The sequence below is a fragment of the Haemaphysalis longicornis genome, unplaced genomic scaffold, assembly GCF_048455015.1.
Source record: "Haemaphysalis longicornis isolate Haplotype H1 unplaced genomic scaffold, Haemaphysalis longicornis Haplotype H1 scaffold_7, whole genome shotgun sequence".
Classification (NCBI taxonomy): domain Eukaryota; kingdom Metazoa; phylum Arthropoda; class Arachnida; order Ixodida; family Ixodidae; genus Haemaphysalis; species Haemaphysalis longicornis.
This window is the reverse complement of record NW_027526422.1, coordinates 157899197-158043375: the sequence shown is the minus strand read 5'-3', so window position 1 is coordinate 158043375 and position 144179 is coordinate 157899197. Positions and strand designations below refer to the sequence as shown.

The window sequence follows — 144179 nt, the reverse complement described above, 5'->3', positions numbered from 1 at the left end:
TCCTAGGTATTTCAACTCCCAAATGTCTGGTTCAATCACAGACCCACAAGCTCGCGCATATTGGCACCGACTTCGCGCGAAGCCGTTCTGGTTTCTTGCCCGGGCGACCGCGAGTAAGAGGCCGCATGACCACGTTAAAAAATTAGGTGTTCCCTAGAAAAAGAAAGCAAAATAAATGAAAGCGGAAACAACCTGCACCAGCAAAGTAAGAGGCCGCACGACTACGAGGGAGAGGTGGCGATTGCGCTGCCGGTACGAGAAGACCCTTTTTCCCAAGTACGAGGCCCGCCTGGGTGCTTGATTCTCACTGCTCGCCGATGACCGATTCCACGGCCCGCACCTCCAAAGCCGTCTCTGCTGTTTCATCAGAATCGCCCTGGCGGGGATGGCTCAGGAAGTTCCGTAAAGTCACTCAGAGATGAAGGAGGACGGTTCACGCAGGGTTGATTAACTGCTGTTTTTAATATGGATTGACACGTGGCGCGAACCGATACAGATGAACGCGCTAATCAGCGCCGATGTCCATGCTTGGGTGCGTCGGGTCCGCAACCCGGTCATAAGAAATCCCTTTTTGTCCTGAAAAAAGGGTGTTGACTCACTTCATCACCCTAGGGTTTTGGTAGGGTGTTGAAAGGGTATGAAAACGGTGTTCAGATGTTGATTGATTAAGACCATGCATTCATGTATTATTGCACAGAGAAGTATAAGGCATCCCTTTATATGCTCTTCCCCACCTCGTAAGTAATGTTCGAAAGCAAAAAAAAATTGGTCATCCGCAATGATCGCTCGTTTTCATACACGGTGAGCTTCATTGCCGAAGCTTAGCTTTGGTTCGTGGAACATCAATTTGAACTCTCGAGATTAAAAAGGCTGTATATACGCACTAAACATATTGAGTGCCCTCTTGCCTAGAAAATGTAAAGTATAAGTATAACAAGGGTGTTGGAAAGGCGTCACGCCGTTTTATTAGGGTTCAACACCCTAATTTGTAGCATTACACTATTTTTGTGTGGAGAAAAGGACGTTGACCGACTGCAACACCCTTGGTTTTCTGTAGAGTGTTGAAAGGGTGTGAAATAGGTGTTCATTTGCGAAAAACAACACCTGAGCTGAGGGTCGATCTAGCGTGTAATTGTATTCGTAAGTTTTGCTAGGTTTCGCGAGGTTTGTTGGGTTTTTCGATGTTTTTGCTAGGTCAGGCTAAGTGATGAGGGGTGAGGCCAAATTTAGCGGGATCTTAGAAGGCTGCTCCAGTGTGTCCCCGCACTGACAGCGGATATAAGGGGAAACAAGCTAGGTCGACCCCAAGTTCTGCTGTTTCTCCAGCGTTGCACCACTAGTGCAAGCTGCACCATTTTTTTGCTATTTAGTATCCCGAAAGGACTAAACCTTTAAAATGATATATGGTCTTCTCGATTCGGCTACACTTTCTGCACTAGTTCACAAAAGTGCCGTGAAAGTGCAGCGCCAGTTCTTTCGCACGCTACACCTTGCACGAGACGAGAACTCGCACAGGGGCTAGTGCAGAAGTGTAGAAGAACTGGTGCAGCACGGCGTCAAATCAAGGGCCGAAGTGCAGGTGGCGCAAGCTGCACTGGTAAATCGAGTGCGCGAGTGCTGCACCGCCTGAACTGGTGCAGAAAGTGTAGCCAAATCGAGGAGACCAATAGTAAGTGGTGCGGATACGCATACGCCCCTTGTGCTGGCACCCGAACAGGCTCGAAAGCCGAATCACATTATTCACACTGACAGCGTTTTTTTTCGTTGTATTTTTTTGCTAACGCGACCGAACCGAGCTCAAACTTAAGCAGCTACGCTGGTAATAAATTAGGCCTATTCATTAGGCTTTAAATTCATTTAAGCTTCAATAAATTAAGCCAATGGTGGGGTATAAAACATCTTTGCGTTTGCACAAAATGTTCTGTCCGCCCGTGTAAACGGGAATAAAATGCTTCAAAAGTTGGAGGTTCTTTATACATGTATCCTTAGTTGGCAGTCTTACACACTTTTTTCTTTGTTTCCAACACCGTAATTTGTACGTTTACACCATTTTAGCAAACAAAGGGTGTTGAAATAATGAACACCCTTCTCGGTGGGGGTTGAAATCGAGTGGCATAAGTGTTTGGTATTTAATAAGATTCCATGACTTATCGAAGAAACTAACTTACCTCACGATTACAACTTAGCGCAAATTCGCATGCTCACTTGTATACTGCCGCGAACCATGCATTGGGGTTTATTTATGTTTTGCTTTTACCGCCAGGCTTCGCCGGTCTGTGCTATCTGTGTTATCTGTGTGCAAAGGCAAGCGCGTGTTGCATTCTTTCTTTCTGTGCCGCATGTGTTATCTCTTCTGATAGGGAGATCATTCCGAACTAACGTGAACAGCCTACTATAATCTGCTTTATTCTGGATGTAAATCGACGGTTCGAGAAACACTCGCGCCGAAAGATAAAAGCCTGCACAGCAGACGCCGCGGCTTTAATTCGAATCGTCCACGCTCGCCTTCGCACGTCACTTTGTTGACTGCTGCTTCGCCGCCTGTATTGTATGAGTTGTTAGGGGAGCACAAGTTCGCTCCAATAAACTTCTTTTACTTGAAGACAACTGCGTCGTCTTTGGCCACGTGACAATATGCTCACCATACAATGCATAATTGCAAAACTAGCGCTGAAATATCTGATTTTTGTGGCAATCCTCCATACTATACCGGAGAACGTTCCTCTGCTGGCTATAAAAACAAGAGCAAATGTATTTCTACGTATGTACTCGCTCTTCCCATGCATCCCGTTGGTTTTCTTGCGCAATTAATTAGTGGCCCAAGTGTTACTTGTTGGGGTAGGATGTGTCTGTATTTCATGCTGTGCGCTCAGCCGATCCACATTTGCACGCGTAGCTGCGTTGGGCATGCCATTACTTTAGGGTGTTCGCAAGACCACTTTCCGTTTTCATTTTTGCAACCTTTTTTAGCCAAAACGCCTTTTAAAGGTGTCCGCCATAGGACACGATTTTTAGCAGCAAAGCTGTTTGCAAATCGTATTTTTTGTGCCCGCAGTTAAAAATGCTAAGAATTTACCGATCGCGGGCACATGAGCGTGAACATGTGACCACGGGCTTCTCGCCGATCCCACGGCAGTTAACAAAAGCAAGAAAATTCCTAGCGCTCATGTTTATGGGCCTCGTGGCTACCGCCCAGCATAGAGTTTCTCAATATTACCTAGAGCGGAAAGTGTCGCTGCGATCGCACGCCGACATGGGAAGTGTGGGTAAAGTGAGAATCGGATTGGCAGCTAGTGGCTAGTACAAAAGGCTATGGATTAGGCTTCTCGGCTCGGAAGTGCTTGTTAGTTCTGTTTTCGGTATGCCTTACCGTTTTCGGGATGCCACTTTCTGGCATTCAATGGCTATCACAGATATATATGTCTAAGTAACAGCATGATTAGCACTTAACGCATGTGCTCGCATTAGCGGCGAGTTTCTTAAGATAAAGGGGTGACCACATGCAGTGACGGCGACAAGCGACGCCGAAAACGTAACTCAAAAGGTGCAACAGCAGAGTGCATTGGGTGACAGCGACAAGCGAAAAAATATTATACACTGCTGCCAATGTACTCTGTCGTCGTCGCTCGTCGCTACAGTTCACTGTATCACTGCTGCCGCTCGCTTGTGGGCTGCTTCTGGCCAGCAAAAAGCGAGCGAGGGTCCCAGCGGCCTGTTATATGCCGCATCATACCGCTTGCTGCCGCCACCCACACTACAGCCACAAAATAAGCTACGCTAGCTCACACTATCCGTTTTCTGCACACATTCAGTTACGATTTTCGCATTGCTCGTCGCCGCCGCTGCGTTTACTTACTCCTTGAAGCATGCACTGCCTTGGCAGGTGCAATGGGGCAACATACATAGCAACTCGACAAGCCAGTATTTATTTGCCATTTGGAGCATTCATGCTATTTCATAATGCTTTGCGCGCGTAATTGAAGACTTACTTGCGGTAACACGCATCACTTCTGCGTTAATTTATACCTGCTTAGACAAAACAAATAAATACAACGGGATTATATCATTCTCGCATCGGTAATGCTGCATCGCTTGCCAAGGCGCGTAGCATACGATAATGAGACTAATGAGAGGGAGCAAGAACACAGCTTTAGACAATATAAATAATTTTTTTCAGCTAAATATTACAAAAAAAAATCAAAGAAAACCTCACCCAGTTTGAAGAATGTAATAACTTAAAAATATATCCGAGACGGCCCGCTGTATCTGACAGCGTGAGCCAAAGGCAGGACTTCTACTTTTTTCTTTTCTTTGTAACCCTCTAATTTGTTTTGCAGCATAAGACCTCGAACACATTGCCTTACACAAAACAAAATTTGTTGACAGCGGCACTTTCGGCAGCAATTGTTTTAAGCAAAAAATTAGTGTGCATCAAGCTAGCATTGCTGTTTTGTTCGCTTGCTTGCTGAACTCCGCTGTAAACCACTGGCGCTCCTGCAGCGGTGATGTATTACGGCCGACAAATGCAACATCCCCCTTGCGAGGGGCACGATCAAATGCAGAGCATTTCCGGGGGCCCACGACGTTAAGTAGTTTGCGTTACGTTAATGTTGTTGCACTTGTGGCAACTGCTGACGAGAGAGCGCGGCGATGAGTGCGTTCCAGCCTCGCCGACACCCGCCTTTATCACGCCACGATCACGCCACGCGCGCGCGATGCTGACGTCACGATCACGCCACAGATATTGTTGATCCAGCGACGCGCGCGCCCCCACCTGTTGGGCGCGAACCGACCGCGGAGAGGGAGCGCGATGTGAGCGGAGAGTAGGCGAGGAGGAGCGGGGGAGAAGGCGCACCTGCGAGGCGTGTTTCCGTCTCCAAAACGCCGTAACACCAAAACTTCCGTTGACGTCACACAAAAATAAAAAACAAAAAACAAATACGCAGAAGCCGTCTATGCATTAAGTAGTAATAAGGATAATCATAAAAAGTAAAAATATTGCTGCGCGTGTAAGCATTTGCATCGAAACGTTTCACGCATTAACGAAAGTGGGGCGGATGCGCCACGAGCGCCTACTAGTTGTAGAAAGCACCCGTAAAATAAAAAAAAGAAAAAGAAACAATGGCGTTTTTTGATGTGTGCGATTTGTCCACGAAGTTTGTGTAGGAACTGTTACGAATGTAGTGCATCATAAGGCCGATAAGGCTCTAAAGTCGTCTGCGCCGTGTGTGTCTTGCCAAGTCGTCATTTGTACGTGAGGAAGTCGTGGTGGGCTGTTTTTACTCGGAGCGTCGTCACCTAACTCCTGCCGAGAACGTCCTGGCTTCATTTGTTGCTGGTGTGTTGTGTGTCTGTAGCAGTTATCAAAAAAAAATAATAATAATAAACAGCGGGCGAGCGCGATCATCGTACAGGAGGCGATGGCGCGCTGCTTGTGTTTACATTCTCGAGTGACAATGGTTGTGATCGCATTGTTTTTCAGCAGTATGCCAAGCTTTTCACATGGACCATTTCAGTGCGGTTGCTTGCCCCGAGGCCCGTCGCCGAAGCTGTAATTAGCGATGTTTTTTTTGAGGGTATTTACTAATTAACAGTGAGCGGTAGCGGTAAGGTAAAAATGCACACAGACTGCCTTCACTGGGAGTTGTGAGCCGGGAACGCTGTTTGGCGTTCCGCCTGGACGGAACGATATAAGCAAGGGCTTTCTCGAAATCGAAGTTCACGAATAAAAACACAGCCTCCGAAAAAGTTGTAGTTCTGGGTATTGTATTTCTGAAATGCAAGGGCGGAAAGTACATTGCACGATTTCTTTCTCAGCCCGCTAACAAACGGTGATATAATCGCAGGAATAATTTTGGAATAATACTGTAGCATCTGAGTTGGGACCATTTTTGCAGAAGGCGTGCTCACATTTCTCGAAATTTCTATTTCCCCAGAACGCGTATGTGTCAAAATTGGAAGGTTAGCAGCAAAAGTAGATAAAGAGAGCGTTAAAATTAAACTGCACCTTTTGACTGTCATTCGCGAACGGTTTTGTTTATTGTCTGTACCATCTAACAGTGGTTCAGAGACCAGAGTCACGTCACTTTGTTGGTACAGTGTAGGGTATGGGGCATCTCATAGCACCATTCCCTAGTAGGCTGCATTGCAGGTGCTTAAAATATAAATTTTAGCCTACATCTGAGAATGTAATTCCCAAAACCTGTGTCACCGAAATCATGCAGGTGCAATTGACAAAACTTTTTTCACTTATTCTCTACAGCTCCATGCCACTATCTACCACCAGCTCAGATCCAATTTCTAAAATTTCAGTAACTGGCGACAGTGCCAGTGTTTCAGTAAACTACTTATGTACTTTATTGCCGCTTTCCAGTTTTCGCTACAATTTGCGTAGACTTTTTGTCCCATTAATTGCAATTTTTGAGGTGAAGATGTGAGCTAGCAGTCCCTTTTTCTTATATGATTTGATCAATCGTGTGGGGACACAAACCAAAAAAAAAAATTGCACTTTCCAGCCACCTCATTGCATAGAGGTGATTTCCTGTACAAGCTGGGTCAACTTTTCAAGTGTAGTCACACGCCAGGAGCATCTTCTAGTGGTAACAAGGGCCGAGCACCAGGCTTGTACCTATTTTCTCAATAGGTGCCCGGCACCACCAAGGCACACGAATGCACATGGCGACTTCCACAGCTACGCTGCACTTTCTACTCAGTAACCGCCTGTGGTAGGACATGCCGCCAGACTCCTCCTCCCTTCGGCAATGCGGTGTTGTAGAAGGCTGGGGCCCCACCAGATTGACAAAGGTCGGAAGCCCCTCGCACGGGTAAAGGCAGCTTTCCAGGCGTGAGTTATCCTTTCAAAGGTCCGCACTTGACCAGGGACACCTGTACCCATTAAAGAAACCAGTGGGTGCCCGGCGGTGTGCAGATTCGAACCCAGTACTTCCCCCATATGAGGCGAGTGCAGTACCTCTGAGCCATCGCTGATGAGGCATAGCCACATTACGTTTCTGCAGTGCATTGCAGAAAAGTTGTGTCCACGTAATCCAGGAACACATTGACCGCCAGACTCATAGGGTTTTCTGCAGAGGGTTTTCTGACACCAGTGCTTAAGGCGGTTGCAGACTGCCTCCGTATCAAGTTTAAAAGGCAAAACGAAAGTGCAGAGGCCCGATGAAAACAAGGTGAAAGTGATGCCGTATCTTCATAAGCCGTCGCACAACATAAAGAAAATTATTTCATGGCGCAGTGTTCGAGCAGTGTTTTCCGCACCATGAAAGCTGTCCAGGCTGTGCACGCACATTGAAAACGCCAATACTGGGAGAGCTGGCAAAGGTCATGGTGGAGGTGTGGGTCCTATACAAAAATTACACTTGTGTTCATGAGAAGCACCAACTTCACAGTCTCTGGCATGTTCTCTCACCGCGGCTTCATGGCTGTAAACAAGAGGTGCGCTTGAGAAGCAGCGGCGTTACAGCCCGAGGGCCTCACATGAATCCATTCCAGTGTACTACATAAGTCTGCAATTCTTGCCGTAGCCTTCTAGTCAGAAGCAACAGCCCACCTCTGCAAAAGAGCAACATTAGCACCTTGAAGGACTGACATCAAACCATTGCAACCTGCTGGGCAACTGGTTCCTATTCTTACTGCAGCTGTACAGCCAGAATATTCTTGAAATGCAGCAACATGAAGCACTTAGGTCCTGAAATATTCTGATATGCCGCATCATTTTCTATTCTTACCGCAGCTGCATAATCGGATGCAACTGTGCATGCTTGAAAATCAGTGACACAGCACTCTGAAGCCCCTCCAACTCGTCATAGTTGCTAGAACAATAATAACTTCCAAGTGTATGGAAGAGGTGTTGAATCTAAACAAACTTTATATTTATGGGAAGTCTCTGAAAAAATTGTCCCACTTGGTAGAATAATGGCTCTATCGTTGTAAGGGGACGCTGGACACCTGACTGTTTGCCAATACACTTTGTAAACTCCTTTGGAAAAATTTATACTCTACTGTTAAACTGCACAAGCACCAAAATGTAATCATGAAACTCCAGCCATCACTATGAAGCACAATTTCAAAAGCACATTTTTATTGCTCACGAAGGTCATTCTACAAACTCTGAAGAAAAATAAAGGAAAGATAAATTGCTGGGTTCATTCCTCAGAAATGCACTGCACAATTCCAAAATAACTTTAATAGCTGACAACACTTCAGACAGAATCCAACACTGCCAACAAAATAACGGCAATTTGAGATCAGTACACCCTTAGTCGGCCCCTTTGATGCCACCTTCATTAGCAACGGGAACAACGAACCAGCAGCGTAGCAGGCATAATAAAACACTGCGTGTATGTGGATTTTTAAAATCAATTTATCAAAAACACGTCAAGTAATGCCGCGGGGCCACATTCAGATTTCTGCAAGGCGGGGTCCAAATCCAGCAATGTCGTTGGTTCCTTTTTCATAACTTGTAAAGAATACTACTGTAGTGTCCTATGTAGTGGCGCTGTCATCCCGTACTCCGGAAACACAGCCGCGTGTGGAAATTGCGGCGCACAAAACTGACAACTGTCTACCTCCGTAGCCAGCGGTTGAACCTGTTTCACGTGTGGCCACCTCGAGGTCACTTTCAACAGTACTGTCGAAGTTTGCGTCGCGGGCGTGGAAGACGCCCGGCCTGAGTCGCCGAAATTGTTCCTGAGGAAGATGCCGAGAGTCATGAACATTCTTACTGTTCACACTGATAATTAAGCGTACGGGTGTCTACTTTTATGTCGGGGTTCAACCTGTTTCTCTGGCATCACCCCGGCGCATCATAAAATTTTTAGTGGACACTGGCTCAGCTGTATCGATAATGAAAGAACAAAGCTTTCAAAACCTATTCAGAGACCAAGTTGAGCTGAAGAAATCGCAACCAACATTACTGGATTTTTCACGTCAAAAAATTCCTGTGCGTGGACAGTTCCCTGCCCTCACTGTGCACAAATCGGAAACAGCTGTAGTGACCTTCCACATTACCAAAGGTGGAACATCACTTCTGGGTATTAATGCCGTACAAGCTTTTGGTCTCCAGATTGTGGGCACAGAATTACACTGCCTTACTATGGCCAAACATTGACACAAACCAATTAAAACGTTGACAAAAGGCCCCAAAATGCATCCACAGCACTCAAACAAGTTGTCACCGTCCACCACAAAACCACGCGAGTCTGAAGAAATAGTCTCTGGTGACGTCTGTACATCAAGATGAACTGAGACAAGCGACAGTGGAGGATAACACTCTCCGAGAAGTTTCCCGTTACGTGCAGACATCGTGGCCGCCCCGCAAGAATCGGGCATACTATGAAGTACAAAAGGAGTTGACAGCAGTTGATGGCATGCTCTTCCGTACTAAGCGCATCGTAGTTCCTGTCAAACTCACAGCGACTTTTGTCCAGCTGGTTCACAAATCCCACCCTCGTATCGTGAAAACCAAACAATGACTATGAGAGAAGTATGATGGCCAGGGTTAGGCAAACATGATGAAACAGCTATCCGCAGTTCCATTTGTCAGCACGCGGAAAAAAGTGCCAAGATCTCACCCACACCACTTCAGCCAATTCCTCTTCCTGACAAACCTTGAGACAAGATAGCTATTGACGTTGTTGCTCCTTTTCAGCGTGCACCTGGAGACTACCGATTTGCCATTTCAGTAGTTGATTATTTTTCAAAATGGCCAGAAGTGGCTTTTTGCACTGACGTTACCACTCACACGGTGACGAAGTTGCTTCTAGCACTCTTCGTACGTGAGGGTTAACCTACTGAAATAGTGTCTGTTCACGGTCGACTTCACATCAAGGGAATTTGAGTCCTTCCTTGAAGACCGTGGAATCAACCACATCTTTTCTGCCATGTACAACCCACAGGCAAGTGATCTCGTTGAGATTTAATCGTGTACTGAAGTCATACATTCAACTGGCTCTGCTGGAGCAGCGTCCAGTGAAGGAAACTGTGACTGAGTACTTGGGAGTATACAGAGCCACCCCTCGCAGCACCACCGGTCTCTCCCCGGCCGTTCTTCTACATGGCCAACACATGAGAACTTCTTTGGACGTCATTGGTCAGCTAACAGCTAACTTCAGCACAAATCCTTCACGGGAGATGAGTCCGCTCGGAAAAAGAGTCGCAGAGTGTGAACGAAAAAGTAAGGCATACGCTGAACAACAGCGAGCTGCAAGAGTCCCCAAGTTCCAAGTTGGCACCTACATACGAGTGAAGAAACCAGTTCCTGGACCAGTTCCTGGCTCCAAGTTATGGACCACTATTAAAGATCCTCAAAAAAATTGGCCGCTGGTCCTTCTATCTGGAAGACGGTAGAACTTGGAACGCTTCACAGCTATCAGCGGTACCAAAAGAGGCATCACCAGGGCAAGAAACTAAGGACCACTCTTGCACGTACAACATGCCCCCGTTGACGGACTACCAAAGTAGAGCTGCACCATTGAAGACTTGGATCACTGCACCTGGGGGTCCGCCACAAACACAATCTGCGAGTTCATCCGCAGATCAACTTGAGTCTTCACGCGCTGTACCACCACATGTTCCACCGAGCCCACCACAGCCGCAAGGTTCGCAGCCACAAAGTCTGGCTCCAGGCTCTGGCATTGAGGAGTGCAGTGTACCGGTAGAGGGAAACGGACTCAATGCCAGGGCCACCACCTGACCGGCCCAGGAGAAATCGCAGACCTCCAGTGCACTTCCAAGATTACGTGCAGTGATTCGACAGCTGTCAGGGCTCATACAGACAGTTACTGTATTGGTGATTTCTGCACACAAACGGTGACCGTATTGGTGATTTGTTCAGACAGGACTGTCTAGTCTAATGATTGTTTGTTCCCCGGGAGGGAAAGATGTAGTGGCCCGCAGAAGCACCAGGTGCCGCCATATTATCCGTCGATGCCAACATGTGGTACCACCTCTGTAATATGCGTACGCGCGCGCGCGCGCGCACGCACGCACGCACACACACACACACACACACACACACACACACACACACACACACACACACACACACACACACACACACACACACACACACACACACACACACACACACACACACACACACACACACACACACACACACACGATGTGCAGTGCAGTGTATCTGTACAGCCGACATAACTACTTATGCTTACGAACAACCATAGTCCATAGCAGTCATGAAACACTCTATATAACGCCAGCGCATTTGATTACCTGAACAATATTCGCGCTAATTCATACTGCTTTGTTTGTAAGATACGCAGTCTCAGACGATTGTGTACAGGATAAAAACGCATCGTTGCTCCGATTGTACTACCACCCAGAGCAACCTGCGAAACCACTCCGTAAAGGATACCTTCCGTTGTCAGTAGAGTGAACTAGAATGTGAGTTGTAACACCAGCCACGTAGGCCTCACGTTTAACGTCGGGTGAGCCCATGTTCACAGCCAGAAAAAGAACCCTTGTAGCTTGTCACCACTGCTGTCGTAGAACAGAGCCACTCAGATTCCATCAGGGAGATTTTACACAGACACACAACACACCAGCAACAAATGAAGCCAGGACGTTCTCGGCAGGAGATAGGTGACGACGCTCCGAGTAAAAACAGCCCACCACGACTTCCTCACGTACAAATGACGACATGGCAAGACACACACGGCGCAGACGACTTTAGAGCCTTATGATGCACTACATTCGTAACAGTTCCTACACAAACTTCGTGGGCAAATTGCACACATTAGAAAACGCCATTGCTTCTTTTTTTTTTTTTTACGGGTGCATTCTACCACTAGTAGGCGCTCGTGGCGCATCCGCCCCACTTTCGTTAATGCGTGAAACGTTTCGATGCAAATGCTTACACGCGCAGTAATATTTTTACTTTTTATGATTATCCTTATTACTACTTAATGCATAGACGGCTTCTGCGTATTTGTTTTTTTGTTTTTTATTTTTGTGTGACGTCACCGGAAGTTTTGGCGTTACGGCGTTTTGGAGACGGAAACACGCACCTGCGAGCGATGCGGACTACTACGGACGCCTAGAACGGGTGACATCGTGAGTTAAAGAAATGCTCTGCATTTAAAACTCAATTGGCGTAGCAATGAAGTCATTGCCGGCCATGCCATGCCGAACTTCCGGCCGAACTACACACTATGGCGGCACTCATGGAGGCGTAGAGCGCTTCAGCCGAATCACGTTGACGCTAGCGCCAGATTCACTCTAGGTAAGCTAGTGAGAAACTCTATGCCGCCCAGTGCCCTAGTGGCACGTTCATTAAGCCAAGCATACCCACTTAGGGGTATTGGCGAAGATTGGCCAATAAAATTCCCGCGGTCGCTGTAATCGTGGCGGCACTTGCTCTGAACGAGACAGACACGTCATGGCGTACGCCCATTCAAGGTGAAATCCAATGATCATCACTTCCAAAAAAACGAAGGACGCTCACTCTTATAGCAACAATGATGAAGTAAAAGTAATTGTGGCACCGAAGACGAATCAAATAGGTTGCAATCACGGACTTAAACCGTCGTGGTGGTCGTGTCGGTTGCGTACAGCTTCGCTACCTGTGAGTCTTACGCGTTAGTGCGAGCTTCCGTGAATTTTTGTTTTACAACGGACTTCACTTCTCGGTTTCCGCTATGCCTTGGCTCTGAATTTTTTGTTTCCCGTAACCAGGTGCCCACAGCTGGGACCTGCTGTGAGATTCGAGGCAGCGGAGCCATTATGGAGAAGCTCAAGTTCAAGAGGGCATCGATGACGGCGCAGAACACAAGGATCATCAACGAGACATGTGCCGCCATGACCGATCCTTGCGAAACGGCCGACCAGCTAGCGTTGCTTTACAGTAAGCCCAAAGTGAATACCGACAAGCTAAATAAAATCAACGAAGACCTCGAACATTACATTGAGGTTTCTGGGGTATTTGAGGCCGAATATGGGAACGTGATCGAGTACAAGACAATCCGACACGCGTCCTCGGTGAGCTAAAGAGGGAGAGCAACTGCTTTTCCCAGACAGTTTCACCCACGCAGGGACCCGTCACGAACGACTTTGGAGAGAACCGGGCCAAGCCTAGCTAATCTGGCCGTCACTCCTTTATACGGTGACCTGTGCCGATGGAAAGAAGTTTAGGATCGGTTTGGTTAAATGATCACGGCCTTTCACCTTGGGAGAAATTCAACTACCTACGTCCATTTTTGAAAGTAGATGCTGCTTCGGCATTCGGAGCGCTACCAACGTGCTGAGGCTGGCTACCACGATGCTGTTGAAATGCCGAAAAAGCGTTTCGGTGACCGGACATGCCTCGAGCAAGAGTACTTCGTCAGGCTGCGGGCGATCAGCCCGATCAGGTCCTCATATCACCGAGTGGCGACGGGGAGGCTTAACATACAGCTTGCGCACAGAGCTCGCTTCTCGCGGCTGGAGGCCCGCCCCGCGCGCAGTCCAACGTCGAACTCCCAATCTGGGTGGGCCGCAAATTAATTCTCTTCCTCTTTTTGTTCGGAGCCCATGAGAGAGACGACCGACCCGTTCAGCAGCAAGAATGAAACTCCCTTTATTCCAGAAGCGTCGGAGCACGCGCTCCACGTCAGGCGCTCTTGCGCGCTCGCTCACACGTGTCAAAGTGGCCAGCGGCCCCTACATCTCCCCTCTTAGACTATAACAAAGGGGTACACTCGAAACGCTATAAGTTCAGTCTTTGTGGGGTCGGACCACTCGGCCAGATCTCGTGCGATAGCTGCCTGGAGACCGCGCCAAATCAGGAACAGAAACTGTCCCAGAAATTGGCGAAGTTGGGGATCTTCCCGTACTCTCTTCCTCTTCGTGTCCCGTCCACTCTTCTCCCTCGTGTGACGTGGAGTCCTGCGTCGCGCTGGGCTGGAACCGTACCAAGTGGCGGCGGTTCCTTTGCACGACACCCCTTGGTGTTTCGACCACGAATGAGCGAGGCCTTTGAGCTGGGCTGAGGAGTGTCGCTGGGCAATTTAGATCCTTCACCCGTACACGGTCACCTGCTGTTAAAGGTGGCAACGGACTAGCGCGGTGTCGAGAGTTGAACGCCTTGGCTTGTCGGGCTTTACAGGCAGCATCCCTATCCTTGAACTCCCGATGACTTGGGGTATGTGGACTCAGGCGTTCTGGAAGACTAGGAAGTCGCGTCTGAAGATTGCGTCCCATCAGAAGCTGGGCTGGGGAAACTCCGGATGGACCCGGTGTATCACGATAGGATAGGAGTGCCAGGTACGGGTCATCGCTTTTTTCCAGAAGGTACTTTACCGACCGTACCATGCGTTCCGCCTCGCCATTGCTTTGCGGGTACCGCGGGCTGCTGGTTTCATGGCGAAAACCGTACGTTTGAGCAAACTTGGCAAACTCGTTTGATGAAAATTGGGGTCCATTGTCTGTCCGAACGACATCAGGGATCCCGTTCCGCGCGAAGCAACTCTTGACCGCGTTTATCACTGCTACGCTAGTCGTGGAAGTGAGGACACTACTTCGGGAAACCGCGAGTAGTAATCTACGACGACAAGGTGTTCACGGCTTTTGCATTGGAATAGGTCGATCGCAAGATGTTGCCACGGACGATCCGGTGTCGCTGTAGGCATAAGTGGTTCGGGGTTCACCACTCTGTTGGTTGCGCAATGTTCGCAGCTTGTAACCATGTGTTCAATGTGCATGTTGCACCCAGGCCACCAGACACTTTCTCTTGCTCGTTCCTTGCACCGGCGAAGTCCTTGATGTCCATCATGAAGGAGGGCCAGCAAATTGGCTCGCAACGCCCGAGGGATAACTAGGCGGCGGTCTAAAAGTATAATTCCATTGAAAGTGCTCAATCTTGCCCTTTCCTTCCAAAATGGCACGAGGTGAACTGGAACCTTGCTCTTGTCTGGCCAGCCATTTTCTATGAAACCACTGACTGCGAGGCATTCCTCGTCGTGTAGCTGGGCTTGTCGAATCTCTTCAAGGCGGCTTGCTACTGGTGTTGAGAGGCCTTTGTAGACATCCCCAATAAAGAGTTCCACAGCATTTACTAATTTGGGGGGAGCGGTATTGCAGGGAGCTCTGCACAGCGTGTCTGCAGTTGCCAGCAACTTTCCCGGCACGTACTTTACTTGATATTGATAGCGCATCAACTTTATGCGCATGCGCTGAATCCTTGGTGGTAGCTGATCGAGGTCTTTATGTCCGAGAAGAGCTACAAGGGGTTGATGGTCAGACTCCACCGTGAAGAAGAGACCACGCAGGTACTGGTCGAACCGCGTTATAGAAGTGACCGCGCAGCGCGTTCCTTTTGGGCGTCCTCGTGCAAGCGAGCCTGATATAGCGCCTCTTCTGCTGTCAGCTTCGTGCTGCGGCAAAGCTGGTCTGAAAGCTGTTCGTCTAGCAGGCCAACAACAAATCTGTCTCGAACCACGCGGCTTTCCACCTCTGAGTTTCTGTAGCTGCACCGCTTGACCAGGTTCTGAAGCTCCGCGTAGAAAGCATCTAATGACTCACCAGGCTGCTGCGTTCGGCGGTGGAAGCGTCTACTCTCGTAGATCTCGTTGACGGGATGAACGAAATGACGAGTCAATGTCTGCGTGACTGTGGCGAAGGGTTGCGACTCCGGTGCCGATAGTCCCAGCGAAGTAAGCAAGGTCCGCGTCTGCGGTCCCATGACCATGACCAACTTTACGTATAGTTGGTCGTGCCCATGACGTAGAGTAACGTTCGAACCTTTCGTTCGTCACCCGCAGTGTCGAGGCCAGACGCGAAGACATAATCTTCGAATGTGGCGATTCACGTAGGCCATTCTGCCGGATTTGTGAACACAAATGGGGCCGGCGCTTGTAGTCCGGAGGCGCCGACACGGACGATGGGAACATCTGGGTCGCTAGGCATGGCTGAACACTTCTGACACCATGTTCGGAGCCCACGAGAGAGACGACCGACCCGTTCAGCAGCAAGAATGGAACTCCCTTTATTCCAGAAGCGTCGGAGCACGCGCTCCACGTCAGGCGCTCTCGCGCGCTCGCTCACACGTGTCAGAGTGGCCAGCGGCCTCTACAATTTTAACAGCTGAGCTTTTGTACCAGCCGTCATATCTCCGTTGAAGGAAAAAAATACTAAAAGATGCGGAGCGCTCGTGAGCGCTGGACTCGCGGCGACCGGCGAACGTTCCCGGCACGCGCAGTGGTTTTAGCAACAACAAACAGGCATAATCCATGAGGAGAGAGAAAATGCCCATCGCTCATGAGCGTATATCGCGGTGACCGCCGAGTCCCCGGCCTGTGGAGTGGCTTAAGCAAAAGAAATGACTCCAGCGCTGTCATCGAGTGCTACCGCGCATGCAATGCTTGGCATGAGGAACACGACGATATCTATGCATACTACGTTGACCACAACAAGCACAGTGAAAGGCACTGGCGGAACATGTAAACAAACAATTTCAAACGTAGAAATGCCTGGTGATGTGTCTTTCAGCATTCACTTATAAAGAAATGTTGCAGCTTCCCGATGGTTCATGTCTTGTGCGTCTTTGTGCAAGCTTCGCCAGTTTAGCTGGGCAAGTCTACCATGCTGAGGAAAATTTTGCATCCACGAGACGTCGCGAAGAAGACGACGGCCGCATCGATGCATAGGATGACGATTGCTGGAACGTAAACTATGAAAACAAACGTTGATACTGCAACTTAATTACGTGGCGAGCAATTGTCACCTACAACACCTTCGCCATTCGTCTTGCGCGTGAGTCATTAGTCGTGGTATATGTAGCGTGAGCGTGCTTAAAATAATTTTTAAATGACGAAACTTCTTCAGCCATTTGTTCACTAATGCAGCTGTACTTCACCACGTAGTGCGGTGGTTGCACCTGTCGCTTGCTCTTGTAACAGCATTGTTTAATGCAAAAACTTTTTTTAGACTCTGGGGAGACGCTTTTAGACTTATCCAGCGTAACGGATAACGCATCGGCAGCTACTTTCTTTTTTGAAAGCGTAGGAGGTGTCCTCCTAAATGTATTGATGATGCGGGCGTTGATATATATACATATCTTTCGCAGTTCTCGCCGTAAAGAGTCATTTGAAATCTGTTTTATCGAATAAAGACATACTTAATATGCACAGAAGCGATGTTGATGCAAGTGCAGAGTCAATATGTTGTTTTATTTACTATAACCAATTTAACGTAAGCACATGGCAAATTAAAAAAAAAGCGATGAAGCCATTGCTGTCAATGTCGTCTCAATCCTTCGATAGCAAATATTCACCACAAATTACACGTTTCATTACGGTTCGGGTTCATCGGCGAGCCAAGTGGGCAGTTGAATACGCTGGCAAACTCTGGCAGGTTACTCATCGGTACGTTGACCCTGGAAGAAAAAATCCACACAATAAATATGGCTCAGAAATGATGCTTGGAAGCTTCAATATGAAACCTTTAAAGCTTCCACAAGTTTGAACTTGGTAATCTCATATTAGGGCAACGAGGTAAAGAGTACCGCCTCTAAAGGAGAGATGCCGTCGGAGAAAGCAGGGAACCCGTTTTCTATTTTTCACGGCGAGGTAACTGGCGGCAGAAACGTTTTGTGCCACGCCTTTGTAGTGTGTGAAAACTGATAATAATAGCTATAAATAGAAACCTAGAATGAGCTGAGAACTTCAGTGGGACTGTTGACCATTGCACATTTTCTGTTCGTTGCCCCCCCCCCGTTTTGGTATCGTACACAAGCTAGTTCGGGAGCTTTTTGGCGGCTATTTTAGGGTCCCTGCTTGTTGTGACGCAGGAGGCATTACTGTAGCACTAGCGAATAAATTTCACGCGTGCGTGTGCATCTTTAGGTACCCTGCGTCTGGAAAGTCGGATTCTCTGCCCAAATGTGGCGTTCAATACCACCACGACACTCCGGGCCTTCTTTTTCACGTATGTGATGGCTCAGATGGAACTCCGCCTGTCTTAAATGGGTCGGGTCGGCGCACCGTTTCCTTAGAGGAAACAAGAAGTATGAGATGTTGCTATTCATACTCAATCTTTAGAGTCACGGGCCCCCGCCTCCTTGAAAGCGTACACGAGATCATGGAGGAGCAAAATGGAATGTCACTGTTTATCGTGAGCAGCGAAACCATCCCCTTGTCGCAGTTAAGTGCGAGCGCTGTAGACTGAGCTGCAGGATTTGATAAACAGTGCCAACCGATGGTTCCGAATTAATGTTCCTGAGGGCCAGTGGAGCAAACACCTATGTGTCCTTTTTGCTCTCTATGTGTCGGTTGTGAAGCTGGAATACGAGCTTTAACGATTAAGGCCCCACCTGAAGTGTTTAGAGCTGGTAGGGGTTCAGAGCCCATGAAAGACGACTTCTGTCACTTATCAAAGGCTGTAAAAGGCATTCGGCACTTCGTTTATTAAAGGCAAATAGCAGTATGACTAACTTCCACCAAGATTCACTATTTATTGCGCTAAGTTACAACTCAACGTCACATTATTCAAAGTCTGAACTTCTTTCTGATGAAGTGATCATACGCATTTTACTTCTACTTAGTGCTTCTTTACCGGAATGGGGCGATGTTTCAAATACTTGTTCTTGGTCCCCTCTTTCCGCTGAATAGGATACGCCACGACTGTTTGATTTTACAAGCCAACACATGTGTGGTTGCTACTTCTACAGCTTAATAGCAAGCGAAATAAACGACAATAATCGCGGGTAGTTTTTAATCCAAGGCGTAGCACATTTTCTAGTGATTCACTAAGTTGTACGTTGCGCAAAGCTCCAAAACACTACGAAATTTTTCGGGCGCTCAATTTTAGGAGCGATGCTGTTTAAATTGGTTGTTGGGCCGGCGAACAGGCGCAAGAAAATGTTGCCGAGCGATGACGTAGTCGCGCGTGCCGGAACCGCAGCTTTACTGTTGCTTTGCTTCGCCGCGCTCTGGCGGGACTCGTGCCGCCACCTGTCGGAGGGGAGATTCAACTGGTAAAAGCAGGATTTTGTAAACGCGTCACGGGGTAGCCCGCTCTATCGCTTGTTGTGGTGATTAACGAAGTTTTCACGGCGCCAAGAGAACAATAAATTTCAAAACGAATGAATCCGAAAGCCCGAAAAACGATAACGTTAATTAGCTTCCTAATTAGCGTCTAACATGCCAGACCTCACAAGCCGATCGGTGGCCACTAAACGAGTTCAAACATTGTGAGCAAAAGGTGGTCCCGCTGTGCTCGCAGCTACTCTTGGATACATAGATAGAAACTGGGGGGACTAATCAGCCGCCTCAGTCCAGGCAGCCGCTAAAGGCCCTGATGATGTGGGCCGCCAGTTCCTGTTGCTTTTGGAAACTCGGTGCAACAGCCAGCCTCGCGACGGGTCAGCCAAGAGTGGAGGGGAACGAACTTGCGACATATGCTTAGAATGACTGCTAAGGTGGCAGTGGAGAGGAGGGAACATGCGACGTATGCTTAGAAGGTTTGCTAAGGTTGGGAGTGGAGGGGGAGGACAAGGATTTTTGTCGCAGACGTCGACATTGGCCCGGAGGAGAGCTTCGTGGGCAAGCTGATGAGCGCGTTCGTTCTCTGCAATGCCTGCGTAACCAGAGATCCTGTGCACATGAAAAGCCGCTTTAACATTGTTGAGGAGGAACAACGCTAAGGGGAAGGCGAGACCCTGCGCCAGGTGGTAATATGCTGACTTGGAATCGGCGTAAATATTGGTCGTGCGGACGGGGGATGCGTTGTAGCAGCGGCTTCTTTGGCTTCTTCGTATTTGATTTTTTCTGGGGAGGTGCAGCGTCCAGTGATGAAGCTGTGAGTACCCCTGGAAGTGATGAATGCGACCGCACCGAGGTTATATTCAAATGCCGCATCTGTGAATACGTAGCGGTTGCCGGCATCACGGTTTATTTTCTTGGTGTAGTATGTGGCACGAATAAGACGGCGTTTGGGACTGCGTTCCTTGTCCATGTGGCGGGGAATGGGTGCTACGGTCATAATGTGTGTAAGATATGACGACCTGTAGCAGTTTCGGAGAGGCGTTGACGTTGGTGGTTGCGATGAATGACAATTATATCAGAAACCGTGAGGAGAGCACCAAGTTGCGCAAGTCGGGTGGTGCTAGTGGTCATCGGAAGACCCAGAGATATCTGTGCGGCTTGGCGGGTAAGAGCGTCAAGCTTTCCTTCCAATGTGCACGGAGGGTGACGGGAGTAGATAAGGACATCGCGGAGTTGAATGAGGTCCTGTTGTTTGACTCCTGTAGAGCGTGTAGTGACACGGCGCGTTATGTTAAGGATGGGTTCGGCCTGACGAAGACTGTGTTGTGCGGCCGAACCTCCTCCTCCACCAGATTGCATGTGAAGGCCGAGAACTTTCAAAGTTTTTTTGTGGATGAATGGCGTTGTCGTGATGGTGATGGAAAACTTGAGGTGGGTTCCAATGACGGGAGTGCACAAGGAGCAATGAAGTTTCCTCAGCCGAGCATGCTAGACCGATAGTGCGAGCTGCTTGATCAACAGCCCTGAGGACGGCTTGAAGAGTATCTTGAATGAATCCGGGACTGCCGGGATTAATTCAAACAGTGATACTGTCGGTATTCAGAGAGTATTGAATTGGAGCTTCATTGCACTGGTAGTGGGCACGCGTACATTGTACATACTTTAAGCACCGAGTGATCATTGCTCTTGGGGGGCTTAAGACGATACCACGCAGAAAACGTGACGGAGCGTCGAAGCATAAGCAGGAATAAAAAACCTAGCCGACCAAAGACGGGGCCACCACGTTCGGTGTTTTCCCAGCCCTTGCGCGCCCAGTGCGAAGCTTCTGCAATTTCTTAGCTCTCCTATTGCATTACATCTGGTCTGCTCATGGTATATCCATGACAATGAAGAGCGAGCGACATTGGCGAAGGCCGAAATCCAGGGTTCTTTAAACTTCGAGGAGAATCAGAGTTCTGAATATGGAACGCGGCTGATGCGCTCCAGCTGACGAAGAACAATTCAGAGTGACGTTGAGCTCTTTAAACGTCCCCTTTAGAAGAAAGCTACAGAGTCGAGCCAGAAAAACAATAACAGTGGATATACTGCCAAGCAGGATTATATGGCAGTTATCTCTGGTAAGTGGAAACTCTCAAAAAGCGTCGCACGGTAGTTTAGCTAAAGGAGCGGCTTGAAAGAAAATCTGGATCTGCAGGTCTTCTTCCGAATTAGCGCACAACGAAACCGTCAAATGGGAAGTAGCCCAGTGAAGCATGATCCACCAGGGCGGCACAGAGGCAGGATGCTCCGGGGCCGCCTTTGTGCGCCTACCCGACCGTCTGCGAGATTAGGAACATACATTTATATGCGAAGCATCTCATGCTCAGGGCTGTGTCCGTCCCTCCCTCGTTGCCGTTGTCCGCCGTCCGCACTCCATTGCGCATGCGTGTCTCTTCAGCCCCGTCAGCGTTTGGGCAGACGTCAGCGCAGTCCACTATAAAAAGAAATAGGCGGCGCCCGGTTTCTATCCCACGACCCTCTGGCCGCAACGGGAGGTACGTGACGCTCTCACCACTGCGCTACAAACCGAGACGGGAGTATGTGCTACGAACGCACCTTATGTTCTTAAGTCATTCAAACTACGTCAAGAAGCTACTGATACAACGAAGGCACGCGAAGCTGAACGTCAACGGAAACGACGAACTGAAAACTAATGGGAACTTCAGTCGACCCCATGGCTGCTTCGCATACAACTCAGGGTTCCCCTACAAGAAGATGGTGTAATTTGCTTCTCAATAATATTATTCATTTTTCCATCTTCCCGTGACTTAGTACTTTAAAAGGAACAATTACTAACAGAAAACGTTCGACAAAATGGCATTCGATGAACCGCCCACCTTCTGAATAAAACAAATCTTCTTGGCGTGTACCAGCGAAATAAGTTGTTCTTACCAGACCGGTTTCATTAACACATCACTTAAAGGGGAATCGCGCGCGAGTTATTTTTGATTATTTTATGCTGGTGAACGCTTCATTGAGCAAAACAATTGAAATTGTCCTCAGTTGAGAAAGCCGCGCGCTTCCGCACTCCGGATGGCCGAATTGACCTGGCGCCGCTGTTGCGGGTGCAAGCTGGTCAGTGCGCATTCCCACCGCTCAGAGGATGGGATCGGGATGTAGTGGTCATAACCGCATGAAATGGGCTGCTATGAGGGAGAGAGAGAGAGAGAGAGAAAAACTTTATTGTACAAGGCAGTTAAGAGGGCGGGGTGGCCGGTGGCATGAGCCTGGCGGCGACAGCGGTGGCTCGGTTCACCAGGGAGATTTGGATCCCCGGATCCGAGCTACCCAGCGCCCCCTCCCACTGCTCGTCACACGCTATGGAGGGGAAGGGATCATTAGGACATGCCCACATGGAGTGCGACACGGTGGCCGGAGCACCGCACGAAGGGCAGTTGGGGGAGGGAAATAGTGAGGGGTGAATATGGTGCAGCACTGCACGACATGGAAGAGTGTCGGTCTGCAAGAGCCGCCACGTGCGTTCCTGGGAGTTATTAAGACTGACATGAGCGGGCGGAAACGCGCGGCGGGAGAGACGGTAGTGTAAGACCAAGTCGTGATAGCTGAGGAGGCTATCTCGAGCCGATCTGGCACCGTGGGAGGGGACAAGGCTGGGGCCCGCTCGGATAGTGAGTTCTCGAGCAGTAGCGTGGGCCGCCTCGTTACCCCCCACACCGGTGTGGGCTGGGGTCCAGATCAGTTCTATGGGGGTGGTGGGTGGATTTTTGGAGAGAATTTGGAGGGCCTGCGGGGTTATTAGACCCCGGCCGAAATTTTGGACGGCCGTCTTCGAATCAGAGATTACGATTGCGGGGGCTGGCCGTTGAGTTAAGGCTAGTGCAATTGCCGTCTCTTCCGCCGTCGCGGGACAGGTGGTACGGACGGAGAGGGAGGTGATAGGGGGGGCATTTGGTCGGTCGACTACTGCCACTGCGTATGCGGCGTGGTGTCGATAGTCCGCCGCGTCGACATAAAGTATGCCTGGATTTATTGGGAAGCGCCGGCACAGCTGTCGTGCTCTATGCTCCCTGCGACCCTTGTGATGAATGGGGTGCATATTGCGCGGTATGGGGCGGACTATGAGACACGCGTGCGTATCACGCGGAATGGGGAGTCTCTTATCAGTAATTAGAGGGGCGTGCAGCTTCAGACGATCTAGTATGTGCCTTCCGGTGGAGGTGGCCGAAAGCCTCCGCAATTGCCTTGTGTGATACCCGGTCAAATGCCTTCGTGAGGTCTAGGGCAAGTACAGCGGCCGTGTCCATTTTTGACGGAGGGGTAATTACTTCCCGGGATAGTTGAAGAAGAATATCCTGCGTGGACAATCCTGATCTAAAGCCAATCATGGAGTGAGGAAGAAAATTAGTAGTGTTGAGATAATTCGTAAGGCGAACATGGATAATGTGCTCTAGAACTTTTCCAATGCATGAAGTGAGGGAGATGGGCCGAAGATGTTCAATATTGAGCGGCTTCCCCGGTTTAGGTATCAGTGCAATTTTTGCGTGCTTCCAGGACTGGGGTAGAACGCCGAGTTTCCAAAAATGGTTATAGTATTTTGTAAGGGTTGAAATAGATTGGTCGTCTAGATTGCGGAGCATCTTATTTGTGATGCCGTCTGGTCCTGGGGCCGACCCTGGGCGAATGTGGAGGAGGGCGGCTCGTACCTCCGCTTCCGTTATTTCCGCATCTAGTTCAGCATTAGCTTCCCCTGAATAGGACGGAAGAGCCTGTCTATCGCCTGTCGGGATGTAAAGAGAGCGTACCTTATTGAGGAGTTGCTGATTTGTGCCCGGGAAATTATGAACTATGGCGGATAGTCGATTAAACTGAGTTGTCTTGGACCGTTCGGGATCTAGAAGATGTCTGAGAAGTGACCATGTGCGTTTCATACTTAAGTTTCCCTTCATCTGATCACAGATCTGGGCCCATTGATCTCGCGCTAATTCGGCAGCGTGGTTTTGTATGGACTCGGTTAACTCAGCTAGCTTCAGGCGGAGTTTGCGGTTGTGCTTGTTGTTGCGCCAGCGGCGTTGTATGCTTTTGAATGCTTCCCACATGTGCTGTAGCCGGGAATCTACTACATCCGAAGGAATTTCTGGGTCTAAGCGAGTGCTTACAAGTCGGGCATCGGAGATGATTCTGTCTACCCAGTCCTGGAAGTTGTCGGTGCTAACTTCTTGCGAGGTGTTATCAGCACGGACGTTGCGGAATTCATCCCAATTAGTGAAATAGGTTTGTCTGGTTCGCGGCGGAATGGTAACGTCAAGGAAGATATCCGTTTGAATAATTAAGTGATCGCTGCCCAGTGATGAATCAGTGCAGGTCCAATGGCAGCGCTTGATTTTGTGAGTGAGAGTGAGGTCTGGGGAGGAGAGAGATGGCAGGAGTAGCAGAGGTAGAGGTTTGTAAGGGAGATGTACAAGGAATTGGGCTGTTGAAATAGGTGCCAATCTGTACTTAGCGCCACGTGCGGGCCTCGGCAGTATATATAGTGGGCAAATGGCGGTGAGAGGGTAGTAGAATGGAGGGTGGCGGTAGTGAGAAATATTGTAACGGTATCTGAGTGGTAGAGGGTGGAGGAGTGGTGAGAATGCCAAGTCGTGTCTGCTCGAATGGGAGGCCCAGAGGTTGAGTTCGCGGGAAAGGGCATGTGTGGACTCATTCACTGAGATGCAGTCCTGCCTAGATGCCCAGACTGTATGGATTGGGGGTGGGGAATCATGATGAATTAGAAGATCGTAAGAATCAAGTTAGAGATCTTCCGAGGAGGTATAGTTGCGAGACTGCTGCAGGTCTGGTGGAATGGTGACGTCATCAGTACTGGTAGGGGTTGTAGTCGCCGATACTTTGGCGGATGCTCCTGCTGCTGCTGCGATTGAGGAATTAGGTGAAGCGGCCGAAGTTAAATGGTCCCGCATAGTCCTTGACAGCGTCGGTGGTGCGAGTCAACGAGCTGCAATGAGGCCTGTTTGTGTATCCGCAGTCACGTTGGCCAGAGTAACGTCGGTTGGGGGAGGTGGCCAGAGCTTCGCAGCGGCTTTTGTTATAGTCGGGGTGCATGTGGTGCAGCATTGGGGCTACTATGATGAAGGTGAGTGAGGGTGGCGGAAGGAGCCGGTGCAGGGGTTGCATGAGAAAGTGCGCGGAGGAACGTTCCGGGAGTTAGTGCCAAAATCAGGCTTGAGAGTTTGTTGACATGCTAAAATTAAAGTTTTCAAAGGATGCTGTGTGCATGAAACTGGAGAAGGTTTGGGTGGGGTTGATTTTTACCGATGCCGATTTTGTAAGCCCGACGGAGGGCCGCTACGATTTTGGAGTGCTCTTGGAGCTTAAGCTCACGAGGACCATGCTGGGGGGTGCGAATGCACTTGATGAGATGAAAAGGTTGCGCGACTTTGGCATATACTTGCTGTAAAAAGGCAGAGCTCGAGCTTCCACCCTGAAGGGGTACGCGCAGTATTCGGGGTCAAGACTCAAGGTACAAGTATGACATTAATGGTGCCTGTCGAATCCGGCGTGAGTAGGGGGGACGCGTCGCCTCGAGTGCGGGATCGGAGATTGAAAGGTGTCGACTTCTGGAGTGCACACATGAGCCCTGGTGATGAAGTATGAAACTACGGCACCGCAACCATTTATTCCTTAGTCCTTCTATAGGTTTCAAAGTACGTTATAATGTAAAGAACTCGGCCACCTTCGCAATTCAGATGCGAGGACTGACGAAACAGCGGAACTCTTGATATTCACCAGATTGAATTTTGGTTTTATTAGGTTAGCCCCTTTGTTAAGAATGAATGAATGAATGAATGAATGAATGAATGAATGAGTACAATCTCCATTCAACAATAGGTGCTGCTGTAAGGGCACACGTCCGGTGGAGGGGATGCTCAGTCCGGGATCCCCGGGCTGTGGCTGGCTGCGCGGGCCCAGTCCACCAGGTCAAGCCGGATCGCCAAGTTCTAGCTCGCAAACCGCGCTTACCACTGTTAAATGGGGGGATTGGATATGAGTTGTAGACCTGGCGTCTTCTTCCACTCCCATACCTAACGGTATGTGGTAGCGAGTACTGGGAAGCAATTGCCAGAGGCTTGATATTCTGTGGGATATATGACAAGGAGGAGGGCGCGGTGTGCGTAGGGGTTGGTTAGGAGTGTTCTGAAGGTGGCAACTTTATATCTTCTTTTCGGGTGGGGATGGGGAACTATTAGACGTTGGTGTCGATAGGGCCCCAAAATGATTCGCCGTTTTGGAAATGCATCGTCGCTGATAATAGTTGAGAAGCGAAGCTTCCTCCATGCAAATTGAGGTAAATGGAAGTCCACAATGCACCTTCCTAAAGTAAAAAAATCCAAACTGACAAAGCACGAATCCAAAGTTACTTAACCAAAATGCAAAGCCAACGCCTGCGCTACGAACTCAAGAGAAATGGTGTGAATCTCGAATGCGATGATACCTTAGTAGGATATACGCTATTTTCATACCATGAGGGGCCCAGATTCAGTTCAGACTACGGGAAGCTTTCTTTTCCTTTTAACTGTAGTTTTATGTAACGATCCGCGCGGGCAGAGGTCAAGCTTAAATAGCCCCGCTGTTAATGAGTCCCGCCTTTCTGCAGTTTATGTTTTTCGTGCTCTTCTTTTTGTTTCCATTCTTGCGGATGTCGAAGCTCTTTAGTGCAAGGAAAAAGCCAAATCATTTCGAAAGATTTAAATAGCAAGCATACTGATTGAGTAGATCACGTAAGATGCTAGCCATTTTGCACAAGATACATATACAAAGAAAACAAAAAATAATAATGAGTATCAGCAAACAATTTGAAGTTTACATATTTGTCGTCAGTAACCGTGACCAATGAATTAAAAGAATGAAGGCTATAAAGGAAGTTTTTTCATGCTGGTGATCGTAATGCGCTTCTAGAAGCCTAGAGAGAATAATGCATAAGACTACATGTGATTTCCCAGATAAAACCAATTTCGCATTGTACTGCAGCATTGTTTTATCTGATAAATAGTACCGTTTAGGTGTTCTAACAGCACCACGAAAGTTTAATGGGTTCTATCTACGTGTGTTACTAAAAAATGCCATGCAGATTTGCACTTCTTACCTGTACTTTAGCGGGCTGTGGGGGTCATACTGGATGTAATTCCTGAGCGTAGCTGGGCGCATACTACCACACCATACCTAGATAAAAATGTTCACAAATTATTTGGAATTACCAACATATGGCATGAAATGTAATTAGGTTTCAGCCAACGCCTTTAACTGCCTCTAAACACCCCCCTTAAGAAAAGACGACCGAGCTATAGAAAGGAAAAAAGGAAGGGTCATTGCGAATTGTAATTCTGGACCACGCGTGGCTCGTTATCCAGCACACCAAAATCAAACTAGGTGGCTTTCTTGGAGGTGTGAATCCTACAAGTTACTATTCTTAAGCAAGCAGGTGCTTACAATAACACATTTCAGTGTTGTAAGAGCTTGCCGTACACAAGCCTATGGCCTACTAAATTTACTCGGGTTTCAAGTCCAGCTGGCCAGAACACGGAGGGGCGATATTCATCAATTGCCCTGGCTCGCAAAAATAAATGTTGCAATAACAGACAAACGGACCAGCCAAGGAGCGGAAAAAAAACTAAGGCACGACCTGCACGAGCAGAAAACCAACATTTTATTCGAAGGGCAGCACTTCCACATATATTTATGTGTGGCAGACACCAAACAAAATTGACTACTTATGGTTCAGCCGTGCATAAGGGACAATGAAGCTCTTACTTTTACAGAGCAACAGACGGGAACTGCTGGCTGCTCATCAGCTCAGCTTCAAGTGCCTCCCGAGTGGTAATTCCCGTGGTACTCCCGTGTGGTACCTCCCATTTGGTCACCAAAATTATTGACAACTATTTGTTTAAAAAAAGGCTTGCACTCAGATGTGCAGCAGTGATAGCCATAAAGCAATAGGGCATGACTTCTTCCAGAGCATTTGCACCGTTATTAGCACGTTAATTTATTGTTGAAGAGCCTGTTGGTGTGACCGACGCTCGGTCTCTTACAACAGTGTAGAAGTTCCTATATAAATTCTTCAACATGGTCAACGTTCACCTTTCTATGATAAGCATGTTACGTTAAGCATAGTTATGTAATATGTTAACATAACGTTAACATATTTATGTTAACATAGATTTATATTAACAATTAACATAAGTTAGCATAGGTATAAACTCAGAAGCTTATTAGGTCAGGAGAGGCTTGTGTGCACAGGCTACGTTAAGCGTATAGCGTTTCTATGCTCACATAGGGATTTTCTGTACGCTTTAGCCACCTGCAACTCAACTGACCATATTCAAAATTTAACTGCGCGAAAGACGGATACAAGAAAGGACACGGACGAGTGCTCGTCCGTGTCCTTTCTTGTATCCGTCTTTCGCGCAGTTAAATTTTGAAAATGAACCCCTTCCAACTCGCCCAGCTGTCTCTCATTCTAATAAACTGACCATCACCCGCACATTGAAGCGTCTACGGAAGCGCAAAATTTCCGACAACATATTTGACGCCGCAGCCAGAAGCAAGCACCTGCCTGAAATTGTAATCGGGGGTGGTTAATGCTGTAATGCGCAAAGGAAGAGGCATGCCGGTGCGCTTTGCGACCTGTAAAGTCATGAGTGGGAGGGGGAAGGTTGTGGAAGGAAATGCGAAGGTGTTTCAGTTGTTTCCTCCGAGCCTTGCGACAAGCTGCACGTTCTTCCTTAGGGTTGTTGTACGGTATTCACGATTGAGGGTCGCTGGTGATTTTATTCTCACGATGGAAGGTATCGGAATTGCGTTCCCTACAATGCCGTGGGTGTCCAGGGACACACCAAAAAAAAACTTGCTTGTGCCCGTGGGATGTCATGTATACATGTCAACTGGTGATGGATGTGCGCGTCACGGAGCTGGTATTAAAGTCTCGGAGGGCTCTGTACATATGGTAGTATGGTCGGTGGGACATGGTTGGAAAGAGATCGAATCCGTAACACCTTGTATATCAGCAGCTTCAGCAAAAGGTACACAAAAATTTTGGCGGATGATCTCCTCCTGCATATATACTGTGACATGTATGGACATATCTGTGTGTGAAGGTGTCGGCTGTGCATTATATGCCATGCGATGAGATGGATAAATTGAGAGCTGATTCGATGCCTATCGGGGTTTGAGAGCGTGTTCATGCGAGATAGGACGGGCGTGAATGTGACGCGGGGAATCACGTCCACTGGGGCGTTTTTTCAGCAGAAGGTTGAGACGACAAATATCAAATACAGTATCAGATAAGATGGGGTGGGCGTGGGTTCACATCGTGGGCCTGTGCCCCTAATTTATCCTCAAGGGTATTTAAAGCACGGTGTCTGCACTTTGATAGTTTGTTGTGTAGAGGGGCACACCAATCTCGAATCGCAGAAAATTCCATAGGATGATGTCGAATTTGTCATATCAGGTATTCATGTGTAAACGTTGCATCCACTATCTCGCGAAGTTCGTGTTCTTCAAGGCCTGTGTTGTGTGGGTGTCGCGGATAACGCGCAAGAACGGAGCCAAACAGCAGGTCGCCTGTTCTCTGGGCTGGCCACGAGCAACTGCCACGAGCACGAGGCGCGAGCTAGGCACTCACCCTCGTGTCCGTGAAACCCTGCTCTTTTATTCACTATCATCCTCAAGAGTGGGTAGGCCTGCGAATCATGTTACTGATTAAATTATTAGGCGTGATGATGGAGTTTGTCCACACGATGGTCCTCGAATTCTAGTTGCTATGTGAAGCCACAATGCAGCTAGGTGGACGACAGTGTTTCGGTGGCCACTGACAGTGAGGCTGATGAGGGAACAATAGGAGTTTGTTTCCTGCCCTCGGTAACGAAAATGAAATATTCTGATTTGTCGGGGAGCTGTCTAAATGAACGGATTGAAAATGGGCTTCGGTAATGACGAAGCCATACAGGATGGCACGTTCCTGAGCATTCATTCGAACCGCCGCAGAAGCTCCAAATTGTGATGCCGGCATAAATGGCGCAGCAATCCAAGTCATTAGACGTCAGGTTTTTCTCTGTGGGAGTGAACAGGGTGTGGGATAGGATGGAGCGTTTGAACGTGTAAAGGCGTATGGTAAATTGAGCTGACGGTTGGTTGTCACGTTCAGTGATGAGTGCAGGGCTTTGGGCATGCAGTGTCTCATACAGTCTTAAAAAAAGGCTGTGGCACTTACTAACAGAACATTAACCGGTTTTTTGTCACAGTATTCAGCAGGCAGCAAGGGTGTTACGACATGAGTGGAGAGGCTGGTGAACCCGTCCTAAACAGCACTTGGGCAGATAAACGTGGGCGGTGCAGGTAAGGTCGACGCTTATAATCTGCCTCGTTTACAGGCTTCGTTTATGTTGTCCACAGAAGAGGAAAGACACCGAGCAGCGCAGTTACCTCGGCTGCTACACACGAGGCTGAGCGGGCCCCACATGCCACAACTGTGCGTGAGATACCATGGTGCAAAGTTCAGAAGAGGCACTATAAAAAGAGCCCGCAAAACAAGAATGGCCCCATGAAACACGGGCCAGAAATCTCACTCTGGCTCGCAACTGAGTCCAGGCTAGACTTGTGACAAGAGAAATTGTCTCTTTGTGCTGCAATAATGCCCTAGAAAATTGCGCACGTATCGTACTGCTCCCTGCTTTGACAGCCAGGTGCAGCGCTTCAACAGGGCTGGTAATCCAGGTCGTCGCTTGCGGTACCGAGAAATATTCGGAAGAATGCGCGATAAGATTCAGCAGCGGGCAGAAACTACAGAGTGAATGCAAGAAGTTGCGGTAGTTTGTGCACTGACTTAATGTCTGACGTGCTGGCTGACTGATTCATCAACGTACGGCCGAAACGGATGTACTGAGAGACTTTAAATGTCCTTAGTGCGTTTTTATCATGACGTAGCGGCATACTAAAGCTGGATTTCTGGTAACTGCTGCGGTGTGGGCAAATTCGTGCTCGGTTCATGTCCACCGTTGAGGCAGATGGTTTATGCGGTCGCATGCATAGCGTTTCTGACTGCCGAATACGCTTTGTCCTTGTCAGCGTTATTAATGTCTTGTGAACGACGCGCTATATCATCAAGCTCAGCTATGCTGGTGTGACGAATGGCCATGGTCGACATTCGTCCCTAAAAGGATACGTCGGTCCGGAGCGAGAGCCGGAAACTGCTGATTGGCTGCAGCATCAGAAGAATCTCTCCAGTAGGGGTGCAGTAGGGGCGCCGTAGCTCAGTAAGGGTCTCATTTTAATTGCACTGCAAAAAGTGCGAGATTTGCCACATAGATTGGGTTAGGGAGCAATCGTGAAAAGTTGGATTTGCCACAAATCAAACAATGTCTACTCTCCTGTACTACGGACCCCCTACTCAGTAAGGCTAGTGTGTGTGTGGGGGGGGGGGGGGGTGGGGGTGGAGGGGCAGGGGGCGTACTAACATAGCTTCCCTGTAAAAGGGAATTTTTTCTTCCAAAATGTATTATTTTAGGAGAGGATCGTTCATAAACGAAAGTAAGCTCCAAATTAAAGATGTTTATCCTCCTCTCTCTTTGCTCATACATTAACTCTTACTAACGTCCGCCAACTAATTTTGGGGTTTACCGCCAATACATCATCCTAACTTGATTTTGAGGGACCATACGCGCTTTACGGTTTGCTCAGCATGTGTTATCCCCATTTTTGTAATGACACACCGGCGCTTTCGCGTGCACTACTGAAACTTTTTATATATTTGGCCTGCAGCTTAAAAGCGAAAACTTTCAATCTGTTGTTGGAGGCAAACATTTTGAACACCCCTCATCTGCGCTTAGCCGCATGTGCACGCGGTTTGACTTTATTGGAGCAGAACTAGAAGAAAATGTCTAACTTACCATTCCATTCGCAATAAAGAATAACTTTTCTCCAGACAATTCCTCGAGTCCTTGCAGCCTGGTTTCTTTGCGTTCGCAATCTTCATTTAGAAGCTTTTGATAGGCCTGGAAAAAAGACACGAGTAGATGCTGCACGTTTCCTGCTGACAAGACGTTTGTAGGCATTGCTGACAATTAGATGTTTTTCTTTCAAATGCCATTATCATTTTCAAGACATATTTCTATTTTTTACGTCGGGTGCTTACTTTTTGCCATTTACTTATCGAAGTTCATTTGGGAATTAGCCTCATGCAACTGGCTTTTGGATGGAGAGATTAGTTGCGAGAATTCTGGGGTAAAACACGCACTCAGCTAGCACTCGATAGATGTGGCTGGAGATCTTTGGGAGTGGCTTTTGCACAGCAGCGGACCCCACCAGGGTGAAGATGATGATGATGAAGATGATGAATTGATTTTTTTAATAATTTCGGCAATGCTCATTTTATGTTCCGCATGAATATGTGCCCACATTTTACCTAGACATATTTGTGCACGGGTTAACCACATCTGACACAGTTACTTCTTCGGCAATCCTGGTAAATCCACCACTCTAATTTTTTGTACAACCCGAAGCTACATCATGAAAAGATTGGTATGTTGCTGTGCCTTTTATTTTGCATTGTTGCTTTTGCTTGCATTCGAAAAGTATTTGCGCACGTTATAAAGCCTAGGTAGGGGGCGTTGACATGCAGACGGAGGTAATGTTTTCCATTCCCTGTTTTTCACAAAATCACGGGATTTACCTTCTCCGTGGGAGGGGTGGCTTTTGAGACGACGATTCAACGAAAGTAGCGAAATATTTTATTCCTCTAAGTGCGGCTGAAAGCACTGGCGGTAAGAGATCTACATTTCTACCCGGCGTTTTAGGATGCGCTGTCAAACGCCGGGGAAGTTGTGGAGTTTTTGACACTTGGCGGTGCTCAGACGGACGAAGAAAAATGGGATGTACTACGACTGCGCAGTTTGCCTAAGTTTTCAGTTTGCCGCGGTATTCCCTGTGCTACGTGCAGTGTAGAAAAGGTGAAAATATGTAAGAAATCTAACAATACCGTCGGCAATCATATCATAGGGAATGTGCAAATTGGTTTTTAAAAACAATCATTAAGCGGAGTAACTGGCCCTCGTATCTTATACAAATAGGCCAGTTGGTGATGAGTGCCACTGCATTGCCTGCTGGGTCACTCCATGCCAAACGTCCCAGCCGTAAGGTCAACCATCATGGATTTCTTCAGTAAAAATTGTGGCTCTTCCGTGCAAAGCCCACAAAGTGTTTTTATCCAAAAAATGATTTCTTTTTGTACCGCCCCTTTGTCTCCAGCGTTGAAAGAAAACTTTGGTGTGCCAAAAATGTATAAAAAATCACCTATTTAGCAAGAGCCACCATTTTTTCGTGGACATCATACTGAGGAAGATGATCATACCATTTTTGGAAGATTTTTCTTTTTTGTTGCTCACGTTACGCCATTTAGAAAATACATAGAAGAGTTTGGTGTTGGGCCTGTTGGTACATACTTTGAAGAACAGTGAAACCCAGCTTTAAATATGCGCACACGAGGAGAGACGAGACAACACACACACTGGATTTGTTGTCCACTCTCTCCTCATGTACGCGTCTTTAAAAATTGTGGCTCAGCGTGTGTGTTGTCGACTCTCTCTTCGTGTACACGTCTTTAAGGCTGGGTTTCACCCTTCCTCAAAAACAACATGACTTTGCGCATTTTCAAGCTATATAAACAAATAGAAGCACAGTCTGTCAGCCAAAGAAGAATGTTTTTCTGAATTTCACCATTGTTCAAAATGGGCAAAAATATATTGACACTAAAAAAGGAGGAATGTGGGAGTAAACGTTTGTCAATTATGGAAAATTCTCTTTTCCGACTCATATTCACCCCCAAAAGTGAGCATTGTTGCGTTCGTAGTAAAAATATCAAATACAAGGCATTCAATAGTACAAATGATTGCAGTTTATTTCAGTACGTTTAATCGGAAGGCTTTTTGTTTAGAAGAAAAAAAAAGTTGAATTTGTACACCGACATTTCTCCACGTTGTGCTGCAGACTGTCTTCTTTGCACGGCATCCGCCTGCTTTCATGAAAAACGCGTGGGCCAGCGGATTCGCTCTACAAAATTACGTTTCTCTACATTTGTATGTCGTAAAGTCAGTACAGGAAAAATGATCATTCGCGTGTTGTTGGGAAAAGTACAACGTGGCGATAACGGTGGTGCGCCCCTTCTATGAGCACGTACAACTCAACGGCTAGAGTTGCATCAGGTGTGCATTTGAAGCATCGGTGTATGTCATTCCCGTTAAGGCATGCAAATAAATTCGCTGAACGCAGTGACTCGTCCGCTGTTTGTCCTAATGTTCGCCATACATAGACGATAGCAGGCATAACCCATTGACGCTTTAAACGCACGTGTGATGTCCAGCCAGCCAATGAGCCTACACGTACAGTCAAACCTCGGTACAATGAACACCACATTAACGAACTTTTCAGATTAACGAGCGTTTAAGAAATCCAACGCCGACTGCTTATAGTTTTAACGTAAAATTATTTCACTACAACGTACTTCAGAATAGCGAACGTTTCAAAATAACGATCGTTTTATTTAGTTCCGTGCCATGTTAACAACACCTACGAACTGATATTTTCAAGGCCGAAGACTCTTAGAGGTCCGTTAAACAATCGCGGCAACCGAAGCAGTGTGCTAGTGGACGACACGGCAAAGCGCAGCGAAGAAGAGGACGTCTTGCAACTTGCTCCGCGTGATGCGGCAGCCGATGCAAGAGGGAGAAAAAAGGTGAGAAGAGAAAAAATGAAGCATGGGTAGCCTTCTCCGTCCCGAAAGCCGCGGCCGTGGTATTCGCGCTCACCCCAACTTTTTCTACGTTCCGCAGCTGCTCACGTGGCTTGCTGGGTCTTCACGGACATCAGCGGAGCTGACAACAGAGGACATTGCCCAGACCGTGAGCGTTCAGGATGAAGAAGTGAAGATGGCAGCGAGGATGGCATGAACAACGATGCCTCTGAGGGTGCCGCAGCAGCACTCGAAGACTACGACGAGCACGCGACGACTGCGGATGTGGCGGACAGCATACAAAAACTCCGCACATGTCCGGGGAAAAACCGCACGGCCACTGATTCCCTCCCCAGGAATGTGTAAGAGTTTGAGTCCTTCGTGCTAGGAAGCTTGTGCTACTCGCGCTAGATGAAAATCGCCAACCACTTTAAATAAACGTGCATTGTTTCATAATCACTAGTGCATTTTTTGGTGAAAAATGACTCCAAGGATGCACTGCTGTACACGTAGGTCGTTTTAGGCATTGAAATACTATTTGTTTTCTTAAATTTTGCGATTTTCACTATAACGACATTTCAGAATAACGAGCAATTTTCCACGGTCCCCTGAAGTTCGTTATATCGAGATTTCACTGTACTCATAGCGCACCTCCGCCGGCTCCACGTCATAAGTTTCTCTAAATCACTCGAACTATCTATTTTTCCCGTATTGGAGCCACGAAAAACAATTGCAGGAAAAGGTAATTTTGCAGCACGAAACCTCTTGCTCACGCTTTTTAATGAAGGCAGGCGCACCACGTGCAGAGAAGACGCTCTATTGGACAATGTGGTGAAGTGTCAATGTACAAATTTGAAATTTATTTCTTTGCTAAAACATAAATTGTTCCTATTAAACTTTCTGAAATAAACTGCGATGATTTTTACTAGTGAATGTCTGATATTTTCTTTTCAAGCACAACAATGTTCAATTTAGGGGTGAATATGGGGTGGAAAGGGGAATTTTTCAAATTTGAAAAATGTTTTCTTGCACATTTTTTCTTTTTTGATGGTGAATACACTTTTTGTAATTGTCCACAGTGGCGAAATTAAGAAAAATGGCTTTATTGACTGGAAGGTTGCAATCAATCAATCAATCAATCAATCAATCAATCAATCAATCAATCAATCAATCAATCAATCAATCAATCAATCAATCAATCAATCAATCAATCAATCAAATAAACGACTGGCTTTCCCAACCACAAAAATCTTACCTTAGTTCCTTCTGCAAAGTGCAAATTTTCTACATTGTTCATGTGGGACGTAACGCTTTAGTAGGCTTCAGAGTGCGCACCCAGTATTCAGGTGGCGGGTACAATACCTTGTGGTCGACCCTCGCAGTGTTTGGACTGCGCGGGTCGACCAAGAAAGGGTAACACCAAAGCCGGAGGAAGGTAGGTCACTGCCAAACGTTCACCACAAGGCGCCTTGAAAGGTGCAGGTAGTTACGGGGGCAAACAGGTGGCTCCTGGCGATGGCGAGCTAGTAGAAGGAGCGGTGCTGAGTGCTGCTTAGAGGGCGGGTCAAGTGGTTATTGGTGAGGCCGCGAAGTTCAACAGATAGTTCAACAGCAGATGAACACAAGGTACTTGTTGGGATTGGGCCATCTCAGCGCATTCACCACTGTTACGACGTTGCCTTGCTCCGTCCGCTGTCGACGAGGCGAAGACCAGAGCGACGTAGTTGTCGAGCTGACGAAGGGTTGAATCAGCATTTATATACAGTATGTACAAGCGTAACAAGAGCGTTACATGGCTCGCACAAAGGCGAGAACACGTCTCAACTCGGTGCATCCGAAAAGTCGCGCGCTCGTCGCTGCTTCCGGGTGGGTTTTATACCCCAGGGAGACCGTTGCAGCCGCGAGCACTTCGAATCACTCCAATCAAGAGTCTCACTGGCCGCAGGTTGAATCCGACGAATGGCGGCGAAGCGATGGCGTCAGCCGAGCCACAGCGACGGGGAAAGGGAAAGTGACTCAGTGGGGCCGTCTTCTTTCAAGTTGGGGCACGTCTGCCGCGGGCGGTTTGACCGAGCCGCGGATCGGCCCCGCAGTCGGCGCGTCGCCAGGGGACGCTAATTTGTGCGGGACGCTCAGGAACAACAGTACAACTAGATTTTGTGCTTTACTTCCTCAAAAATATCTAAGCACCAGCTGTGACATTTTTCGGAAAATGATGCTGGCACCCGAAGAAAACTTGTCAACTTTTGCACTCACGTCCTCTCCCTTGCTTTAAATATCCGCTTTCATAGAAGCTGAACCGATAATTTTAGGGAATTAATGGCTGTGCACACTAAGAGTAAAAGCTGGCTTAGATAAGCAAAACTCCTCAAAACTGTGTAAGCATTTTAGGAAATGAAAGTAGAAAAAAATCAAATCTTGTATTTGATTCGGTTGTAATTTTTGAGGTCTGTACTGTCCGAAGAGAACTGGTTTTACCTCAGTTCGTTATGTTCATCGTCGAGTGGGGAAAATAAAATTTTAACCTGCATTGGCTGTTCAAAGTTTTTTGGGGTATTTTAGTTTTTCGCCATTCGAGGTCACAGCAGGGCACTAAGGTATTTTTATGAGGTCTTAGAACGAGGATTTTTATCATTTTTAAGATTTAAAAAAAAGTAAAAGTTAGGAAAAGAAATGCCGCTTCGGAATAGGTCATTCTTACCAAGAACGCTGTTCTTAGGCCACCATTGTCAGCGATGTTTTCCCCGACAGTATTTTTTCCATTAAGCTGTAGAGAGAGAGAAAAAATAAGCAATTTTTAACGCCAGACAAAACTGCTGCCTGATTAATGCGCCCAGTAATGTTCGCGCAATTGTCATGCCACTATATATAAATATTCTCGCAGACCACAGGCTTCGAGTTACGTTTTTATAACTTTGAGAATATCCCACAATTCGTCACAAATCTTACTTAAAACATTGTTGCCAAAAAACCGTTATCTCGAAAAAAGACTCTTGGAACTGATCTTTCTATTTATTATCATTCGAAATCAAGGAAGCTATTTCAATGGTATTTTCGCGCATGCCAAAAAAAAGAAAGAAGAAGAAAACAAGATCTAACTACAAATTTACAAATGTTAGACCTAATAGGATTACCATATTTCTCATGTGGAGGGAAGATGTATGAGTGGTTTAGGGGAAGCACCGAAATTGGACTAATGCCTGTGCTAAACGGCAGCCTTCAATTGACTGTGGAACTCTGACTTGGAAGTGAACCTTATGTATTTGCGAAGGTTCACTTGATAGACATTCGGTTTGAAGGCCTCCGCGAAGCGTTTGAAACGGCCGTGTAGCAGAGGTATAATATTATGCGAAGAGAAAACTTGACGTAAAGTTGAAATGGCGTCATACGGCTAACACAGAAAGCTGTACAGCTTTCTCAGAAACATCGAAGTTGAAAGGAAGAACCCAGTATTTTTCAAAAGCGTTGTTTGTAAGAAAGCTGTGCAGTTTTCTTTTGTAGTCATATCAGTGAATTTGAAGCGTGCGTCAAATTTTCCTTTACCAGATGCTGGATAGGTACCTGAGGCACCTAAAATGCGATGGGGATGTTCTTGAGATCAGCGCACATTTTAACACTTCCCCACTTAGAGGCCCAATGAGCTGCTGTTTTATGAGCTGCTGACGCTTCGGAAGCTAGCGTCTACCGTATTCATTGGGGCGTGTGCCGTGTACCTTCGGACGCTGGACGACGCACTTGGACCAAAGGTATAAACAAACATGGAGTGCAAGTATTATTGAACTTTCTTGGTATCCCCTTCACTCCCTATAAAAAAATTGCCGCCACCTTACTGCATCTAAACATAGCCTTTGAATAACTATGGAAATATTGAGATCGCGAGCGAAAATGTATGCAGAACTTTGTTTGTTATGAAGTAGCTGTTCATACTTCGTTGCTCGTACGATTGGTACCTAATGTCGGAGCGACCTAAATCATATAAATAGTGGGCGAGGCTCTTATGAACATGTCACGGCTGGGCTGAAGTGGCTCTGTGTTTTCGACCGATTTTCATGAGCCAGAACATCCCAAAAAACTTGGACTTTATGAACATTTACCAACTGTTGTAGTACCAATTGGCCACCCTGGTGTAGTAACGACCACAACCTCCCATGAATACGCCAATTAACCCTCGGCCCTCAGTCCCCAGCGGCTGCGAAGCAACTGACCACGGCGGCGGTCAGACCTGTGACGCAGCAGAGGGTGCTAAGAATCCCTGGATCCGGACAGGCCGCCAATGGAATCTGAACCTGGCAACGTTTAACGCGCGAACCTTATCTACGCGCGAACCTTATCTAGCGAAGCAAGTCTCGAGGTGTTGTTCGAGGAATTAGAGGGCATTAAATGGGATGTAATAGGGCTTAGCGAGGTTAGGAGGGCAGGCGAAGCCTTTACGGTGCTGAAAAATGGACACGTCCTATGTTACTGTGGTCTAGAGGACAGAAGAGAACTGGGAGTGGGATTTCTAGTCAATAAAAGCATAGCTGGTAACATAGACGAATACTATAGCATTAATGAAAGGGCAGCAGATCTTGTAATTAGGCTCAATAAGAGGTACAAGCTCAAGGTGGTGCAGGGCTACGCGCCCACATCCAGCCACGACGACCAAGTAGTGGAACGCTTCTATGAAGATGTGGAATCGGCAATGGCGAAAGTAAAAACACAGTATACCGTAGTTATGGGGGACTTCAATGCTAAAGTAGGCAAGAATCAGGCTGGTGGCAAGGCAGCTGGGAACTATGGTCTGGGCTGTAGAAATAACAGGGGGGACCTACTAGTTGAGTTTGCAGAACGGAATAACCTACGCATAATGAACACCTTCTTCTGTAAACGGGAGAGTCGGAAGTGGACCTGGAGGCGCCCGAATGGGCAGCACAAAAATGAAATAGACCTCAAATTATGCGATAACCCTGGCGTCGTGCAGGATGTGGAAGTGCTCGGAAGGGTAAGGTGTAGTGACCACCGTATGGTAAGATCTCGAATTAGGCTAGATTTGAGGAGGGAGCGCAACAAGCTAGTACGAAAGAAGCCGATAAATGAGCTAACAGTAAGACGTAAAGTAGAAGAATTCAGGATCGCGCTGCAGAACCAATATTCCGCCCTTAACGAGGAAGCCGAGCTTACGACACAGGAAGCCAGCGACAACCTTACAAGCATTATCACGGAGTGTGCAGTAGAAGTCGGGGGCACTATGGCTAGGCAGGATACTGGTAAACTTTCACAGGAGACGAAAGATCTAATCAGGAAACGGCAAACCATGAGAATCTCTACCGCAGATGACAGAATAGAACTAGCGGAGCTCTCGAAGTTAATCAATAAGCGTAAGACAGGTGACATACGGAAGTATAATATGGAGAGGATCGAATACGCTGTAAAGAACGGAGGTAGCCTGAAAGCAGTGAAGATACGTCTTGGCGTAGGGAAAAATCAGATGTATGCACTTAAGGATAAGCAAGGCAATGTCATCAGAAATAGGGATAAAATAGTCACAGTGGCCGAGGAGTTCTATAGGGATCTGTGCAGTAGCCGGGACATACAGGATAATGCCGAACGAGACAGTAGTTCAAAGGAGATAGACATCCCACCAGTAACGACCGAATAAGTAAGGAAGGCTTTGAAAGAAATGAAAGGGGGCAAACCACCTGGTGAGGATCAGATAACAGCAGACCTCTTGAAGGATGGCGGAGACATTGTACTTGCAAAACTGGCAAACCTGTATACGCAATGCCTAATGACCGCAATGGTACCGGAATCTTGGAAGAACGCGAACATCATCCTAATCCATAAGAAAGGCGACATGAAGGACTTGAAAAATTACAGGCCGATCAGCTTACTGTCAGTCGTCTACAAGGTATTTACCAAGGTAATCGCTAACCGAATCTCTGCAACCTTAGATTTCAGTCAACCTAAAGAACAAGCAGGGTTCCGTAAAAGTTATTCAACAATGGACCATATTCACACGATCAATCAGGTGATAGAGAAGTGCGCTGAGTATACTCAACCCCTATATATAGCCTTCATAGATTATGAGAAAGCATTTGACTCGGTCGAAACCCTAGCAGTCATTCAGGCATTACGGAACCAGGGGGTAGATGAGCATTATGTAAGAATACTAGAGGATATCTATAATGGGTCTACAGCTACCATCATCCTCCATTAGGAGAGTAGTAAAATACCTATAAGGAAGGGTGTCAGACAAGGAGACACAATCTCTCCAATGTTATTCACAGCATGCTTACAAGAAGTATTCAGAACGTTGGATTGGGAACAGGTGGGAGTAAGGGTTAATGGAGAATACCTCAGTAACCTCAGATTTGCTGATGACGTTGCCTTGCTAAGTAACTCGGGGGACGAATTGCAAAGCATGCTTTCCGCACTGGGCGAACAGAGTATAACCATGGGTCTGAAAATTAATATGCAGAAAACTAAAGTAATGATCAATAACCTCGGGATAGCACAGCAGTTTGAGATAGGTGGCGAGGCAGTGGAAGTGGTAAGCAAATATATCTACTTAGGCCAAGTTGTGACCCCAGATCCAAACCACGAGGCAGACATAATTAGAAGGATCAGAATGGGGTGGGGTGCATATGGCAGACATTCTCAGATAATGAATAGCAGCCTACCATTGTCGCTGAAGAAGAAAGTGTATGACAGCTGCATCTTACCGGTACTCACCTACGGGGCAGAAACTTGGAGGCTCACTAAGAGGGTTCAACTTAAATTGAGAACGACTCAGCGGGCAATGGAGCGGAAAATGATAGGTGTAACATGAAGGGACAGGAAGAGAGCGGAGTGGGTCAGGGAGCAAACTGGTGTTAAAGACATATTGGTAGAAATTAAGAAGAAGAAATGGACGTGGGCAGGGCATGTAATGCGAAGGCACGATAACCGCTGGTCATTAAGGGTAACAGAGTGGATCCCTAGAGAAGGCAAGTGTTGCAGGGGGTGGCGGAAAGTTAGATGGGCAGATGAGATCAAGAAGTTTGCGGGGATAAATTGGTCACAGTTGGCACAGAACCGAGGTAATTGGAGAATAATGGGAGAGGCCTTTGCCCTGCAGTGGGCGTAGATAGACTGGTGATGATGATGATGATGATGACCAACTGTGCACTATAAAGTTTGCTTGTGGCGTCTTGGTTGAAAACATCAGTTTTCCAAGCCCAAACACACAACAAAGTTTCACTTCCAGACCTTAGGGATAAAATTGTACAAATGATAAACTCCGAATGTGTGTAGGAATCGGCACACCAAAAGAACACGGAGATTGTGCTTTGGGACTTCCCTCTGCGGAGAGATCAGATAATTGAGATAAAAAAACTCGAACTAGCTTTGGTTGTTTGCTCATACAAATCCCTACCTAATAATCTCTCACTATTTAGGGCTGTACTAAGAAGGCGGCTCAAAATGCGTTTTACGTCAATTTTCGATAGGTATTTTTGGATTTTAACACTTATGGATATTGAAACGTATTCTTCGTTTTAATTTGGAGATTGTCCTTCACGACGACAATGCCAAAGACACCAATGACCAAGTGCAAACACGCGGGCAACATATAACTAGGCCACACGTCTCAGCTGGCCTCAAACCTCCACAAATCTTTAAATGCTGGCTCAACTGATTGGTTGAAACTTTGTGGCCCCTTTGACATTCTTATCTTCAGCGGCGATACTTGCAAACCCCCAAAACACTTGGGTATAAGAGATCAGAGAACGTACAAGTGATCGTCGCATTGAAATAAGGATACTTTCAGAATGTTTGCCCCTAATCGTCGTAGTTAACAGCCGCTTCAACTGAACTTCTGACAAGCCACTCAAAGACCACATTGTTACCGTCATGTTGGCCTCTTCGTCACAAATGCTCCCGTACTGATGTTCGAAACATTCAGTCTTCTTGTTAAACTCTGTTCGCGTGCCGTTGCTCCACCACTGCCGCAATTCGCCGTCCGCATCATACTGGCTTCCTATAAAGAACGAACAAGAGAAGTATATAAAAGAACGCCAAGAGAAGCAGAGGCGAAGAACTGGTACGTCATTTATTAACAACGAAGCTGTTGCGCAAATCGTTTGCGTATGGTCTCCGAAGTTATAAATACCAAGACAAATCCGAGCGCTCGTGCAGACCTGCCTCGAACGCGCGTTCGCCAAGCTAGACATACTAACTTAGGGAGATTTGTCAATATTGTTGAGAAAAAAAACGCCAGCGTTCACCACGTGCCCCGAACGCACGTTTGTCAAGCCAAGCCTGCGTACTTAAGGAGATTGGCAACGCTGGCCACAAAAAAATAAAAACTCCAGCGTTCGCCCTATAGTAACAGCACTTGCTCGGAACGTGAAAGACACGTCATAGCGTATGCCCCTCGTTCGGTCGTCCTCGTGTCGTCGTGCGCATGCGCTCTTTACCGCAGAAAAGCCATGGCCTGAGTGTCGAAGCTGCTGTAGCTGATCATTGAATTCACAAGGCCCGGCCGCAGATAGTTCGCACGGGCGAAGAAGAGGCCGCGCTTCGAGAGGCTCGGCATGCAAAGCATCCGCTAGAGACGATAAGGCGCGCTTGATGAGTGGCGTCTATGCGAAAACGTTGACCAAAATGACGAGTTCACTCTGGCCTTGCTCAACACATGGTCATTGAAATGCCATGCCGCCGACGTCAACCACGACACCACAGCGATGATAAAACTCAACATTGTGTCCGGCATTGATCACCTACAACAGCTTCGCCACTGAAGCCTCGCGTGTGAGGGTAAACGTTCCTGAATTTTCTTTCATTCTTGAAACAGATAACGCTCTTAAAATACTTGAAAGATAGAATATGAAAAAAAAACACTCTCGCCTGGTAGGGACCGAACCTACGACCATTAGAATAGCGGTCCGTTGATATACCAACTACGCTACCGGCGAGGCTCTTCTCCGCTCCACGTTCTTGAGCGTTTATGTTAAGGTAATTGTTTCCTCGGCTTAGGGGCGGTAGCCAGGGAGCATCTGATTAGTCGGGGTGGAGGCGACATTCTTTTTAACCTTCAGGCCGTGATTCGAGCGTCTACAGTGTGTCGAGAGCGGTCGACTATACGTTCGTCAGAAAAGTTGAGCCGGTTGGTGCATAACTTTTAGAGTAGAGGGCAGCGCAATCAACGGGAGGAAGGGAAGACGACACAAACACCAGCGCTTGTGCTTGTCTCGTCTACGCTTCATCCCGTTCATTGCGCGGTCCTCTACTCTTATGGACGAGTGTTTAACCCTCTGAAACTACCTATCGCTTTAAGACTGCAAAAACGAGGCCCTCACTATGCATGTAGCGAACTAGAATGGGAAATGAGGGGCTCGATGAATGAAGAGAAATAAGGGCCAGCAGTCAAGAACGCCAAGGAAAGCAAAGGTGTAAAGGTGGAAAGTTATTTATGCTTTTTGAAACAGATATAGCTTATGAAAAGCTTGAACGGTAGATAGAAAGTGGAGGGAAACATGGTCGGCGGGTGGAGACCGAAACAATGACCTCCATAATACCGGCCTCCAGATTGTGTGTGTATGTATGTATGTATGTATGTATGTATGTATGTATGTATGTATGTATGTATGTATGTATGTATGTATGTATGTATGTATGTATGTACGTACGTACGTACGTACGTACGTACGTATGTATGTATGTATATATGTATGTATGTATGTATGTATGTATGTATGTATGTATGTATGTATGTATGTATGTATGAATGTATGTATGTATGTATGTATGTATGTATGTATGTATGTATGTAAGAAGTTTTTCTTCTCTTGTGTTCTCTACCATCTTCAAAGTTCTACTACTCCCTGTATGTATGTATGTATGTATGTATGTATTTATGTATGTATGTATGTATGCATGTATGTATGTATGTAAAAAAAATTGCTATTGGGCCTCATATCGTTCAACTATTGAATGACACAAGGCGAGCCGCATAATCGCACGCAGCAAAACTTCATATACCGTCGTTTATAACGAACGTCACTACATAGGGTTAATATAGAAACGTCACAATAGCTTTTACCTGTATCGTCAAAACCATGCGTTAGCTCATGTCCAGCGAGTATGCCAATGGCTCCAAAGTTAATTGACCTGTAGAAAAGACAAAGCAAAGTTGTGACTTTGACCTTCTTTTACAATAGCCGATGTCTCGTTTATTAGGCTTTCACGAAAAATTTTGCAGAACTAAATTTTTTACTAAATTAGGGAAACGAATATGCAAGCAAGTAGCTTCAACAATATAATGCACCAAAAAAACCCCGTAGGTATTAGACTTCACAAAAATCCCACATTTGTCAGATTGGGTGGGGGGGGGGGGGTGGTTGGCACATGCATGCAGCGTCCCAGAGCAACAAAACTCATTCACCGATCATCATTCAACGCCTATTGTGCCACTCACGTTAGCCCCGCCATCACCCCCCCCCTACCACCCCCTTCCTGTGGCGCGTGGGCCGGGGGAGATGTTTTTCTGAGTGGCGGCCCTTCTTCCTCTGCAGAGAATGGCGATGTTGTGGCAAAACGTCATCTCTGCGGAAAAAAACCGTTACGCACGCGATACTCGTTGGAGGACAACTTGGAAGGAAGGAAAAGAATTGGAAATTGACCAAGATGTTCCCCCAGCCTCCATTTCTTCGAGAATTACTGCCGGTGTACACAAACTGGATGCGAAGCCACGAGACCCAAGCGCTGCTCCCTTCGCAGGTGAAACCAGGCCCCTTTCGGCACTTTCGCAAGCACTTCATAGATGTCTTGGCGCCGCTCAGAGTGAGTAAAAGTGCCGCGGGCCAGCCAAACCTGATAAGAACATTCCACAAGGACCAAAACAAATCGATTTACTGCTGCGGGCGGGATTGGGTTGAGAAGGCACAGAGTTTTATAAGGGATGCAAGCAATGTCGAACAGTGGCGCCAATTTCCGGTGCAGCGCCTGCGGGATTGTGCTGTCCTGAAAGATGTGCGCTGTGGACTTGAATGCCCCGCAGAAAAAACAAATTGCCCTGTCGTGAACCGGAACAAATCCCACAAGGACATGCCTACGTCTAAGAAAGGAAGGTTTCCACGCGCAAAAAAGCCACTGGAAGGATGCTTTACGGGGCTCTAGAAATTCTGCTAGGATGAATTTAGCCCTAAGAGTCTGGTTTGCAAGTGAGTACTGTTGTAGTTGTGGCGGGAGGCTCCGGGACAGCAATGCCGCCAAGAATTTCCGTGGAGTCCCGACAAAATCATTTTCGAGAACTGTTTGATGAATATTAAACAGGGCATTAGCTGCACCTCTGTAAGACATGATGGCATGGCCGTTCGGGCGACGGTATTACGGACGGAGCTTCACGCGGATAACTGTAAACGAGTACTCAGAAAATACGACGCGAATCAGCTGGTCATAGCAATATCACAGTCAAGCGCCGCCCGCGTTCACTTTACGTGGAGTCGGGCAGCCCTGCCCCATCAGTGAGGCCAAGGCCTCCCTTACTCCTGGGCAGTTGTACGACCTGCGTCTTGACCTGCTCCAGAGGAAACAAAACACGATCCACCAATGTATCTACAATTGTTTTTTTATAGGGACAGTAAAACGACGAAGTCTGGAGGTCACCCTTCCGCATTCCTGCGCTCCTGCCGCGTGCTCTGGCCGCATGCATGTTGAGCGTACAAACGAGGCGCATACAAAGGTCACCTCAATCTCTGTATGCTTGCCAGAGTGATGCAGCAGCTATTCCCCGCTATTCATTGTGTAGTGGACAGTTTTAGCTGTATCGGGGCCGGGTCGATGAAGTTCGGCGCATAAGAACTTCGTTTTATTGATAGCGGAGGGTAGAAAGTGTGCTTCGGTGCACTGGTTGTTTTTACACTTCGTGATGGCAGTTATCCCACGGAGCGTTTAGCCTTTTGTGCGATTTGTGTTGCCATCTACAGGTCTTAATAGTGAGAACCTCATTTGACTCCGAGCTTGTGAACCCCACTAATAGGCGGATGCTTTCGGGCAGTATGCGATAAATACAACAATAACAAAGGCTGTCCACAACACTTGGAATTGCAATGTGAAGGGGCGGACGATAACGCTGTTGTGAAACAAAAGTGTGTTCATTGTGCAGTTGCGACTACCTTTATGTGGTCTTTTCTGATATTGAGTATTACAAGCAGCGCCGCTTCATCTTTTTAAAACAGACACATTTTAAGAAGTTTCACGTTTTCACCGTTCAGAATGTGTGCTCAGATAACCGCATGATAAATATTATTCAATATAAATATAACCTCAGATAAATATTATCATTACAGGAGCATTCCCGTGGAGTTGCTTTTTTTGGTGTTGCGCACCTATGAGTCATATTTCATGGTTTTAACGTTATTTCTGTTTAGCATGCCAAAGGGTAACGATATGTTTTGACAAGAAATACGAAGAAATGCCTCATGTGCTGCCGGGATTGACTTTTTAATAACTGTACCTTATAAAAACAAAAAATCGCAAGTGTTTTTGCTAATAGAGGCGGCATTGAGTTTTACTTGGTGGGTAGATATGTGGCTTTCCTGATATAATTTTTGGTGCGTTTTTAATTCAAGGTGTGCCGATGACGGAAAAGAGGTCAAAATATTCGGAAGTATCTTCAAATTCATAGGCAACAGCAGTTGGCATAAAGGAAAGATGGATGATGCAAAACTTTGTTAAAGATTAACAGGGCTCGAGGCCCTATTGGGGGAAAGAAGAGAAAAGGGGTTGATGATACGAAGTTCGTTCGTGGTACGAGTGTTGACTTGTGTACTTAGGGCGAGTACACAAGTGAATTGCACGTTTCGTGGCCAGTTACACATTAGTGTACCAGAAAGTTGGTACACATTTGTTACATATTTGACACTCATTTTACCCATATCTGGTGCGCACTGGTCAGGATAGTGTACACATTTCGCTGAGTTGGTTACCGCTCTAGACGATGAGGAGTCATTCGGGCGCCACAAAGCTTGCATTCTGGGTAGTTATTTGAAAAGGTAGAGTGAACAAGAAGTATAGACAGGTTCAAACGGGCCGCAAAATGTGAGGCAAAAAAGTGGTCAAACTGTTTAGGGACGCTGCGAAAGTTACCCTTCCTTCGGAGCACAGCGGGTACATCACTGGGCTCTTACGAAAATGAACCGGGTTTAAATCTCAGCTGAGCCGTCCTATTTTATTACATAAAACCTCATTACTCATATAAAAGCGCCTAAATTGCAGTGTATACTCTTGCTGTGCACTGAATTATTGATTTGGTTTATGTTGTGCGCTTGTTAGTGGAGGGTGTGGCCATTTAAAGCAACCAACACATAACACACACTTTAAAAATAGCTACACCAGCACGAACAGAAACAACGACACATATTAACACATCGGCCATGAACTGGCTAGAATTACTCTTGCAGTTTTCCTGCTTACAGCAAGCACGTACATAAACCGGACACATCAATTTCAGGGAACCATCCTTGCAGCCGTAGGCTATGCATTGCTTCTCAGTTATTGTTATAAAGCGAAAAAAAACTGTAAGAAAAACATGCAGCATGAAGGAAAGGTCCGGTCATAGACGAAGGCGCGCCATTAAAGTTTTATCACCACGAATAATGGCTTCAATTGCCAGAGATCCCAGCAATATCCCACACTTCTGCTGCCACATTTACCGCGAGAGAAGCTGCAATTCAGAAATGAACAATAAATTCTGGCAATCGTTGCTTTCAAGAAATATGTGTGGAATATTTTTGCGGTTATTGATATGATTAAATTAAACGGAGCAGGTCTTGTTAAGCAGTAACGCTTGCATGTATTGTGCTGCAGCGCGATACAACCATGACCTCGTCGTCTGCGAGGGAGTATACCGTTGTACGTGCTTCCTCGCTAACGCCGATGAGAAATGTGCTCAGCAACAACAACAAGAACAGCAAAATATGGAAATACACAATTATTCTTTCTGTGGCCAAAATATTTAATATTAAGAGATACTTCCACTAGAATTCGCTAAATAAATAAGAAATATTACCTCATCTGTACTCGGTGATGATTGTGCGCTTTGCCTGCACGGCGGCGCAAGCCGTGCCCGCGGCCATCTGTTTGTTATGCTTTTATTTACCGCCTTTGTGATTGACCGACTGGCATCTGATAAGACAAGAAGCAAGCTTAATGGTAATTGTAAGTCTGGATAAAAGGAAATGCCGTAGTTGAGGGTTCTGAGTACCGTATACGTTGTGTATATGACGGCGCCGTTGAGTGATTTTTCGGTAACTTTTCACGAACCGACAATTTTTCTATATTGAGGCTAGTGGTCCCGCTCAGAAACTAAATGTTTCTAATTTTATTGTGCTGTCTCGAGCAGCGTTTGTGCGATGAGTATGAGACGCAGCTTAATCAGGTACACTTAGAAAACAGTGGCAGATGTTGTTTCTCAGAAATAGCATCATCATTGAATTTCGTCCTTTTTAAACGTATACCGTGACCTTCATTTATAAGCGACGTTCATCAACGCAGTTTTGTTACGCCTTTAAAAAAGGCAATAAGTGCAAACGTTTCGCCACACAACATTCTTCACATGGGCTTCTTAATCACGGCGCACGCAAACACTTCTATTTTGTGTAATGTGTATAGACGGGAAGAAAACAGAAAGCGAAAGGCGAGTTCTTAATTTGCATATGGGGTTAGCTTATCTTATCTTTTGTCCGCAGTAAAATAAAAGGAACTGGCTATGTAACAGCTGTATAACTTTTACCAACTAAAAAAACAAAAACGGATTGTCTGTGAGGGGGATTTCAACGCAGGTCTTCCGCGTAGGAATCGAGTACTGTATCCGTCGCACCATGGTGGACGGAGTAACGGTAGCAGCTCCCCAAACCAGTGCGACCCGTTTTTTGCCTTACGTTTAATACATGGGCCCTATGGTGCGTTTGAAACACTCTGTAGAGGTAAGGGGGTGAATCCGATATCATAATAGTTAACAGAGAGGAGTCCTAAACCAAAGTTTGATTTTGCCTAATGATTCATGTTTTCCCCTCACACACTAGACTTACGAGCCATGGAATAAGTGGGGAGTATTGGTGTTGTACATAGTTGGCCGCGGTGAGTGGCGTAGACTGAATTGACAACAGAGAGCAGGGATGTTCGCGAGTTGTACATTCAGAAATAATCCCAAAGGTACGCTGCGTCGGTATAGCGAGAAAGCAGGAAACAGCATAATATAAAAATGTGGTAGGAAAATCACTTTTTTGGTGTCCTGCTTCTTGCGAAAATCCTAATGAAGTAATGACTTGTCTTAAAACGCGGTATCAGGAAATCTGCTATTGAATCAGAGTATATAGTGATGTATAATGTCTTCAATGTGTTCTTTTGGTATTTAGCGACAAACCGTATTTACTCGCATAATGATCGAACTTTTCCCCCAAAAATATGGCGCAAAGTTAGGGGTGCGTCATAACGGGAGGTAAATTTTTTGAGAAAACGTTTCAGCGCAGAAAATGCAAGTTGCAGGTCAGAATGTCTACGATAAGTCTCGTGAACCTAATAAACATAATAAATAAAAACATAATAAAAACTCCACTGACACTGAATGACCACCGAGGGATGCAAAATGCAGTGTTGTTATTAAGGAACGCGCAAGAACAAGTTTGCTATGAGGTGAGAACAGGTCGACCAATAAGTGGCTGCTGCTGTCACAGTGTGAGACATCAAGACACGGCTGCCGACACAGCAAGCACAGCGCGTTGTTTATGCTTTGTGAGTGCATTAAGTGCATCTAGTGAGAGTTTCTTCCACACCAATAATGAACTCATGCACGGTTGCCCATATCGCTAATATTATCAAGTCCATGGTAATAACGTAGCCATGCCCGCATTGAAAGAGGAAGAAACTAATGTAAGCAGGACCATCGTCATCTAGACTTGGCACACAACGAAATATGGCTGCCGCAAGTTCAGGGTGCGATCATTGTGCGGGAAATAAAAAAAGTCATGTTTTGACGACGAACTTCAGGGGTGTGATCATAACGCGAGTGCGATCATTATGCGAGTAAATACGGTAATTAGTAGCTTGCAGTGGTCACTTCAGAGAAAGTATAAGTGATGTGAAATTTTGTTTGAAAATAATGTATGTGGCCATTTTTTTAAGAAAGGATATGTTTTAGGACGTTGCACGGTTCTTGCTGTGGAACTGGCAAGACCCCATTTACTCGGGAGAATAAAACGAGATAGTAAGTAGGTATGTGGCAAAATGAGTGCTGATATGGCAATGTGTGGTGTAGGTACAAATGCCTCAGGAGCTCTGTGTCCCGTGTCTCCGACTCGGGGACCATTTCAGAGACGGAAAAAGAACCAGTTGCATTCTACGGCTACCGCAGCGATGCAGCCGAACAGCGAACCTCAGAAAACAACTACAGGTGGAGCTGTGTGACAAGCAATTTGGTTGTTTGCGATTTTCACCTTTGAATAAGTTCCCAACTACTACTAATAACAAACATGTAGAAGATGCGCTAACATATGGAAGGTACATGTTCGAGTCCTTCATTTTCCGTGATTAGTTAGCACATACATCTGGGCCGAGCATTGTGAGTTAAATTTTTGGCGATTTTTTAAAGCACGCATACTTTTTTTGAGAATGCCTTGTTGACTGTAGTTTGGCAGCAGCAAACGTCGCTACGACGGGTATTCAAAAGGTTTGCCTTCACCGAAGGACGAATATGTACGGCTTTTGGGCTTGACGGTCCTGGATTGTATGACAAAACCTCTTTGTTAACTCATGGAGGGTGCTTGCTACAATACACCGTGTGTCTGGGAGCATCTACCCTATCATACTCTTGAGGCCCTCTCCAAGACGCTGTTGTGTGTGTTAAATTCAGGTGACCTCTGAGAAATTCCAGTGTGGGAAAAATATATGAGAGTTTGTGGTTTCATAGAGCGGCTTCAAAAGAAAAAATGCCTTTTTTCAGTACACTTGTTAGTAAGAGCGAGTTAGGTTTCAACTAGTTACCCATGAAAACAGCGAACACAAATACAAAAAAAAGTTGAGGATGAGGGTGGAGGGTAAGGCTTCACCGGAGTAGTTTTCTTGAAATCCCCTTCGGCCGAGGCAGCAAATGCTGCATGTACAGAAGGTGTGTTATAGATACGTGTGCTGCCAGCTGCACAACTTACGCCTTCCTTCGTTATAACATCAGAGCAACTCTTCAGAATTACAAATTACATTTCCTGTTTAACAGTAGCGAATGTTTCTTTGGCCAACCGCAAAACTGACGTGCAGCTATGGTACAAAAATTAGGTCGCCTTTTTCTTGCTTGAACAAGGTAATGGGTTGACAACGGGTTGTGTATGAATGAAATTTCAGTGATAAATAATTTATAGCGGAAAAAATTGCCCAGTAAACTTTTGGGGAAAGTATTATAATACAGCTGACTGTACATTTGTAGACTCGGAAACGTGGCACAGGGTTAGTAAGTGTTAAAACGGCGTTTATTTATTCCTCCCAAAATGAAATTGCAGTGTGAATTTCTTGCATAGCCCACTAGCTGGCACTGAATTCATTATACATTTCAAAGATATTCTTGCAAAGTATGCAGGTTAAAATATCACTATGCAGAAATTATGGACTCGCGTCAAATATGTCCACGTGCTTTATATTGGTCTTATTTTAAGACACTACGTTTATTACCTGTTGGGCAATAAGTATAGCTTCGACCTATTGAACATGCTGTAAATTCAGCTTACCGTGGAAGGCCATGCTCGTAAAGTGGACCTTGGAGGATAGCTGAAGGATACACTATAAGAAAAAATGCCGCTGTCACTTTTATATTCCACAAGGTAGTTTCAAAACAGTTTTACACAGGGAATGAAATCACTTTCATTTATTTTTGGATGCCATTATGGTAAATTGTATAGTAATTTGAAAGTTCCTACGAGTTTACATTTAAGAAGTTATGCACTCTATGGTATAGAATAGAAGTTTCAGTTTTCATTGTGATACGGTTGAGTGTCACACTTTCATTTCTTAGATTCAAGTGCGGGAGCGATTGGAAGTAATAAGCATCAGAGGCAGTATGATATTCTCATGAATTGGTTTTAGGACAGATCTACTTTTATTTATGACTCTGCGTGGCAGACACACAAAAACTTTATTATGAAAAACTACTGTTCGGCCGTAAAATCTGCTAAACATAAATACTACTATCTTGATCTACCTCCCATTTTGAAATCAAATTCTAAGAAGTTCTGGACACTTGTTTTTACTGAACAAAATGGCCAACAAATATCCTCAATATATGACGACCATGTTCCCTTTCAGATAGTCATTGCATCATGTTGTGTTCTTTCTTTCTTTTTTATTTGATTTTTTTTATTTATTTATTTTTGTTTTGTTTTGTTTTTGGTATCTCAGACGCTCTTTGCAGCTGCATGATTGTTGTCATGTACTAATACTGAGCTGTTACACACATAGGTGCACAAACCGATACTTTCTTCTTTAAATTTTGCATAATGTTGTACGCGTAAATGCCGTATGTTTGTACTATGTTAAAGGTTGTATTATTTTGCCCTTCCTGCAATAATCCCTCATGGGATTGGCAGTATGAATAAATAAATAAATAACTAAATAAATATAAAAATTCAACGCATTTTTTTCGTCTGTTTTCAACCTGGAAGACCATTCCGACGTACCATACGTTTCCGAACTTGACATCGCATACATAAAAACGATAGAAATAACTCCCGAGGGTATTGCTCTTCCAGTTAATAACTTCAAGCTATCCACTTCAGCCGGCATTGACAACTTTAATTCTAAAATTCTTAAAAACACCGCCTCCATTTTTGTTAACATTTTGTATCACCTTTTCAGGCAATCTTTACCGGCAGGTCAACTACCGTCTGACTGGAAAATTGTAACATTCTGGCATTTACCTGAAAGTTATTGTCCAATTTCTCTTACTTTTGTCTGCTGCAAACTTCTTAAACCCATAATCGCTTCGCAGGATTTCTGACACTTAGAATGAAATAAATTCTTGTTTGACAACCAAAACGGATTCAGGAAAGGCTTTTCTTGCGAAAAACAGCTGCTAGAACTAATAACTGAGCTGCATCCCAACATGAACAGTACCCTTCAGGCTGACTTTATATTTTTTGATTTTTCCAAAGCATTCGATCATGTAGCCCATTTTCGTCTGATTTTTAAATTATCTGCCCTCCGATTAGACTCTCTAACACTATCATGGATTCGTAGCTTTCTTTCACTTCTTCAACAGTTTACTGTAATCAACGATTCCCCTTCTCCTCTTTCCCACGTAATCTCTGGATTACCACAAGGGTGCGTCCTCAGCCCACTATTGTTTCTAATCTATTTAAATGATCTGCCAATTAACATTTCATCCTGCATGCGAATTTTCGCAGATGATTGCATAATGTATCGTCCTCTGTAATCCCCCGACGACTACTTAACTCTGCAAAGCGACCTTCACCTCCTTGAAGGAGCCATGAAGACAAAACAAAAGTTTGTTTTATTCGAAAGATTAGGTGTTTCATAGTACCCCACGCGCTTTCCCGGAAGCAAATGATGCTTTATTCACTGAGAAATAAGGCAATTTAAGGCAACATTTTAAATCTCCCGCTAAAATTGAACATTCCGTGACGTGTACAATGGCGTCATAGAGCCGGTCCATGAAACAGATACTTAGTATGTCGACTCCATATAGCACCCACACGCGGGAGTCGATCGAGACGGCTGCCATTTTAAAAATACTAGTAAAACCTAGTGCACCCGCAGCCCTAGTCATGGAATCGCCTGATCCGGAGAACAAAACTCTCGCCGAGGAGCTCGGGCTTGAATTTAACAACCTCACACCACAAAAACGCTCAATGCTTCTAAGTGCACGAGCGGCAAGAGTTGTGGGATAGGCGGTGGACGGGAAAGCGACCATTCCGCGATAGCCACAACAGAAGAACGCCCAGCCTTCGGCACCGCTGCCTCGTCAGCCCCGTCGCGACGGACGAATATAGACTGGTACGTATGTGGCGTATTTTGATTACGGTTAATAATAGTTCAATTTCAGTAGCAGTATCACTTATGGCAGTTGGCCGGTGTCGTGTATGGAAAGCCGTTCGCGCGAGCTCTCTGCTTCGACCAGAAAGATATGAGCGTCAATGCGCGGTGTTTACACCATCTTTTCCCCAAGGTCAGAGCGATTTGACGAAGTCGGCGACGAGCGCCAGCATGTCCCAGGAGTGAGCTAACGTAAGGGTCCCTGCCGTAACTGAACAAACTGAAGTTTTCAGTGGTTGTAAACTGAAACGAGCTCGTAACAACAGCAGCAAGCCAACAACATTCGAAACTTACGCGACGACTGGCACTATCTCGTCGCTTCTTGCTGTTCCTTACTCCCCTCGTTTCTATTTTTACCTTTGCTGGTCGGCGATATGACGGCCAACCTCCTGTGAAGGGATTACGATACGAAGCAAGGTCGCGGCTGTGCGTGCTGGAACGGTTCGTTGGCCCCGAAGAGCCTCGAACCCGAAAATGTGTCTGCGCGACGGCGAGATGTCGAGCTCGGCCGGCGCGCTAGTTTCGTACGCATTGGCGCACACGCTTGCGAGTTCGTTCGGACCTTCAACCGTTTACTCCACCGTTCTTTGTCATAAAAAGAATGTGCAGTATGTTTCACGGGCATTTAGCTCGCTATGCAAGCTGTAAGCCCTGCCTAACATGCGTTTGCTTTTGCCGGCCTCCACCAATCGCAGAGCATTCCCAAGTGACATCACAGGTTCTGTTGCGGAAAATGAGCTGGTGGGTCGCATGGTCATTTCCTTTTTTCCTAATTATGTAGCTTATTTGAGCCAAGTTTGCGTTATAAGTGGTGTCGTTGTGGTTCTAACAAGGCAATCTTTCGAATGAACCAAACTTGTGTTTTCTCTTCATGGCTCTTTTAGTGACTGGTGTAATAAATGGTTAACGTCCCTGAACACGAAAAAAGTTAAATTAATCGCCTTTACGCGCAAACAAAACGTTTACACCTTCCGCTCCACTATCAACAATTCGCCACTGTCACAGGCATCTTCCTATAAGTACTTTGGAGTCTATTTCACACCCAATCTCTCCTGGTCTTACCACATTGCCACCATTAGCGCGAAAGCATCCAAGTCTTTAGGATATCTACGCCGCAATTTAAATAGCTGTCCCGCTCGCGTCCGCACACTAGCCTATCAAACCTTTGTGTACCCGCAGCTTGAATTTGCCGCTCCAATCAGATTCCCTTGTCTAAAATACTCAAATAATATGTTTGAAGCGATTCAGAATACGGCAGCCCGTCTCATTTCACGCAATCATGACTACCACAGCAGCATAACGCAAATTAAGCACAACCTTTCTCTTCAACCCCTGAGTACTCGTCGCGACATTTCCCTTTTTTGCCTCTCACAAATACGTGTATAGCGTACACAGCAGACCTTTCCAACTTCACCTTAATGTTCCTTCCATTAATTCACGTAGGTTGCATAATCACTTCAGTTTCACGCGGTTATATGGGTCAACTGATGCGTTCAAATCATCGGCTCTTGCTCGCGCCTTACGTTTGTGGAACGGTCTTCCAGGTAACATCGCACCTGTATCAGACAATAACTCTTTCCGTCAGTTGCTGCTTACCCTCTTTTCACAATGAAATCTTACCACTGTTTTGCACATTGTTTTTATTCTGCCATGTCTTGTATTCCTCCTGTGTACCTCAGAAAATAGCACTTCAAGACCACAGAACATGTTATCTCTGTTGAACAGCAAGTTTTTTCTTGTCTCTCTCTTTTTTTTTTCAGTGTCGCACTGTGTGGCCGGTTATGAATGTTGTGTACTGAGATGTTTTCTGCGTATGGACATAGTTTCTGCGTTTTTGCTGGCGCTTTTTCTTCTGTGCGTTCCGCAAATTATGGCAACTCACTGGTGAGCGTCGCGTCGGTAAAGTCGGCTATCTTTGGTTGATGTCTCCTTCATATAATATCCTGATTGTATTCGGTTCACTTTGTCATACTTGTGCGGAGATTTCGGGCGTGCACTATGCTATCGCCTTTTGTTTTTTCTTGTCATCGCCATATAACTTAAAGGTATATGGCAAACCTCGTCGCAATTAGTTGTGCGGCTATGCTTTGTAACGCGTGAATTAATTGTGTATGATCTGTAACACTTCACCATTTACCTCCCTTACTCAATGCCTTGTAATGATGCCTGTAGGGCATTTTAAATAAATAAATAAGGCAATTCCGCTTTATCCTGCATCCATTCATGGGCGTCAGCAGGATTTTGTCTTGCGGGGGAAAACCCATTATATTGTGTGTAGGAGGGAGAGAGAGAGCGCGAGAGAGAGGGAGGGAGGGAGGGAGGGAGGGGGAGAGAGAGAGAGAGGGAGAGAGAGAGGGAGGGAGGGAGGGAGAGAGGGGGTGGGACAGCTGTGCTTGGTGGGCTCGCGGGGGTGCCAAGTGCCCCTTTTGCACCCCCATGCCGACGCCCACGTCTGCATCTAAGATTTTTGCAGATAGCCAGCTTCTTTCCATTGGTGGTCTGGTTAAGCAACTATTTAAGCAACTGAAGTGAAATATCTCACCCATTTCATTTGCAGGGGGGTTGTAGAAGGCGTCGACTACCGTAGGGCCTACGATCCACCTTGGAGAAATGAAAAAATTACATCACAGTTTGAGCGGTGGTGTGGCAGTATAATACGAGACAGTCATACATTGACGTATAAATTTATATTTGTTTTTATTCGGCCTACGTTTTCGTGGCAGGTAACAACATATCAATAGCTTTAAAAGTAGAAATAGAAAACCTTTGCACACGCAAAGAACATCAGGCTCAGAATTAAGCCTATCGTAAACGTATATACAAAAAAACCATTAACCTTGTGTCCAAGTAGTGCGTGAAAAAAATTATGCTCATGGCCGCAGAGTTAAATTTCAAATGATGTGGACCTTTACAGTCTAACTCCCATTGATGTATAAAAGAGCTTTTCATATGAGTTGTAAAACTTCTGAATTGAGGTATAGCTATTGGTGCTACATGAAATACGCAAGTACTAAATCGCAAAAGCTGTTATACAAGTAATAATAAATGGTAAATGAAAATGCTCGTCTTACCAAAATATGTTCCCAAACATCACTAGATGTGGTGAAACACAAACGGCCCAGCATTGGACGTGAAAACAGCAGAATAAACTAGATAAATGTGGTGCATAACGACAACCCGAATCCTTTACCCTACGTGTAAACATGATTGAATATCTGTTTTGCTCTATAGCATAAAAACTTTTGTTCCACGCTCATATTCTTCGCATGATTTGTTAAACCTAGCTACCAAATGTATTGCGAAAATTCTGTTTGCACGAAGTTATGACTGCCGGGACAGTTTTGATTCGATTTGTACTGTATTTTTCCTTGAAAGCTGCTTCAATGAGTATAAGCCTAATATATTTTCACGTGCCAAGAACGATGCAGGGCTCTTTTAAAAAACAAGCCTATTGCAGCTAACTGACTTGTGCTCCGCAATGATTACTCAGAGAGTGTACAAGCGTCGAAGAAGCATCCTTACAGTGACGTGCACAGACAATCGCCGGCGAACAGAAAGCCGTGGTGATTTCGTTTCTTGTAATGTCGATTTAAACTGAGAACGTTTCGAAATAACCAAGAGCAGTCTAAGATAGTGGCCGGAGCCAAACACTCTTTCCCTATGAAAACAAACTTACCCGTGCGCTGTGAAAAACAAGAAGGAATAACGCGCTTCGCCTAATATACAGCATAGACTGGCGTGGCCAGGAGCCGGTAACGAAGCATTGGTAACCCAATCAAAAAGCAATGGTTCGCTACAATATAGTGATGATAGAGTTGCTAAAGTATTTATCAAAATTATGAAGAATGAAAAGGAACTTGAGCTTACTCGTTAGCGGAATCTGCCTCAGCATTATTTCGTTTTACAAGTTTTTGTTTACTGCATTTCAAACAAAACGTTCCCATAATATGCTTAGAAGTTCCTTGTTGCCACAATCTTCTCGCGATATGCGATCTAAATGTGCGGTGCATACGTCCCTCGTCTCAGGAACGTTCTACTGTTGGTTTTAAATCAAAGCTGTATACCTCAACACCCCCCACAACGGTTTCATCTTCATGAGCAAAAATACCAAGGCACCAAGGCCTAAGACACCGAGCGCATGCGTCAGGGTAATCAGGCATACAGCAGCATATAGGTCAGGATTCGTTTGGGGAAACCATAAAACAGGCATCGAAACCGCGGTATGGATGATAAGACGCCTGTGAACAATGGGATCCCCACCATGTGTTCCTGTTAAAGATCATGTTTGCAGATTATCTTTGAAGGGTAGGCAGGACTAGTGCCACTAAATAGAGCAGTTCTTGCGTAAGACGGAGTGCACATGTGTCAGCCTAGGCAGGACCCAGCATTTGTCGCCAGAGAAGCCGAACGTAATGTCAGTAGGTAAGGTATTAGCAACGCCGCCTGTATAAACATTGCCTAACGAGTGAGTGAAAAATGGCCAAACAGCCACTCTCCTGTTTCTCTTTCCGACCCTTTCCCTCTCCGTAGCCTTCCTGCGTGCTTTCATGTCCACCAGCCCGCGCCGCTTCTCGGAAACTAAGCAAAATAGTTGACAGTTTGTCAAGAGTTACCCAGGTGGCGTTCCTACGCCCTCTTCTTGTTTACCACACCTGTTCATCTCGGACTGTCGCTGATAAATCCGCTACGTGAAACCACTTGTGCTGCCGCACGCTGATGCCGGCTTTGTGCGCTTACCTACGTGGATCACGGGCCCCGAAATTTTCTGAGTGGGGCATCCCCCCCCTCCTCTTTCCCCTCCGCATTTTGGCCCCGCTTTCTCCACGCTGTTCGCACTGCGTATCGGTACGCAGTTTCAAATTGAGAACTGTAGTGTAGACGCGCCCGGACAGCGAGGCTGGACCCTCAACTGCTCATCGTGTTGTTTTTTCTATCTCGTGAAATTTATAAGCACGCGATATTATTTTGGAAAGTAATGATAGAAGTGAGCGATTGAACAAAAATGTGCATGCATTTTTTTCTTCACTAAATGCTCCAGAGAGTAAAGTATCCCAAAAATAAAAGATGTACCATCCGAAAATATCGTTTTTCTGTTTGCTGGTTGTCTAGCCGACCATTAATATGTTCTTACACTATTCCAGTTCATCCTCGTCAGTCATCTTTCGAAAAATGCAGAAGGTATGATGCGAGTGGAACCTTGAACAAGATCCGCAGTACGCCCCAGAACTAGCTCCCCGTCACGGCTAAGATGTGAGTGATGCGGCTTTTGAAACCCAACAGACAAGCTGACAGACACACGTCGTAAAAGTGGGTGCAGCGTTCGCGACTCGCGAGCAGTGACGTAAGGCGCCCGGGTACGTCCGCCGGCGCGCGCACATATTGAATGAGTGCCTGAACTAAGCGTCCCTACATTTCCCATCGGAAAGCTGCCAACGCGTTAGGGAATGTTTATGCAGGCGGCGCTGGTATTAGAGTACCGCCACTGAAGCACGCAAGTAATCAACAACGGCCATTTTGGCGTTTATCGGTGTTGCAAGTTTCCCGTTTCTGCGGCCTCGCCGTTAAGTTCGACCGGGTCGTTTGTTAACAAGACTACCAGAGATGCAGCAAAACGGAATGTTTTGACGCACTTTTGCTGCCGAAATTCTGTTAAACGCATTACATTTCAAAGTTTCACAGCTGAAAGCTTAATTAAACAACAGTAATGTACGATTACACAATGTAAGTAAACAAGCATTCGTAACGATGTCAGTCGCGCGCAGCCGCCGTGCACGGAGGACAAGCTAATCCTACCAGAGTTGACCGACTAAAAGGTATAAACAACAAAATGGCGGCACTCATGAACCGTCGCAGTGTAAAAAAATGTCACGTAAAGCGAACTGACAAATGATCATGGTCGCGGCGCAGAACAATAGGAGAAGAATTGGCCGCGTATCTGCTCCTTTGGTTGCAAATGTCGACAAAAGACGATAGTCTTTATCAACTTTTGGCAAGTAAATACCTCCCTTCGCTTTCCCGCTCACCTCTCATGTTGTTCCTCTTGCATCCTGCTCCTCCCAAGGTAAAGACGCCAAATGTTTGCTTAAATCATTTTAAATTTACTGCGTTTCACTGCACCAGGCGAGGTGTATCGATGCCAAGGCTGCCGTACGGCGGAGAAGCGCGTGAATCGAGACGCCCTACTTCAACGTTGATATAATCACGTTGCCTTACTCCACGTGCGTTCTAAGAAGAATGTGGAACCTATCTAGTGGAACCTTTCGTAACTGTTGCCGGTTGATTTCTTAAAATGGCGCCGGAAGCTATAGTGGCGCGGGCGACAGCAGGTGACGGCGCAGTGAATTTTTTTTCTGCAGTTGATGAAGTATTTATTTCGCAAATATCAAGCATGTAGGCTTTTTTATAAGGAAAGACTGTTAATATCACTTCTGTATTCATTTGTTGTCTTATATTTTCGTAATGCCTTGTTCTTCTTCAACAATCTTGACAAGTCTGAACATTACACCGGACCTAGACGGCTACATTTAGCTGTGACTATATAAGACTATTTTGCAGGCGTTATTTTACTTAGGTGGCTGAATCGAGTCACAGACAGACAGACAGACAGACAAAGAGACGTACAGACAGACCAAAATTTCACGGTTTAAGTAGCCCAAGAAAGACTATCGTCTTTAAAAAGTGCCGAGACTCTGCAACCTTATCTAGTGGCAATAGCCAAGTTCAAGCGACAAACCATCACCTTCTACCATCACCATTTGTAGTGGTTTACAACGGTTTTGCTGGACAACCACTTTTGCACGGTGGGACGGCGACCAGTTTTTTTCCTTTTATATTTTTAAGGTAAGGTTTATGTTATATCAAAAGTACTATTCAGTGAAATCTTGTTTGTGGCAATAAAAAAGCCAAATATTTAAAAAATACGGCATAGAGCAGACAGGAACTCGAAGATGTCCACGAAAAAATGGTGGCGATTGAAAACGAAGGGATTTTGTGATGAATTTTTTGATATGCCTAACTTTGCTATAAATACTGGAGTTAAAAGGGCGGCTAGAAAGAGAACAAAACTTTTTCGGACAAAAACACGTTGAGGGAGCATTGTAGGCCATGCGAGGATGGCCCACACTTTTTACTGAAGAAATCGGGGATGGTCGACTTTACGGCTCGGACGTTTGGCATGGAATGACCCAGTTCGGATTGTGAACCTATCTTTTGAGAAAAGGGGTTATATTTTTTGTATTAGGAGATATAAAGGAAGTGCTGCATAGTATAGTCTGAAAGTTACGGTGAATTCCGCTGATTCAACTGGTAGGCTATAACTGGTTTATTGCTGTGCTCAGCCAAGGCGTGGCGGCAACCGAGAATGGAAGCTCGTCGTGAACAAATAGAAGAAATTATTTATTGGCGGCGCACCCAGCACGGGCGTTCGATGTCCGACCACCCATCCTGGGTGCCTTGCAGATAAATCTTCTCCTTCTGGTGATTCACGACGAGCTTTTCTTCTCCGTCCCCTCTACGCCTTGGCCCAATATTTTAATGCCGACGACCCGGGACCCACAGCCAGGACCTGCCGAGAGCATTGAGGCACCGGAGCCACCATAGAGAAGATCAAGTTCAAAAGAGAATCGAGGCGGGCGGAAAACACAAGGATGATCAACAAGTCATGTGCCGCTATGGCCGATCCTTGCGCAGCGACCGACCAGCTGGCGTGTCTTTACGAGAGGCTAAAGTCGAATAACGACGAGATAAATAAGATCAACGAAGAGCTCGAAGCTTACATTCAGGATCAAGGGGCATTTGAGGCCGAATATGCTAGGGTGATCGAGTATCAAGATAACGCGACACACGTCCTCGCTGAGCTAAAGAGCAAGAGCAACCGCCTTTGCCAGGCAGGTGCACCTATGTCATGACCCGTAACGAACGTCGCGCCCCCAGTCGCTGCTACAGCTTTGGAGATAACCGGGACAAACCTAATGAAATTGACCATCACTCCTTTCTACAATGATCTGTGCCGATAGAATGAATTTTGGGAGCAATTCGACCAAATGATACACAGAAATAGCGGCCTTTCAGCTTGTGAGAAATTCAAGTACCATCGACACTTTCTGAAAGGAGATGCTGCTTTGGCAATCAGAGTGCTAACTGCGACGGAGGCTTGCTACCAGGATGACCTTGTATTGCTGAAAAAGCGTTTCGGTGATGGCACACAACTCGAGCAAGAGTATTTCGCCAAGCTCCCAATGGTCAACTCGATCAGGTCCTCAAGTGACACAAGTGGTCTTTGAAAGTTCAATGACCAGGTTTTAGTCAACATCCGTGGCCTCGAAACTCCCCGGCATGAAATTGTCATCCTTTTCGTCGATGCTATCAGACATCCCGTTGCGAGCGCTACCGCACGACACTGTCCTCCGGTATTACCGCATGCGCCCTGCTAAAAAGTGTACACCGCAAGCAGGCGCACCTAAAAAAGTGACAACAAACCTATACCGAGCTGGAGAACCTAAAAAAAGCGACTTAAAGAGTCAGACAGGGCGAGACACCAGGCCTGAATATGACATAGACACAAACGTCCGCCTTAGAGAATCCAAACTAACATCGCGTGTTCTCCACAGCAATTCTGCGAAGTCCGGTGACGGATGCGCATTCTGAAAATCTGAAGGTCACATTATGGACTCTTGTCTTGCGGATATACCCTAGGAGAAGAAAAAAACAAATTTTGCCGAAGGAGATCCGATGCTTTCGCTGCAGGCTGAAAGGACACCAAGCACGCGACTGTCGCTGGAAGATTACCTGCAATGCGTGCTTCGGTAGACTTGCATCAAGTGTGTGCAGCCAGAGAAAAAGGAACCCACGGGATGTTCGTAGTGAAGGAAATCCGAACCCACCCAGAACGGTCTGCGCATCAATCGGAGAGGAATCACGAGAAGTGGCTGCGTTCTCCTCCAAACGTTTGGAGCCTGGGCAGTGGGTGACAACGCCTGCCGCTACGTCAGAGGCATATTCGACGTTGGCTGCAAGCGGACATTCGTGACCGAAGAACTTTGCAAACACCTCAAGTGGAAATGCATCGGATTCATCAATATTCCTCTGAACATGTTCGCCAACGCCAAACGTCCACCGGCTGCGAGGCGTGGGATCGTCGAGCTTCGACTGAAAAGCCAATTTATCCGACACCGACGTTGACCTGAGTAACATAGAAATACAGTGCATCTGCCAGGGTATTGAGGACTCGACGATGGATTCGTCCTTTGTTGTTACTTGCAAAACATTTGGAAACGACATCGCTGATGAGATGCTTCACCCTGACGTCATCACCCGCAGTTGCAGAAGCATTCTCATTGTGTCGGACCAGATGTGGACCATAATATCTGGTGAATTGGTGAGGTCCCACGAAAACCAGGCTGTGATAGCTATAAACGCGTGTTAACTATACGGGGGCTGGAGCGAGTTTTAATTTGTGACGTAAGAACCATAACTTTTTTTCAGCAGTAGAACAGATATTAGTGATATGTTGGGTCCAGTTCAGGTCTTCAGATATTGTTACTCCTAAGTATTTACATTTGTTAATGGTAGCTAACGCAGTGGAACTTAGTTGATACTCGAAATTTTTGACGTGCTTTACCTTGTTTGTAACTACTCGCAAAACAGCCGTTTTTTCTTTATTTATTTGCATTTTCCATGTTTCGCACCATTTTTCAATTGACGACAACGCTTCGCTGAGCATTTTTTGATTCCTATGGTTGCATATTTCTCGATAAAGTAAACAATCATCGACGAATAGTGGAACGGTAATATTTTGATTAATGTCAGAACAAATATCGTTGATGTAAACGAGAAATAATACTGGTCCGAGGACGGACCCTTGAGGGACTCCAGAAGTTACCAGTTATCGAGCGGACTTGTAGCCGTTTATATCCACATATTGCGTCCTACATGTTAGATATGACCTGACCCATTCCACTACATTGTTGTTTATACCAATCTGCTTCAATTTCTTAATTAATGTGTTATCAGGAACCCCATCGAAAGCCTTTGCGAAATCAAGTCATATTGCGTCAACCTGTTTTTCATTATCTATTGCTTTTGAAAAGTCTTGGATGGTCTCAAGAAGCTGCGTTACGGTTGAAAGCTTTTGTAGGAAGCCGTGTTGGTTAGGATGTAGTAATTTTGTGTTTTCTAGATACTTATATATAGCTTTGGATATAACATGTTCGAGGAGTTTGCAGCAGACGCAGGTTAAGAACATTGGCCGGTAATTTTCGATATTCTGCTTGTCTCCGGTTTTGTGTACCGGGACCACTTTTGCTACAAGCCAGTCATCCGGGACCCGTTTTTGGTGCAAGGAGGCATTAAAGATTATTTCCAAGTATCGGGCAACCCATTCAGCGTTATCTACGCAAGAAATCATTTGGAATTCCATCCGGACCAGCAGATTTATGTTCTTTAATGTTTAGCAGGAGCGATAGTATTCCTTCATAGCTAATTCGTACTTCTGGCATGTCAGACACTCAACCGACATTTTTCACGGCTCATAGTGTATGCGGACATATATTTATGCCATGGCAACGTAAAGTGATGTGACACAATACTTTTAGGGTTAGGCAAGGTTACAAAACCTGTTTTACTATCTACCTAAATACTATTACCGGGAATCCTAGCGCCTGCTGCCAAAGTCGACAGCCCCCGAATGCCTGGAATTTGGTTTGTCTTGTATTTTAGCTGTTGTCGGCTACTAGCGGCTGGCTGTTCCCTTTGTTCGAAACATTGCTGAATACAGAAGCTGACGCCCAGCTCTGGCTCTTCGCGCTCCACACAGGACCGGCTTCGCAAGGAAATGGGTGACCCCGGCAATGTTTCTTCATAGCGGTATCCAAATCTATACTTTAACTCACGCCTTTGGCTAGTGTATGTGACTTTAAGTCTTTTATTACAATAAAAAGTTGTGCACACGCTACATCTGAGCGGACAAGCATCAGACGTCAACGGAGCGCATAAAAACAGCAGAGAGAGCAAGCCCGAGTGAAGCAGACGACAAATGCGAAAATCCCTAAGCCTACGTCGCGGAGGCGCGCTTAGCAGGCGCCGCCCGTGGTCGCTCTTACCGCCAATTAAAGCGATCACAGGTGGAACTTCCGCGATATTTGCATTTTGTGGAAATGCAGGGCGTTAGAGCATCCTGGCTGGGGGGGGGGGGTGAGGGGGCGGGGGGTACTCGGCAAGAAATGCCACGCATTTAAAAATACCACTCGCGGCCCATACGTACTGTCAAGGTGCACACAGAGTCACCCAAGTTACAGCCCAATGCATAAAAGCATCCAACGAAATTTATAGGGAAAACATACGATTCTTACTCGTTTTCCGGGTGATATTTCATCCTGAGTCTTTCCATTTCTCGCATCCAGTTGTTGTCTCGAACGCTTTTCCAGATTGACAGGAGTGAGGCGCTGCGATTAAGTTGTGGCACCTGTAATGGAAAATTATGTTCTTACTGTTTAAGCGCAAAGAGCTGATGCCTAAATAGCATTGACCACAATAAATTCCCAGCAAATATAGATTTTTATTACATGTTCTGAAGATCATAGTAAATAAAGGTGCCTTACGGAAACTTTTATTGTCGGCAGTGCTCCGTTCTCAGGGTTATAATTAGGACCGTATTTTAATCACATGCCTTTTCTGTTCCTTGGGCTCCCATAGCTCTACTTTGATACAATCAGCATAAATTTGAGAGTAGGAAGGGATCTTATGGTATTTTTATAGTACCTATAAATGCCCATATTTGCGTTTGTGCTTAAATGCCTATGAATACCTATTTTCAGAATGGGCGACTCTATGTACACTATTTAGCATCACGTTTCGGTTTCGATGGCAGTTTGAGCTCGCCACCCAAAAAACAATCGCTAGCAGAACTGGAATGGGACGCTCGTTGTAAGTGACCAGCTGCACAATTTGGAAACGTAAAATGTGGAGATTGTGGTAAGTTGCACTCGTTTCCTCAGTTTTCATAGGGATTCTTAGAATACGTTCCGTGTGCGGCCCAAACCAAATCTTTTAACATGTGCAGTCGCACCCTCGTTTCGAGGAGCATACTCCAACGCAAGTCTATTTTCAATGCCGCAGTAAAGCATCAAACACGTATTTGTTATCATATCACGCCGACAATAAAAGACCAACGACGAAACATCACTGCACCCCCGCAGGGGCACCTTATTCTTTCAAGGTGACGGTAGTGGCAACACCGCGGACCCCTAGCCCATGTGGGCTGGACCCACCCACGCCCTAGGCTGTGCGTGGCTTTGCCGTGTCCGGGGAAAGGGGCATCCTGTTGGCTGAGCCAATGCCGGGGTCGTTTTGGACGTTCGCGACCCCCTGTCAGCGGCAACACACAAATTTGGCCCCAGCTTCCCGTAGACGGTACCCCCAGTCTGACTTGTGTTGGGGAATCAGCCAGTCGCCTTTTCCGGTTCTCATCTTTACTCTTTCCCTTTCCTATTTTCTTTCCTAATGCTGTCCTGTCATCTTTTCTGTTCCACATTTCTCCATTCTTCTCCAGGCGGAGAGCTTTAACCCTGTGCGAGGACGTCACCCTAGATTCTGACCATAGGGTTATAGTGGCGAGGTACTGGTAATGTGTGCTTCAAGGCCACGTTCCATTGTTGGGCTCGGTGGTAGGCGACTGGCCTTGCCACTGAATTGATTCTATGTTCTATAGCTATCTTCTCAATTCCCGCAAAAAACCCTGATCGACCTCCTAAAAGGGGTCGCACCGAAGCACTCCCCACCCAACCACCTAAGGCAGCTTTCAGCAAATACCTAGTTGTACACTCGACGGACAAAATACCTAGTACCGACCTGTCAGTCTCCTTCATTGCTAAGTGTATTGAAAACATTGTTGAGAAAGACTACAATGCCAAAACGATGCCCTCTGGAGACCTCCTTGTTAAAAGTATGCGAAAAAAAGCGTGAAGCTCCTGAAACAAAAAAAAATTGCCAACTTGACTGTCACCGTTACGCCACACCGCACGATAAACACAGTCCAAAGTGTTATCTCTGACAAAGAACTCCTCCATGAGACAGATGATGATCTACTTGACGGACTGCATGACAAAGATGTTGTTGACGTCCGTAGAATTATTAATGAAACAGAGATCAAGACCCGACAAATCATCCTAAAATTTGCTAGCTCTATCCTGCTGAAGACTGCGAAGGCAGCTTTTATTAGCTGTCGTGTACGCGCCTACATTCCAAACCCGAGGCGATGCTTTAAATGTCAACACTACGGTAATGGAACACTAGCTTGCCGTGGCAAGCTCACCTGTGCGAATAGTGGCGAAAATGATCACTCTTCTGATGACTGCAAAAACACAATCATAAAATGTCCGAACAGCAGTAGCTCACACGCTGCATACTCACGATCTTGCCACCTTGCAAGAAAGAAAAGAGATCATTCAGATCAAAGCAACCGAAAATTGAAAATATCAGTTTCCCTGAAGCACGCCAAAAGCACAAGATGTTTTTGGCTGCACAGACGCTGCCCGCCGTGCGTTGGGGCCACGTTTGAACATTACTGCGACAGAATGTAGCTTAGGTGATGTGACGCTGCTGTTAACCCCCTATGAGCAGCCACCAGTTCCTGCCTCTACAGCAGATGCCCTGGTGGTTCCTCCTCTTGCTGGGCTGCCATCCACAGCCGAGCACTCCACCACAACTTTTGCGGAGCCCGTGGGGACGTGGTGACGGGTGCTGTAGGGACTGGTCCGGCCTCTTCCAGTCGAGTTCTATTGGCCCACACGACACCCGAAGGCTTTGAGAGCCTGAACACATCGGGCCCCACACGTACTCATTCCATTCCCGCAACGCAGGTTCCAACGAAAAGAATGCGGCCACTTCAGGAATGAATCCACGATGTGGATGTCGGAATGACACCATTTCCGTGCCGCCTGAATTGTCAGACAAGGACATGGACACTTCGGCATCGCAACCTGCCCAGCAGGCGCGAAATGAGCGCGGCAGCAATTTTGTCCGTGCGTAAAAACAACCTCCTCGTATTACAGGCCCTAAACTAGACTCACTGACATGAGCCAAAATAGCAAACTTCTCAACAAAATTTTTATTATCTTTATTGTCTAATTGCTGTTGAAAACCTAGTTCAATAGAACTGAAGGGGTGTCACAAAAAAACATATGTGATGTATATGACCTCCTTTACAAACATCGATCCAGTATTGTTTGCCTCCAAGAGACATACCGGAATCCAATCCTAGTAACTATCTGAAACAATACACTGTCTTCAAGAAAGATTGAGATGATTTTGCTCATTCATCAGGTGGGGTTGCCATTGTGACGCGAAGATCCATTCCACCCCAGTCTATTAAACTACTCCCCAGCCTTGAGGAGGTTGCTGTCCGCGTGATCATTTTTGCTCATTACGGCATGTTTCTTATACATTCCCCCGGACCATCAATTGTCTACCTCAGAGTTTGAGTCCTTGGTGGATGAGCTTCCTGAACCATTTATCTTAGTTGCAGACCTACATGCACACAATAACCTCTGGGGTTCTGGGAGAAGTTACGCTCGTGGCGGCTTGATTGAACATTTCCTAGTATTATCTGGTGCGTGTTTGGTTAACAAAAACCAGCCAACACAATATAACATCACACAACACGAACTCACACATAGACTTTGCAATAGGTTCTGATGTTCTTTTTCCACTCGTTAAGTGGCAGGTGGATAAAAAGGCGCTTGGAAATGACCATTTCCCAGTATTTCTAAGATGCCTAGACCGAGACATCTACACTCCCATCTCAACTAAAAGGTTTAAAGAAACCGCTGCAGACTGGGAGAAATTTAAGCAGAAGTCTCAACTCACACACACTTCCATAGAACACTTAGGTATTGATGGAGCTTGTAGCTTTGTCACAGCACGTATCCTTGACACTGCAGAGAACTTCATTCCTCAGACTTCTGGTAACAAAAGCAACCTAAGGCGGCCTTGGTGGAATGAAGAGTGTCGACAAGCACGCCAGGCACAGAACAAGGCGTGGGGCATTCTTCGCAGGTGCCCAACTGCGGAAAACCTTGTAGCGTTCAAGCTTACCAAAGGCATGGCAAGGCGACTTCACCGTCAGGCCAATAACAATAGCTGGTGGTCCTTCTTAACTTCAATGAATCTTTCACCGATACACGAAAGGTTTGGAACAGGATACGAAAACTTAATGGACAAAGCACACATGGCTTGCTTCTTGTTAACACCCCTGGTGGCACATTAACGGACCAGGCAAACGCGTTGGCACAACACTTCGAACGCGCCTCAAGCTCTTCACATTACAGAAGCACATTTATACACTACAAAAAGCCAGCTGAGCGGAAGTCCATACGTTACCACAAGCCATCAAATGACTCCTATAACTCTCCATTCTCCCTTCACGAGCTTATGGCTGCGTTGGCTGGTTGCAAGTATTCGGCGCCAGGTGCAGATAACATTACGTACAAGATGAACAAACACCATCATACAGACACAATAAATACTCTCCTGTTTTTGTTTAACATAATATGGCGTGCTGGGCCCTTTCCTAAGGCATGGAAACATGCTATCGTTGTGCCACGGCTGAAACAGGGAAAGGATGTCTCCTGTGTTTCAAGCTATCATCCAATTTCCCTGACCAGCTGCTTGTGCAAACAGTTCGAAAAAATGATCAACAGAATGTTACTATACTTTCTCGAAAACAATGGTATTCTTGACAGCTGCCACGCAGGTTTTTGGTCGGGCAGATCAACAAGAGACCAACCTTTTTTGTCGCCTTTGAATCCTATGTGAAAAATGCCTTTGTTTGCACACAGTTTAGTATGTCGGGATTTCTTGATCTAGAAAAAGCATATGACACTACCTGGCACTACGGCATCCTGAGCGATCTAAAATCTTTTGGTATTTGTGGGAATATGCTTAACACCCTTGAAAGCTGTCTGTCTGAACGAACATTCAGAGTGTGGGTCGGGGCTGCAGTATCCGCAGTGTATATGCAAGAAAACGGTGTTCCTCAGGGTGGAGTACTTAGTTGCACACTTTTTATAGCTAAAACACACTTGGAAAAGCTTTACCCCGTACCATTTTTCGCTCCATTTGTGGGGATGATGTTCATATGAGTTTCCGGTCCTGCAACCTGTCTATCTGTGAACGGCAGTTACAACTTGCCACAAACCTTGCCACAAACAGGCTTCTAAAATGAGCCGACGAAAATGGCTTTAAGCTAAATCCTCAAAAGAACACATGTGTCTTATTTTCCAAGAGGCGGGGTATTCACCCTGAGCTCACCGTCCAGCTCATTGGAGTAGCTGTGCCTGTGAAGGAGGAACACAAGTTTTTAGGCATTGTACTAGATGAAAAGCTGTCATTTCTTCCACAGAAATATTTACTCGAAATAAAATGTATAAAGGCAATGAATATCCTAAAACTCCTATCCCAGCACTCCTACGGCGCAGATAACCCGTGCCTGCTGCATCGCTACAACAGTTTAGTGAAGTCGCGGTTGGACTATGGGAACGTGGTATACGCCTCGAGCTTCCCGATCGCTGCGCCGCCTGCCGCCGCTTCTCCGCGGCGTTGACGGGATTTGCGCTGCGTGGCTGATAGGGGTTCGTGCAGTGTTTTGGTTCGGTTTTTCTTCTTTTCGCCTTTCCGCGCCCTAAAAAAAAATTGTTATGGTGACGTCGATAAGCAAAGAGTACGTTTAGGCTGCTTAAAAAGCAGCTGAGTCTTCGTAGAGTACGCGATCGCCTGCAAGAACTACCGGGAGACGCGGTTCTGCGCGCTTCGTCTCCGCTCTTCCGGGCGTCGGTGACGGCAGCAGCATATCACCACTGTCACCTCCAAATACGTCAAGCTGTGACAAATGAATTCTACTGTCGCCCCGTTTTTACCTGATACTGGCACAGTGAGAGGTTGGCTTCATTTTGCAGCGTAGACAACGAATGCGGCTTCGTTTCGAATATATACGTCGCAGAAAAATATGTTTCGGGGATGTGATTACCCAATTCCGGACAATAAACTATGCCCTTTATGAGAATATAAACCATGCGAAAATGTTAAGTATATTCCAAGCCTGTGGGTCGTTAAATATTTGCCCACACACGCCTTATAGCAAGAACCAAGGCACGTTAATGAAACCACGGAAAAATAAATGCTGTGCAAGTGCGGAAGAAACATTATAGCTTTAACGGAAATAAAAAAAAACAGTGCAGCTTCTGCTAAAGACGTTCGTTGAAAAACTTAAGCCAGGTAGGGTTCACCAGACCAACTATACGCGAAATGCACTGCTATTTCGCGAGATATCAGTGTGTGTGTGGGGGGGGGCAGGAGAGGGGGACGCTGCGTATAAATGTGGAGCGGAATCAAGCAATGAACGTTTTAATAATCACACACACAAATCTCCTGTTCACTTTCCTTTTGTTTTTCGACTTCAACGAAGAGCTCATCGTACGGCGGACGGATATTTGGACAGTTCAACAAGCGATGAAATGTGTCGTTGGAAGAGTGTGGCATGCGATAAGGCTCTCTGATTTCAGTTTCTGCTTTATTCTGCAGGCTCCTTGTGCCATATGACGATATTTCAAAGAAGCATTTAGTCGCAGACGTGGATTACATTCCAAGCCTGTCTCCGCGCTGCTCGCAGAGGATATATGTAGCGGATGAATGTTTGTGGGCTCTCACCTCAGGATAAGACGACTCTGTCGTGTGCTGACCCCTGAGTATAATTATGCATTGTCCATCGTACTTTTTGTTGAATATTCCCGAAATTAACCCAGCCTGGCTTGTAAATGGTGGTGATCAATTTCTGAGGTATAATATTGGCAAACGTAACTGGCGTGGTGTCAGGTATGAGTGCTCCGCTGATTATGTAAGCGCACAAAACTGATTTATATCGTAGTGTATAGCCGTAGCATGAGCATCTGAGGAACCGGTAGTCACGGAGACACTGTTAGTAAATTTCAGGGCCGTGTAACTACAATCAGCTCCATCATACGCCGGTTCCGCGACGCTAGCCTGTGACACACACCTGGCGCTTATACAGACTGAATATACCACACTAAGACCGCGTCAGAAACATTTATGCTCTCGTAAGCACATCCCATTTGCGAACAGAGTGATTGCTCCACAAAAACATGGATTCCAAACGCCCGCAAACGGTAAATCTCGGTCGTGAACGTGCCTCAAAAGCAGTGGCGGCACTGGGGAGCGGGACGCGGACTCCCGCCGCTGCTTTCGAAACCGGCCGCTAGGGGGATTTCAGTGGCGCCCCTACAGGCCGCGCTCGAGGCGTATACGGCGTATACGGGTCAGCTTCGAAAACCGCTTTAACATGCTTGACTCTGTTCTGCACCTGGGGCTTCACCTTTCGTCAGCAGCCTTCCGAACGAGTCCTGCACGAAGCCTTTATGTGGAATTTGACCAGTGGTTCCTGGACGACCAGCGCTTACAGACAGACCTATTGTATGCCGTGAAGACAACACCCGTAAAAAATCACCCTTCTTCGTTTAATCTCAACGACACCTCTGCCATGCACTCGTTTCTCAGTCGGCCCTCTATCTATGCCTTTTTCGTTCAGAGTAAAAGTGCAAGCTGAAGAGCTTGGGATTTCTTTTAGCGAGACTTACAAAACTTCGATCACAGACCTTGTTGCTCCTTGGAAAATGCCCCGGTTTCTTGTGATTTATCTTTTAGAGCCATTACCAAAAGCACTGCACCAAGAGGACTCATCTTGCAGCACTTCCTACACCTACGACACCAATATCCCTACACAACGTTTTACACAGATGCCTCCAAGTCCGCCCATTCATTTCCATGCGCTGCACATGGCCGAAACTTTGCTATCACAAAGACAATGGACAAAAATACCAGTATTTTGACAGCTAAGGCACATGGCATTTTAACCACCGTGGAACACGTTACAGAAACCAGAATTCACAGTTCCATTATTTTTACAGACTTCCTGAATGTAGTAGTAGCTCTTCATTCATGAAAACCAACGAGAAACTTCATTTAAAAGCACCTTATAAAATCTATAATTCCTGCCTACGCTTTAAAATTAACTGTAGTAGTGTGCTGGGTACCTGGGCACAGCGGAATTTCGGGCAATAAAATTGCTGACCAGAATGCCGCTGTGGCGGCTCTCCGCAGTATTTTAGATATCCCACAAGTTCCCTACCTAGACATGAAGCCACTAGTTAGGAGTATGCTTCGGAGGCGCTGGCAGGTACAGTGGCACGAACAAATCGATAAAAAAACTGGACATTATAAAACCACACATAGGAAAATACAAAACAGAGAAACGGAACAGGTTCACAGAAATATAAATATGCAGAATAAGAATAGGTCACACAGACGCTCCACACTCATATTTTCTATATGAAACCGCACCACAAGCTTGTGAGAAATGCGGAGGAAGACTTACAGTCCTCCACGTATTGACTGAATGCTTGGCATACCATGACTCAAGGGAACGACACTTCCCCGAACTATACATCTACACGATACCCTTACACCAACCATTGTTTTTATCTGATCAACCCCCAATCAGAAGTGAACGCCTTTTAGCCTAGCTCGGTGACATTGAATTTTTGGCAGTCATCTCGTACCATGTGTGACATTAGGGCCACCCGATGCAAGTAGTGAGGGTTGTTCTGAGCGTTTTCATAAAGAGCCAGGGGCGTCACTGCCATCCCTGTTATGTTATTACGCCTCCAGCACACACCTAAACATCGACATTGTTACCTCTCATCGTATTCATCTTCGGTTTTTGAGTAAGGGCTCTTTACACCCATATATACACTATTTTTATCAAGTATATCACAATCATAACATTGCATTTTAACAACAAATGTTACAAAACAAACATTGTCTTCGCACTCTTTGGCCTGACACGCCCTTTCGCCAATAAAACATAGATAGTTGTAGTAGAAACATCACTGCACAGTACATTTCATTACAAAGTAAAATTCACATGACCTACGGGCTCTAAAACAAGCTTTTCGATCGAAATCTCTTTGTCTGCTAAAGACGTTTCGCAAAATGCTTTTAGAATTCTCTTAGAATCAGTATTTCCAGCTCTGAAGTATTCTTTTTAATGCCTGTTTTACCATGTGGGAGTATATATAAAGCAACTGTGGCCAGCAAACGTGAATGTGAGCAGAGCACTCGTTTGGACCCGCCAATAGATCGCCAACTGTCCCATAATACTGCAGTATTATGGGACAACTCAATGGCTATATTGAACTGCTGGCGCCTTCGTGCCATACAGTAATATATTTGGTTTTCCTGACGTAGATACAGGTAACGCACATCTTCATGTGACATAATTTGCGTTTATGCAAAAATGTATGCTGCCTATAATTAGGACGTTGAAGGCCTAAATCGTCGTTTTGCCTGACCGTTTTTGCGCATGAAAAATGATTTTAATGCTTAAAAATACGCCCTTTAGTCGCGACTTAGGCATCACCAGATTCTGAACACCACCAGATTCTGAAATAATGTTGCTTTGTAAAAAGGTGTCTGTCCTCTGCTCTTTATTAGTGTGTTTTTGGCTTGGGTGCAGTTTTCATCTGATTGATTGTAATGCCTATTTTAGTCTCAGCACTCAGATGTTTCGCTTTGTGTCTGAACCTTATTACCCTATTTCTTCCTGGTCGAAGTGGTCACACATAACAGTGATTTAAAACTGCGGCGTCCTGTTGCAAATGTATTTAAAAAGGGCAACTGAATACATAGTTTTAGGAAAAGAGTGGCCGGCACTAAAAGAACACGTGTGCTTTTTTTGTGCTTGTCACCGTCGGCCCATTTCAAGAAATGGAGTTGCTGAAGCCGAATGTAGTTCAACGAAAATAATGCCAAAATGAAGTTAAATACATGGTTGTGCTGTTCGAGGGGAATTCTGAAAAGGTATGAGAACTTAGTAGTAACACTCCGCACCCTAAAACACACGGGCTTCCCTGACAGGAGAGCAGTTTCGTATACTTGCTATAAAATCGGTTGAAATGAACACAATATTGTTCTGTTGGGCCTCGCTTGTGCAGTAAAAATCCCATTGTCGTGCCCCAAAAACATGTAGTGAACATTTCAAAGTGATAGATAAAAGTGCGCCTCCTCCCGGAAGAACTGCGACACTGCGGGTTGAGCTTCATGTTTTTTGGCACCCTACGGCATGCCTTACCGCCAGCAGCAAAACGTGAAAACCTAAAAAGTTTTGTAAGTTTCATACATTCAAATTTGTACTAAATTTCAGCTTTAGCGTTTCAGATTTACAAAAAAAGTTAACAAGTGTTGCAGGGTCCCTTCACAAAGCTCACCTCTTCTTCTTTTGCAAAAACTAAAGGTATGTCCTGAAAGCTCCCTTTTATTTCATTCATAAACTATGTTGTGCTGCAGTGAGGCAGCGTAAATTGTAAGAAAGTACACTGCGTTGTTGCAGGCTTTGCGACTTACGTCCTTGTACTGCCACTGAAGATGCTGTACGTCCATGATCCACTCCGGGTAGCCGACCTTGCTTCTCATTTTGGTCAACTAAAAAAAAGAGGTAACCCTACACATTAGCTTTTCATGCGTGGCCATGGTTGATTTCACATATACTATATAAGTGCATTAACAGGCGTCGTGTGTTCACCCTTCTGGAGATTTCTGTGTACTGCAATGGTCTTTATTAAAGAGTCCTTGTCATGGTACTTAACAAGCGTTGGAAGAAACGAAATGCGCAAGTTTAGGGAAAAAAATCGATTAACAAATCGCGTAAAGCATCAGGAAACAAGACATGTAAATACTCAGAGGCCACTAAACCAACCCACATCAAAATCAATTGATCTTTATCAGTAATTACATATGTAATAAATAAACACATTAGGTGTTAAATTCTTCCTAAGTTCAGACGATTACCACGTAACCACGTTTTGCGCTATGGTTTTTTCGTTGTTGTTGATTGAATTCTTATCTCGTATTGTCAACATGCTTTTTCTCGAAAATTATGGTACCTATCTCCTCAATATTCTTACCATTTTGTTCAAGGTTATAGGGATTTTTATTACGCATCCTGTATCATTTGTAAGCTGCATTCTACTTTGTTTTTGTTGCGATATGCTGATTTATATATTTTGTTTTGCTACAGTTTTGTTGTTGTGCATTCTACGTTGTTTTTGAAGCCATATGCTGAATAATGTATTTTGTTTGGCTACACTGTTTCCTTCTTGTGAGTACTTTTTACGCATTGTTCCTCTATGTTCCAGGCAAACGTGTACTTTTTCTTTTTCTGCCACCCTTACTCAATGCCCTACGCAATGGGTGTACATGTAAGGCACTCGTAAATAAATAAATAAATAAATAAATAAATAAATAAATAAATAAATAAATAAATATGTAAATAAATAAATGAACAAACCAACAAACAAACAGACAGACAGACAAACAAACACATATGCATAAATAAATAAATAAATAAATAAATAAATAAATAAATAAATAAATAAACAAACAAACAAATAAATAAATAGATAGATGTAACTTTATTAGGGCAAGGGATGGCTCAGAGGCCTACAAGAATGGTAGGGCGGAAAAAGGAGGTGGTAAAAATAAATAAATTAACAAATAAATAAATAAATAAATATTAAATAAATAAATAAATATAAAATCCTACTTCTGTGCCGCGCAAATCCTGCGTTGTTCTGTTTGGCTATCGCTATGGGTTATCCAGAATTCTGAATCCCAATGAAGGTGTAATACAGGGCTGAACTTCTGGTATAAAAGCTCACTTCTACAGCAGCGCGAAGAAGTATTGGCTAAAGCGCTTTGTTGCTGCACATGAAGCTGAGGGCTCGACTCTTCGCTGAGGAAGCTGTTCTTATGATGGAAGCGAAACAAGAAAGTGGTGCAGTGTTCGAGGTTATGGCAAAAGTGAAAGCACAACTGCACTCACACTCTGGTTTATAAAGACGATAATCTTTCGTGGGCTACTTAAACTGAAAAATTTAGGTCCGTTTCTCTTTACGTCTGTCCGTGGATTCACCCTTCCGGCCGAATGATAAAGCATTTCTGAAACGAGAACTATTGACAGGCAAAACTTTTTCGCTTGACTAAATCTGGAAACACGCTTCATATTTAATAACACTGTTCGCAAAAATTAGTGCCTTTCCACTCTGTGAAGAAAGGATGACCTGCAAAGCTGGACGCAGTCCACGGAGCGCATGAAACAAAACACGTTTGTCGTAATTTGCGATGGAGCATATTTCCTAGGCCATTAGCTGAATGACCCTCTGATTGATCCAAGCTTTGTTCTTGCACATAAACATGGAACTGCCTGTGTGCCTCCCGCTCGTAAGCATCTTACTGTTTGTGTAAGGCCGGGCTCGGACTGTTGCCGCAACTGTCGCAATGACCTAAAGAATGACGTTATTTCACTTCTGAGCTAACCGAACTGCGTGACATGGCATTTTTTTACGTCCATAGATCACGATATGGGTTTGGCGTCGGTAATCTGAACTTAGCTAAACACACAAACTCAATACGCTCTACCACTATGGACTCCGGACAGGTCCCATTTGGCCGTTTAACGTCCGCGTTTAAATCTCGCACCAGCACAACAGACATACCATTCATCAGTACGGGCATAAAACCTATAGCTGCGCATGCATGCCTCCCCTCCTCCCTACCACTATTTTTCACTACAAAACTGCGCACGCATAAACCGGGAACCGGTCATGTACGCGTGCTTAGAAGTGACATACGCCGCGACGGCGGGTTTCCGTCGTTTTAGGGGGCGGCCCTTTGGCAGCCGTTACCTGGACTTCGCAGAAGCGGCGTTTGTTTATGTCTGCGTAACCGAGTGAGGGAGCGCAGCAACAACGAAAGAAAGAAAACGGAGAGGAGCGTCTAGCGAAGGGTGGAGTACGACACGTGCGGCTACCGCGTCATCTCTCTCACTGCCTTTCTTTCACACATGTTTCATGTGTCGCCACCAAGGAGCGCCCTCCCCCTACACTTTGCCCAGACGCTGTTCCTTTCTTCGATAATCCAAACTACTTGACGTTTGCGCGGGAGGTTCAAACACGATATGCAACAACATGCTCACTGCTCCCTTGCGCGGGGCTAATCCGAACCACGGCAAATTTGCGCGGGAGATTCGAGCCCGATTGGCAAACATGCTGGCCGGCGGCGGCGGTGAACTGCAAGGTAGCAGCGGAGTAGCGCAGGCCGTCCTACGTTCGCTGATCACGCGAACACTTCCTTAGACGCAGTAGAAATGCGCCGTGACCGAGAAGGCTGCAGCTCCTGCTGCGCACAATTAGTAGTAATCGTCAGTGCATTTTTTAACGCCCATCCGTGCTTCAGTTTATTTTTTCGCAATCATCTGATAGGCGCATATCACCGTTAGCTGCCGCCTGCGCCACTTTACAAGGGGGCATCGGTGGAGGCGAGAAGGAAAATAGTTGTGAAAGAGGCCCGGAACGGCGCCGAGTAAATCGATGACACCGGAATGAAAACTGGGAAGGGGGTTAGACATATACTGCTTTGCAGTAATAAAAACAGAATGTCCGCGCCCTGCTTGCTTCGTTGCCAATGCCATCGAAAGGTGTAGCATCAAAACCGGAACTGCTACATGTGCGTAGGCAGGTCGGTGATTTTTCGTTAAAATGTCCTCCTCGCTGGCCGCGGTGTCGACTTCCGGCCGCGGCGGCCGCTTTTCGTATGCAGGCGAAAAGCAGAAACACCCGTGTGTGCGGAATTTTGGCGAGGGTAAAGATCCCAAGGTCTTCAAAACTAATCTGGAGCCTTCCAATCAATCAATCAATCAATCAATCAATCAATCAATCAATCAATCAATCAATCAATCAATCAATCAATCAATCAATCAATCAATCAATCAATCAAGCAATCAATCAATCAATCATCAGTGTTTTCTTTGGTTTGCATGGGCATGTTTTCGCGTCTAGACTTGGCATTGCAAGACCACTACTTTGGTCGTTGAAAGGTAGGAAAAACGCGGGATCTGGCGCCGTTTTTTCCATAGCTATGTTCAAATGTGCGAGTGAATACAATTTCGTCGCCGCGTACAGTCATGGAGAGAGCGAATACGAACCGCGGAGCGCACCACCGAAGGTACTGCTGGCGCGACCAGCATCCTCGGTGGAGCGCTCCGCGGATGGTATTTCTGTGTATTTTGCAATAAATTAACACGGCAAATATGACTTATATGTTGGTGTTTTGCCTGATATATGCGTAATGTTTTGTTTTTGGTCAACAACTTTGACAAATATGAACATTGCCACCAGAGTTGATTAGTCTTGAAATGAATTTGGTCATATAAACGGCTCGTTCAAGTGCCTTAACATTGGCCGGGCCGCTGAAACGAGGGGTAGACATAGAGACACACCAATATTTCCGCATTCAAGAAGCCCCCGAAAGTCCAACATCGTAAATATGAAGACATTGGAGAGTTCTAGCATGGCGGTTAGCGTACGCTAACGCTACGGTGGCGGGTTACCGGGACCCTAAGGCGCATGCACGCACACGGGCGGCGAGGAGGCAACACCCCACCGGAATTGTCTAACATGCATTTCTAGGTGGCTGTGCCTGCTGTTGCTTACGTTAGGTTCGAACTCTCGAATTTGCTAAACTTGGTGGAGTGCCTCCACGTTCTGATCTAATTGCGTCACTCGGTGAGGCTTGTTATGCGTTTGCGCTTGTTTTGCTTGAGCAGCTTCTTTTCTCCGATAATAAAGAAATGTAGTTTTAGAAATATTGCAGCTGGCGCAGTTTTTTCAACATTGCGTGGACTGACATCGTAATAAATGGGGGACAAATCTCTTTGCTTGAGATGTAGATTCAAAAGAAATGTATCGGTCAACCAATTAACACACCAACAAGAAATTAAGCTCCAGGCTGTATAAGCCGTCGCTTAAGAATACAAAACTCGCCATCGCACCTTTTTATCCGCCTCCAATTTTGTTTCATTGTCCATCCACGTGGCGTTCATAATTGTTTCGTTGAAGACCTCTTTGAGCTTTTTGACAATATCTTCAACCTGGAAACAACAGATTCATGCATGTAAACAAGATGGTAAGTACATTGTATTTAGTAACGAAATATGTGTTCTTGAAACTAGCCCAACAACATGCTTGGCTTAGAAACATCTGCTTGTTGGTAATCCGGGTTGGTAATCCGCTAAAAAGTAATTTACAGAGCGCTTTTTTTCACAGGGACCACAATAAAATGAAGCAAGATATTATAAATTGGCTATTTTCAGATAAGCGTAAGTATAAATCGCATTGAAAGTTTGCAAGTATCATGATGAGGGGTTAATCAGCAGCAGACGCTGACAGTGTGAGACAGACCAAAGGAACTATAGATGAGTGCATACTATCAACAAAAACGTATGTCGTGTAGGCGGAAGTGTGGCAACTTGCCAGACGTTTTTTCTCGAACTTTTGTGATAAAGTCCCGAACAGCTATCATCTCCAAGGGGTCATGAGCGGGGCAACTTCGCAGTTGGTTTTTTGGTTTTATTAAGATTCTGTGCTTGATATTGCCACGAGACAACGAAGATATAGAATGTCGGGAGGGGTGTATTTAAAAAGCAGACACCGTAGTCACTGGCACAAAGGCAGGTTGATGGCACGCAGCCTGTCCAGCGGGAACCCGGTCTTCGTCTTCCTTCTCTTTGCGTTGGTCGCCGACCAGCGTCTTTCCACCGGAGCACATGCCCAGATATGGAGATACTGGCCACATGGATATGCGGGTATGCTTCGTGTAAGTTTCCCGGGAAGCTGGCCAAGGTCGGTGACAATATATTCAAATATTAAAACTTCAATGGTTCTCAAACGTCTGCGGAAACTCGCCCTTCTTCGCGCACGTGTTTGGCACTTAAGTCCGTATAGAGAGGAACAAATGCTGCATCTGACATTTGCTTAGAAACGGCTTGTTATATGTAAGGGGTAACATCATTCGATGTTGAAGCTGTTTTTTCGTCGTCACAGGAAATACCATTTATTTCCAGAATGTCAGCGCGGTATTGGCTACAGGATAGAGTGTAATTTGTTATGAGCCGCTTCGAAGCTATAAAAGGAGGACGTGGCCTTAACAAGAATGTTCAGTTTTCTGGTACATTTTAGACTCAAGTGCAAATTAGTTGGATCGAATACGGCAGTTCGAGATAATAGGAAAGCCTATATTTCAATTGCAAGTTTTTAAGATGCGTGACTGCATGATCAGAGTATTTAAGAGTGCATGTTTCAGTGACGGCCACGTCGTTTCACGACGCATAAAAATCGAGTGAAGTATAAGCTGCCCATTTTTTCAGATAAAGCAAACCTTCATTATGGCTCCTTAAAATCAGCTACAGTTGAGCTTCGCTAGAGCTAGAGGTAATTCAGTGGTCAGAACTGAAATGCAGACTTTGCCACAGTAAACAATCTTACCTCCTGCTTGGCTTCCTGGCTAAATTTGTTTTTCACGTAGAGATATCCAATAACGTGTGGCATCCCTTGGCTGGCTAGCCCCACGCATTTTTCCCACATTGGAATATCTTCCTTAACTCCAGTGTTAGCTTTGTTAAAGTCCAAAGTGGCGTTTCGGATATTTCGTGATGCACATTGACCCCAATACAGCATTGCGTTCATGCCAACGTAGTTGAAAAGTGTCGTGCTGGAAAGGTAAAAAAGGGTCACGTTGTCTTAGAGTTGCACGTTTTTCAACTTGACAGTTTTTATTCAATTTACTAATGTTTATTTTCTCCCCATGAGCCACCTTAGCTAATTTACCTTAGAGCCACCTTAGCTAGCAAAAAAGATCCTGGACACCTAAGCACTACTTGTCAAATGAGTAAGAAGAAACATTTTTGTCGAATTAAACGTCGCTGAAACGTCTTTTGGTTCTGCAATGTAAGTAAGGTTTTCAAGTTGCGTGACTCGACAGGGGGCGCGGTCGGAAGGCGGTTTCTAAAGCCAAGTTAGTTCGTCGTATTCTCTAACATGTGCGCCGCTTTGACAACACAAGGATGACGCTGCCAGGCGACGCTTAGGCATGCTGAGAGCCACTTGTTAAGCAGAGTGCGCATCAAGCAACACCGCGATTCCACGTTATGGAGTCGACGGTAGTCACTAGAAATTTGGCTAATCTGCCATCCGAGGCCTTCAGCAATGTCCTTTTTGTGATAAAAGCCTGGGGCAGACAGCACACCGGTCGACTGCAGCGGCATCTCAATGTAGCGGCCCCTTTTCTACCTAGACCTTTTCTAAAAACTTAATTTTTGTCTTCATACCTTTTCCCTAAAATATTATTTCTCTGCATCCTTTTGCCGGAGTAAATTTATTTTGAAATTTCAAATCTGTAAACACTACTGCGAACGCCTCCGTTTGTCTGCTCACCGCAGTGTGCAGACGACCACAGCTAAAAGTGGTATGCTAGCCGACGACGCTGATTTTCATGTTTTAATTCGTGATTTTCATGTTTTAATTTTGAAATCGTATTAACACGACAATGTATTCTTACAAATGCCTATGGCTGACGGAGTACGCGTGCTGAGAGGGCGCTGCGGTGGACTGCTGTGCTGGTCTTGGCGCGTTTTCAACACTGCGGGGGTACAGGGTTGTAACGTGAAACTGGCTCTTACGCAAGACTAGCCGAATTTTTAGGGACTTTATGGCGGCTCTCAACCGGAATCATGTAGGAAAAATTACAGAGAATTTTATTGACTGCGCAGTGCACTCTAGTTAGCTGCTAGCTGTTGGGTGCGATGCAAGAGAACCACAGCTTTGGTGCTTCAGCAGATTTCACAGTGGGTGGAACTGAAGTTAATTTTGCTCTCCGAATTTGCAATTCATTGCTTTGGTATTAATAACTTATGCAATACTAGGAAAATTTCTAAAGGTAAACGGATCTGACAGGCGACTCATATGCAGGTTTCTCGCGTGCTCCAATTCATTTTAAATGACAATGTTAAGATGGTAATATGGCTATAGCACCTTTTCAGAAACACTTGGGTCGGCGTGAACGGCCCGACGACTATGGTAACAAAAATCCGATAGTCTGATATTTCGACATAATGATCCGCATTCTAATCTGGAACTGCCCTACTTTTTACAAGGGCCGAGCTACCCTGCTTGATAATTGGCTTCCTCGGTCAGACATTCTCGAGCACATATAGCTACACTTCAGAACCTGATACTTACGCGTAGCACTAGGAAAATGCGCAGTACACAGTAGTCGCTACAATGCTGTTGCATTTATAATTCGCTTAAAAATTCGCAGATGTGCCCTGAATGCGAGGAAACGATGCATTGAAGGTGACAGAATTTAAAGAAATTTTCTGGTGCTTGCAAGGTGGCTTGGCTGCATTGCACACAGTAGCCATGTGGGGAATGCTTAGATGTACGGGTCCGGTATAAAGTTGTGCACCAGTATTCGAATTCCTGGTTACTCAACGTTCCTTCTGTTATTGGAAATCTGCTTTATACGAAGGATCACTTTCGTAAACTATGCTATTTTCCCGTAATTTAGGCATTATTCTGATCAACTAAAGGTGGAAGAATCAATGCCTTCCTGGGTATTCAGGCAAAAGCGTCTAAAAAAGTTACGCCAACACAGTATTGTTCTTTAGGTATAAAACGGTAGAATTTATTACATGTTTGAGAAACCTGGAATGCCTTATGCTGAAGAAAACGTTACCTGTTTGCACGTTGAAGAAATGGTACCAATTTCTGGTAATAGGGCAAACCATAGACTTCCAGTGTTTCGCTTTTATTTAGTTTGACTTTAATCTTCTTGAACTCTCGCTTCAATGCTTGCAAAAGAGGGAACTGAAAAAAAGTTAAAATTTTGAGGCAGTTGCCTACACCAGCCGTACAGGTTAAATGTTTTCTGTAGTGAAGTAATAAAGTGGCAAAGCGTATTTCCATATATCCCTGCAACAATATGGCGGGGACAAGATTCAGCTTAGTACTCTCCTTTAAAGCCTGAAAAAAATTCACGTGTGATAAAACGTCACAATAATTTGAAGTGACAACGCATTCTTTACTGCAGCTTTCTGAAGCCTAATAAACCAGAGGGAAGATGAGTAAGAGCTATCGCCGCGGAAAAACGTTCAACGTTTTGCTTTTGCTGAAAATCATGGCCTTCGCAGTTCTTTCGGCTTTTGTTTACACCCTAACGGTTCCTTGTGAGTTGAGAAGTTGATATTTAGGGCGGAGATTTTTTTGCGACGGGAAAGTTCCCATTGCACACGGATTCGTGTTTCGTACATGACCCGTGCGAGCGCCGAGCTTACTGGATGCCAGTACCGTAAAAGCTTCGAGCCGTGGTGCTAAGATCACGGTATTCATGGATTGAGCAGGCCTAAATATTTGTCTGCGACTATCCAAGTATGAACAAGTGCTCTCGGCGCCATTCAACGTATGCCGACATCACTGTTTGCTTCTGTGGTCACTTCTTTGCTGGCTACCTCTCAGCTTCAGACGAATAATTTTCCTACTTTATGAACTATAAGTTGTTCTCTGGAACATTTCGAGCCCCGGAACATATAAAAATTACGTGAACTCGATTACTAACGCTAACGTGGGTGAGCAGTGCTTAAAACCCTGCTTGAACTTATTTCCTGATTTTTAAACAAGTCAAAACAAGGATTAAGCACTTGACAAAAATTATTCCCCAAAGGAAAGTGTCCAGTGGAACGTGTGGACATTATATTTAGGACCTCATGCCTGCGGAATGACTGAAACCAACTACAGGTACACTCTGTAGGCAAGCTCCTCCATATGCAGTAATAAGACTAACTGGTGTAAATGTGACTCACAGGCAACCCTTCCGTTAAGGACGAACACAAACAAATGACTGCGTAGATTTCTCAAGCGAATTGATATCCTGAAAATGTCAATTGGCATAATATTCACTTTCTTTCTCCTAGCCCAAAAAGAACTGAGGTGATTCGGTTCCGGTTTGAAATTTTGCAAGCAGACAAACAGCCTGCACGTGTGAAAAAAGTCATCTTTAGCATACGTGATGTTGTTTTTCTCGGCGATTACTTTTAGGCAGACAAAGCAACAAGTGATGTACAGAATTAAGGTATTTTCGATGACATGTTGTTGTTTTGGTCGTTTGCGGTTTTCAACCAAAGATGCATACATTGTATCGGGAACTGTTTTTACAAATTTTAAAAGTCAGATGGCAAAAACAGACGCGACGTTGTTTCTTAGAGTTTGTTTCGAGAAACTGTAAACGACATTTAATAACAAAGAGGGGTTATTTGGAAGGGAATCGTAACAATGTTCTCGTTCTGCGTCGCGAAAATTCTTCAGGGCTACCTCACAAGAAATGCATGAGATCTCATGAATTTAAATCAGATATTGTACATGCTAAACGAAAAGTCCAGTGCGAATATCTTGAAGCGTAGCTCCAGATATTCAACTAACATTGTTCTCATACATACGCTCAGGAGAGTGCCCAGAAAAGGACACTGAGCCGGCGATACCCGGCGCCACCATGGCGAAATACCTGTAATAACACTGCATCGGTCACCGTGTCAGCCCGTTTCTGAACTGGTTCGCTCCTTCTAGGGGCAAAGCCCCTTAGGGGCTGGGGATGTAGGCGTCTCCTGTCGTCTTCGTCCTCGTCGTCGTTGTCACCGTAATCGTCTTCTCATGTAGTCACGATACTAAAACACCGAAAAACTCGTGTGCGCCTTGTGCTAGTGCGTCCAGCTTGCTAAAAAAAACACCGGGACTCGTAACGCGTCCTAAAAAATTGGCTCTAGTCCACGCTGTGAAGGTGGTTGGAAAGCAAAGCTTTAAAGGACACCCACAAGAATTGCCCATGTGACTTCACTTGAATTCACTCACGTGGCTCTACAAAGAGCGAAGCAGAGATTCTGCCAGCCGTTACCTAGAACTCGCGGGGGCGGCGTCCCGAACGTAGAAGCAGCGTCGGCCACGGCCGGGCTAGAGCGGCGGCCGCCGCTGCTATGGCCCGGCCGTGTGTCGGCAGAAAGTAAACGGAGAAGAGCGTCTTTCGAAGGGTGAGAGAGTGGAACCTAGCTATCCTGGAGTACTAACTCGGGGTGACACCGCCGCGTGACACAAGCGCAGACACCGAAACCATTCGGCATGTGAGCTCAGTGGTTCCCATTTACGCCGATTAAAACTAGTTAGTTTAGTAAGTCTTAGAATTGCGAGAAAGGTGCGGGAACTTTTATAATCGCTATTCATCAGAACCAGTTGCTTCTTTCGCCTTTTGTAATACCTCTTATAACACAACCGAGCTGATCTTAACCAATTTAGAAACGGAGTACCATTCGTGGCAAGCAGTGCGCAAAATGTGGTCTTTACATTTTGTTTTCGCGTCCTGCTAACCAATTTTTAACGTATGTTTGCCGTACGACCGCTTAACTTCGTTGGGTCCGGGTTACCGAGGTGATGCTACCGAACGAGTTAATCGAGCCGTGGGAAGGAACAGCGCAATGGACGCGAATCTGCGCCAAAACCAGCCCAAAACAATCGTCGCTATTCGACGCGAGCTCGACATGTAGGTGGCGACAGCGTCGCGCTGCTAGTGTGGATGCTCCGCTGAGCGGCCCGTAAGAATGCACACTGTGGACGCGCTTCGTGCCTTTTTCCCGCCGTATGTGCGCACGAAAGGTGCAAACAAGAGTGGTATGCTGTAGTTCGGTTCCTAAACGTTCAATGTATAGCATGGAAGCGGCAGTCAGTTTTCATTACTACGCAAAAAAAAAAAAAAAAGCGACGACTCATCGGGAATCTCAGAATGGCCGTAATTGTGACAATGAACTTGTACGCTGTGGCTCGTAGCAAGCTCGATCTTTCCAGACTATGGCTTTGAGCCTTCAATAAAAGCATAAATAGAAACAAATCAGGAAGCCTACATCTCTGAAATTCAGTTTACAACGGCAATCTCAATCGCTTTCACTGGTAGCATGACGCATTCTTGCATTTGTGGGATGCCCTGAAATAATAACACTACTTAACTGCCCCGAAATTCTTTCTAAGAGCTTACGATATTTTTTGTGTTCAAAAGGCAACATAAAATTGCTGAATTTTGATCAGCGCAGAGATATAAATGTAACCGCTCTAACGGGTCTTTTAAATGAAATTTTAACGACTCTGAAGGAAGGTTTGATGAATAATGGTTTCGGATCACTTATTTACGGCTTTCGTCGCAAGTGAACTTGCGAATTGAATTGTCAACGCACGCAGTACAACCAACATCTCGTGTTTGGCTAGGTATTCGCAAAGTGACAAGCAGGTTTGCAGTGTGCAGACCAAGCTTCTGGGAACTCACAGTGAGCAGAAATTTTCTGTTACGGCTGATCTGTTGGCCATTTGCGTTCCTTTTAAAGTCTAACAGGTGCCTGCAACAGCGAGATGTGTTTGCATTCTTGCGTATAAGGTCGCTTACGAACCCTAAAGATGGCAATAAATGAAGTTGCGCTGTTGCAGATGTAGTAAAACATTTCCTTTTTATTTCTCGTTGCGAATCAGCGGAACGGGTTCCCGGTAACTACTTTGTTTTGTAAACTGAATATCGCCTTTGACTTGGAATTTAATTCTTGAGGATTGGTTAAAGAAGGAAATTCTGTGCATTTAGTTTTTTTTTCGGGAAGGGGAGGGGGGGGGGGGGTCCTGTCAACGTTGCAAGAGCAGCGAGAAGGGAACGCATGTAACGCGAAAAGCCAAACTATGGTTATCAGTATTACTTACAATCGAAACTACACTAGGCGTCGTGTTCTGAAGCGGTGAAAAAGCAGTACGTATTTTCAAAACTGATTAGCCCCCCTTTGGTCCGGGATGGTCCAGGAATTGTGGCTCGCCTTTTTCAAAATTGTATTGAAAGCAAGCATTGTGGGGAAAAATTAAAAAACAACAACAACAGCGAGTCATGGCACACACCCCTCACACATGTGGGCAACAACGCGCATTATATTACGCGTTTTCTCCTCTTTCTTTAAACTTAGGTCCACCTTAAGAGGTTAAGACATGACAATATTAGGCATTTGGTTATGCTGAGTGAGACACGTTTCTGGACAATGTGATTCATGTCGGATTTGAAAATGATATATATGAAAATGACACACGAAATGCCACATGACAGACGCAAACTCACAACTGCTTAATTTATCGAAAAATCCACCCTAAATACTCTTGCGCATCTATAGAAACGTATTTTAAATAATACGTAAAATTAGCAACTCGATACAGTTGAATAAATGTTTATTCCTCCTCCTTAGTAAAAACAACGACTGTCCAAAAATGGTATTTATTTTAGAAAAGGTACGGGAAGGACACGATCACAGAGGCGCTTGCGAGTGTAAAATACGTGTCCGGTAATGTATGCGCCATAGCGCACGGGTCGTGTGAAGTGTGTTTTTGTTTGTTTCTTCTTTCTATAAGGACACAGCGAAATTTTACAAGGGTGTGGAATTTGCACGCGTATGCACAGGTCTTGTCGCTTCTTACCGGTTTCGTGTACTAAACTTTTATCCTTTAAATAATCACCACGCCACCTTCAAAAAGCACCCTTCGACGTTTCCGAAACGGCAGACGACTGAACTCAACAATACGAAAAGTGCAATGTGTGGAAGCAATGTTTATAACACGTTTCACACTCAAGCGGTGACCAGGGCGAAGATGTTTCGTGGAATTAAACCAGCGTATTAACCCGCAACGGCCGCTGATTATTGCGTTTCTAGAGGAAATGCGCAAGCAGAGGTAACTATGTCATTGCTTACTGCCAAACGAGCACACATATTGGTTGTTTTGTCGTGTGCAGCACGCGTCTTGCGCCGCACGCAACGTGAAAAAGCAGACGACGCGAGAGCGCCATCCACACTAGGAGCGGTTCGCCCCGCCGCCGCCAGGGGCCGACTGTGTTCGCGCTCGGGGCGAATAGCAGACGACAAAGCCGTACCGCCAGCGCACCCGCCGGCGGTCAGGCACCTCTACGCGCGGAAAGCTGGGAAAATTCGCCGCGCCATCTACAGTGGGATCCGTAAGTGAAACCCCTCCGCTCCTCCCCTTCTGCCCCCCCCCCCCCCCGCCGTCTCCGCCGTCGCGTTGGGAGTTTATTGTCGCGCACGCTGCGAACGAACCGTTGGCTGATAGAGCTGGACAGCTTTGCTCTAAAAAAACGCGGGGCCCATCGTTTATGCCTCGCGCTAGAGCTTTGTGCTTCAAAGACACGTGACTTCTACAGGAAAGCTGTATACTTCTACCCCCCAACGGTTTCATCTCCGTTACAAAAACCCCCAGGTGCGAAGAATACACTTATACCCTGCATGCTTCGCCGCTCCCCAGGTTTCACGTTAATCGAGATGGCCGGTTTCTTGCAGCACCGGCGAATCATGGTAGTAGTCCATTTTACGGTTAAAATAAATTACGTTATGCTTACAGTGTTCTGGCACAGAGTGGAGACGAATGAAGACGGCATTACTGAGTTGAATTCGCGTATGAGATGGCAGATTAAAGCTACCCGGCGTGACGCCCAGGAGGAAACGCGTGTGGTATAGTGGAACCCGCGTCATACGTTTTTTACCGGACCGGGAAAACAAAAAGTAAGAACCAGGAAAACGCAGCAGTCTGAAAAGCTTCGAAAATGAAGAAACACAGCGTAGCTTTGACTTGCAAACATGTATTTTAGCAACTTTGGCTTTCGAACCTTAAAAAACTCGAGAATGTAGGATTGCCGCTTTTTGCGATCGCGGAAAAATACCACGCGTGGCAATACAAGGTCCCTAGCGATGTCGACTCTCTTCCGCGCTGGTTGCTTGTCTACTGCGCTTAGTAAGTGAAGCTTTTCCTGAAGGTAAAGTGCCTCCCGCTTTCGCGACGCCATCGAGCGACGACGAAGATCCCGGTTACAAGTTCAACGGTGTTCTCAAAGCTTGAAGCGCAGGATGACGACGATAGCGTGTGGTATTTCAGCGGTGGTGGTTTATGGCAAACGCGCATTTCGGGCATTCCGAAGTTGTAGTGGTGGTCCGAAAAATGGCGCATACCCACTTAGGAGGATTGGCCAAGAAGAGTTATGTTTTCATTACAATCAATTATGCGAGGCAAAATAATGCAGCAGAAGAAAGAATTTGGTCTAGGTTAATGAGAGAGAGAGAAAACACGAAAAAAAAAAACAACAGAGAGAAGAATAGGAAAACTATAGTAAAAGTCAGCCTAATCGGAATGTTTTTAACACTGCAGACGAGCTGTCTCCGAAATGAAGGAATGGATGGCGTTGCACACGTCCCTATGGCATCGGCCCAGCCTAGTCCCCCCAAACGACAAAAGCACCGGTACAGTTAAAGGCAGTCCAAGACGTAGCAGGGGAATCTCCAGCAGCCTTCTCCGATGGTTAGAAAATCGGCGGCAAAAAAGAAAGAAATGCTCTTCGAATTCAATTTCTTGGCAAAAGTTGCACAAATGGGTGGTTATCAGATTTTCCCTGTATAAATACCGATTAAGTGGTGGCACACCACAACGAAAAGAAGTTATCAATACTTCGCACAAGCGAGTTTGGCATAAACTTCTCTCCCAGCGGTACCTGAGGTGTTCAAGTTCAGGAGAAGTGTTCAGACCATGGTCGGAGGCATCTGGATTGAACAGGTATTGCCGATAGCGTGCCAACAACACGCAAGAAAACGGGGGAAGAACCTCGACGATCGGTAAAGCCAAAGGTGTTTTAGCTAATATGTCAGCGGTTTCATTTCACAGTGGCCGGGCAGCCAAACGAGCCGAATCTCCCGCACATGAGTGGGGACGCAGGAATAAAAAGTTTTGACTATAGGATGTAAAGTTTCTGAGGAGAGAGCCATGCACACGGACAAGGAGTCGGTGAGTAGCATCACTGAAGAATTCGCCGGATCAAGTTTCAGGATTGCAAGGAGTAGAACAAGAAATTCTGCATGAAAAATGGGGATAAAATGTGGTAATCGCAATGAAAAAGACCATTTCAACGTCGGAGAGAAAATGCGCACCCCAACCTTTTCGTCTTTTTTCGAAGCGTCAGTTGCAATGACCACGTGGGATGGGTATTCGGACTGGTGAGCCAGGAGAATGTTATTGAGTATGTTAGGCGGGAGAAGCATAGCGTTTTCAGGGAAAATATTATCAAACGAAATCCTTACTACTGTGGATGGTATCTGCAAGGCGGGAACTGAAAGGAGGGTGGTGTTTAATGGAGTAAGCAACGAATTGGCAAAAATGACCTGTGGGCGCCGGAGACGAGACCAATATATACCAAAAAAGGACCTTGCATGCTGGAGGAAAACAGCCTGTGGTCTGGCCAGCGGGGACTCAAAGAACTTTGCGAATGCATTAACGGTTAGGTATTTGAACCTGGAGTTCAGCGTTAGGATTCCGGCTTCTAAGTACAACACTCTAATCGGGACGTAAGCGGGCAGGCCTAAGCAGCAGCGCAATGCTTGACGTTCAAGCTTCACCAAAGGCAAGAGCTTATAGGCCGCAGAGCCAGAGAACAAAACACACCCACATTCTAAGACTGGGCGAACATACATGCGGTAGATCATCAAGAGTGTACCTGCTTTCAGACCTGATCGCTTGTGGCTACGGTCCCTCAAAAGAGCGACAGCGCGGGAGCCTTTCACTGCAATGTGCTCAATGTGGAGACGCTAATTCAATTTACTGTCATATATAACTCCAAGGTATTTTAGTGAATCAACCTGCCGAATGGATTGTTGACAATAGGATAACGAAATAGATATTGGGTCCGTAAGGGGGAACACGAGAATGGCACACTTATTAGTATTTAAAAGTGAAAGTCCCTTTGTAAGCGCAGTGATGATGGTGATGGCATAGAATGACCTGTTGCCATCTAGTGGTGACGAATCCCACCCACGAGCGGCTCGATGCTGTCAGTTCCGTAGCCAAGCCTGGCCAAGTAAGGTTCGACAAACGTCAGAATGGTGGCCCGCGCATGTTGCCCTGGTGGCTTCGGAGTGCCAGATTGCGGCGAATGATTTAGGAACCTACTCTGAGCCATGACGTAACAGTGAGGATTTTAATACATGCGGCTCTATGTGAGCTCTACACCTAAAAGCGGGAGCAACACTGAGCTCCTGTACTAGGGCGTAGAAAGGTGTTAAAGACGTTGACTGACAAGTTCATGAGTATTTTTATTCGGCTAAAGGCAGCAGTAGCGATTAGACGTGACGTAAGAGCCTACGCGCTAAATGCCACCTTTTTATAATGATGTACCAGACCAACGCTAGCCACGCCATTGCGCGGATTTCGCTGACACCTGCGATCGCATGGCGCTGTCCCAAAAGAGGTCGTGCCAGCAATGCGAGTGCGAGAACATTCCGGCCTAACCTAAGGCTTAACTTTACGTTATGAGCTCAACGTCACCAGCCGGATCCCAAAGCTTGACGTGGAACAGCTATGAAGTTGCTTGGTACGCCCGAAGGATCAGCGTTACGGGCCCGGAGCGTCAATCTAGGTGCATGCCTAACAAAGCCGATTGACCAAGGACACTGATAATGGTTATAAGGAGGGGACACGTTTGGCACTTGAAAGCTCACGTTTCACATTACTACACCCTAGAGCCTAAGTGACCTCGTAAATGTTCAGCGCTGACTCTGCACTTTTGCTACGAGGAGGGCCGTATGGGGGACCACAGAATAATTTAAAACCCCCTAGGATGTTCAACTCGATGCAAATGGCGAGATGGGCAATATGACATGGGCATTACACGGGGCCACATGGGCTATATCAAAACAACCGTCACCATCGGAATCGAACTGGAATATTCTTGGTGAGCAGCACAGCCCCTGCCACAAAGCCAATTTTCATTACAATACTGCGAGCCATGCACGCGAAGGAGTATTGATGCTGTCCTGAATATTTGCCTCAAATGAGTGCCGGAACACGTCTGCATGATTTTGTGTCCTCCTACAAAATACCTCGTGACAAAAATGAAAAAGTGGAACAAGCCAGGTTATGTAAACGAATACAAAACAACCGGTTTGCTGCCAACTTCTATGAAAAACGGAGGTCGCACCTTAAAAAATGGCAAAAACGAACCGGCCTAAAATTTAGGTTCATGCACATACAGAACCATAGAATCCTAGATGCATCGAACTACCTCTTTTCTTTACGAACTGGGCCAACGCGGAATATCTAACCGCTGTCACCGAACGAGTACTATAGCACTTGGCCTGTTCTTGACAGTTTAGTTTTACGCCAGAAGTCAACATATTTAAATATTATATTGTCATGCAGCCAAGGTCGAAGCAAGATTCTTCTAGAAAAAGCGTTTTGTGGAACATATCTGTACCCTACATTAAACTACCTAGAAGGAAAAAGCAAATATCGAAGAAGAGTAAGAAAAGGGACGTGCACAGACGAACGTCACTGTATCGAATTGAATGCCTGGGAGTTTGTTATGCACGCATTTATCACCCAAGGCTCTACTTTTCAGAAGTACGAATGAGTTCGAGAACATTGTCGATCAAACACAAGAGCCTACTATTACTGACAACAACGTGGCATCCTTTCCCTATCATTTGAGATTGCCCGACTCGGCATGCAACCCAGCGAGCTAACCACGACCGCCCTTTGGCTACCTGTCCATAGCTACCTGTCCATAGCAGTCACGGACATGATGGGATCCAGCGTGCAGAAAAATGTCCGTGTAGGGACGGCGCGCTCCGTCATGTGATGCTAAATTTAATCCCAAAGCCCGCCATCGTCACTTCGCTCACAGTGCGAGCTACAACTGCTGGCAAACAAAAAAAAAGGTAACACTGGTAACAACCAAAGCCGACCCTACCGATCAATACCTATATTATTGGTCAGCAACTAGACTATACTACCCTGTCAGTACCGGATTCGCACCTGTGCAAAAGTAAACGCCTCCAACTAAACCGCACTTGGAATATATCTGCCTGATTGAGTAGGGATATTTTTATTTTTGAGCATTTCTGTATGTTCAAACAATAGGAACCTCCACCGACTGTGGCGTACGTTGAGGAGCTTTCGTTTTGCGTGAAGCTCGTTTGCTGACGTCTAAAAGTTGGCAGAAGAGGCTGCAATTTGTGAGCTGCGCAGCTTAAGCATGTCAGCGCCGTCATTCTTGCGTTGTAACAAAACGTTTTTCCAGCGAAGGGCGAATTAGTCCACATAAACGTCTTTAGAGGATACGGCTTATACACAAACACTGTGCTACACTTAGAGCAGCTCCACTGAGGTGGCCTGCCAACCCTACAAATGGCAAAATTTGGTACACGATGGTTAACCTCGGTCACGGCCTGGGGTGAGAATCGTACACGTAGTTATCTTCGCGATGTCATTGTGAGCGCCTGCCCGGGCACCTAAGTGATCGGTACCATGTAAAAGGAACATGCGTTCGCCTTGCGGCTGCTGCCCTTACTCAGCTGTACGCAGCAATATACCACCGTGAGCACTGAAAGTGCCAAGCAAAATCTGCAGGAATTCAGAAAATTGTCTAGTAATGCAGACCATTCCTACGCCGCTTGTGTACACTAAGTCCTTTACACCCTTATTCGGCTATGAGCAGCCAAACTGATCGGGTTATTTAGGTGCGGAGTACCTTAAGACCGAACAATGTACGTCCGGGTCCGTGCGCATAGCATTCACAACCACACAAAATCACACAGGCACCGGGAGGATCCAAGCGTGTGTCTGGTAAACCAGAGTTAGTGTCAGCCGTCTTACCCACTGGGCTACGGCCGTGAGTTTGTACCCGAGAGTCAAACAGCTTACTCCCTCGTCTGTAACGATGCAGAGTACCTTAGAACCTCCCAATGTCTGCCCGCGTCCACCCGTGCGCACACTGCCATCAAGCGAAAATCAAGCGAAATTCAATTTGAGCAGTGAGTTACAGTTTCATTTAGTGCATAATCAAGGTGCAACTCACGGCTCAAATCGAATGACGGTTGCGGCGCAAATCGGATGTAACTCGGTGCGCAACTTGGATGTTATTTCGTTTCCCCGTACTCCGCACGCTCGCCATCACCCACGGAGTGGAGAGGCTGCCATTGTTTTTGTTTCGTTTTAGCAATGATGGTAATTTGCCCATTTATAGCGATTAAGTGTGAAGCGACAAGCCACAGTGTCAGCGGCAGCAGTGTGACGTTCAGATCACGTCCGGGTCACCACTTATAGGAAAGGAGCCGCGGACTCGATGTGCTGTGAACCTCCTGCATTTATTTATTCAGGTTGCGTAAGCCTTGCCCGAACTGGAGAGCGGCGATGAGATAGTACTGCCCAGGCACATGGCCGTGTTCGGTCTCTTGTCGCGTGGAACTGCTGACGCTGGCCAGGCACGGCTGATGATAATTGTAAAAAGATGCGGATTATGATGATGGTGGCGCTGAATGCAGATGGTGATGCCACCACTGCGAGTGCTTTGCTACGCTAATTACGTACTTTTCCGCAGATCCAAGGCATAGCGCACGTGTGGTACGTTTTCGCGATTTTTCATTCGTGTTTTCTTCCTTCTTTGCGCGAAGTTTTATCTGAGTCTTGGATTTTTATGGAAATTTATAGGATGAATATATTTTACTTCTAGAGTTCAATTTTAATAAATTCTTAATTTTCTAGTTTTGCAATTCTCGATTTTTCTAAATTTCATTCGATAAAATATCTCCATTTAGGCTCTTAAAACTTAAGTGTGTTACATTTGCTACCTATGCATTTTTGAGGCAATGTTGATTGTTACATGGTTCACTCATTTTTGCCATTTTTTTAGCATGTGGCACGTTCCTTTCCGGGCTTTTTGTATATTTATTTATTTATTTATTTATCGAATACTGCCAGCCTGAGAGCCAGGCCTTGGGCAGGGTGGGATTATATGTTTACATTCACAAGGATGCAATGGTTAACTCGGTACATATTAATGCAGCCTTCACTACTGAAGGACATTTTTAAAATGAATATTTTTGTGGTTACAATTGATGGTTAGGGTTTCGCAAAAGCAAACACGGACCAGGAAGAAACATAGACTATCGCACTATAACAACTAATTTTTAGATGCGACGCATGTATTGCTCTGAGGCATGTCTTCTGCGTCGGCATCGGCGTCAGCGGCGTCAGCACGCAATCTGCGCATGCGCGACTCTCCTCTGCTCTTCTCTCCGACAGCTGCGCGCAACACTCTCACTCCGTCTCATTATCAATAACAGCTGCGTGCGCGTGCTTCGCTCGCTTCGCTCCGCTCCCGTCGCCCAAATGCGCGCATGTGCGACTCTCCTCCGCTGTCTCCTCTCCTTCAGGCGCTGTTAATATAAAGCGGGTAGCGCGCTGCGGCGGTTCAGTCAGCGCTCGCTCTCGTTCAAGCCGCTGCGAAGCGTCAACGGCTAGTGGTCGATCCCGATGCCGATCGAGAGCGCGAACGCGCCAGCGCGAGCGACTGCCGGGGCCGACGATCGTTTCAAGCGCGAGTACCTCGACCGGAGCTTCAGACATAGCTGCAAGGTGTGTGATAAACTGTGGTTCGACGCATCGTGGCGGGAAACACACGATACGTTCACGTAATATAATGGAAACGACAACAAATTGACACGCTAAATGGAAACAACATAACGAAAACGCAACGGAAACCCCACGATGCGTCGCATCTACCCAAGGTTCCTCTCGCGGGGAGGTGTTGTAAATTTTTTATTTTGGTGGCGTCCGCGGTACGACTTTGTCGTCTGCTTTAGCGGTGGTTGTTTTGGCCTTGTTTTGGTGCAGCTGCGCGCCCGTTGCGCGGTGCCTTCACACGGCCTAACTTGTTCGACAGCACCTCCTGGGTAACCCGGACCAGACGGAGTTAAGTGGTCGTACGGCAAAGATACGTTAAGGATTGGTTTGCAAGGAGGGCAAAAAATGTACAAACCACATACAGACATCTGGCCGCTAGAGAAGCGCTACCTTTTGTGCACTGGTTGCCTCGAATGGGACTCCGTTTTCTACATTGGTGATTACCAATTCGGATGTCTTTTAAGAGGTATTATTAATAGCGAAAGTAGCAACAGGTTCTGATAATTAGGAATTATAAAATTTCCCTCAGATTTCTCGCAATTCTCAAACTTACTAAGCTAACTAGTTTAAATTGGTATAAATTGGAAATTGGGAACTAAGCTCGCATGCGCCATTGTTTCGGTGTCTGCGCTTGTATCACGCGGTGGTGTAGCCCAGCTAGTACATCAGGATAGCTAGTTTCCGTTATCTCACCCTTCGAAAGACGCTCCTCTAAGTTTTCTCTCCTCCGACTCAGGGCCGGGCTACAGCGGCGGCGTCCGCCGCCCTAGCCTGGCCGTGGCCGACGCCGCTGCTACGTTCGAAACGCCGCCCCCGCGAATTCTAGGTAACGGCTGGCAGAATCCATGGTTCCACTCTTTGTAGAGCCACGTGTTCAAATTCAAGCGACGTAGCATGGGCAGTTGTTGTGGGTGTCCTTTAAAGCTTTGCTTTCCAACCTCCTTCACAGCGTCGATCACAGCCAGTTTTTTTTAATGTGCCATTAGTAATTTTGACTTTCAAAATGACTTACATCTGAGAAATTGGCTTGCAATTCCCGCACTTCCATTCTGTGGTAGAGTCCCAAGACATCTCGCCGTTCTTCTGGTGGTGTAGTGAGCTGTGAGAAAAAAAGAACTATGCTAAAACAGTAACGTTCACTAAACAGCCTCCAAACAAGTAAATATTTGAATGGTAGAATTGCGTAAAACAATAATAAAACTTAAAAGCGTCTGGATTTGGCATTGCAATTTCAGGCTACAATAGACTGCAGTGAACTCAAGTGTAGATAACGTCAAAAGTAATCAGAAACTGTAAGTTGTGAATAATGTTTCCCTATAAGACATATTTTTAGCACTGAAATCTTTTAAGTTCGAAAGTTTTGCGTTTTTGTGCGTTTGCGGGGTACTACGCAGTTCGTCCGTTGCCAGGGTCGTTTTAGTCGTATTTTGGTTGCATTTTCCGGGTATTTCTATATTTGCATTCGTTTTGTGGGGCGGCGCATATAAAGTTCATATATTGACTTTTGCTTTTCATTTTTGTAACTTTTCAATTTCTCTCTTCGTTGCATTTTCTACTGTAAAAAGATCCTTTCTATCAATTACTCCCCTTATCGCTGTTGTAATGGTAAATCGTCTTAACATCGCGAAATATCCAATTTACCGCGAATGCGGGGCCTTACACGCTTGGTGGGTTTTAACAATTGTTTGTTTTACGTTTCCGCCGCTGTTTTAGGGGATTATTTGTTGTTGTCTAGGTTTTGTGGGTGGAGCATATTACGCATAATTTGGATTTCGATCGTTCATGTTCTTTATTTGTTATTTCTATATTTTATTTTTTAAAATCACCTACGACAAAACAAAGCTAAAACTGCTTCGACAAGACAGAACTGAAAGTACTCCTTCACGAAGCACTAGTTAGGTCCAAATTACAGTACGCGTCATCCGTTTGGGATCCACACACTGGCTCATTACCCAAAACTCCGAAGCTGTACAGAATCGCGGTGCACGTTTCATTTTATTAATTTGCACCCGAACCGCTAGAACATCACTGATGAAATCAGCTTCTCTTTCTAACTATTCGTCGCACCATTTCACGGTTGTGCCTTTCTCACTAAATGTTAAGAACAAAAGTATACAACAATTTGTTTTCACCACCCCTGCAAGGGTTTGTGCCCGTGTTGCCACCGTTTAAATGTAGGCACCCCGAGGAGCAACACCAGCTTTATTTTGGCTTGTTTGTCCCCAAAACCAGGGTGGGCTGGAACAGCCTTCCTTCCGCCATCATTTTTACAAATGAACTGGCTAATGTGAAGCCTGCTATCGCCAATCATTTTTATTTACCCGTACATTGTTTGTTATGCACTTCTCTTCTGTTTCTTACCCACCTTCTCTCTATTTTGTAATGCCACAACCGCGCAGAGAGTAAAATAAAGGAAATAAAATGAAATTGAACGAAATTATCTTCATTACGGTACTGTAATGATCATGATGATGATGGTTGGATGTTAGTGGCACAAGGTCGACTGGCGCAAAGAGCGCTAAATTAGTAGGTATGCATAAGGGGCTATGTAAGATGTAAAGACTGAAATAGCTCAACAAGGAAGAAAGTAAAACCAGTAAAAGATAATGAGAATGGTTGGTGCAGAAGGCTAGTTTTTGATTAATGAATGGTACGAAATTACGTCTAAGTACGTTTCTTGCAACCATCAACTCCCTAAGTTAAGCAATTTAAAATTCTTGTGAAAAAGTAGGCGTTACACAGTTGGTTCGTTCCCCCGATTGTGCTACTCGTGTTTCTGGTGTTTCTGTTGGGATTTTGTTTGTTACGGCGGTGCATAAGGTGCGATTTTTATTTCGTTAGTTCGCGTTTAGAATGTACAATTTCTTCATTTTATTTACGTCCTAACCTTTTAAAATTCCGTTCGACATAATACCTTAATTTACGCTAATATAATGATCTGATATTTCAACTTCACCTATCTTGCACTTTTTGTCAAAACACGGGCGTTACACGCTTGACCCACTTTTAAAGACGGCAGTCATTCTTGGGCTACCTAAAACTGAACATTTTTGTGTGTCGGCATGTCTGGCCGTCAGCCCTTCGTTCCAGCCACCCTGCCAAATATAACTATAAACAATCGAAAAACATAAGTTTATATAAAGCAAAGCTCGTCCAAACCACTAAATAAGGTACCATACTTCATACGTGTTAGGACTGTTCAGAAAGAGGAAGCATTAACAATATTTCAAACAAAACATCGACCCATAACTGCTACTACGCTGTGTTGATTTGATTGAGAATAGATGTGCGCTTGATATTTGCGATAGAAAATGTCAAAATCCACGTGAAAACAATATTTGTACCCAAAATACAGAAAGAGCTCGCGGCGAAGTTACACCTCGGGGTGGCTTTTCTAGTGCAGCAGCAAGAAAAGGAAACGCCGGGAAATGGAATTGTCGTGAGCCTGCCTCCACCGTGTTTATAGCGGAAGGAACGAAACGGGAATCGAAGAGCGCGAAAGGTGGGCGAAAAAGACAAGAGAGGCTGTTACGTGGCAGGGGAACCAGAATACTATCGTCTTTCTACGCCATTTATTACAAAATCAGCCAATAAGCAGCCAATTTTTACGATTGCTTTGTTAGTGTTTCCATCATGCTTGCCTGGAATATTTTATTCTTGTCTTCGTTTTGCGTGCTGGTGCACGAGATGCATAATACTGATTTCGGTAATGCCGTTTAATAATCAGTTTTGTTTCGTTTTTTCATTGGTTTGTATAATTCCGTTCTACCACTTATCTTTATTTACGCTATTAGAACGATCAAATGTCTTAACTTGGCCAACATTGAATTTTTGTTGCGCGAATTCGGGCGTTAGAAGTTTGGCACCAGAAAATAGGCGGCCAATAATGCTAGGCATAAAAACACTCCATTTGGACCGCACTACGTCTTAGGGAGTGGTCAGTAGACATACCTCAATTGGCTGATTGTACGAGCGCCAATGCAGTCACTGCTTGAGATTGTTTGTGTCGATGTCAGGACATGTCCTGCCTTAGGTGAGGTAGCTGCTAACAATGGTCAATACGAAAAGATGGGCATTTGATTATGATGCTTGAACAAATATTTGTAGGTAAAGGAAAACACCGCATAACAAAGTCGCTTTATTGCTGACGTGTTCTGTGAGTCTTTTGGGCGTGATTTGGCGCATTCTTCTTCACTTCCCAGCGTTAATCTGGCTTAGTATTTCAAAGGACGTGTTACAAACGGGTGTTTTACGTGGGCGTGTTTTATCTGTCCGTTTTTTTTTGCTTTGGGGAATAAAAAAAATGGGTGGCGATTAACACTTGTCAACCTAGTTATCCTAAGCGAAACCTGAAGCGTATTCACAGGCCCTCAGGTGGCGCGGCATCCATTGCGTGATTGATCGACTAAGTGCCAAAGACGCCTGCTAAACCCTCATATAGTCACCTGGTGCTACAGCGGCGAGTCTCAGAGTGAGCGCAGCTGCCTTTCCTTACCGCAACAGATCATGTGGTGTGACTTCACATCTGCCACACTTCCGCTCCGGCGGCTCAAGGTCACCGCGACTCGATGATTGACCTTGTGAAACCCGGCCTACTACGGCTTTTGATCTGAAAATATGACGACGATCGCAGAAAGCAATGGCGGAATATCATTGCGCCATGTAAGTAAAGTGATACGCCGGATTTATTTTATGCAGTGAAAGGAATAGAAAAGAATACGCTAAAAGCAGGACTGTTACATGCTTCAGAACATAATCTTGAATTGAGCAATTTTTTATAACACAAAATAGACGAAAAGTCGGCGACAGGTGGGCAACAGAGCATAGGGTCTTCAGAACATAGATAGCCTTTTTAAACTCTTACATTAGCCAATTCTCCTTGAAATCGGACAATGGTGTCGGCCAGTTCCTTTGCTTGGGGTCCAGTGATATTAGGATTGAAAAATTGTATTGCTGTCATAATGGCGTTCTTATAGGCGGAAATTATGGCCTGATTTTCCTCCTTATTTGGATAGATAAGCTGATTTCGGCCAACGGCACCGAACGAAGGTTGGTCCATCTGAAAAAAATGAAGAAAATGCCCCGCGGGGAATTCACAATACAAGTCGCAACCTCACAGTTTGTTGCAAAAATTGAATGTGACGTGTTATATTTTACACAGTGCATTTTCGGGATCAAAATATTTATGTCAGAACAAAGCCCGGAAACGTGAACAAATGACTAGTTCCTGTTAATCCGGAAGTGATTTCACCCGTCCTTGGAGAGAACCGTCACGTTTGTTTTGTTTTTAAAATCACACTAGCTGACCTTGCAACTGCTCCATCACCGCGAATTCCGTCAAGACAAGCTCGCGTATTGCCGTGAGTTGTGAGTCAGGAACCTTTATTCTTCATCTCGCTGAGGAGGCATTGCTCTTGGCGCAAAGAATCACAGAAAGCTTACAGGCCACTTACAAAATTACACATCTGATGACTTGTTGACATTAGTAAGGCATCACAGATGATAGCAGTGTTTAGGTGAAAGAAAAGCAAGACATGTCGACATCAACACAAATAAATGCCATCCCGGAGAAGCTTGAAATGTTTACAAAAACGCCTCACAGCAATTTATTCTGGGGTGTGTTCAGATAAGAACCGCCAAGTGGTGCCATGATGATTTTTTGTTTTAGATAAAACTTTGATATTGTGTAGAACACGGTATCCTCACCACTGAACTGGGATTATTTTGGTGAGAAACACCATATTCTATAGAAAAAATAATCAGGATGCAGTGGGGTGGGGCTGCTTTCCACATTCTTCTATTGTGTGGCATATTTTGGGACCTGTGAAATAAAGCGAAAAACTTTCTCAATCTTTCTGCGTTATTGGCCAAATACAGTAAAACCTCATTAATTCGAACTCGAAGGGGACCATATATTTGTTCGAAATAAGCAGAGTTGGAATTAGCGGGCGGGCACTAAAATGAATGGACTTCGCGTCACACTACACGGGCCGGACACGACGAAGCCACATCTGGATTCACTGTCGCGAATTAGGCGCTACTACACTACACAGCGGCAGCTGCACAAAAAAACCTGCAACGCCATGCGCCGGAGCACTGGCGCCGGCGGTGCTGCGCCCGCTGCAGAAGCAAAATAAAGTGTCGCAGCCGCCTAGAGCGCGCGCTACGCTTTTGTTTTTCTGTTTCATTGTTTTGTGTCTCTAGTAAATTTGGTTTGGTTTGGATTTGCAACATATTGTAATCACTCTGGGCCAATTTCTTCTGCGAGGAGCGATGGAAAACAGGGGACCCCAGTTCGAATTTACCGTTCTGGATACTGACACGTTCGAATTATCAGGAGTTTTCCTTTATTGAAATATACAGGGCTGTGCCAGGAACAAGGTGTCAGAATTAACCGAGTTCGAACTAACGAGCTTTTACTGTATTTAAAACTTTGCTGCTGGATTGAAACATGACTTCATGGCACATATTTTTGAGGAAATATTTTTCAAACATAGTAGCGACAGCAATGTCGTTCAAAAGTAGCACTTCTAAAAACAATTTTTTACAAATCCGCCTTAACGCTGGGCTGTCTTGTTTTTGAGGCTTGTTTACTAGGAGCTGCTGAACAATTAATAGCCTGCTCATTACTCTAGAAAGGAATCATTTTAAAATATTGTTTTGTAAAGTGCGACAAAAATGAAAATATAAAAAAGGGCCACCTTTCCACGTCATTAAAAAATCAATGTTGATCAGCTTTCGCGATATTTACACAAAATGGCGGTAAATAAGTGAGTAATCGAAAATGCTAGAAATGTACTGCATTATTTTTGCCCTAATTTTGAAAAATGAAGTCACAATCAACACATTTTTTAATGTCCGATTAGCAGCTGAGTAGCAGTTCGCAGGAAAATTAACTAAAATTAATCATAGTAGTCATATTTACCCAATATTCAAGTTGTTGGTTGCAGAAGGCAATAAAATAATTCTGAGGCTTTTCAGCTTGTGTCTTCTACCAGAGTAAAGTTGCCATTTAACCAACATATCGTTATCGCCTAGCATTAACTGGGTTAGAAAACCATATTTTACGTTTCTGTGCGGCTTAATCGCACATTATTAGTAATTTAGCCCACTTACGAGTAAGTAACCATGCGGCTGGTGCCGAGAATGTTTGGCGTGCGATCGTCATTATGAAGGGTGTATTTCCATTTTTCCTGGTACATGTGCAATTCTAACGGCACAAAAACTTCGCCTTTTCCACTGTCCGCCTCTGAGGCTCCCGGAGATGCTAAATAGGTTTGGTCTTTAACAAAAAAGTTTTAGGTCTCACAATGATAACTTTTATTCCAATGAAAATCTGTCTCTCTGTACTTTCGACACTTGACTGGTAATGGTACGGTTCAGCTTTCTACATCCAAGGACCTACAAAGTGTCGACAAGCACTGGCCACCAGCTTTGCTTGTGCCGTGAAGAAATACCGCCTGACGAAGGTAAACGATAACACTGCCAGCAGAGGCAAATAAGTGTGTTCACTTGCGTTGCGATGTCGAAAAAGACTACGAAACTTGTCTGCGCGGCCAAAGTTATGACTCGGCCCATGCATGCTTGGAGTTTGTCTGCTTTAAGAGACTACCTAAATTAACGAGGATGCACCAGTATACGCCTTAAGAAAGTATACAAGTGATGTTTCTGCAGCCTATTTTAAGACTAAACATTAGTTCCTCGATATGCAGAACAGGACATGCAGGTTGACGAAGTGGCTTTTCTCTGCAACCGGACATGACCAAAGCGCATCTGACATTGTGGGTAGCCTTGTGAAGCATGAATGTACTGCGCATAATAATGCAAAAATTTCTAGCTTTTTGAAATACTCAGTTGAGCGCCATTTTGTGTAAATATTGCGAAAATTGATGAATACTATTTTTCAATGACGTTGAAAAGTTTTTGTCGCACTTTACGAAGCAGTATTGAAAACTTTCCTTTCTAGAGCAATGAGCAGTAAATGTAGCGTTCAGCAGCCCCTGATAAACAAGTCTCAAACACTAGGCAGCTTAGCCATCTAGCCGACGTGTAAAAAAATTTTTTTTTGAAGTTCCACTTTAAACGACATTGCACGCGCTACGAAGTCTGATGAATATTTTCTAAAAAAATATAAGCGTAAAAAGTTCCATTTATCTGAATCCAGCAGCAAAGTTTGTACATATTTCACCAAATAATTACGGATTTAAAATATTTTCGCTTGGTTAACATGTCCTCAATATTGCCATAGCCTAAAATGTAGAAAGTAGCCGTGCCCGATTGTATACTAATTTTTTTTTCTAAATCAACTATGGTCTTTTGACTAAAATGCTGCCTGTTCCATGGTGAGGATACAGTGCTCTACGCAATATAAAGTTTCATCTCAAACAAAAATGGTCATGTCATCACTTGAATGTTCTTATCTGAACACACCCTCAATGCTCATTTACAGTGTCGCTCGCTCCCTAAGAAATCTTGAAACTTCAACTTGAACAAAAAATAGAGGGCGTTAGAAAAAAACAGACATAATGCTGTCTATCAACTGAGTTTATTACTAAAAACGGTCCGTATATTCATGAAACATTGCACAACATTGACACAGCGTGACCCTCTTTCTTCCGACGAGATCAGTTCATAGGATAATTCCTAAGAAGGTCCATTTCTTTCTTTATCAAAGCCTCGGAAGCTGTGCTGACGCTCATCTCACCTTTTTTATTGATAGTCATTGTCTCGAGAATATGATGAGCCAGCCGACCGGGTTTTTTCCAAAGAACGTCGATATAATCGATGCGCGAGGTGCAATCGGGGAAATCGGGGCTTGTGCGGCAATAAAATGGAAGGTGCCCGGATGACTTAGTTTTGAGGGAGGCGGCGTGTTCTGGTGCCCTGCCGTTAATTCACCTGCCGGTTTGTCCTACGTCGACTTTTCCGCATGATGATGCGATGCTATGTATACGACTTCGGGATGGAATTCGGTATGTCTTGTTCGAAAGTTTTTGGGGAATGTCTCTCTTTTTGGTTCGTTGTTTACGCGTCGGCACGTCTGATACGGATTCTAGCGTGCACTGCACACTGCGGACACGACTTGCCTGCCTGCAGTTTTCTTCAGGTTCTGCGCGAAGCAATGTGCGAATAGAACCACTACCGTATTCTCTTTCATGCGTTGGACGTCTTGTCCTTTATTGTTTCTTCGTTTTACACGCTGTGGAAAGCTTTCGCACACTGCCGCCAAGATGCTTTTCCCGTAGCCGGCGTTACGCAGCCTGGTTATCTGCTGTTCGAAGCTCGTTGTCATCTGATGCAGGCAGGACCTCTCAACGGTGGAGCGCGAAGCCCTAGTTGCGATAGCTCTTTTCGCGTTCGTGGAGTGTGCCGAGTCTTGTAAGAGGAATCCTTTACTGTTTTTGTCTCGTACCGCCATCAGATATGCCCTTTGTCGAACCACAAGCTGAGGACCAAAGATATGAGGTGACCATTTTGTGGTAGCTCCTGTGGGAAGAATACGCCCTGGGCACAATGTTAACACCTCATAATTTTCCCCTGCAGGCGTTGATCACTGTCCAGGTCATTAGCGTACAGAACCAAATAATCACTCTCATACCAGAAAATTACCACAACTGTCTTTCCTTCCAGGCATTCCTGAATGCGGTGGTCTACTTCCGCCAGGTAGAGGATGGACAGGTAGGGGAAGACGCAAGATCCTAAGCCTATCCCCGCTCTTTGCACATTGGCTCAGGGAAGTTAAACAGAATATTGCATCGTTGCTGGCAAAGTAAAACCTCAACAGCTTGTTCGGCAAGATAAAGGAACAAGATCCTTCAAGTCTTCTGTGCCGCATAGGACCACACGCCCGGAATTCAGTTCAGTGCCATAGTATCAAAATCTGCTATCTGGAAGGAGCAACCTTCTATTTTTTGGCCAAGCCCGTTGCAGAAATTAAGGGGAGAGGTCCCTACATAACCCCCAACTCGAGAGGCGTGTTGTAGTACCTAGAGAAAGACCAGGCTCGGGCTCTTTCGTACTTTTCGGTGGATGCCCAGGATATATATTAGTCTATACCTCACGGCAACCTCCGGCCTCTACTCTTAACAACGAATAAAAAAAGTCTGATTTACTCTAAGAACGTTGTTGACATGTCCTTAAACGCCATCTTAGAGCGGATTGACACGCACTTGCGATCTAAAGCCGTTTCACAAGAAGGCCGTAACTATGTGCAACGAGTGGGGATATATATAAGATCTTTCATCGCCGCCTACCTCACCAACCTCTACCTGGCGGAGGTAAACCGGCGCATTCAAGGAAGCCTAAAAGGAAAGCCAATTGTGGTCATTTTCCGATATGTGGTTGATTATTTGGTTCTGTGCGCGAATGACGTGGACAGTTATCAAACCCTGCAGGGTGAAATTATGAGGTGTATCAAAATAGTGCCCAGGGCCTGTCCTTCACACATGAGCTACTGAAGAATGGTCACCTCAGATTTTCGGACCTCAGCTTGCGTTTCGACAAAGGGCATATCTGCTGGTGGTACGTTACAGGAAGCAGTACGGGATTGCTTCCACATTACTCGGCATACTCCAAGAACGTGTAAAGTGCTATTGGAACAACGAATTTGCGCTCCGTCATTGACAAGTCCTGTCTGCGTCCGATGGCAACGAGCTTCAACCGGCAGATAACCAGGCTGGGTAACACCGGCTATGCGAAAAGCATCTTGCCCGCAGTGTGCAATAGCCAACCATATCATGTAAAAGGAAGGCACATAAAAGAACAGGCGGGGCCGCCTGCGAAAGGGAATACTGTAGTGGTTCCCAAAGTTAACGGCTTCGCGCACAACCTCAAGAAAATTTTACCCAGGCAAGGTGTGTTGGAAGTGTGCAGTGCCCCCAACAGGGCGTATCAAATGTGCCGACGCATAAACAACGAACCAAGAAGGGAGACATGCACCAAAATTCCTGGAACAGAATACGAGGAATTCCAGCCCAAAGTCGTACATAGCGTTACATTATCATGCGGAAGTGTCTACGTAGGACTAACCCCCATGTGCACCAAAGACAGGGCACGAGAAGCACACCGTTTCACTCAAGACTACTTCATACGGCAACCTTACATTTCATTACCGCACTTGCCCGGATTCCCAGATTGCAGCGCGCGCCTCGAAGATATCGACGTTCTTTGTAAAAAAACGCAATCTCCTCGCTTGTGCAATTGTCGAGACAATGGCTAACAGCGAGAAAGCTGAGATATGCGTCAGCACAGCTTCCGAGGCTTTGGCAAAGAAAAAAATTGACCCTCTTAGGAATTATCCTGTGAACACATCTCGTAGAAAGAAGGAGTGCCACGCTGTGCCAATGGTGGGCAATGTTTCGCGCATATATGGGCCCTTTTTCGTTAGTAAACTCAGTTTACAGGCAGCCCTGTGTTCGTGTTTTCTTCTAACGTCCTGCGTCTTCTTGTTGAAGCTGAAATTTCAAGTTAATATGAGCCAACTCGCCGAATCCTAAGCAAGTCTACCCTAAAAGTAAAATTGTTCGCCCAAATAATTTTTAATCCACAGAACCCGGAAGATAATATTAATAATTACACTTATTCAAACTATTATACAATAAAATATCCCGACCCCTTAAACTGAAGAGGCTCATGTGCGAGGCTGGTCAGTCTCGGCATAACACAGCGAGCCGAACGAGAAGAAAAGCCATCAAAACAACACTACTAAAAATAAAAACAGTAAAAGACATTAAAAAAAACACAAGCAAAAAGAAAAGAAACACCCGGCATTGAGTGAAGACAAAGCCAGTGAAAGCATAAAAGATTAAAAAAGTGCTTGATTGTGTTGGTGCACAAGCTACATGCCAAGTACAAAACCACTGCACAAAAGGCATGCATATTAAACAATCTTTATTTATTCGGTGGGCGCTTCGTGGACCTAGGTCTTTAAACAGTTGTTGGCTTGGGCTTTAAACAGTTGTTGGCTTGGGCTGGGCAGTTACGCTTGTGGGGGGGGGGGGGGGGGGGAGGGAGGAGCTTCTATTTTAATAAGGAAAAAAAACATAGAACAACCGCGTTTTCCTTTTGTGTCCGGTTACTAGTTGAAACAGCAGAAAACCTTCACCCTGTCGGAGGCGGCGCGTTTCCGTGTTGTCAAATTTAAGAGGACTCATTCTGTGTGGCCTCCATGATGTCAAGTACCATACGTATTGTCGTGCGCTACGCTGTTCAGAATGCTGTTAACAGTGTCTAATTTGCAAGAGTATGCATGGCCATGAATAGCTAAACTTACATACATACATACATACATACATCTTTCATACATACATCTCCATACATCTTTTATACGTCTTTTTTACTGCAGTATTATGAACCGAGCGAAGCGCATGCAAATGATCACAAGCCGCTCGCAAGGTCTTTTCAAGGCATTATATATGTAGACTGCAAGGTAAATTTTCATCAAAATGTTAACCTAATACTTGTTGTCATGAACAAAGTCAACACGTGAGAGATGAACAACACTAGTGTAAAAATACAATACCCACATGTTGCATTTAGGACCAGTTGAACCATGTGAATGGCATCTGGAAACCGGCCGCGCAACCATTCCGCCTACTCAAGTGCATCTCATGGTTGGCGTCAGTAATTTTGCTGGCAGCGCACTGCGCTTACACTGGCTATATTGCGGGAGCGCGAAATGCCGACGTAGAGCCAAATAGTCTGTGCACACCTTGATTTGCTCGTAATGTAGTAGTGCAGTAACACGGCCTCCGGCTTCGTCGTTGCTATTGCAGTGCCATACCACTGCTACCATATTGTGTAGCCGACAGAACCCTAGTTTCATTAAAAAGAATTTCTGCCTCGGCGTCTGCACTGAAATCTTGTAGGTGGCTCGCCGCAACAAAGGGTCACGAAGATCAACCACCGTCGTCTTCTTTCTTACAACTGTGTCTTGATAATATAATCGTTATTTCGAATGTAGGCTAAGAATAGATTGCTCACAATGGAGGCTACGGTCGACCCAGAATTGTCGTTTTGGCGGTTTCTGTGCTTCGTAGTGGATTCCACACGTGGTACTATCCGCCTCGCAGAGAAGCATCGACTTGATGCTGAAACGGATGGACTGTGACAGGGGCGGAGCACGACAAAGCTTCGGTATTGGGGACGCATACTGTTTCGGGCCGAAATGAACAACGTCACATCGACATTGTCTGGTGAGCGTGACGGTGTTTTCTGTCAAGGGAAGCGGTTCTCAAAACGCCGTGAGGCTCCAGAGACAGTATCCCAACACCACGTCAACATCGTGTGGACACTTTCGCACTCCTTTTTGACGAGTAAAAGATTCGCCCATCAACAGGTTAGAGATCTGGCCACCGGAGCCACTAAAAATTTGTCAGCCACCCTCTCTCTTTACCTAACAAGAAGTTACCGAATATTGCAGCTCTGCAAATAATGCACTCCCACGCCCTCACAGGTCACATAGCAAAAGCGAACAATTTACGCTGACACAAATTGAAAAATGCACTTTTTCGCGCCCTGTTAGAATGTTTCTCCCGGCATGGTACGCAGCAGAAAGTGAGTTGTGTAATCAATTAGGGACGCTCCGCCGCAGTACAGTGGAATGAAAGGAAAACACTGAACTAGCACATCTACTACTTCCCCTTCTCATGAGCAGTGGGAGATATTCCTGGCCAGGGGTAGACAGGAGGACCAAACCATCTTGGAAGCCCGGCCTACCACTGCGCAGTCGAAACATGGCTTCATAGAATAAGCATTCGCTCGTAATTCTATGTGCAGTAAACGTTTTATCAGTCCCCCTCTCTTCCGAGTAGTGATAGCGTGGGGCCACACTCCACTCAGTCTGCAAAGTGGCAGCCACCCGCATTACCCGCGCCAGCCACCGCACGCCCAGTGTTCTCGTAATCATAATAAAAAATGTAGTCTTCGAGGTCTTTATGAATAACCAGCGGCAGAACCATCGAAGAGTTTTCCCTGCCGCTGCAAGTAAACGATTTATTGGGGATTGATGCATCTGTCAGATTTCCTGCCCTAATTTGTCGCTACATCTGAACACCTAAAGAGCGGCGCTGAAATTTGGCATTCCTAAGCACCATGACTTTTGGTGACTTCCAAGCAATTCTTCAAATTTGTTAAGCCACCACTGAAATCAGCCTCTGAAATGAAGGATGCACCATTGTGTACTTTTTGAACTCGAAAGCACAGACATGCACACATAAAACTGCACCCCTCCGCCCCCCCCCCCCGCACTCATGCATTCCGAGGAATCGCGCTTCGTCAGTTCACATTTACTTTTTGTGAAATTTGCCTACCTGAAGTACATGGGAGAACTTCCGCTTGATGTCCTTGCCGACAGATATTTGCAAGACATGGTAAATTCCAGCTTTCAGAAGAACTTGGCTCCAATTTAGATGCGCGTCTCTACACCCTTTTTCACATGTTAGTGGCCACCTGTCGAGTCCAAACTGCGCCATTACATTCCGGATTCCAGCGGTGTCATCCTCTTTGTCGTCGAGTCCTAAAATCAAGTGAAGGACACATTTTGGTTTGAAATATGCCAGTGCAGTGTTTTGGAAACTTCCTCTTAACACGGCAGTAATTTTAATCACCTTTGTGGCAGTACATTTTTCTTTCTACTTTCTACTTGTGCGTTGCGGGCGGCGGACCATTTGAAGTTCGTTCTCTGGCGGAACAATGTTTTTCAAATTACTGCTTAGCCGTTTACCATTCCTCCGTCTAATATTCTGGAATGATTAGTACTAATAAATTTGTCATGATTGTAGAACTGTAAATTTTCGCCGTCCCCATTCCTACGCACCCAAACCATTCACTGACTTTCTAGTAGAGGTCTTGTTATCTGATGACCGCTTTTTCTCGCAATAAGACACTAATACAGCAATGTGAGGGATTTAGCTATTTGGTATTCACAGTTTCGAAACTGCACTTTCATGTACATGATTAGCAAAGTCAGACAGGGGACACGGATGGAAGGTCGTGAAAGTATCAACTGGGTTGCAGTAAAATGACTTGAGATGCGCAAACTAAAATGCGATGCAAGAAAGGGATGCCCCGCACAAATATAATGGCGGGAGCTCATTAAGAAATCGCACGCCACGGCTTCCCATTCTATCTATACTTTAATTCCTACGCGAATCAAGTTTGCTTCATTGCCGTGGTTTATATTTGCTTTCGTTGTGTCTTCTTTATTGTCTGGCACGGATATCTTTGTGTAGCCTGCAACTTCTACCCAAAAAATACAACACTAACACAGGCATAAAAAACAACCACAATCGTGAATTCCGTCCCGCTTTTTGACGGACATTCAACGGGACACGTTTAAAAGTTCACAGTTTCTAAACAGTTTTTTAATTATGGGCCTATCGATCTGATCGTTACACTTTCCTCACAAAACAAAATACGTAGCTCCAGTGGACTTGTAATGGCAGACAGAGAACAAGAACAAATGATCTTAAGTAGTAATGTAAAACGGTGTTGCACCTAACAAATTATAACTAAGCTAAAAGGCGATGAAGACCAATTCTAAGTTTTTTATTCAAAATGTTTGATATTTTATAGTACCACAGCGATTGTATAGTAGCACACGATGCTTTATCCTTTGAGAAACTAAAAAATTTCAGCCACAATTTTAATTCTTCCTCTAAATTGTTTGTTTCGTAACGGCACATGAATAGGTACCGAAAGCGAAATTTAGTATGCTGACTGAGGTTATCGCTGTATCAGAATGTTCCATTGGTTATCATGCGCCTGCCAAGGTAGAACCACAGTACCGCTGAAGCACCGATCGTAGCACTCTACTTCAGACGCCACCTTTAAACGTGTCTTATTTTTATTATGCTTAATACCAACTTTTCTTTGCAGCATTGGGCATGAATCGACGAACACGGTCACTTAGTGGCAGACAAGACCAACGTGCCCGACCGCTAGGTTAGGCCCCGTCGGCCGGCATAGAGCCACCCAGACCGCTTCTATGTTTACGTGTTCGTTCGTCACCTACATTGTTTTTCCAAGCATTCTTACTGCGGAAAAAGATTAGGCTCTAACTTTAAAGGGGCCATGAGACAAAACACGTTTGGTTCATTCGAAAGATTGCCTCTTGATAATCATACTGACACCACGTTTAATGCCCACTTTGCTGAAATAGGATATATAATTAGGAAAAAGGGAATGGCCATGTGAACCACTAGCTCATTTGCCGCAACAGAACCTATGATGTCATAGGCCCAGGTGTGCTATTGGCTGAGGCCGGGGAAAGCAAACGAAAATTAGGCAGGTATTATAAGCTTGCCGAGGGAGGTATTTGCGCTTAAATGTAATGCATATTCATCTTACAGCAATGAGAATGGTACGGTAAACAATGAAAGTTACGAACATACACGTAAACATAGAAGTACCGACGCGCACTGCTGTTGGTACTGGGCGCACTATGCTTTGTTTAGCTGCACAGCGGGACGCCGTTTTGGAGTGGTCTTACACGGCACTTGCCGATTGGCGTAAGCTACGCTCTCTTACGTGAGCCTGTTTGTCGAGCATGCCCCATGTTTCCCGAAATGACTACTTTCTCCCGTAACAATCCCAAGCCTGGAGCAAATGCGGTCAAAAACAAAGCAACGGCGGTCTACGGTCAGCGGTTGACCTGGTAGCGTCACCTGGGAGAGCTGATGGTAAGCAAGGCTGCAGAGCCTAATGACGCACTGGAAGTTCGCTGGAATACCCCCTTCATCACATCAGGGCACACGTCACGAAAACACACGATTTGGCGGGAGAATGAAAATTTTAACCTAAATCGATTAATTTCTCGGTGAATACCGCATTGTTTGCAGTCGGAAAAGCGCTGAGGAAACTCTATAAGACAAAATCTTTGGAATAAAACAAATTTCTATGTTGCCCACATGACCCCTATAGCGCCAGTTTCTCATTCTGTAATCCGTAATTCACGTTGGGTTTTGTCTACCATAGCCAATCCCAATAAGGTGCTTATTTTGCGCCATCGGTTTAGAGCAGAAACGTTGCTCAGAAGGCACATGGATATTCTCTGTTTTGCCCATTATTTATCTTATTTCATCGAAGTTTGCGTTAGTATAGGTGTCAGCATCATTCTGACGAGTCAAAGTATCGAATGAAGCAAACTTGCATTTTTTATTCATGGCCCCTTAAGAGAATGAAGATTGAACCCACCCGCTTTCAAACATTTAAACCAATGTCATTGGCGATCTAGTCACAATACAAAAGCTCTGCTTCCAGCGCCAAATGCAGTGATTTCTTGACTATAGAACATCAATTCACTGGAACTTTTACAGAAGTTTAAAACCTCTGTTCTCATGAGAAGGGGGAGAAAGAGTTGAAAGCGTTACTCGTTTTACACGTTAAGTGCAGTTAAAAAAAATTACCAGTGAAGAGCAAGTTAGTCAGCCTATGTATACAGCCGTATGCTGCGCCCAGACTAGTGGCAACACAGTATTGAATTGAAACAGTCGTACGACGTGGTACGTCCAAGTAATCACTTGTGGAGGTGGAGATTGGGCTGACCGAGGTGGAAGCTAGATGATGGAGGTGCTAATTCTGTGTGAAATTTCAGACCGAGAAAAGACCCTTCAAAATGTATTATGTTCACCTTAAAACTCTCTTGAGATCAAGCGTTTTCTTGTTTCTCTTTGCCTTGTCGCAAAATGAAAGTTCACGCGGAAGGGATTGTAAGAAGCAACGTTCCAGAAAGTGTAATGCGTAAAACATATCTGCACGTTCCCATTACGCACCCACCTGTGAGTGCTTGTATGTGGGCATGTGCCCTCACACTTTCTAAAATGATTGTCAATGCAACCAAGTTCCAGGAAAAGGAATAAAGCCCATTTTGTCGGTTCTTTTTAGGTGCTCTATTTCGCCGAAGCTTCCTCCTTGACTTTCGGGTGTGTGGCGATATTGCTACCTTTTTAAATTATTTGATGACGAGATAATTGAGAAGGCACAATTTTTTCTACGAAATTTTATTGCCGCGTTATGGCTTTATACGCCGCCACTTACCTTGATTGCATTGTGTTCATATCATGGTATTCTCACTTTGAATTTTCTGCTGGGTGTAGGTACCTCCTTTTTGACACAGATTGGTTGCTTTCGTGTTTCTAACGTTCTATTGTTGAATATAAAGTTGAGCTTGCGTGCAATAACAAGATGCCTTTGCTAATTGGTAGAAAAGCTAATTGGTAGAATTCTCTTACACGATTTAGTATACAAGAGCCGCGTGGAGTGTGCTTCATTCTTTTGAAAGCAACCATGAAACACCACGTGGTTTCTTAACTTTTGTTTGACTGTACTCGCTCTGAAATTCTGCGTAGTTTACAAGAAGGTAAAAAGTAGAATATGCAGACAATTTTTACGCAGCACGTTGGACATGTGCGTTGCTGCTCATGTCGATCTTTGTGCTGAGATTTTGACCTTTGGATCTCGGCTCTGCTTTTTCATTTGGCGTAGCTAGCCAAGTGCAATTGTCAGGCTAACATCGCCAGTCCCAGTCTAACGCTCTCTCTCTCTCTCTCTTTCTGCCTATTTACTGGTACATTTTCTGGTAATGTTTTAATGCTCATGGCTGCATTTTCAGCGTTAGGAAACGAAAGGAGATAATTTCAGTCTTGAAAAGATTGGTATGCTGCAACCCTTGCATGAAAAAAAGAAGCAATCCCAGAAATTCTAATTAGTCAAGGCGGAAAGGCCAGCGGAGCTGTATCAGCCAACGAAGTAAAGTAGAATTTTTGGAGGGCTTCTTTATACTTATGAAGAAGAAACATCAAGTATTGTCTATTTACTAGCCAACTTTGCGGAGAAATTTATGCTGTCAGGTTCCAGTATTTGTGCGATTCCCTTCCGCGTACTAGAGCCCTTGCCAAGCAACGTGCCGGTGTGCCTAAAATGTTGCCTGTAGTTTCGTATAATATTATCAATTTAAGGATCGGATGCAATTAACCAAGTGATGACTGTGCTTTCGTATGAATGCAAAGCTTTATGACTGGAGTCCTGGGAATCTTTTTCTGCATGAAAAAATAATCTCCGAGCCAACCCAGCTTCATCACAAATTCTTTGCACAAGACGGCTGCCACCCACTTGTTTTGCCAAATAATACCGTGAAACTATGTGACAATTAACTGTTAATAGTACAATGCCGCCAAGGCGAGGTTCTATCACTTTTTCTAGCGAGTTCACAGTAAATCTGCAAATGCTGCAGAATTTTTTTCTGCTGTCAAGTCACGGTTTCTACCTGATGAAAATGCACATCCCCATGGTTTGGGCTAGGCTAAACCTCTAGTCCTTCCAAGTTATATTAGGTAACCACTAGAGACGGGAGTTTGGATAAATGCCTGTAATATACCTCGAGGTCCTCCGGCTGCCAAGCCGTAGTGAAAGAGCTGAGAGTAAACGACGGGTTAGGATGAGGGCTTTAATCGAACTTGCTGCGGGTGCAGCGCGGGTGTGCAGCGCGAGCACGTGCCACGGCTTCGTTGTTAGATGAAACTGATGGTGATGCAGCGTTGTCTGCTACAGCGCATAAGAGAAGTTCCAACAATGCCTATTCTGTTCCTTGTGCTCCTATCACGTCATTTTGATATATCAGCATGAATGTAAGGTTAAGAAGGGCTTCTATGGTGTTTTTAGAGTGCCTATAAATTCAGTCTCGTGCTACAAAACTGCTAACCTCCTGGTTAGATCAGTTGGTAGAGCGACTGTTCCGGTCACGCGGCTCAAATACTAGAGCAGGACGAATTTTTATTCAACTGCAAAATGTCTGAGAAAACTTTACAGCTTTTCTTTGTAGCCGTACGGCTGCATTGAGCTGGATGTCAAACCCTCCTTCGTAGAAACTTACTCAACCTTGGGGGTATCCCCTAAATCTGGTCGTTTAACACCTGTCCATCATTTCGAGTTGTTCATCAATTCGCTATCGCGATACAAACTGCTAGCCTCCTGGTTAGCTCAGATTGTAGAGCGACTGCTCTTGTTAAGCAATGGTCCCGGGTTCGAATCCTGGAAAAGAATGAATTTTTCTCAAACTGCGAAGTTTCCGAGAAAGGTGTACAGCTTTCCTTTGTAGCCGTACTGCTGCATTGAGGTGGGGAAGGACCCTTCCTCTCCCGCAAGTTATCGTCCCATTGCCCTGACAAGCTGCCTCTGTAAGCTCTTCGAGGAGATGATAAACACGAGACTCGGGGCTTCTTTGAGTAGAACGGTCTTCTCAAGAGCTGCAAGGCAGTCCTTAGGGTGGGACGATCTACCGACGACCAACTCGCTGCAGTAGAGTCGTATATGAAAGATGCTTTCCTCAAAGCAGTACTTTAGGACGGTATTCTTTGATCTGGAAAAAGAGTACGATACCGCGTGGCGGTACGGCATCCTCAGCGACCTGAAGTCTTTTGGCATGTCCGGTAACGTGATAAACGTTTTTGCCAGTTACTCATCCGAAAAAGCCTTTCGTATAAGAGTTGGAAGTTCACTCTCTAAGGTTCATGTGCAGAAAAACGGCGGGCCGGAAGGCGGAGTTTTGAGCTGCACTCTGTTTATTGTAAAAATGAATTCACTCAGGAAGGCATTGCCCCCATCAATTTCCTGTTCAATCGATGTAGATGACGTAAAATTATCCTTTAAATATTGTAACCAAGATGCGACCGCCAACTCCGGCTTGGTGTTAGCAGGCTAGCTCTCTGTGCTGAGAGCCACGGCTTTAAATTTAACTCAGGAAAGTGTACTCGTCTTTTGTGTTCGAAAAGACTCGACATTCGTCCGGATCCACGTATCAAACTCATTGGTGTCTCTATTTCAGTCAGAAACGAACACAAGTTTCAGGTGTACTACTTGACGAAAAGTTCACATTGATCCCCCATATTAAACAACTTAAACATAAATGCTTAAAGGCTATGACTACACTCCAGGCTCTGTCACAAACTTCATATGGTGCTGACAAACAAGTTCTTTTACGTGTTTTCACTAGCCTAATTGATTCACGATTGGACTATGGCAGTGTTGTTATTTTTCATTATGTAAAACATCTCTCAAAATACTCCACCCAGTTCTTCATCTGGGCTCCGCCTGCCATGTGGCGCCTTCCACACTAGCCTGATCGAAAGCCTCTATGTGGAGTGTAATAAATGGAACCTAAAACGTCGGCGAGTATACACAGATCTGATCTATGCTTTTAAAATCTCATCAATGCCTCACCATCCTTTAAGTCAGATTTTACGATACCTTCATAACTAAACTCCTTTTAAATCGACCATTGTTCTCTGCACCCTTCGCTCACATTGTTGGAGAGGAAGCATCGGAGCTTGGTGTTTCCTTTTTAGATACCATCAAAAGGTCTCAAACAGATTTTAAATCACCATGGAATCTCCGCTCTGTATCATGTTACACATCTTTTACACATATAGCGAAAACTCGAACGCCCAGATGTGCCATCGTGACCACTTCTTGTATCTGGAGCAGAAATACCAGTGTGCTGCATTTTATACTGACGCCTCCAAAAGGGCCCCCTCTGTGTCCTGAACTGCGCATGGGCCCGGCTTTAATGTCACTAAAACGTTTAATAGTTATACTAGTATCTTTACGGCAGAGGCGTATGGTGTACTTCTTGTTGTTAATCATATACTTCAAAGCCACAGTCCACAATCCATTATCTATACAGATTCCTTGAGTGTTGTGCGGGCATGTTCGTCACCATAGTCTTCGATAAATCATGTTGTCAATCTTATCGTCAAGGGTATTAAGTCTGTATATGCCCACAAATTTGAACTGGCCCTAGTGCTGGGTCCCTGGCCGCTGTAATATAGCCGGGAGTGAAGCCGCGGATCTAAAGGCTGCTGCTGCTACACTCTTCAATACAGTAGATATAACATCACCCTACGCCGACGTGAAGCCACACATCAGACAACCACTTCGCAAAATATGGCAAACACACTGGAGTGAACAAACAGGCAACACATTACACGTAATAAAAGCACACTTGGGACCGTACAACACAGACACACGCACTGGATACACAAAATTCGCCTTGGCGAAATCGCGAATAGGGCACACGCACGCAATGCACTCGCACCTGCTCATTGGATCTCCAAAACCTCTGTGCAGCAGGTTTGGAGAAGCCCTGTCCGTGATCCACATCCTCATACAATGCAAAGGACTAGAAACAACACGACACTCACACTTCGCACAACTATACAGACAACACTTTCCGCTACACTCATCGTACTTTTTAGGAGACGACCCCATAATTACTCACAAGCGTGCTGTCAAGTTTCTAAGAGATGTCAAGTTTTTACACCTCATAGCTTGCCATGCATGTTGACACCCTAGCCCTTCACACCACCCATCCTCATTGTCTTCCACGGCTTTTGCTTGTGTTTTTCTAAATGACTTTAGTGTTTACTCTTCATCTTTCAAATATAACTGTTTTGGCACTCTTTGCCTTCAGTCGGCCTTCCGTCACAAAAATCCCAACGTCATCACCATGCATTGCAGTGGATGTCAAGCCTTCCTTCGTAGGGTTGCTGACTCTAACGTAACAATTTTGGAAACTTGTGGTACCCTCCCTATGTCTATTCTTTTCGTTTTTGGCGAACGTAAACACCGTATAATTTTAACATAAAGTTTCTTTGAGTAACTTGTGGGAGAGCAATCAAGTGTAGTGCATGTCAGATGGTGAACCCCTAAAATTTTGACGCGCCGAATCTACACCATAGGCAATGAGGCACGTTGTTGGAGGAGCCATGAAATAATTTAGATCAGCGGCCGGGACATATCCTCACAAAAGTGTGTTCTACATACCGAAAAACACCGGTGAGTCCTAAGAAATTGTCAAGTTACACCTCTGCATAGTTGGAAAGCGTTGAATGAAATATCGCAGGTTTGGGGTTACTTTTTTTGGTAAACTAGCAACTATTTTAAACATGGGCAAAAACAGTTCTAAAATTTTTAAACGCTTTCAAACTTTCCCGGAAGACCATTCTCAACCGGTTGGAACCTTTCAAACATTCCCTGGAGAGACGAAAATCAAAAGGAGCAGGAAAAAAAGGTGCAATGCAATCTAAACAAATAATTGTCTTTTGGTTCCCCTTGTCGATATCAACACACTGAATACTTGTGAAAGTATCGAACAATCAACACTTAGCGTTACATTTGTTATGGAGAATACCTGCAGGTAACTTACCTAAGCAGGCGTTGTACATCACTGCAATTTTGTCTGTGACGTTTTGGTCCTCATTGTGTTTAGAGGTAAGGTTTCCCAGAATGTCTGTAAGTTTTGAATAATATTCGAGTACATGAAAGACGATGCAGTCGGCGCAAGTGAATGTAATTTTGGTTACCGCAAGACAATAAGTAATACGGTGTCAATGCATAGCGCACGAACAAAACACATCAATAAGTACACTAAACCTTGAAAATACGAGAAGTGTTTCTCTATCTCGTTGATTTTAAAAAAGATAATCTTTTTGGGGATACTCCAATAACGAAATTTTGGTCTGGCTGTGTATATATTATTCTATTCAGCCGCCTAGACAAAGTTGAAAAGGTGCGGGAGCGAAACCGTCATAAGACGGAACAATTTAAATCTACTAATCCTAGAAACATGTTACATATTCTAAACACTGTTCAGCAAAAAGAAAACATTAGGTTTTTTTTAAGAAGGGAAATCAACACGCAACTGGTACTTGCAGTTCTATTTTGATAAAAAATAGGTGTATCCTGGATTGTGGTGAGAACAATAAAAAGGCGCGTAGAAAACAATGAAATGCCTGGAAAATACAAAAGAGGCTTGCACCGAGGCTTAAAGGGGCTTAACCGTCTTAAAGGGTGACGCTAGTGGTGTGAACACAGGAAAACATAATTAAACCAACATCGATTGCGTGGAACGAGACAGGAGGGGAACTGAGTGAAAGGTGGACGGATGATACCGGAGAGGGAGCTTCTTGGCACGGCGTGCTGTCTTTCAAGTACACTTGCGGCGTAGGGAGAAGGCAAGTCGGCAATTTTTTAGCAATAGATAAATATAATGTAGCTTCTCAATCTTGTCCTGAATTTCCGCGAATTGCTAAGAAATGTGCATTGGACCGAATAGCAGAGGGACAAGAAAAGGTATGGGTTACGTTTCTCTAAAGTTTACTAATTACCCACACAAAAGCGGCTGTGAGCCCCTAGAGAAAAAGTTATGGTTACCTGTCGCCGCCTACGGATCCCTAAGGCCCCACATAAAAGGCTGGACAATTAAACTTTTTACGTATCGCTGGTGAAAGACTCTAACCAGCCAAATTCTCTTTAGACGGGTTTAGAATGTTCTGTGGTGTTTAAGCTATAGACCCACAGCTATTCATGCGAATTCCTCTACATAAGAAATGTAAATGTTTGAAGTTTTATCGACAAGAAGCCAGAAAATCCCTTTTGACTGGCTATGGTTTGAGTATTGATAGTTGTATCTGAGTGATACTTCATAGTTTTGATCAAACTTAGATGAACACGCAACCATGCAGTTGCCTTTTACCAGCTTTAGGCAAGCGTTAGCCATAAAGCAAAAGAGAAGCAGTCATAAAGGTTCCTGCAGCTGGATATACCTATAAAGGGGGTTTTGGACAGGTGACCATTTATGAACGTTTAGCCCGCTATAGAAGAGTTTCTGGTGCAGAGGCTATAGACCCACAGCCCTAAGAGCTTACTTAGCCAGGTACAGATTGATATACGGTTCCCAGCCTAGAGTATCGCGACCATATAGCGACAGCCGGTTGTATAAGAGTGTTTGTACTTAAGGCTCTAAATTGCACAAGCAGTCGAGCTGGACTTAAAACGATGTTTGTCTCGAAACCTATAAACTAATGATTTAACTGCATCTATGTAAACAGATAGACTAATGATGATGTTTATGAGAGGGCTATAGAAAATAATTTGTTCAATAACTTGATTCACATGATCTACAAAAGAAATATAAATATTCGACGTTCAATAGACCAGAAGAGAGAAAAGCTCCTTTGACTGGCGATGGGCTGAGTACTGATAGTTGTATCTGAGTGTCAAACCTTAATAGTTTTGGTCTCACTTAGATGAACGTGTAACCATTCAGCTAACTTTTTCCAGCTTTAGGAAAGCGTTTGCAATAAAGAGTGGGCTTTTTGCAAACAGTGGGCTCGGCAGCACGACCAAGATGGGCCGTGCTAATGTTCCCCACATCTTTCTTGTGCAGTTCTTCGGCTTCTGGAGCCTATAGCACGTCGATCGCCCTTTACTGTTCGTCCATTGCTCTGCTACCGCTGACCTGCTCGTTCCGCGCGTCTGCCTTCAACTTTTGAGCCGCCCTCTTGATCGACTGACGTGGACCTACAGCCGCTTTCGGGCTGATTGCGCATCCTGGACAGCGCAGCCTCTGCAGCAGCCCAGACCTTATCTTAAGCCGTTTTCGCTCTCCTGGAATTGCCCTAGTTCTGCGACCGCCACTGCGGAGACGCCTGTATGGAATCGCCTTAAAAGGCCCGACCAGAGCAGCCCCGCCTTCAGTGGGCTCGGCAGCACGGGGCGGCCTCTCTAGCATCCACCGTGGTCCCGCGTAATTCGCACCAACAGCGCCAAATCCTCCCCTAGTGGTACGTGGCGTCTGAAAAACGTTGCATTTATAGTCATGGCAACGAGTGGCGAGGGGGAAAGAAGGTTGGTGACGTCGCGCACGCTGATGACGTCATTTTTTCGCGGCAGCCGGTCCGGGCCGCCGCGTGCCGGCCGCAGCAACCGACGCTCGCCTAACTTCCGCGCCTGCCGCCGGTCGCTGCTCATGGGCCGCTCGGCAATGGCACCAGGCGCGAAAGTTGGACGAGCGGCGGCGATGCCTCGGAATGGCCGCCGCCCGTCGTTTGGTATGTGTGTGCAGTAACGTGTTTAACAATTGAACGAAGAAAACATGTTGATAATAGTATGTTTTCTGGTGTCGAATTGTTGTCTTTGTGGCGATAATAATTGGAGCGTTACACAAACATTCCTTTCGCTTTTCTTTTATTCAAAATTCGTATGAAGACATCTTTGATTCGAAGTCATGAAAAACATGCACTACACAAAATATAATGCACATACATTTTATGTACACTCTGTTCGACTCTAAGCAAAAATATGACATGCAAATTTAGGCATGCAACATTGCAGATTAGGAGAAAAACGTGCAAGATGCACATTTAGGTACACAATAATTGATTACGCAAGAATAACTTCGGAAGTTCTAACCACTATACATATTTTTTTTGCGCACACCTCGGCGGGAGAAGGAAAGAACTTGAAAGTTCCACTCAATTTATACTTATTTCTTGGGCTCGCCTCGAGACGAGAATGTTCTTTAGACATTCAAAAAATTCGTTTTAGTTCAGAGACACAGTAAACGGGAACCTATAATTTAAAAGAAAGCACGCACAGGTATGCTTCAACGCCTGCCTTTTGGGCCAGTTAACGCAAACTCTGAAAGAAAGCGTTGACCCGACCATGCACTTCCGAGAAATCTTGTTCACACCAACAGAATGCAACGAGAAAAAACTGTTGCAACACAATAACCGCACTATTGACCACTCATTGCTAGATTATATCTGCGTACAAAAATAATGCGCAACCACGTCGTATAATACAGAACACAATCGCAACACAAATGGAGCGTACCCGTCTTTTCTTTTAATTGCGCGTGAACAGTCTGAATATGAGGGGGGTGGGGGGACGCGCCGAAAAAAAAGTTTTCCTGTATTGTAAGCCGCGTGTACCGAGCTCATTACTTGCAGATATCGGCTAGGTTGTCACAGGCTACTCCCTAGCTCGTGTCTTGGCAGCGCCTCTTATCTCATCCTGTCCGATATCGATTCTATCTTTAGGACTATGGAACAGCAAAGCCACTCGCGGGCGCGCAGGTTAGATTGAACAGCAAAGCCGGCAATGCTACCTTTTTTTTTTATGAGCGAAACGCTTGCAATGGCAGCTGCAGACAACCGATGTATTTCGGCTTGGCCTTCCACTGCTCCCTGTGCAAATTGACTGAACACCGCGGTTTTACGTCAGATTTTTCGGAGCACTGAAGCAACGTTTGGCAGCAGTTTTGCCGCAAATATCCGTTTTGGAGCAAGATGTCACCGGAAAAATTGGTTAGGGCACGCCACCCCGCGCCAACAATCGCCGTGGTAATAGGTACGCAGTCAATGACAAGAAGCGCGTACAGTTGAGCTTGCCTTCTTTGTGAGCAGGTGCAGCGTGATAACTTTGGAGGGGTTGAGGTGATTCACCACAGGAAACGTCCAATGAAGTCTCCAACCGTCCTCGACTTGGGACCCCACCCAAGACTCAAACCCACTGCAAGAAACAACAACAAAAAATACATCGATAAGAATCCTGAATCGACGTTCAAGCAGTTACTAAGGCAATCGCAAAACGGCAATGCCGCCTCAAATTCACCTTACGAGCAAGAGTCTGCGCGCCGAATGCGCGTTTACTTCTATTAAAACTTTGTGTACCTGCAAGGCTGGGATATTTTTGCACATTAGTTTCCACTCCAAGACGACTGTCATGTCTCATTAACTTCACGTTACATGTGCGAAGTGAAAATAGAAGAGTGCAATCGGTCGGCTTCTAAGGAATTCACTATAACTTGAACAAAGCTAATTTGCTTACCTGTCATTTTTGGAGAAGACGAGAAACTTGGCCGAACTGTTTCGCCCTGTGTTGCTGCACCACAGAGCTGCGCAGGACTGGGGACGCTCCTTCCCCCGCGGCCCCATATTTAGAATACATTCGTATATATTTTATAATACAGCGAAACGTTCAGCCCGTGGAGGCGTTTAGGCAACCCGCGCAGCCCTTCGCACGCCGGCTCGCTTCCGCACGCACTGAACTGGCCCGCCGTGCGCGCCCAGAGAAAGAAAAAAAAATATTGGCGCCGGTGAGCTGTTGCGCATGCGTGAGGAGGCGCGGAAGCATGCGTGGTGTGGAAAGAAAGAAACGATGAGGGAAAGGGAAGGGCCACGCCGCAGCACCCTGCCGCTAGGATCGCCCCAATTTTGAAACCGAAACTAGCCAGAGTCGCCGACCAGTGTCGGCAGCACGACGAAGATGTGCCGTGCTAATGTTCCCGCATCTTTCTCCTGCAGGTAATGAACACTTACTGCGTTTTTACAAAACGAAGTATTAAGCGCCGCCTAATTGTACTGCCGAGCCCAGGCTGCATTTGTATCAATGTGTATGACTGTGCATGCGTTTTACGTGATCTTTTAATCTTAGCGGGTGTTAATACTACCAACCCCGGTCCTCAAGACGATGTCCCAACCTATGCCTCAACCGAAATGATAAACATGCTTAAAGAATTACAATCCGGTGAGACAGCCATGCTCGAGCAGCTGAAATGTATTTAAATGACATTGGCTGATCATAAAAAAACACTTACCGAAATAAAAGTTCAGCTAGACAAGATCGAGGCAGCCTATTTGTCTATCTAAACTATGAAGTCCGAAATTAGTGAAATCCAAACAGCTACCAACGAAAGCACAAATGAGGTTAAAATGCTGGCTGGCCGGAATAACGATGCCGAAAACCAATCGCGGCGAAACAACGTCCTTTTTACGGAGTGAAATACCAGCAAAATGAAACCTGGCTTGAGAGTGAAAAGAACATAAAGAATATTGGTAATCGCCTCGTTAAAGTAAACATCCAGCCTCGTAAAATTGGGCGTGCTCACCGCATTGGGTCATTCCAATCCAACCAATGTGGGCCCATTGTTGTGAAGGTTTCACACTTCAAAGAGAATGATAAGATATTGGGCGTGGCTAGCAAGTTTAAAGGCACCGGCTACAGCGTCGCTCAAGAACTTTCAGCGCGCACGCGCCTCGCCCAAAAACGCCACATTGAGTTTGAAAGGCCGAAAACCTTACATTCAAGTTACGGCATGAAAAAAGTGTCGCAAATAACAAAACCTCTGTATTTGACCACTTAACCAATCACGTAGTTGAGCAGGATTCCTAGCAATTCCGTCATACAGAAGCGCGCAATAGTTCTACCCCATCGATGCACCTTGTCGTTCTTGCTTGCTAATGTCCGCAGTGTTGTCCCCAAGCGAGATGCTTTGTGCAGTCATGAAGATCAACCGTGTCTAACGTCAAATTTCCTTATTTTCCTTTTTGACAAACGAGGGGGCAGCCGCAAGAAGCCGCTGGTTGAGGCGGCTTGACGAGGCGACTGCCCGGACACAGGCGCAAGGTTACATACCTTGATAAAGATGACACAATTTGAAAAAGCACTCGCGAGATATCATGTCCATCACATTGGCACCCCTCAGCCATAAAGTACACATATAATGAAACACAAGTCACTCAGAAAAATTAAATCTTGTGACATACATAAGCACTTACCAAAGTCAATATACACATACTTATACATAACTAAATTTGTTTGTGCACAGGTTTATAAAATTCTTTGAATAATCATCCCGGCCGCCAAGATCCGCGCTTACTTGCGAAAATCAAATATAAAAAGAAATAAAAACATCATATCCACTGTTACGGTAACAGTGCAAATTCACATACAATAGTGTTCCACGAAGTATAACATAGGCTATTTTCTAATTCTACTAACCGAAACGTGGCTAAATTTGTCAGTCAACTACAGTGAAATCTTGCCGTTCATCGCCAATTTTGACGTATTTGCAAAGATAGACCTGAGAGCTCCCGCGGTAGGGGTGTACTTATCGCCACTAACCGTAATCTGCGTTGTTCGCCCGTGAAAATCTCGTACCCATTAGAAATGATTTGGCTCAGTTTCAATGCTTCTAATCAACGCGACCTAATTGGTGTCGGTTAGGGGCCCCAAAACCACGACAGCTTCTTTACGCTACTACTTCACGACGCCTTAAGCACATCAAAAACGAAATACCCAAACAGCCCGATTCTTCCTTTTGGAAACTTTAACTTCCCCTCTGCTGCCTGGTCCAATCCTTCTTCGACGCTATCAAAAATAGCGCCGATAGTGATTTTGTAAATGTCTTCCTTACATTTGGCATGTCTCAACTGGTGACTCAAGCAACCCGCATCACACATCATTCTTCCAAGATTATCGACCTCGTTCTAACCACTCATGGGGATAGTTTTTCCTGTGTCACTTGCTTGCGTGGCCTTAGCGATCACATAGCTGTACAACAACATTTTCTTTTGACATAATTAACAGCAAAAAAGCGTTATATTTTCTTCCAAGACAATAAATACGAATACTGCTCTAACCGTTGCTGTTCATGCATACATTCCCGAGAACTGCCAAAATCTATAACTTACCTCTAAGAGAAGCCTTCAGTTCATCTCTGAGTGCGACGAAAGAACCGGACGAAGGTTTGCTTTCTGGTATAGGGTGCTTCTTTATCCATCCGCCGCAAGCGTACGCATAAAAATCATTGCAGGGATCAACACTTCGGTCGAGTGACTCGTTTATCTCTTTGGCTGAAAGAAGAACGTACGCAGTGCTCGATGTTTTGCAACATGAGTATTATACTTTCACTTCTGCCTTCTTCATTGTTTCCGTCATTATGTCTTACGTTTTGCTGTTGCGACCACACAGTAGTGAACAGGGATGGTGATATACTAACTAGAAATACATATTGTACCCAAATCAGACAAATATTGCGCACGTTTCTCTTATGTGAGGTTACTGTAGTGAAAATGACGGCGTTACTGAATAAAAATCAGTTATACAACTGTCGACCATGATACGTTTACTCCAATTGGACACTCCAATTGGGTGGCACTAAACAAAGCATTCACACAACCGGAGTCACAATTAATGAGTTTATTTTCAAGGTTTATATTGAAAATACATTGTAGAGTATAAATAACGAACAAGACTGTAGTATTAATTGAGGTTAGTCAATTGCACAGTTGGGAACATATTTGATAATGAAAAAAATGCTGAACTGTGTTCGGTTATCTCACTTTGAGCAACATATATAACAGTGAAGTAAGTTACAAATCCCCGGCCAATATGCCCTAATAGATTCCGACACCTTGGGAAGTTTTATGAAGGTTTGTCTAATTTTGACAAGTATTTCTACCAGAAGGCAACAAATAGGAATCCTGCATTTAGCATAATCGTTACTTCGAAATATTAACGACGGTAGTGATATCTGCTCGAACTGCCACAGAGGTAGGCTTAACTGTTAAATGCGATAGACAAGCAAGGCTTGCCCCAAGATGCCTCCTCGGGCAATTGTACTTTAAGATTGCTTCGCGTTTTTATCGAAGAAAACCTTCGAGAACATGAATAGAACACATTAGTTTTCAATCATAAAAAGGTGAGAAACAAATGCCTAAGCAATGACATTTAAATAATCAAATTGTTTGTGAGGAAATAGATGCGCAGTGAATAGCTGAAAAAATTTCTAGAAAGTACATGCTACAAAAACTATGCCAAAGGAAACAAATTTTAATCAGGTCCCTTAATGAGTCATCAAATTATCACGATGTAAGGTATAAAACTTACAAAGCGCAAAATAAGGTTCGAAACCTGGAGTGGAACATCATTGATATTGTTCCTAAAGCATCCGCAAACGACATCTACATTTAATTCTTCTGGGCTAAAAAAAGTAGACAGCGTTTAATGCTGTGGCATTACGCTCTAATAAAGAAAAAGATGTGAGTTGACTTTGTGGCTAGAAGTTAAGGACGAAATTATTTTATATTGGCAGAAAAGAGGTTAACATCTAGTGCGTCATCTCTAGAACATTGTTGAATTTTATGCTGCATGCCTTCAAATATTCCAGGTCATGTTTCTGCGAAAGTCTTGAATGAGGGGCAGCAAGTGAAATGTAAAAGGAATGCACAATATGTCAATTTGTAAGACACTCATTTTCTGGGAATGAACGCCTACATCACACGCATGAACTAGAGAATTCAATAAATAAAAATCAGGAAGGCAAAAAGGGTTACCTTTTTTAAGACAAACCGACGAATCACAGATGCGATAGATTTCTGGAAAGAAAAGGGTGATCAGGTGAACGCTAAACGCAATATTTTTACTGCACGAACGTGCACTGGCATGTATTCTAGTATGCCGAAAACTGCTGCTACCCGAAAGGCGAATGTAAACCAAAGAACACTGTTACGCGCTTTTATTTTCAGTTTGAGTTCTGAAGACAGGTCTCGCACCAGTTTGAAAGATAAGCGATGCTTTGTTTCGTCTGTTAATCTTTAAATACTTTGCTCCCTACCATGGCAGTCTGTCGCCATAGAAAAGTTTGCCGCAGTTGGAAAGTTGTGAGTTTCTATTGCCGCAAATAGGAATTCTCGGTACCCGAATTTGCAATGTGGTTTTGGGCGCGGAGAACTGAAAAAGGGCGTTGTGCCATCGCCACGTGGACATCAGCCCGTGAGGGGATGCACAGACCAGGCACAACTTCACCTGTTATGGGCAGCTAGTAATAAAGACAGCCGAGATGCTGTCCCTGATGAAGATCAATGTCACGTAACCTGTAGGTAATATTTCGTCTTTTTTATACACCTAATCAATACTAACTTACTTTTCAAGAATCACATCACTGTGGTTCGACAGGAATACTCTATCAGGACATTCCCCCTACCAGATGAGTATACACATATACATTTGAAGTGCCGTATTGCCTCGGATGTAGGTTTGTTGTGTATCTTGCCTGGGACACGACACGCGTCGTTACCAATTTGAAGAAGCCATAATGCGGGATACTTGCCAACGCCGCTCGCACGGATGTCACCGCAAAGGGCACTCTCTAAATAAATTAAGCCTTTGTTGCGATGACATCACTTTATTCGAAATATGTATTCGCTAAAATTGTTTCCTTGTTTCCTGACCCCACTGCATTATCAGTAACACATTTAGACCACTTTTAAAGAAGTATCCCTGAGACGAAGATGGTTTGCAGTCTCGGTACTTCGTTCTAGCCAGGGGTTAGTGTATAAATCAAGCAGTAGTCCGGCTCGGGCAAAGAGCCAAGTGAAAGCGCGGAATGAATGAATGAATGAATGAATGAATGAATGAATGAATGAATGAATGAATGAATGAATGAATGAATGAATGAATGAATGAATCAATGTGAAGTTGCGTTATTTTTAAATAGGACCAAGACCTGTTAAGTGAAAGGAGGTTGGTAGGAAGGGGCAAGACAAGGGATACCGCTAAAGTCCAGTGTAGGATGATATGGCTTTGGTGGGCACGTTTATCATTGTGTGTGCCTGAAAGGCATGACCAGGTCCGTTCTATATTGCTTCCTAGAGACTACTCTGTAGTACGTAGTGTACTATTGCTCGGAGAATAGGATGCGTTACGGCGAAGTAGCTCTAGTGCGCGCGCGCATTAGATGGCAATTGCTATTTATCAAGCAGGGCCGTTTTGCCCTTGCCGAATGTAGGACAGTGCCAGATGTGCCAGTGACAGGCAGGTCAGGCGGTTTGGTCTTTCCACAAAAGGCGCACGTGGGTGCCGCCTTCAGGGAAGTGGCGCCATTATACTACGATTTTCGTATTACGTCTGGGGTATACGCCGCGTTGGCGGAGTCCCTGTTCAGGAAAGTTTCCTCTGACCAAGGACTTTGGCCTCGCACGTCAACCTTTCTGGCTCCTTTTTCGTGAAAAAAGTACGTTGAAATTAGATTTTTTGGCAGCTTTTCTGGGAAAAAGTACTTCGCAATTGGGTAAATTAGCCCAAGTTCAATATGTATACTGTTTTGACTTTTACCTATGTAATATTATTTATTTGTGCTATTTGTAAATGGTTCAGGGCGTGGTTTTTGTAGCAGCGTTGCAGATAGTTTCAGAAAGATCCAAAAAATAGCTGCATTATTTAGCTCGGTTGTTATGTTCAAACTGAACCCGGGCAGAGTGTTTGGTAGAGTAGAAACCATTCGTCGGTTTGGTTCCCTCTGTATCACCAGTTGAGGCGGCCAATTTTCTGGGTATTACAGCCTCCTTTACAGATCTTAGGCCGCATACCCATGAATGATGGCGGTTCCCGTGACGTTTCAACCGTTATCGCTGACGGCGGAGCAATTTCTGGGTGGTCATGGTAGGCTATAGGTTTGGGCGAGTTCGTAATCCATGCTGTACTTCAATTGCAGAAAGAAGGAACGAAGACTGGAGAGAGACGACACAAGACAGAGCGCACTACTTTAAACAAACTTTATTTAGAAGGAATCCCAAATTTATACTGCCCACTCTCCCTTGTACATACTCATCCAAAAACAAGGAACAAATACCTCCTCCCCTCTGTGCATTACTTCACCCTTAGGGCATGTGCTACTGCGGTTGTGGTTTCACGATAAACCGTTGTCTTGCCCAAGGAAGTGCATGTCTTTATCCGTAAGTGCGAGGGAGGGAGTGCTTACACAACAGTCTCCAGCTGGTGCTATTTTATTGGCCTCAATAATCTCGCGGCTCATTTGGTCCACGTTCATCCCTATAATATAACACGTACCAAACAGGGGAGTACATTTGCAATCCCGAAAGTGGATTGCAGATGCCCTGAGTTGGCATTTTTCACATTGCTGGCATGCTCTCGCAGGCGATCATTGATACACCTCCCCGTTTGCCCCACGTATATCTTCCCACAGTCTAACAGAATGATATACACTACACACGTAGCGGAGTCAACAAAACTAACACTGGGCTTGACCTCACAAGGTGGTTTTTTGACTTTATAGTAGCTATTTTGACTTTACAGTAGCTTGGCCGTGTTCGGTGGCAGCAGTAACGAAGTAAAGGTCTTCCAGGACGAGGCTCATACTGTCAGCACGTAGTGCTCGCGTGGAAATGGAGCCTTGAAGTCTAGGAACTTTATTGTGCTGTTGTCCACGGGTTTGTGTGTCCCACAAAGCGGCTCCAAACATTAGTTAAAAGCATGTAATACGGCGCGCACACTAAGATCGTACTGCACTCTGCCATCCAGAACAACAAGATAATCATCAACATAGCGGAAGATTGTCACTATGTTCTAGCTTTGCTGCAGGGGCTCGTCTTGAGCAGTACGTGCTGGCAGTATGAGCCTCGTGGTGGAAAATCTTTACTTCCTTATTCTTCGGGGCATTCGAAAGTGGTGAAGCGGGGCGTACCCAAACTGCGCTTCATAAATAGACTTAAAAATCATGTGCCCACAAAATGAACAAAAGCGCACAAAATGAACGAAACCATGGAAGTTGGGCGCCTTGAGCGAGCAGGTTTTCCCGAGCACATTTTGACGGCTGTTGCGCATGATGGGCTCAGAGAATCAAAGAAGGGTCTGCGTGAGTGGGACTGTGTATACGAACAGCAAAAACAAAAGTATGCAGTCATTCCATACAAGCATGGGTTATCGCACCGGTTATAAAAGGTTGGAGCCACAACTAATGTCAATTTCATGTTTTCCGCACCCCTCAAGGGTGAGGAAAACACGAAAACATGCTTGTACAAAAAGAGCTACTGTAAAGTAAAAAAAAACCACCTTGTGAAGTCAAGCACAGGGTTAGGTTTGTTGACTGCGCTACGTGTGTAGTGTATGTCGTTCCGTTAGACTGCAAAAAAATATACGTGAAGCAAACAGGGAGGTGTATCAATGGTCGCCTGCGCGAACATGCCAAGAATGTAAAAAATGTCAACTCCGGCCATTTGGTAATCCACTTTCTGGATTGTCAATGTACCCCCTGTTTGATAAGTGTTACAATATAGCGATGAACAGGAACTAAATAACCCGCGAGATCATTTAGGCCAATGAAATAGCACGTGCTTGGGACTGTTCTCTAAGCACTCCCTCCCTCGCACTTAAGGAAAAGGAGATGACTTGCTTGGGCAAGACAACGATTTATCGTGAAACCGCAATCGCAATGGCACGTGTCCTAAGAGTGTAGTAATGCGCAGAGGGGAGGAGGTGTTTCTTCCTTGATTTTTTGGATGAGTATCTTTTGGATGAGTATGAGTAACTTTGCGATTTATTCTTAATAATATTGTTGGAAGTAGTGCGCTCTGTCTCGTGTCGTCTCTCTCCAGTCTTCGTTCCTTTGCGAATTGAAGTGCAACATGGTCATGGTGTTCGGCTTGCACGGTATTGCTGTATCCACCAGATGCATCTCTGTGGATCCTTGGTACAGGTGTACCAGATGGGGCTGCTGACTCGTGAGCGATCAAGTGAGAGGAAGAATAGAAGCTCGTCCTGCTTATGTAACAAGCTACAACACCGCTTTTACCCTTCTTCCGTCTACAGCCACTCCGAAACTGTGACAGGTGCTAGTTCATACTATTTAAAAAGGAGAAAAAATCTCAAAGCCTACTAGTCCGAGCTGTACTGCAAGAGGTCATCCACAACCACAAGCTCTTGGCCTTCTCCTTCGCAAACCCTGCAGTCGTCTTGACGGGCGGTCTACGATGAGACCAGTGGCGTGGCAAAGGGGGCTGCGTTCGAGACACGAGCGGGAGCTCTGAACGCGCCGTGTCAGCGTGAACACCGACGTCTGACCTCGTTGAGCGACGTCGACACTCCGCAAATGTGCCACTGCAACGTGAGGTGTTATGACCCGCGCCAGTAGCTGCCATGCAGTGAGTATTGTTCATGTGTTCAACTCTTCGATTTTCATCACAGCCTAGCCACGCTAACTCTGATATTCTATTCTCCACGTGAGTTGTGCGTTTATGTGATGTTTTGGGGATAACAAACTGTTCTCGTTTATACTGTTAATTTTCATGTTCATTATTGTCCGAGCCTGACAACTTCCCATCAATGGCACGCCTGTGTTGTAGGACTACCCCACCCGACGACTGCCCGACAGGCATACCACCTCAGATACCGCACCACACCATGGAGTCCGCCAGCCCCAACAGTATAAATTCCTCAGTACGACGTCGCCTGCCGAGCCACATGGGTAGCCACGTAGCAACGACTACACGTTACTAGCTCTTCGATACGGGGATGCCGCCGAATGCCCTATACTAAGCGAGCGAACTTTATTGCTAGACGCATCCTCCGCCGAGACAGGTTTGGGCAGCCACCAGCTCCACCATCACCACCACAACACCTGAAGAAGCAGCCATTGCATTAGCAGCCACTGTACAGCAACATCATGCCAGTCGCTACGGGCACACAAGAATCTTGCCACAGGTATCGTGAGGGCCGCCTTCCCCCACCCCCGTCATGCGCAACCTTCGCGTTCATCGAAACCTTCCCGAGATCTACCTCATCTGGGCAGCCTGCCTTGCTGACCTTCCGAAAGCAATGCTGATTACTCCGCTGCATGCCACCATACATGGCAGGTTGCCCTCAGCGGCTTCGCGGAGGTGCCAACACACGCTCACCGAGAGACAGGTTTCACCACCTTAATCTTCCTGGTGAGTACTAGCTCGGCCGCAGCAGATGTGCTTCCCTGAGTCTTGCCTCACAGGCTTACCCTCCTGCCCTCCCTAATAATCTATCTACCCTCCCCAATACCACATGATCGGTGCCTATTGCTTCTTACCTTGCACTTCGTACCACCTCGTGTGGAAGTGCCAGCTCCTCTGGTAATTATAACCGATACCCAATCAACACCTCGTACCAAGCGGTGCCAGACGAAGTCACAGCGAAAGCCCTGGCAGCGAGCCAGGTCACTCCATCGCATCGTGGACAGCGGACGCCCCACTGCCCTGGTTTGTCCTATGCCAAATTGCCCAAGATTAGATCGTTGCCATAAAACACTCGTTCTCTCTTTCTGTCAATCCCTCCCTCTCTTGCTATTTGTGGTGTATGTTTTCTGCAGGGTATAACAAGGTTCGAACAATTTTTAATATCGTCCAGTTCACTTGTACGCTCAATAAAATAATTACAGTGGCCGTGTTCGGTAGCGGCTTTGAACATGAAATCTTTGTTTATAAAATCCATCTATGCAAAACATTGCAGCTTATTTTTATGATACTTGGTTTTCACTGTTCGAAATAATATGCCCAAACGGGCCACAATATTTGGTAAAGACCATTTGTCCGGCAAGGTGCTCGTAGAAGCAGTGTTACGCCTCACTGGTATTGGCATTTATTTGCTACGGCTGATGGCATTAATTGTTTTTCAAATCTATTCAGGCCATAAAAACCACCTCATGGCCGTACAAGAATGCCACCTTTCACTTTTATTTTCAATATTTTGGCCTGCAGCCAGCTTTGTGCGTGTTTCATTGAAAGAAATTACACAGGCATTTATGAAACTTGCCTTTGGATGAGCTAGTCGTTGCTGGCATCGAGCCCACGAAGTGTATCCACGCCGAAAAAGTTACTAGGTAAATTAGAGTCATTTTCCCACTCAAGACACCAGATGTCTGCAAAAGCAAGTGCAAGGAGAGCAACTTTTTAAAGACGCAATGAAAAACTGCATAACGTAGATTTAAAAAAAAAACAGACCTTAAATTTTCCCGACAATCCCGATCCAACTGAGACTTTACTGGATGCTAAAAGAGTTGCTTGGACCATAATCCTCGATTTTGTAGACTATTTGGTTCGGGTGGAAATTTAGGGGTGCTAGCGATTCCCCAAAGTCGGTGTTCTCTTACAACCAAAGACCAAAAAAAAAAAAGATTTCACGTCACGATTGGTTAGTTAGGTGGTAAGCAAAACTGTCCCGTAAAGCGGCTGCATTGTCTATGTTCTCTAATAACTATCGTAAGAGTTAGAATGCTTGTTCGGCAAATATGCGCTGACGCGGAAAACACGGCCACGCACTGAACACCCGCACTAATGGTGAACGCTTGGTTACTTTACAAGTACTGTGGTGAGAAATTTAATAGCGGTAAGTAGATCGGACAATTGTTTGGATAGATTAGCTATATATCAAAACCGTAATACTTCTGTAACTTTATGCCAGCTGCACTAGCAGTCTTGCTGCATTTACATTTGAATAAAGACCACGATTAGTGTAGATAGAGTATTTAAGATAGCACTCTGCGCCATGCTCTCTGAAAAAAGCTGCAATCACTTGGCCTCCACCAACTTGGTCATTAGAGGAAGCATAGCCTGTTGGTCAACATGGTATTTTGGTGCAGCATGACATAAAGTGCGAAATCTGGGCGCAGGCTAACGGAAAAAACGTGGCGCGAAAAAGACACACAAGGCAAGCGCTTACTTCTTGCAGTCCACTCTGTCAGTTTCCGTCAGTATTTAGCGCGGCTTTGTTGTGTTTGGTCAGGTCCAATACGAAGCCACAAAATATTACTGTAAATGAATGTTTCACAGTTTTAATGTTTATTTCGTTTTCTGCGCTGTTTCATTTCGTATTTTGTTATATCCAACGCTTTCAACTTACTCTTTGTAACTTTGCTGGGCATACATTTTTCTTCTGGCGCCGTCAACTGGCACATTGGGCCTCAAATCACCGCAGCCTCCTGCCCCTTCCCCAAATAAAATTTTGGCTGCTTAGGGCTGTCTCGTTTGTCTTGAGGCAGTAAGGCCAACAAAAATTCCCGTCTCGTGGAGGCAAACATGTTTGTTCTACTATAATGTTTTTTGATACATTCCACTTGCACTAAAGCTATATAGAAAAGCCCATTACATAAAATGTCAAGGGAGGTATTCAAATTTAATCACGTGTCTACCAAGATGCCGGTAATAAACACAATGGAGGTGTTTTGGTTGCGCGCTCCAGGCGGGTCCTGGCTGTCTCTCCGCTCTGTATTAGTGTACATCCTACAGAGCCACAACACGGGGTACCTTGTGTACTCAAGGTGATGGTATTGGCGACCCCGCGGACCCCGATCCCCCTCGCAAGCTGCACCCACCCGTGGCAATCTGTGGAGAGGTGGGGAGTAGAAGACTCGAACGGAGGGCGTCGGAGCCCTGGTCAAGCTCCGGTCTGTCTAACAGGTAGAGAGCTCCAGGACCTCACTTTTCACCAGGGTAATCAGTGAAGAGAGTACCGCAATCCCCTGCTGTATACTATGGTACATAACATCCTCTATCCTACTCCCCCCCCCCCCCCCCGAACACACACACGAGCGGCCCTGTAAAAAAGGGCGCACCAAAGCATACTTTCCACCCATTTCTACTACCATTTTTTCTAAGCAGGACCACTACTTGGTTACAGAATCACCTGACGCGTTGAACCTGTGCTTCAAAGTCAATATTTCTCATTTCGAAATTCCTTGCAGCAGTCATCGGTGTGTTTCAATGCCAGCAACAACGAACCGGTAAATCCCTGTTCAAGCCAATAGCCTTGATCGAGCCACTAAATTCCTTGCCCAAACCTGGATCGTCGATCAGGACATCCAGGTAACACCCCACCGTAACCCGAGCAGCTCTCAGGGTGTGATATCGGAGCTAGAACTGAAGATTGAGATGAATGCTCACCTGATGGAATGCTTAAAGATCAGTGTTCCAGGAGTGAGGGGCATCACCATGCAAAGAGACAACATGGAAATAGCCCCCAAACATTGTCCTCAAATTCAACAGATCAGCACTCCCAGACCACGCAATTGGAGGCTTCATTCGATGTTCCATTCATGCTTACACACGAATCCCAGGCGCTGCTTCAAGTGCCCGCTGTTTGGTCACGGCTCAAACATTTGCTCCGGCCGAAAAACGTGTTGCGAAGTGTTTGTCACATGAACACCACCTGATTACTGCAATTCGTAAGACTTTGGGTGCATCAACTGCCGTGGTGCACACCAGGTCCACTCCAGGACACGGGAACAGTTTCAGGTATAAAAATCACCAATATGTCCAAGAAAAAAGCATTGCCTTCCCAGAGCCGCGAAAGACGTTCGCCTGCTTTCCAAAGGGGAAGTATGCCGACGCAGCTCTCTGCAAAGGGAGCGCCGTCTGGTTTCTGCAGTGAATCAAGCAATCGAGCCGATTTCACCCCGCTCCGGAGCCCCGATGAGTTGCCTCCTCCGTCAACGCATCGCTTGCCGAGACGGCAGTGGTTGCGGTGGCAACCATCTCTGTTAGAAGCGCTGGCGCTCCTACAGTCTCCGCTCTACTGGCCCTCGGTACACCTGAGGGCACACAGGCATGGGCGTAGCTAATGGGGAGGGGGGGGGGGGGGCAAACCGGGCTCGTGCTTTCCCTTCCCCCGACATGTTTCGTGCCAGGATGGGGTGCGATTTAAGTAGCCTTAAGAACCGCCTGAAGTACCCTGCAGGAGCGGAACCTGCAGTTTTAAGGACATTCTTGCTCATATAAAGCTCAAAACAAGGGCTACATCAACGTCTGATACCTGTGCCCGCTCCAGATGCTGTACATGTTAACATATACAGCGCGGCTGCATTTCGCGCCGGATACACCGAGCAGCGCCGTCAACCTGCCGCGAGCCGTTCGAGGCAGTCCCGCTGTTTCGCTGGAGGTACAGCACGGCTGAGAAATGGCGGAACAGCAGAAAAAGCCTCACATAGGCATACATGTGCTCGGGACTTTACCGTGTCATTCCTTGCCTTCACACTTGTACAAACTATATTCACACGAGAGAGCATATCACTGTATTTTGTTCAGTCAACTATCAATCCTTGATATGTTTATTTTTTTACCGACATCTCATTTCGTTGACTACTGCGGGTTTCATAATTTATGCTGTATGAGAAGCATTGCTCTGCCAATCTTGCATTTCTTTCACATCAACAAAACTGTACAAATTTCTGTATTGGGGAACTTTGTCTTTTTGGCACTATTCAGTTGTTTGCTTGACCTGCCTCTTGGTTAGAATCACCATTCTGTATTTGCTTAACCGGAATTTTACTGAACCCTTGCCTGTTCGATTTAACGGATGGAAATAGAATGAAAGTTAAGCAACGTGCAGCAAGCTCAACATTCAACAGCAGCACAATAGGTGTTCCGCTAAGCGTAAGTTTACTATTCGCGTTATTAGCACAAAAAACAAAAAACAGAACGGCAATTACTGAAGGATGAAGACGCACGTTTGTTAGCTTCACCGTCATAATATGCGAATGTGCCGCACGTACAGTCCACGACGATACGAATGTTATCGCGGGAAATCTACTTTTTCAAATGAAGCAGACAGAACACTAGCTTTAGCAAATCTTCAATGCCAGTTTCGTTATCTTCGGCGTAGAGAAAAGGGCATCAAGTCTGTGCTTCATAACAACGAATGTAAAGCTTGAAACCCAAGGGGTGGTAAGTCAGTCGTGCGGGCCATTGTTGCAGCATGAAGAAGCCAACAAGGGAGAGAAGAGTGCGAAATCTTAATTTTCATGGTTCCGAAACGAAAGCGTATGACGGAGGCACGCATGGCCCCTTGATTATGGCGCGATAACCTTCAAATCGTGCTGGACTGCACTTCATAGCTGATAAGAAAACTCATGAGTCCCTTTCCTAAAGGAAAATCTAAAACACGCGAATCTCGATAGTAAACACCCAGTACACGTTGGCCTCCACTTCCGCCTGACGAACTTCGGTGACCGCGCGCCACTAACGAGCCTACTCATGATCACGCTCACGAGTGCGTGCCCGCATAACCGACTGCTCTGCAGACGATCGAATGACCCGTGGCCTACCCATGGACCGGCGAACGGGAATTTAGGTCATCATCATTATCACCATCATCATTATCACCATCATCATCAAAGCTCCTTAAGGTGGGCGTTACTGTTAGCGCATTTCAGACAAGCATGCACAAATTGCGTGTAAAGTCAGTTATTTCAAGCTTCGTCTGAAAAAGAACGCGCAAGAAGCCTTGCCTGCATATTTCCGCGTCCCATCTATTGGTCAACGTGGCCCCTCCTTCCTCCCCGCGAAAAAATGCCTGGCTACGCGCCTCCACACCGGAGATAGATACGGGGTATGTTCCGCAGTAAATGTCATGCCTGCTACACCACCTGTGCCACCTAGGGCACCTTTCACAGCCGAATTCGTGGCGGTTGAAAGCGGAGAGCACCAAAAAGAGTGCCCGGTATAAGGAATTTAATCCGGTAGGTACTCCGAAATACATCAGATGACTACATGGGTGTCGTAGTCCTGCCTGCGTCGCACCGCAGGGAACGGCGCGCAACGTCCTAGTCTACACAGTAGCCTAAAAAGCAGAGAATGACTGCCCGGAAAGACGATACATAAACACAGACGCACTTTTTAGTCGATACACACTATTATGTAAGTTAAAGAGAAAACAACACAATGGAGCTGCAGAGGCTTGCATAAAAGCCTAGGTGATATATGAGATATTACATCTTAATTAGCCAATGTCATTTGTCCGAAAAAAGACCCCTTAAAAGAAAACAGAAATTTTATTCAGGTACATGGCATTTAGAAAGGACAAGGATGACTGCACACACTCTTAGGGAATGTGGCCATCACCGCCCGGCAATCCATAGCATGCCTTCCTATCAATTTGAACACCGTACTTGGGGCCGTTGCAGTTCTCACTGTCATGTTTAACAGGTTAATAGGTTAATAAGGTTTAGTAGCTTTTGAATGCTGTCTCTATATTCCTCCTGATTACCGACTATCGAGATCAGCGCTTGAGGCTCTGACACACCTGAAGCCTGAACCATTCATGTTAGTAGGGAATCTCGATGTACATAATGCACTCTTGGGCTCTTCCCGAACGGACGTCGGCGGTCGCCTAATTGAAAATTTTTTGATATCTTCAAGAGCATGCCTTTTCAATAATAAACAGTCTACATAGCATAATACAGGACACAACACTTGCCCACACTATGAATGTTCTCTCGGAGTTATTTTTTTATTTCTTGACTGAGACGTGGGCACAAAAAACCCACATAGACGTGACCACTTTCCAAAGATAGTAACATGTACACGTCAAGTCGCAAGCAGGTCACCTTTTTATAGGCGTAATGAAGCTAGAGTGAACTGGAATGCAACCACAGAGACATCTAAAGTAGAATAGAACCAAACTCCCCGCGAACCCACATCCTCGACGCCTGCGAGAGGTCCATTCCACAGGCCTCCGTTGCCCTGCGCAACCCAAGAAGACCCTGCTGAAAGCAAAACAGTAGGCGGGCACGAGAGGCATAGAAACAAGCGTGGGGTATCCTTTCACGGCACCCCGCGTCGGATGGCGTCATATACTTTAAAAAGGCGAAGGCTTTTGCTAAGCTGTTAGACAAAAAAGGAAAGTTGGCACAGCTTTCTGACGCAATAACCCCATAGAGAGACACACACAAAGTTCGGACGCGAATACAAATATGAAAGGACATCAGCCACACAGCCTGCCCAGGGTCAGCAGAACAGGGGGCACACTTGAAGATTAGTATAACGCACTTGCACGACACTTGAAACACATGTGCAGTTCTGTACACGTGTGTTACTCGGCAACAAACTCACATTCATTCCACACGTAAAATAGGCTAAACAGATATGCAAAAAAGAAATAAAAATTCTAAAGGTCCCCTCTCTCCAACCCCACGATTCAGACAAGCAACTCCTTCTGCGCCTTTATAGTGCCTTCTTAAGGTCCTGTATGGGCTACGGCAGTGTAGTGTATGTGCCTGAAAAAAATGAACTCATAATGCTCGAAATACTGCTCGATTTGGGGCTTCACCTGGCGTGCGGCTCTATCCGCACTAACCCAGCCTAGACCTTATATATTGAGTGCGATAAATGGTTCATACATTACCACAGAACATGGATGGTGTTCTGCTATGCCTAAAAATCATGTCAATGAATAACCATTCCATTAGTCCAACCACTACCGGTACTTTTCCACAGCGAATCCTTCACTCTCAGAGCGCGAGAATAAGCTTCTCAGCTCAATGTCCCCTCTTCAGACACGCACAAAACACCCATAATTGATTTTATACCACCATGGTGTCTGAGTCCTGTGTTGTGGTACCTGTCTTTTGCGCAACTTAACAGAAATAGGGCCCCTTAATTGCGATACTGCAGGTTTTATGGTTTCTGCAGGATAAGTACCAGTGTGCAGAATTTCATAGTAACGCTCCATAGCCTGCTACCGCTGTGTCTCGGGGTGCTCACGGACGTAACTTCCATGTGTGTAAAACGGTGAACTTCGGCAAAGCTTTTTGACGGCATAAAAATTCGACATACTTGTTTTGAATCATAATTTTCAACGCACGAAATTCAAAATTTACATTGTAAGTGGTTATTTTTAGCGTTTTACGTGCACTGTCATACAGAAAACGTGCCAGTACTATGTAATCACCTTTCTTTATGAGGCTTTTTGTTCGCATGTGACTCTAACCTGGAAATAACTATACGCTTGGTTCTAGGATATTGTAGGATCACTGGAAGTAAGGGCGCAGATGACGTGCCTGCTGCTGCTGCTGCTCTCACGAATACCGTGGGCATAACAACCGTACCCTACACCGATCTCAAGCCACATATCAGACAAGAGCTTCGTAAAACACGGCAAGCAGACAGGAGTCAACAAACTGGGAACAAAGTACTGGTACTATAACCGCACTTTGGACGATATACAACTGACTCATGCAACTAACTCAAGCGGCCTTAGCGAGGTTACGGTAAGGCCTGGTCACTGGATATTCAACTGCCTTATGTAGCAGGTGTGGAGATTTCTGTAATCCGCATCCTAACGCCATGTGCAAAGTACAGTATAGCCCACTAATAGTGAAGCCGGTTTTAACGAAATAGCGGCTATAATGAACGAATTTTCGCTTACCGTAACCATTTGTACAGATGGATTTTGTGTTCAGATATTGGGAAAAGCGGATATAACGAACTAATTTCGGTTTCCCGATGTGTTCTTTATAAGCGGGCTCGACTGTAATTGAAACAACAAGAGGCAAACAGTTTCCACAACAACAGTTTCCACAACCCTACGCCCACCATGCTTTTTTGGTGAAGACCCCATGATTTCCCATAAGCACACTTCTCAGTGTTTACCGATGTTGAAAGTTTACGCCTCGTTTCTAAGCAACGTAGCCCTATGCACCAGTCATCTTCATTGGCTTTTCTTTGATTCCAGTAATTTTATTGCCATACTATAGTTTACGTTTATACTACTGGCCTTAACTAACTCTTTGGCGCTTTTTGCCCTAGTTGGCCTTGAGAATTTAAACAGCAACCACCATCGACATTCTATGAAGGTACTGTATGATGGCATCTGCAATTAGTGAGTCTGGTTTGTGGTTGGTTAGCATTTCCTGTACGGTTTAAAAAAAATTTTCCGGTGAAGGATGATAGCTTCAGTATTCTAAGTAAATCCGAAATTTCGGCGTCCATTTTGTGAGTGTGCAGAGTCGTATTCGTGTCTTTAGCCCTTGTTTGCTTCTGGTCTGGATATTTCTGCGGTTTTATGTTTCTGGGCAACAGGGAACTATGATGCGGCATGGATGACTGTAGAGTGCTTATTGCAAGGGATTGAAAGGAGGGGCCAATGGAGAATCTGTTTATATAAAACGGCGTTACTGATAATATTCCCCTCAATGGGAAGCCCGGTGAGTGGATGTGGCCCTCCGAATGCTGAAGTTTGCCCGGCGTACAGCCTGAGTGCGGGCCACTGCGGCAGGCACGTGTGGCCGGAGCAGCAGCGCGCCGCCGGGGAGACGGCAGGAGCGTTAAGCGTCTGACGCAACTGCACGAGCGCATATTCATGGCTGGGTTTCCTTGTGGTTGAATTGGCAGTCGAACAGCACCTGCCAATCCAGCAGGTCTAGCTTCTGCAGGTCAGCGTCCTTTGGTCTGCCTCTTCAGCATCATAGTCCTTCCGGCATCGCACACTTCTGATTTCATCAGCACAAGTCATCGCTGTTTTTCCAGCGTCTTGGGCTCTAAATTCAAAATCTCCCAAGGCTTATCACGCACTAAATGAGAGCGAAATTCGCAGTACCAATAATCACACGACGTCTTCCAGTGCTTCTTTCTGATTATTCATCTACGAACTTTCCACGTGCATTGTCACACTGCAGTTGAT

At 45.5% G+C, this 144179-nt stretch overlaps 1 protein-coding gene and 1 long non-coding RNA gene across 2 annotated transcripts; both read right to left on the bottom strand.

The window, feature by feature from the left end:
* Positions 1-31194: 31194 nt before the first annotated feature.
* LOC144146622 (neprilysin-1-like) lies at positions 31195-127710 on the bottom strand. Its single transcript, XM_077678558.1, has 17 exons — positions 127655-127710; positions 120544-120627; positions 111653-111858; positions 102208-102402; positions 98356-98442; positions 84514-84644; positions 82266-82491; positions 80774-80872; positions 76291-76368; positions 66171-66283; positions 57365-57423; positions 52503-52554; positions 44828-44895; positions 42633-42763; positions 37469-37534; positions 31931-32035; positions 31195-31242 (listed from the first exon to the last, which is right to left on the bottom strand). The coding sequence occupies exons 2-17, from the start codon at positions 120560-120562 to the stop codon at positions 31195-31197; spliced, it is 1683 nt and encodes a 560-aa protein (XP_077534684.1). The 5' UTR covers positions 120563-120627; positions 127655-127710.
* LOC144145380 (uncharacterized) lies at positions 124407-125148 on the bottom strand. Its single transcript, XR_013317489.1, has 2 exons — positions 125010-125148; positions 124407-124691 (listed from the first exon to the last, which is right to left on the bottom strand). It is a non-coding gene; the product is annotated as an uncharacterized LOC144145380 (long non-coding RNA).
* Positions 127711-144179: the final 16469 nt, after the last annotated feature.

Excerpts from the sequence above, each read along its gene's own strand:
- LOC144146622 (XM_077678558.1), bottom strand. Across the intron at positions 84,645-98,355 it reads TGCAAGCCAATTTCTCAGAT|TTCCCTCTTTTGCAAGCATT; the intron begins GTAAGTCATTTT and ends ACTTTTTTTCAG. Across the intron at positions 52,555-57,364 it reads CCCCCCTGCAAATGAAATGG|TGTATCCTTCAGCTATCCTC; the intron begins GTGAGATATTTC and ends TTTTTCTTATAG.